At 39.7% G+C, this 114,821-nt stretch overlaps 8 protein-coding genes across 13 annotated transcripts; 5 read left to right on the forward strand and 3 right to left on the reverse strand.

Moving 5' to 3' along the window:
* Positions 1-32,105: 32,105 nt before the first annotated feature.
* cmah (cytidine monophospho-N-acetylneuraminic acid hydroxylase) lies at positions 32,106-57,332 on the forward strand. The gene is made up of 17 exons (XM_036523376.1): positions 32,106-32,308; positions 32,879-32,970; positions 33,157-33,263; positions 35,052-35,242; positions 35,796-35,876; positions 36,001-36,067; positions 37,406-37,487; positions 37,921-38,058; positions 39,530-39,665; positions 39,874-40,017; positions 40,546-40,720; positions 40,946-41,062; positions 41,817-41,932; positions 42,546-42,612; positions 51,080-51,737; positions 52,279-53,342; positions 57,276-57,332. The coding sequence occupies exons 1-17, from the start codon at positions 32,106-32,108 to the stop codon at positions 57,330-57,332; spliced, it is 3,495 nt and encodes a 1,164-aa protein (XP_036379269.1).
* On the reverse strand, positions 55,367-64,314 carry LOC118775278 (ras-related protein Rab-30-like). Its single transcript, XM_036525109.1, has 5 exons — positions 64,211-64,314; positions 61,389-61,489; positions 59,664-59,747; positions 59,056-59,239; positions 55,367-57,971 (listed from the first exon to the last, which is right to left on the reverse strand). Exons 2-5 carry the CDS (start codon positions 61,479-61,481, stop codon positions 57,721-57,723), a joined length of 612 nt encoding a protein of 203 aa, XP_036381002.1. The 5' UTR covers positions 61,482-61,489; positions 64,211-64,314; the 3' UTR covers positions 55,367-57,720.
* A 3,196-nt stretch (positions 64,315-67,510) lies between these two features.
* pcf11 (PCF11 cleavage and polyadenylation factor subunit) lies at positions 67,511-80,193 on the forward strand. 2 transcript variants are annotated; one of them, XM_036523502.1, is made up of 16 exons: positions 67,511-67,870; positions 70,166-70,291; positions 70,836-71,018; positions 71,217-71,399; positions 71,847-72,862; positions 73,068-73,254; positions 74,599-74,860; positions 75,282-76,936; positions 77,281-77,383; positions 77,513-77,629; positions 77,947-78,061; positions 78,393-78,576; positions 78,773-78,928; positions 79,328-79,420; positions 79,679-79,714; positions 79,828-80,193. In XM_036523502.1, exons 1-16 carry the CDS (start codon positions 67,703-67,705, stop codon positions 80,041-80,043), a joined length of 4,800 nt encoding a protein of 1,599 aa, XP_036379395.1. In that variant the 5' UTR covers positions 67,511-67,702; the 3' UTR covers positions 80,044-80,193. The 2 variants fall into 2 exon arrangements, with proteins under 2 accessions (XP_036379395.1, XP_036379394.1); XM_036523501.1 differs by lacking the exons at positions 67,511-67,870; positions 70,166-70,291 and having other exon boundaries at positions 70,582-70,982.
* Positions 80,194-81,644: 1,451 nt separating this feature from the next.
* On the forward strand, positions 81,645-85,537 carry LOC118775762 (ankyrin repeat domain-containing protein 42-like). Its single transcript, XM_036525841.1, has 12 exons — positions 81,645-81,724; positions 81,939-82,093; positions 82,342-82,449; positions 83,114-83,233; positions 83,365-83,500; positions 83,600-83,800; positions 83,989-84,114; positions 84,342-84,447; positions 84,626-84,798; positions 84,904-85,030; positions 85,131-85,263; positions 85,433-85,537. The coding sequence occupies exons 1-12, from the start codon at positions 81,697-81,699 to the stop codon at positions 85,535-85,537; spliced, it is 1,518 nt and encodes a 505-aa protein (XP_036381734.1). The 5' UTR covers positions 81,645-81,696.
* Positions 85,538-85,617: 80 nt separating this feature from the next.
* Positions 85,618-89,488, reverse strand: ccdc90b (coiled-coil domain containing 90B). Of its 2 annotated transcripts, none has more exons than XM_036525309.1 (9): positions 89,212-89,488; positions 88,384-88,503; positions 87,825-87,928; positions 87,595-87,696; positions 87,185-87,226; positions 86,820-86,891; positions 86,611-86,664; positions 86,292-86,406; positions 85,618-86,078 (listed from the first exon to the last, which is right to left on the reverse strand). In XM_036525309.1, exons 1-9 carry the CDS (start codon positions 89,312-89,314, stop codon positions 86,023-86,025), a joined length of 768 nt encoding a protein of 255 aa, XP_036381202.1. In that variant the 5' UTR covers positions 89,315-89,488; the 3' UTR covers positions 85,618-86,022. The 2 variants fall into 2 exon arrangements, with proteins under 2 accessions (XP_036381202.1, XP_036381204.1); XM_036525311.1 differs by lacking the exon at positions 89,212-89,488 and adding an exon at positions 88,605-88,667.
* Positions 89,489-89,619: 131 nt separating this feature from the next.
* LOC118775398 (BTB/POZ domain-containing protein KCTD21-like) lies at positions 89,620-91,680 on the forward strand. Of its 4 annotated transcripts, none has more exons than XM_036525299.1 (3): positions 89,620-89,735; positions 89,992-90,088; positions 90,445-91,680. In XM_036525299.1, exon 3 carries the CDS (start codon positions 90,476-90,478, stop codon positions 91,250-91,252), a length of 777 nt encoding a protein of 258 aa, XP_036381192.1. In that variant the 5' UTR covers positions 89,620-89,735; positions 89,992-90,088; positions 90,445-90,475; the 3' UTR covers positions 91,253-91,680. The 4 variants fall into 4 exon arrangements, with proteins under 4 accessions (XP_036381192.1, XP_036381193.1, XP_036381194.1 ...); XM_036525300.1 differs by having other exon boundaries at positions 90,453-91,680; XM_036525301.1 differs by lacking the exons at positions 89,620-89,735; positions 89,992-90,088 and having other exon boundaries at positions 90,254-90,853; positions 91,008-91,155.
* Positions 91,681-92,989: 1,309 nt separating this feature from the next.
* Positions 92,990-98,996, forward strand: alg8 (ALG8 alpha-1,3-glucosyltransferase). The gene is made up of 13 exons (XM_036524612.1): positions 92,990-93,078; positions 93,503-93,581; positions 93,925-94,118; positions 94,757-94,866; positions 95,506-95,573; positions 95,775-95,901; positions 96,081-96,184; positions 96,451-96,571; positions 96,995-97,134; positions 97,277-97,416; positions 97,546-97,643; positions 97,793-97,865; positions 98,596-98,996. The coding sequence occupies exons 1-13, from the start codon at positions 92,990-92,992 to the stop codon at positions 98,837-98,839; spliced, it is 1,587 nt and encodes a 528-aa protein (XP_036380505.1). The 3' UTR covers positions 98,840-98,996.
* A 3,380-nt stretch (positions 98,997-102,376) lies between these two features.
* Positions 102,377-109,684, reverse strand: guca1d (guanylate cyclase activator 1d). Its single transcript, XM_036524613.1, has 4 exons — positions 109,490-109,684; positions 106,599-106,748; positions 102,904-102,991; positions 102,377-102,507 (listed from the first exon to the last, which is right to left on the reverse strand). The coding sequence occupies exons 1-4, from the start codon at positions 109,682-109,684 to the stop codon at positions 102,377-102,379; spliced, it is 564 nt and encodes a 187-aa protein (XP_036380506.1).
* Positions 109,685-114,821: the final 5,137 nt, after the last annotated feature.

The following is a 114,821-nucleotide window of genomic DNA, read 5'->3' on the forward strand; positions in this document are numbered from 1 at the left end:
ACAAAGTTATGAAAAAAGTGTTGTGTATGCGTTTTCAGGAAAAGGTGTTTGTGTGCGTGATCCTCTTCCTCAGTCCGGCTGTGCCTGACAATGTGACATTAGAGGCAAGTGCATTAGCAGCTTACTATGTGACACAGTTTATGTTTATTGTGCTCATCTGGAAAGTGCATTCCAGCATACAAACAGTCAACTCTAAAACTACAGATTAAAAACTATAAATCAAAATCTTATAAATAAAACATATTTTATCAGTCTTTGCTTGACATGTTCATTAAGCCACTGACATGAATTTAATCTCCTCTTATATCTTAACATTTTTTGTTTTAGTTTCAGAATTAATGTTATATTTAGCTCCTTAAGCTTTTCCTCCACATCCTTGGTACAGAATCAACCACTGACTGGACAACATCCACAAACCTGAATGTGATAAACATCTCATTCTCTAAGTGAAACGTGCAAGCTAGCAGTGAACCTTTTTACGTAACAGTTTTACATATATATTTTTTTCACAGAAAGCCGATCAGTGGCAGAGGCAAGAAAAAAACTTCTCTACAGGAAAATAACCTATATTTAGAACCTGACATGACAGGTCTGGGTGCAGAAATGCCAAGAAATGTCAAGACACATCTGGAAAAGGAGTCATCTTATTAGACAGGGTTTTTTTTTCCATTTCCAGCAACACCTGTAGTAACCTGTCGGTGATTTCCCCTTCGAAGAGCTATCACTACTGGGTGAAAAAAAGATTTACTTCTTGCAAATGTCTTTTTTGTGCAGTGAGGGGTATAAACTAATAATTCAGAACATTTTAGTTCATATTTACTGTTTTGTGTCCTTGTTGGCATGGTCATTTTATTTCCTCTGCAGTCCTCTTCAAAGGTGAAAAGAAATGTTCCCTTTTTTAGATACAGCTGCCTGGTTTCAGGCAGAGCACGGTCCCACTTTAAAATATTTAAGCCGACTCTGTTCATTTTAACTCATGTGTGATTACTAAAATAAGCATAATTACTTAACCGGAAAACAGAAGTAAAAGGCAGGGTCCTCCCCAGTGCTCCTGAGATGTTAGGTCGAGCCCTTGAAATGGATAGTTGTCAGCTTTTCAGCAGAATATGGTGCCAGGTATCCCAGGAGACTGAGCCCCTGGTGTGTTGTACACACTTAGGCATATCTGACATGCAGGAGGGATTGCATGGTTTTTGAACACGCAATATTCACGGGAGGGCAGGTGATAGAAAGAAGCATAATTGCCTCTGACAGTTCCACAGTAGGGCATGGACGACAGGGCCAGAGACACCTTTTGAAAAAAAAACAAAGCCTTGTAATTTGTTAGAGGTTCTGTCAATAATTTAAAATGGCTTTCATTTTGCCACACTGTATGATAAATTAATTAGTTCATTCCTGCTGAGACTGGTCCACACATGACACAGTTAGTTAGGTAGATGTGTTAAGAACCAACAAAATTACTTTAAACCACAAAAATTGTTAAACGTAATTTAGAAAATTGCACAATAAGCTGTAATTAAAACCGTTTTCTAAGCAGCTCTTGATGAAACATTATGACAGCATGCCTTTATGCATAATTAAACTGTAGGCTACCATAAACTTGCACACACAGGGAAAGGTAAGTGCCTGGCATTAACCATTGATGTTTCTCAGGGTAAACTGCATCTCACGTGAATGCATCCACATGTTGTCTGAGATCAAAGTAAAGTACAACTTTTTTGTACTTGGAAATATATTTTCATCTCCTGTCAGGACAGATAAGGTTGGTTATTTATTGTTACATAAATGTTTTGGGGGTTATGTGCCAGCACAAGTTCAGATTCATTTCATCTTTCATCAGTTTAACACACTCTGGTTGGTGACAGTGGTTCACATTCCGATTGCTTTCCTCTATTCACTTGATTGACAAGAACTTAATCCCTCCTCTTGTTTCAGCTGCAGTAGTAGGCAGGCATTCAGAGCTAAATCCCTCCTCTTGTGCACCTGAGGTTTGAGGCAGACACTTGCAGAAGCATCCTTAACAATGTTATTGTCTTCCCCAAAATATCCTCCTGCAAGGATGGCTGGCCTGTGTGCACAAATTTACCAACCTACAGTAAACTATGAGGGTTACAGCAAAAATGTTCAATTTGAATAAACAATTTGTTGATTATACTGAGAACTGTGAAATGCTTTTTATGCATCATTAATTTGTACATGAAAATATTTTTGACATGAGTGTGATGGAACAGACACAAAAATATGTTGCAGAGTCACTGGTTTAATCCGTCTTGTGGGATGACAGGGATACAGTACCTTGAACACTCCATGCTAAAGTGCCCCCCCCCCCCCTCCCCCCATGTATGCATAAGCCATAACGGCATTTTACATGCTTCACAAGACCTAACAATGTAATTGTCACTTATAGCATTAATACATATCATAATAGATATTGTGAGGGCTATCTGTAGTCCCAACAGCCCCAATACTTTTTCTAGCTCCACCACCCTCCTAGCCAAAGGTACATAGTTCTCCTTTATCCAAACCGGCAGAGAGAATCAAAAACTCTGATAGTTTCAAAACAAACATAAATGTATTTTAGCAAAAGTATCCAAAATAATAAGCCCTGTACTTTCTGTATTTAAAGCGTATCCATAATCTAACAAATAAATCAGATAAAAACAAAAGCTATCAGTGTGAGTGTGATGTAGTGAGTAGTCCAAAACTGTATGACACTGTCATAACCTTGGCCTAATAAATCATTGAGTCAGACTGCTATATAGGATATACATGAAAAAGGGTGTTTTTAAGCACTACTACAAATTGCTTTCCAGGAAATATATTACATTACATTGCAATGCATTTAGCACACACTCTTGCCCAGAGCAACTCCCAGCTCAAGAAAGCATAACTGTGTCCATCCAGGTTACACACAAGAACATACAAGAATACATAGGTCTAATCAAAGCATATATCAAATTCCGTTACACGTCTGCATTCCTAATACTGTACTTCATAATGGGACAAAAAATGAATTTGAAATGAATTAAAAGAAAATGGCTCCAACAAATAAGTTTTTTTTTTCCTTCCTACCGCCTTGTGGGGCCATGCATGTAACTCTCAAAAGCCACAGTTGGCCCTTAGAGGTGTGGGCTGGCCTCCCCTGTTGTAAGGTGCTCATCCTCCCGCACACATACAATGATCACTCAGTTTAGGCCATGAAAATGCAAGAAAGCAGATTATATTTTGCTTTTCATTGAAAACATAATTATTATAATAAATGCCCATTTGTTGAAACACACAGCATTTAAATTAATGGATGGCAGGAACCACAAAGGCCCCCAAACTGAACCACAGCAAAGTATTAAGTTCAGCGTGAATTTATTTATTCATGCAGGGTTTTAATTTCACATAATTTATGGATATAACTGTAAAGAATGAAAAAGTCTCACACCTCCATCTCTAAATTCCCTCTGCTGTAATTGACTTTTTCAAGCACTGCCATCACCTTATTCATTAACAATTCAAAATTCATGTTACGACACTATGCTTCTGTTCAGATAGCAGAGGCTTGACTGGTCTCAATTAATACATTTGCATAATTACAGGTGCCAAAATTATTTTAAACAGACCAGCATTTTCTTTCAAAATCTGTTTGTGGCTCTCTGAATTTTGCCCTGTGAACCGTGCATCGGCATATTATTCCAAATGACCAGGTCTAACACTTGATTCTAAGTCTTATGGGTACCCAACAGCTTCAGGAAAACAACTGATTCACTAAAATGAGCACCATTGCCTGCCCATCTCTCGATACAATCTCCCCAGCAGGCATTTCTGGTTAGACACCTGCTGCTCCACAGCACACCTTAGCCCATGTTCACTGCAATTGTTGTTGCAGTCCATTACCTCTGTCTAGGTGGGGAAAAAATCTTATGACAACAAACTCTTCATTATGTCTCTGTTGTTGCTGTTGTTGTCAGTGTTATTATTTCTGCTGTCCCATGTTGCCAGAGCAAAAAGGTTAAAGGCAATCAGGGGGGTCTCCTGTCAGAAGAATAAAGCCTTACACCTTCCCTGGTCTCCTCCAGAGTGTCCGGGTTTAATTAGGCTACCAACCTGGTTTTTCCCAAGCTGCCAGTGACAAGGCATTCTGATCTCCCAGCATACCTTTCTCTTCACGAGACCACTACCCACAATGAATGCTGGGCACCAGTGTGTGGTAGTAGATGGTGTCAGACAGTGCAGATCTGTACATCTTTCAAACATTCCCCACAATGCATTTGTTTTTAATAAGGCCACTGCAAGGGCTGCCAAAGGTCTTGAAGACTTTAAACAACGGAGCAACAACCTTTTGTCTTCATCAGTGATTTTTTAATCTAAGGCTTTGTCTTCCAACAGATGGTGCAGTGCCTTACACTGATCTGTCTGTTTGTGTCACACTCCACAAATTCAAACCACTGCAGACATTCTTTGTATGTGGGTCTATGATCACACACACTGTAACACTCAGAATTTCGCAACTATTCTCTGTGCTTAAATATATGAATTTATAAACAAGCTCTCTGACCTTTTACAAACAATCATAAATGCATGCCATCTTGCACAGAAAATGAACCTGATGAACCCCTCGCTTGAATTAAAACACACACTTGTGACAGATGCTGATCACAAATTTGCAGATGATTGCAGGCAGAGGGAGGACGGAAACAAACATTCAAGGCAAGAACACAAACTAAACTGGGACAATTAACCTGCCATGACAAAAAAGCAAAATTACAGGAAGTCAAAAAGGTAAGATCACAGGAGGGGACTAAACATAACCAAACACAGGAAAGTGTTAAAATGCCACATTTACCTACCAGAAGTGCTGCCTGGATAACACAGATAGAGGTGAATACAAAAAAAAATTAATTAAAAACAGAATCAGCACATTCAAGTGGTATAAATCTAGATCCACCACTCAGCCAGCACTTCTTTAATCACAGGAAAGCAACAGCAAGATAAAAACCCAAAATATTCAAGGGAAATTGTGAAATGCACAGCTGAATATTAACCATAACAGCACTTGTAAATCTGCCCTTAAGATGTGCGCATAAAATGGCTCAACGAGTAAAAGTGTGTGGTGTCACAAGCGCAAGGTTGAGCACTACAGTCCTGCAGCTGAGTACGAAATGTCCTCTTCCGCTTCAGGTCTGCAGCAGGTTAGTATAGGAGCTGCGATGTATAAAGAAGCGGCAGCTGACGTCACATGTTTTGGAGGAGAGCACATGCTTGGCCACACCCTCCCACATTGACAGTTGGGATTACAGCAATAGGAGCAGTGTCTAAGGACACCATTGGGTATTCCAAGCCTTGGGAGGTACATTGCAGAAATCCCTGCAATTGGAACACAAAGCAGCAGCACTAAACACCAAACACTTGAGAAAATTAAGAATTCCTAGATTTCCTAAAATTAAGAATGCCCTATCTTCTGATGGAACACAAGCGCTTGTGGTACAGGTCTTCTCCTATGCTGGAGAAGAACTAACTATTTAGTATATAAGACTATGACTAACCTCCTAAATATATTGTCCTTCAGAGTCATGCACCAACACAATGGGCCAAACAGCCACTCCTGTTGTAACCACAGGATTTGTAACCAACCCTCCTTTCTTTCATTTCTATCCATTTCTTTCTCCAAACTCAAAAACCAAAGCCAAGAAAGCACTGGTGTTTCTGTGTTACATTAGATTACATGATTGTCATTTAGCAGATGCTCTTAACCAGAATGACTTGCGTAGGTTAGAGTTTTATCCATTTATACAGCAATTGTAGGTTAAGTACCTTTTCCAAGGGTACAACAGCAGTGCCCCGGCATGGAATTGAACCAGAAACCTATCATTATAAGCCCTGCTCCTTTACCACTACACCATGCTGTTAGTAATCCATGCAGCATAACAGGGTAGAAATAAGATCAACAGGCTGAGTGGTGTTTCCTATTTTTGTGTACGGCACACTGCAACCTACCACACTACAGGGGACACGTCTGTGTACCCTTAAATGAAATGAAGACAAGAGTCTTCACTACACTACCACAAACCTGTCAGCTGACAGACTGCAGTGTAAGTCTTGCTAAACCTGAATGCCACCATTTTTTGGCTTAATCTGTCCAAAACAGATTAATTTTGATTCTTTTTTTTTCTCTGGGTAAGAAGGGAGAGCGACCATCCAAGGTATTAGAGCAAGCATGATGTCATCACTTAAAGAGGATCACAGTGAGCAAAGAGGCAGACAAAGGGAATGGACTATGTGCGAGAAAACGGGATTCATTTCCATCCTGTTTCATCACGACACTTTCTGGACATCCTGCTTCATCCCTGATGTTTTTTTTCTGTGAGCCCGAGCAGCTCTCCGCTCTGCATTCTGCAGCCACGCCGTGGGACTGCCTGCGTGACTGCCACCTCAGCCAAGGGACTGCTGGGGGAATCAGCAAGGCATCTGCAGTGCAACAGCGCCACCTGTGGAATTCTGAGGATCAAACACTCTCAGCCCAAAGGAGAAATTTACTTCTGAAAGTTTGGCAATCCATCACAATATTATTTGATTCACTGTTAAAGCTCATGTTATTTGTAAGATCCCAGCACCTCTTAGTTGACGTCTGCCACAGTTGGAGGGGTCTTCACCTCTCTGCTCTGCATCAATGGCCGATTCTGCTTTGTCTACCAGAACAGGGGTTAAATGCTCAGTACAAAGGCTTTGATTCCTGCAAGCCTTCCTGACTTGGAGAAGTTTCTAGTGATCATAAAGATATCCTTCTCTTGGTTGTACAAAACAGGCTTTTTTAAAAGTATACTATACTTCCTGACAAATGGCATATGAAAAGGGATGCAGTCCCCAGAGCCCCTAAAGATGTGAATTTAAAGACCTGAACTTTCTAGTCAAGCATGGTACAGGATAAAAAAGTTAAACTTTATATAATATAAAGTGATATCTTGTTTAAGTTATGTTTAAATCTGAACATGAGACATAGTAACTTGTGTTACCTTACACAGCTACAGCAAAAAATAAGTGCACTCCTAAAGCTCCTTAGCTAATTGACCAAGAAGTTAATTAATTAAGACTTCACTACTTAGCCATAGCCAATACATTCAGCTCTTAACTGTATGAGTATATCATGTTTATATAATTATACTTGCTTTATTTCAAATGGACATTAAACACATTAATACTTCCCTTAGAAATGACATACTGAAGCTCATTTGCATATTCGTGTTGCATAGCATTTGCATATGCCGTACATTCTGAGCAAAGGCCAGTTTGGGGTCCAGGTTTCGATATGCACAGTGCTTTAGCTGGGCCTGCTCCTGCTCGTGAACACAGCAGCGCCAGGAATCAGGCCTAGCTTGACTTGGTGTTCGGTCCCCCGTAGATAACATGTAATCTATTCACAGGGCGCTGAGGCGAAGTGCCAACTTCCACGGAGTGGAATAACTGCAGAGGGGATGAGTGGTGCAGTGAGAAAGGGCAAGGACTGCAGGGAGGACTGTGGCAGAGAGAGGTGGAAAAAAAAACAGCGCAGAGCATGGGATGAGTGACAGGAACATGATCTTTTATGATGGTGGGAACACTGTTAGGTCAAGCAGCGCCTGTGTCTAATTCATATTTTCTCCCAGACATTTGTTGTCGACTGCATAGAAGAGTTTTCTATTTCTTGTGAAATGGTCAACCTGGCCACTCACCTGTTTTGTATATAGGGCAGCACTGTAATAGAAATAAGAGCGCATATATAAAGAAATTGAGCACATATTTTCTTCAAAACAAAGCAGGGCCCACACTAATTTGCCTAGCCAGAAAGGAAAACGAAATGTTGTAGCTATCATCAGAACATGCTGTACAATACTCGAAGGCTGTCTAAGAATTTTTCATTTTCTCAGTAAATGTCCTTGCCTTCTCTGGGTTTAGATGAGCAACACGTAATGTGGTAACATAACAGAAGAATCACAGCAGCAGCTGTTTTTTTTTACCACAAATTAGGAAAAGAAGGTCTATGATGACTAATTTCCCACTTACTTATAGTTGGGACCAGTAAAATCCATAGGTGGTCATAAACTCATAAGCCATACCTCATAGTCCTGGCTTTTAAACTGTGTGTCTAAAAATAGAAAAACGCTGTAATCACTTCAAAGCCATTCATAAAATAACTAAGTTACGAAAAACAACTGATAGTGGAAGTGCCTGGAAGATTGACTACCAATGTGCTAAAAGCCCATTGATGTCATTCTCTGCTGGTTTCTAGAATGTACCCCTCTTTGTTGGGATTCATTTCCTGAACCCAACAGCTTCCTGTATGAAGCTTCCTGTATGAAATGGTGAGCTTAGTTGGGCCGAATGGCCTGTTCTTGTCATAATATGTTCTTATGTTCTTATGTTCTGTATTTGCTCAAAAAAAATGATTAAGCCACAGGGTCATTATGCTTGTGCGTGTTCGATTTTCAAGAGTGCCTCGCCTTTGTGTGACGGAATAAAGACATACATTTTAGTTAGCATCTGAGCACATGATAATTTGACAGGTCCTTGACCAGTGATGTAATACAATAGCTTGCAGTGGTCATTATCTCAACCATCTCAAGAAGAATGACATTACTATTTTTTGTTGACGTTGTTTTTACTCTACTACAGTAATACCTGCTGAGCTTTTCAGAGCAGGTGTTTATTTCCTGACACTGCAGGAGCAGCTTTTCAAAGCAGCCTCATTAAATGGGCAGTGTGCCTCTTTAATTACAACCTACTTACAGGAAAGCCATGGGAGTGCAGATTGTGAAATTACATAATTACACAGGGAATGGGGAAGTCATGTATTTGGGATTGTATGCAGGGGTGGGTAAATTTGGGTTTTGGATTAATCTTTTTTGCACTGGGTTTGGGGATGGGGTTACGGCTATTGCTACAAAAGATGTTAATAAATTAATCAATCTAATAAATACACTAACAAATAAACTTCATCCGGATCTCAGATATCTCAGCATTTGAGAGACAGAGCCTTTTTATGTTACTCAACATCCATTGCAGAATTTGTCCAAATGTGGGAATTGCTTATACTACAGGTCAGACACTGCAAAAAAGGCAATTAAACCTTCATAAATGAGCATTCATGGCTAATTTAAAATGGGTGAGTAGTGCATGACTGAGGACAAACATGGAGAAACAATTGACAATAGCAGTGCAAACAACATAAACAATTAGTTACCTATAATGGCATTAATTCAATAACCTTAACTGGCATTGATAATGTTATATTAATCTAAGCAATGCATACTATTTTCTGTTACCAAGAAGCCTAACACTCCTCTTTGCCTACACATCCCCAGGGCTGTTGAGAGAAGGGCAGGGCTTTTTGTTTCTGCAGAGGGAAGCTTGAGTGGCTCAGCATCACGGTTTTATCTGTATGAGTAAAAGTAATCTGAGTCTATTTACTGAGGCCTTGTTTGAATGATCTGTCTTTTCAAAGTCTTGCATGTCTGAATCCTGCCTGCAGGAAATGATTCTTTCAGCTGAAATCCCTAGGAGAGTATGGTTTAAAGTGTGATTTTTTTGGTGAAGTCTTTAAAGCTGGGACTTACACAGCTGTTGCTTTCAAAGTGAGCGTGATGGAATGGCAGTGTTATTCAGTATCGTGGATGCAGGGGCCACTGAGCACTGACGTGGCAGAAGATTTTGTTGGCCCAAAACCTTATGACAAAGATATACACACAAGCAGAATCAACCACAGATGGAACCATTTTAACTTTACATCCCACAATATTGCACCTAAATTAATTATCACCTGTCCATTCTTGTTGCCATTATTCAATGCTGTTTACAACAGAGGAATGAGAATATTACTTGGCATATTAAGTCTTAGAACACACCAAGGCATGCACAAACAAAAGGACTTGGAAGGATTTATAATATTAATAATAAGCTCATAACAGGTAATATGAATCTTTCAGTATAATTAAACTAATTCAACCAATTTTACCCAAACCTTGTATTCTCCTCAAAGACAGCCGTTCTCATCATAATGAGAGCCTCATCAGTTCATCAGACCAAAACTCACATAAATCAGTGTCAAAACAGTATGTGGAAATTAAAGACAGTAAAAACAGTACTAAATCACCTACAAGGCACACTGGGAAAGGAAACAATACCCCATTTCCATACTACTGAACGTGCTGCACCAACTTTTACTAAACAGTTAACTAGGTCTGATTTGAAAAGCTCCAATGGGGCCTGTTCTCTTTACATCTGACCTTTAATTATCGACAGCATTATCTTTAGTATTTTATTATTAACATCTTTACTGCTTCCATTTTGGCTATTATATCTCACATCATCTCTTTTCTGAGGTGAGCTATGAGAAAGAACATTAATACAAAGTGTATATATAGAGAGAGGACAAGTTGGTGAAAGGGAATTTAAAAAAGTGATTAAATGATTAAATTTAAATTAAATGATTAAAGCTCAGATTTTTACTGCTCAAGCACAATACACAGCCTTACCAACAGGTAAATGGTGGGGACAGGGTTCATCGTATGCCCTTCAAACTCTAGCATTGAAAAACAAAGCGAGTAAAATGAAATGGCAATATGACATAGATGAACTAACAAAATGAACCAACTGCAGTGAAATTAGTTGACTCCAAACCAAAGAGGCAATGATGCACTGCACAGGAGCCCTGTTGTGTGTCTAGCCCTTTTCAGGCTTAAGATGAATGGTGCTTGCTTAAACCAACACACAAGAAGCATTTTAGAAGGAGAATGATATGAAAGCCATCAGGTTAGAAAGCAATGTGTTTCCGTTCCTGATTTTTTTTTTTTTACTCTTTCATTTACTAAAGCAATACAGCGCTGGGAGAATTGAGATATTCCTCAGAGCTCAATAAAGCATCCTCACTGCTGCTATTCGTTATGAATATTGATTTCAGACAAGTGCAGGTGTAGAATTACAACTAAGCCATCTTGTTTTAGATGTCAGACAATACCTTGGGCCCAGTAACTTTTGTTGAACCATGGCAGTCTTGCATCTGCCTTTGAGCAGGTGGAGGAATTCATCACAAAACAGATATGGATGTATTTCAATGTTATAGTTTCTGTGCTTTAGGGATGTTCACAGGGAGGCAAGACAGGCAAGAGACTGGTAGCTATAAAAGTCATGTTACACACCTCTGCCTCTGTGGGAAAAACCTGACATAACAGAAAACATTTATGTATCACATCATTTTTTTCAGCTTAAAGTGTTTTAATATTTTATATTATATACATTCATCTTAATTGCATTGAACATTGCAAAGTCATGTTTTTGAACAAATAATGGATTTGATTACATACAACATAAGGGTCACATTTATTCACACCTTTACGTAATCTTCGAATCCATCCCCTCCAGGTGATGTGATTTTACAGCTAGCTTGCTACTTTTTTTGCAAGCATGCATTCTGTACTTTGCACTGTAGTTTGAATTGCACAAATTACACAGCTAAGGAAAACATGCATGCAGGACCACCTGTGTTAAAAGTGTGTCCTTGTGCATTAGTAGGCAGTTGGTTGTCTTCACCAGTTACCATGCTTATGGCATGTCAGAGAGGTTAAACTTGAGCATGCCCCTCTGATAAAATGCCAAAATGTATGGTATTTTTCCACTGTAAATGGAAAAGCAAATGGAAAACTAATTGCATCTGGCCAAAAAAAGGTATTACTTTGGATAAGTGAGCCGCGAGATTCCAAACAAGCTGAGTTCCAAAAAAAGATGTACTGATTTTAATTGATTGTTAGGAGTCTCAAAAGCCTGGAAAATTGCAAAGTGCTGAACACTGACAGTCAAAAATCTGAGTACTAATGGCCTTGAGATTCGCTAATGATACCCAGGGTCAACTTCATTATCAGCAACCATTTATTATGTTTCTTCTCACTAAATCCATTATTTAAAGGAATCACTCGCCGACCTCTCAGCCCAGAGTGACTGCAAGCATCTTCCATTACCCGGATATTCAGGAACATTAGTCTAATAGCCTTCAGGAGGCCACAGTCTTATCTGTGTTTGAGAGGCATGAAGCATATAATTTGTAATAAAAATCAGTCCCTTAATGATCCCTCATTGGAAAACCGAAGGGTACTGTAATTTGATACTGACACTCCCCTGATTAATGCACGTAGCCAATACGGAGCAGCTAATGCCAACATTGCAGTTAGTGCTGCTATCAGAGGCAGTGATATATCCTGCACCACTTCCCCTCCCGCCCATTCTTTCCCATTTGAAAGGTTACAGTCGTCCACAGAGGGCCGCTGAAGAACCTCTCTGGGTGAATGGTTCAAAAGCTGCTCGTCCGATTAGACAGAAATTACCATTACGACAGAGCACTTTATGCGGATAATGGCATTTAGCCAGGTCATAAACCAGGGAAAAGAAAAACTGCCCCTAACAGTCTGACACACACCACTGCATCCACATGTATTCGTTCAGATCTTCTCAGAAACAGATTTTGTGTAGGACCAATGCATTGCAAAGTTTCACTTTGTTAAGCAATGTAAGTTACCCTGCCGATAGAATCACTTTGAACAGATTTTATACATCCATTTACACATCATGTATTTAATATATTTTTATTCATTTAATGCTAAAATTCACTTTTGCACAGATCAATGAACCCTGACCCTTTCGGAACATTGTAAGGATTTGTTCAATACAGTGCAGGACAGTCACCATTACATGCAGACACAGCTATAAACGGCTGGTGTATTCTCACTACACTGCCCCCACGCTGTTCTGTGCATGATCACAACTGGTGTTGAGCCCCCCACATTTGTCATCTTTAACAAGTAATGGTTTTCTTAAAGACAAATGACCATTCTAGTGAGCTGTAACAGTGCATTTCAGAAATACTCTGCATGTGTTGCATCTGACCAATATTGCAAGATCAGTGGTTTAAATACATCTTTGATGGGTATGTGGTTTAGGTGACATTGTTAATGTGTTTAGGATCATATGACTTCAGAACAGGACTTACAGGACTTTCAATAACTTTGCAATTTCTTTGAAAGCACATGCTTGTTATTTCACTCATTTCACAAAACAACAATGATTTTCTCATTTTCTTTGAATTACAGAAAATTGTTGTAAGAGTGGTGTTTTCCATGAGCTCAAATAGGGAATTTGTGTGAAACTGGGCAAAAATACACAAACTGTGAAAAAGGCAGAAAAAGAGATTTAAAATAGTTATAAAGAATAAACTAAGCAATGAGGAATCCTCTGCGTCCTGCATTCATCATTAACATTACTAGCTTATCACATTACTCCACCACATGATGAAAGGTTCTGTAGCACCATTTCTCAACAAACCCTTGGACAAGTTAAATTACACAGGTTGTCTTGTGAGCCAGGAGACTGTACCCCAACCCCATACTCTTGGCATAAATCAACACAGTTTCCACGTGCCCATTTTTGCTTGTTTGTCTGTTTTTGAAGACATTAATGACTAAGTACACCAATGTCTGAACATAATTCTTTTCACTCACTGAGCCCAATGTCGAGACAGAGGACGGTCACAGGATGAAAATATTGCTGCATGAGAACAGCTTCTGAATGGCTGAGCCTTTCTTAAAAAAAAAAGAAAAACAGTCATACTTGTGTTGTGTTTCACCCACAGCATCAAAACATTTGACTTTACAGAGATGTTGGGAATTGGCTGTCAAGGCCAGCACCTAATTAGGGGATTTATGTGACACAAGAAAAGAACATTACTGAGCCATTCCTAGCTGCTGGCCCTTTGCAACTGCTTGGGTTGCATACAGAAGACTTATTTTCAGATTGTTGTGTCACACAATGTGACCACAGATTTTTTTCCCTCGCATTCATAGCAGCTGAGACCACGAAATCCCAACACAGAGCAAGTAAAATCGGCAAGGTGTGTCCTGTGAAGGCTCCGTAAATCACATACACAGATGGTCATCAGCAGGCGGGCCCAGTGGTTCTGCCCCAGTGTCTCAGAGATAAATGGAGGATGGGACCATTCATGTTTACTTGCATTCAGAGCAAACCCTGGCAGTGAAAAATATCACATTCTTTTGAAAATAAACAAAGAAATAATTTAAAAGGCAATTTAATTCAAATCACTTGGGGCTGGGTTCATTTAGCGGAGCTGTATATCCACTTTCGAAGATCTGTCCCTGCACATTTGTTTTGTTTTTCACTCAAAGATGCAATGATAAATCGCACAAAGTCAACGCAAGGTTAGGCGGCACTCAGCATGTGCTCATATTCCTACAAGTGAAATGGAAATTCTGTCCTTTTCACAGCACCCGTGACTGAGGGTGATAAATGCCCTGGGTCCACAGATTAATAATGAGGTCACCTGAAGCCCATTGCAGTGACAGCTGTGTCACCACAACTGGCCTGCGTGTGGGTGGCCCCCCGTTGTCGCGACCAGAACGCTGCGCTGACACGCATTTGATCGACATGAACCATGACACGTTGAAATGCTGCTGCGGCCGTGGGATTGCCATCATCACAACACTGAACGAGACAACCGTTTTCGTGTCAGCGGTTTCTAAAAAGGGCCCCGTTCGTTTGTCTGTCTCAGTTTGTGTACACCACCTCCACCTCTCATAGGCCTTTGTTTTCAAAGCATGTCAAACCTGCCCAAAACTGTCCTCCTGCCCCCCCCCCCCCCTTCTCACCAGCACCCCCACAGGTGACCCTCCCAAATCACAGGCACAGCCCTGACAACCACCAGTGCACCGTTTGCCCTCTGACCTGTATGTATCCATTGGCCACCAATAATAACCCCAACAGAGCCAAAGAATTTGGACATTATCAAAGCTGGACGTCCTGCCCCACTTCAGTGCAGTATCAGTTCCTGTGGGATAAAGAGCTGGAGACACCATACTGTTTGGAACAGATTGTATTGTGTTGTGCGTGTCTATGCCAATAAACCACACACATACACACACACACACACCCATTTGTGCCTTCCTTAGAGCACTGAACTGGATGCCTGACTCCAGACTGTGTTCTAACCAACAAACAACTGTGATAACAACGTTACCCTGAACCTAGCGAATGGGTGAAAATGCCCCCTTAGTTTCTGAGGTGTCACAGTACAGCTTTATATAAGCTAAACACAGAGAAAAGCCTGACAGCTTGTGGAAATGAAAAGAAAAGCATATGTTGGTATATACCCTGAAAAAAAGTTTCAGAACTTCATCACTAGGATAGATCACTGGTTTGACCATAGAATTATTCACAAACCCTGTTATGTTTTCATAAATTAAGAGTGTGCTTTATGGCTGTGGAACACAAGCTTTCAATATTGTGTATGTCTCACACCCATTCTATCCAAACTATCCAGGATCAGGCACCATTTTTTGTTTGCTTAATGCAAAAGAATCTTCCACGAAAAGCTCAGGTCATAAAACATTAGCATCAGGGCATGTTGCCTTTCTGTTATGGACAGTGAGCATGCAAATGCTTAATAAGAGGCTTGTTTCAGAGAACGCTTCACGCTGGAGTTCTGAGAGGATCCCTGAGCCTGTCCAGGTCTGAGCTGGATGATGGACGACTCTGGCGAGAAGGGTGTAAGGTTCGGCACCTCAGGCTGACCCCACGGCCCTGAACAGCTGGGGAGGGTACTGCAACGCTCTGCTCAGATCATTACACCACCTGAGCCCGCATCCCTGCGCTGCCGACCGGTCCTGCAGCTGATCGATGACTGCTCACTTGCCAAAGGGACAGAGATTCCGGACTACCAGAGGCTTCATCCATCTCTTCTCTGAAGCAAAGCCGTGCTCCTTCTACCATAGGCAGCAACTCACCACATATTCTACATATTGACCATGTAGCTAGTACCATATGCTTCACGTAAAAAGGTCTGTCATTCTTGAAACTAAAAGCACTCTGATTGGTTGGCTGATTATGGATATTCTTAAAGGACCATGACCCACAGCTGGCCTAGGAATGCATATGGCCCCAGAACCTCCTGTTGCCGACCAGAACCTCAACAAGGTAGTCAGGAAGATAGAAGGAACACAGAAGCCAAATATCTGGTCATAATATAGAATGTCTGTGGTGGCATCCAAGTCTGAAATATAAAGGTCACATGGCAGGCCCTCCATTGATCATTTCATGTACACAGTCCATCTTTGAGTTGGCTTGACTGTAAAAGCCACAGCACTAGTTACTTTCATGCTGAGCTGCAGTGCAGGGTGATGGTGAAGGCATTGTACTACATCTGAGTTTGATTGCTATACTCTTGAGATACGTAAGTACTTTACTAACCTTTAGTGTCAGTTTTTCTAGTAGAAGCCTACATATATTAATGGATTTTAAATTTTCTGCATTGTGAAATGCCTGCGACAAATGAGTGAGTCAGAGAAAATGAATTCTATTTTTATTATTTTCGGTGTGTGTGAAATGGCAGAACAGAACAAGATGATTGACAAATGGTGTGCAATTTAAAGTAGCGGAGTAGGAGTCCCTGCATTCATTACGTGTCCATCTATGCTGTGACACAACTGAAACGCATCTAAATTTTGCAAGCTACATGTGATAAAGCTTTTAATTAAAAGTTATTACATATACTTAACTGTATTCTTGGCTGTCATGTTTATCACTTAATGATTGCATAATCTTGAAGTATATCATTAATGATTATTGCTTTATTCCTTTACACATTGCAGAAATTTACTATCTGCTGTTCAATGCCTGTATTGTGAAATGGACTCATAAATTATGATGCGCTGGGCTGTTCTGGTAAAATCTTGTCAGAAATCCAGTCTTAGATGTTTGCAGTCACTTGTCTATCATATGTGAATACGCATGAAGTCAAAAAGCAAAATCAATCAGTTCCAAAAGAATTTAAAAAAAAAAAAATCAGAAATGGCTGGTATGTTGGTATGCTGAAGAAGAGAGTCAAGAGAGGCTTCTCCAAGTTTTATTGAAGCATTCATGTTGTTTCTTTCACTTGTGCGATGACTAGCGTTTGACTTTTTAATGTTGTCCTCGTCTCTGTGTTTTATGATTTTTGTTTAATCTAGATTAGTTGGCAGTTGATAGCCTGACACATCTTGAAAATCTGGACAACCTCAAAAACAGCAATGGATTACATCTTACTCACTTAAATGTACGCAGTGTAATAAACAAAATAGACGCAATTCGTCTCTGGGCAAAGTTGACTGACTGCGACATTATAGTTCTGTCAGAAACGTGACTGAAACCGTCGATGAGGAACAATATGATACACATTGATGGATACAATGTCTACAGGATAGATCATGTAAATAAAGAAGGGGGAGTTGCGATCTATGTTCAAAGCAACATTGAACTGTTCTTGCATCGAATCGATTAGTAAACCAAAGTGCTTCGAAAAGTCTGTGATTAAGTTACATCTTCCCAACGGTACTGATCTTACAGTAGTAGGATGTTATCGCCCACCATCGGCATCACATGAAGCCGTCAGACTGCTTTCAGACCTCCTGCATAAGTTATCAGACAATGAGTAGGTTTTTTTGGGAGACTTAAATTGGGACTGGCTATCGATGTCCTCAAACTCACTTAAGGACATCTGCGATGTTTGTCGCAATTAATTAACTCTCCAACTCGGTTAAGCTCAAAAAACCTGGAAGTCTACATTGCTTGATGTTATTCTTACAAATTTTCCTCATAAATACTCTGCAGTTGGAATATTCAGAAACGATGTCACCGATCATTGTACAGTTGCTTGTGTTAGAAACTGCAAACTACCCAAGACTAAGTCCTGAGACATTTTTAGAGGAAATTATAAGCATTTTAATAAGCAAGCCTTTTTGCATGATCTGTGGAAATGGCGGATGTTGACCTGGTGTGGAATTATTTTAAAGCAACCTTCTTAGCCCTAATTAATAAGCATGCACCTCTGAGAAAATACAGAGTCAGTGGTAAAGATAACCCATGGTTTAATGAATCTATCTCATCCTCTATTAGAGAAAGAGATAATGCATGGGCCAAGGCTAAAAGAAGTAATGATGCCGGGGATTGGGTACATTATAGGGCATTAAGAAACAATTGCACTAAATTGATAAAAAATGCAAAAAGTGACTACTACCTTAACTTAATAAATGAGAATCTTAATGATCCCAGTAAATTCTGGAAGTTAGTTAAATCATGATCAGGGTCTATGACACCCTCTACTCTTCCTGATCTTTTAAAGGTAAATCAAAGTGAAATTAAGGGTAAACATAACATAGCAGATGCTTTTAATAAGCAATTTATCAATGCAGGCTTAACCACTCTCTCTACTCTGCCCGTAGATGTTAAAGACAGTGTAGCCACCACCTCAAGTTGCCCTGGAAATAGTTTTACTTTTTTCCCCATTTCTCCCACTCAAGTTAACAAAGCTCTATTAAGTCTTGATTGTAAAAAGTCTGCTGGTCCTGAACAAACTGAGCCTCGCAAGTGCCCGTACACATCATTGTAACTTATATGAAATGGTTCATTGGACTTCACTGAGAAAAAGCCATATGTTAATTTTTGTTGCAAAAGCTTTACTGGGTAAATTACTGCAGTACATATCTAGTTTGCTGACATATTGCCCCAGTAGCTATAACACTAGATCATCAAAGAAAATTCTCCTCATGGTCCCAACCACCCAAACAGAGCTGGGTAAATCTGCCTTTTCCTTTCATGCGCCGCAAGCTTGGAATGAGCTGCAAGGCATACTTAACTTAGAATCTTTACCTTCTCTCAACATGCTTAAAAATATTTTAAAATCAGTTTTAACAGATCAATGTCATTGCTTTTATCATGTGCCATTATTTTCCATGATTCTTCTTAGCCCCTAATCTCTGTATGTTTTGTGTCTGTTGTATTTTTGTTATGTTTCTGTGGTCTTATCTGTCCCTGTTTGTACCTTTATATGAAACCTTTTTTATCTCAATTTGCGGTCCATCTTGACCATGTAAGATTTTGGTCCAAATCCCTAAACCAGCTCACTCAGTGCAGCATAAGATAGCACAGATCCTCTCACTTAAGGAATGCAAATACCTGTATTCATTTGTCTAGATGACCTTATTGTAACCACAGTCCTGCTTGTAACCACAGTCCTGCTCACAGACTTCAACTATCACTTTGGCGGCAGCTAGCTGCTGCGACAATTGATACTTCTAAAGAAACCAGCGATGGCTGATTGAGAACTGTTCTTGCTAGGGAGCATAATTTGATTACACAGACCTCCTGTAGTTCACCACACCTACTGTATTGTCTATCCTGATCAAAGCTAAAATAATCTCATTACCAAACCCCCGGTATTTCACCACATGTACTTCCACCCTCATTGATAGTTATTTAATTATTGTCTATCCTGATCAAAGCGCTGTATCTGTATAAAGAATGGCTTCAGTGAACCCTCAGGGTTCAATTTGACTCCACTGAACCCAAAGTGCGTTTCACGTATGTCTGACAACTACCATTGCTGCAAATAAAGAAGACTTTTCCACGAAGATCGGATTTGCGCCTTGTTTTTCCTTACAACCAGGACTCCCTGGCAGAAGAGATTGTATCTCAATGGGACCTTCCTGGATAAATAAAGGCTAAATACATAAAAAGAAATAAAATTAGAAGGCTGAAGGTCTTTCCTGCTTACTATACAAAATGCAGTCAGAACTACAAGTCCATTGGTAGCTTTTCCCCCACTTAGTCTGGTTCCTCCACTTTAATTTTTTTCGATGGTGTCTCAGTCTAGGATTCCATTTTTACTCCCCAGCTATGAAAACCCCACTCACCACTTCCTCTTCATGTCAGCTGTTCATGGCACCCCCCTCCCCTTGCTCCCCATCTCCTCCTCCTATATTTATTCCTGTTATGATGTCCAAAGGGGGAGTCGACAACCTTGGTCCACAGCAAGGTGCAAGCCAAAGACAACTACTCCATACCCCTATGGACAGCAACACATACACTTCTTATTGTATTTAAATTCATATGTACTGAATACATCATATATTTTACCCCACTAATATAACTAGTCTACTTGACAAAAGAAGCCGGCTTGACCAGCACCAGCAAGTGATGTAGAAGTGATCACAATGCACCAAGTCAGTTTGCAGTGTGGGAAAATATTTGACTGATCTGGAGTGATCCAGAAATAATATTGCATAGCAAGCTAATGAGAACCTGCTCAGCGATATTTTCATTCAGAATGCTTGGCTAGGTAGACTAAAGACAAGGGTACTTGGAATTTAGCACAGAGACTTATGGAAACATTTTCTAGCTCTGTTAACAATGATCTAGAGTTGCATTCTCAAACCAATTCTAAGACAGACAAATACTTCTTTGTAGAGAGAGGTGGCCGAAATTGCAAAGTGCATGTGAAAGTTTTACATTTCAAGAAATCATCTGAATTTTCAAACAAGAAACAGCAGACAAATATAAACTGCTAACCTTAAATCACTGTTCTGTACAGTGACTGAGAAAGTAACTGGGAATCACTGCTTGCAATGATTTTGGCAAAAGAGGAACACACATCTAACCTGTCCTCCGAATCCCCTGGAATAATTTAATAGGAAATGCTTGGGGAAAGGGTGGGGGTGCAGACGCCTCATGATGTCCTCATTTAGCCTCTAAAAGTCAGCAGCAAACTGACTTTACTGCTCTAACTGCAATACAAGTTTATTATTCTGTTTTACAGTATATTTTATTGCTCATAAAAACACATCCTTTATCTGTAGGTGTCATATACCAGTGATCTTCCAGTCTCTCACGTAACATATATTTTGCCCCAATGCTCATCCCTTGTGGTGGCTGTTGTTCTTCCCCTGCTCATGCCCCCCTCCCCCCACCTTCCTGGACCCATCTAACTGAAGGCGTGGCATGAGCTGCCCTTTGTCTTATACTACCCCATTGGATAGAAACAGTATTCATATATGCATCATGTGTAGTGGGGTGCCCATCATGCATTTACATTTACATTTACATTTATTCATTTAGCAGACGCTTTTATCCAAAGCGACTTACAGTTGTTTCACAATGTTATCCATTTATACAGCTGGATATTTACTAAGGCAATTGTGGGTTAAGTACCTTGCCCAAGGGTACAGCAGCAGCGGCCCAATCCTGCTCCTTAACCACTATGCTACACTGCCGCCCCATGCATGGGGACAACACTACATAGATAAGTATATCTGATGTGTTCAAGTCTAATAAAAGCCATATGGATATCCAGTATGACCAGGTCTAATAGAAGCATTTCCATATTTTAACGTTTTGCCTAATATAGAAGTAATGTTTGTGGAAGCTGCCAGTGAAGGGCTTCCAAAATAGAAGACAAGATGGCAGAACTTATGGGATGAGGAAAAAAAAGGCTAAACATCATCTGAATCTGTGTGACAAGTTATGAAAATGTTGGGATTTTCTCATGTTACCGCTCTGCAATCCGGCCTTAACGCTGCGCTCTCGAACATGGAAGACGACACAACATGGCAACACACGATGGCTATATGCAAAGCGTGCATGCATGCTTTGCATGGAACAGCTGCAGAGCACAGCACACCATTTTGCTGAGCCCGCCCTGTGGCTTCATGATTAATGCAAGCGAGACTACGTGCTAAGCCTGTATGGTTCAAAGGATTTGGTCTAAAATTACCAAGGGTTTCAAACAGATATGGAGAGCAACACCGACTGAACACTGTTCAACTAAAACGTGTTGAGTTACCACCACACCCTGTAGGGGCAGTCTGCCAGCAATTATATACAATGGCCCCAGTGAGCCAGAAACATGTGTACCACCTGTTCACCGCTGTACCCATGTCGCCGTGAACCCCTCTGCCCCACACCAGGAGATGGGAAATGAAGACACGCGCTCATATGCTAACGACATCAACACTTACATTTGAATGTACTCATCTAATCTCGAACGGCACTATGTGGCGTGTGGAGGAGAGAAGCTAATTGACTCTGACAAGATCATCTTGAAACACCAGCTGTTTCACTGCAGCTTGAGCCTCAAATTCCATAAAAGTAAGCCCTTCTTTCTGTGCATGTTTCCATCAATTATAATCAAAGCCTATCAACAGCAAGATACAGGCATTCTACTCCCCCACAGAGGAGAGGTGTGAGGCATTCGAACTGTCTTAACGCATTGCGGCTCAGGCCCAGACCTTAAGACCCATGGTAGTTTTTATTGTGATCCTTAAGTGAGGAGGATTGACTGAACTGTTCATTGAAATTAACCATCTCTTGACAATAATCTGCTCAAAGTACTAAAATAATTGTGTTTGTTGATGCACACTCTTTTGATTTTGGACTGCTGTCATTGTTAGTTAATCAGTGAATTGTTAAAGGTCCTATAACCTCTTACTGATACATAAATATCTAAAATGTAAAATGATGTGTTAATGCTTCTGCTAAAGGTGACATGTGCAGCCAAAACATCAATTGATTGATGATCATTCAGACATTTCAAAACATCCAGTTCAAATGGCAAGGCAGCTAATAAAATACATTAAAAAACATTAATGGTGTTTTAGTTATGCAAACAATTATAAAAAAAAATAATAATAAATAAGCATATTGAAAATAGCCTCTTACTCTTGCCAGTACACAGCAATGTAGGTTACAGAAGTTATCCTGTCAGTTCACGTGATCTTTTGTAATATGCGCCAACTGCCAGGAAGTCATTCCCTTATCACAGGGGACAACATGCCAAAGAGAACTAACAGCTCTCCCCTCTGATCTGGCTCCTCAGCCAGGCAGGGCAGTCAGATGTACAGAGCCAGTCTGCTACCGTCCTGCTTCAGTAACTCTCACTGCAGTAATAAGAGCTTAATGTCTGAATAATCTGCAGTTTAAGGGACAACGTTTTCTTTCTTCCCAATGCCATAGCAGGCTGCCCCATTGCCTGTGTCTCAATGACATTTCACCCCCCCCCCCCCATGATGAATTTGGCTTTGTGCCAGCTGGCCTCCTCGCTCGCTGATGTAAGCCTGCCCCCTTTCATGATCGGGGGCTGGCAGACTCGGCTGTACCAATGAATTCATCACGTCCCGCACGTCCGGAGCAGCAGTCAGTGTTTCACACTCCAGAAACCATGAGCTGACGCAAGGGTTACTTACACTTCAAACATGCACAGGCCAAAGTGATGCATGCTAACCTATGGGTCCATGGCTGTGAAAATTACACCAAAAAAGCACATTGTACAGAAAAAATCTATCGTCTGATCTATGTATGTATGTATGTTACATTACATTCATTTCATTTAGCAGATGCTCTTATCCAGAGTGACTTCAATGCACAATGTAGCATAAGTATATCCATTCAGGTTAAATGAGCAACAGTGTCAGACCAGGCTAACAACAATCCCAGACCAGTGAGTGTGAGCATAACACTATTCAAGCCCTACCACATGTTAACTTCTGCAATCTGACTAGGCGATGGATACCAAGTATACCATACATCAGCCCCTAGAACACAGAACCAGAAACTGTGAAGATAATGAAGGAGAGGTGAAATGGAGGCTTCAGAGGTGGCACAGACCACCTGTTCCACCTCTCTTATGTCTCATGTAGTTAATGTCCTCCACCTCAGTTGATTATTTATTGGTTTCACCTGTGTTGTCTGTTATTTAAGCCTTGCCCTTTGTCTGCCTAGTTGCTCAGTCTTGAGTCATCATGCTTTTTGTGTGTGCACTCTTATACCAAGACTGCTTTGCCTTTTCTTTTATTAAGTCTTCAGTAAAGAACTTTTGTTTTCTTTGAGCCAAACCTTTTTGTGTCCTCAGTCATCTCTGCAGTTGGATCCACGCTGCTCGTTGTAACACAGGGAGAGAGCAGAGAGGTCATTGTTATGCTGTACGTGCCTTTGCTCTTTCATGCATGCATTCCACAACATGTTTCCTCATCAGAAGCATGTCCCTTTTTGTGGATGCAGGAGTAACAAAGACTGGTCATTTCAGAGATCCTAAAGTATTCAAATGGGAAAGTGATGATGAAGTGAGCAGTCATGTCTGGTGTCCTTCAGCTTGCAGCACTTTCAGCTTGCAAAACAGGGGTTCCTGAAGAGGGTTTTTTAAACTAGAAAAATCCCTTAGCATCACAGCTGTTCCCCAGCCATATCTTTAAATCCCCTGGAACCTTAAGTCAATACTGAGTCAGTGTATGTATGATAACATGGAGAGGGATGTGAATATCGAGTTTCTGGCAAAAAGCAATTATTTTTGCTGTCTGTGGAAAATACTCTCTGTGTGCAGTTAAGTGCCCCAATCCAAGATGGAGGACTTTCCTAGCTGGATATAGTAAGGTTCAGTCATTATGATTATTAACATTAGAATTTGCTTCCCCCACTAACAGAGAACATTTCATAATATTGTAGCACCACAGTGAATCATTTGATCTCTTTCCCCATGGAGGAAAAATAAAATCTATCGTAATGTGATTTATTTAATTTGTGGTCCAGCAAAACTTGTCGTAACCTGTTCTTACGACTTGCAAAGCAGGGAGAGAACAACAGGGAACCTATTGCAGTAATAAGAGACTGATGTTTACTTGGTAAAGTATGAGGTTTGCTTTCTGTAAACTAAATGGTAATCTTTTTGTATTGTGCAGTGAGTAGGTAATTGCTAGAGCACTGTGTAAAGTAAATGAGGACGGCGAAATTGTAATGGCATGCTAAATTAAGTTTGGTCTTTAAGGTTCCGTTTCTGGTTCTTTTTAATTGGTTTTGTTAATTATGGGTTTGTGTTTCTTCTTTGTCTTTTGTAAATACCACGATCTTTGAGAAAACAGAAGAAAGTTCATTTTTATGGTTTATATGGGTGGATACATTTATTTTCAATGCTCTCAGTCAATAAAAAATTCATTTTAATTGTTTATTTCTTGTAAGTGTTTTGGTAGCATTTACTGGAAAGGGAATGAACAGAGAGGTTAATAGTTAATATGGTGAAACCCTCCCCCCCCCCCCCCCCCCCCACCCCACCCACAACCGTGCAATCCTTTGGACAACGTCTAGGAGCCTCTGGTAGCGGCCTGTGATCTCTGTGCCTGCTGCCTGTCACTCAGGACATGCATTCGTTTCTCCTTTTATCCCACACGTCTGATAGCAAGGGCTTATCCAGGATGTCACTGCAAGGTCCACGATGCCACAGTGCGATAAGGCTCATTTATTTTTATGGCCCTATAGCAGCACATCCTTCTCTGCTTTAGAGCATAAAATACAATCCACTGATTACAATCAGTCCTGTATCAGGTTGGAAACATAATAGCCGCTGTCTCTGAAGGTGACAGAGTGCCTGAAGGGCATCATCTCAATTTGCCTCTCAGAACTCTTACCAATCCTTTATTATACAAATTATTTATCTTACTTTATATGCCAGTTGGCCCTCATTTCAATATCTAAAACACAAAAATTAGGATGTGTGGTCAGGGCAAAAACCCTGTGATGTCAGGCTTGTGGGCAGGGGAGCACTGAACATCAAACACAATATGTTTAATTTGTCGTGGGAGTCACAAAGGTGTGACTGTTTACTAGGCGATAACGACTTATTCACTTTACCTTTAAGCGCATGTTTGCTCCAGCACCTGAGGAGTTATTCTCTTTACATCAGCCTGCTGCAAATTTCCCCTACCTTCCCTAAAATTTCCCAAGGACTGCCTGAGTAACTGCTGTCAAACACACCTCACAAAAGCACACACTAATGCCTATTATGGATGTCTTCTAGCTGTTGGGCATATGTCTGACCCATGAGCAAACCAGAGATTAAGTGTTACCACTGCCAGAAAAAGGCATATAAATGTACAATATTGTAAAACAAAGAGAAAGATAGCCTATTTTATTTATTATTTGCTTTCAGTGTTGTTTGCTTTAGTTTTTACATTATCTCCAGAGCAGACAATTTCCAGTCTCTGTTGGTGATTTTATATTTTTGTATATTCCTTTTACTTACTGTATATCATATTTAACCATTATATCTGTCAATACCCAGATGACACCCAGCTTTCTCTGTCTTTCCTACTGATTTGAGGAGGTCAGCTGTTCCATGTGACTGTACAAATAGCATTCATTGATGGATGGCCCAAAAATTTCTACAATCTAATATGGAGAAGTCAGAAATTGTAATTCTCATTCCTGAGCAAATGCTTTATAACCTGGGCTTACCTGGGCTGCCCATAAGAACCTTGGTGTTATTTTTTTTTTATCCAAGTCTGAATTTTGTACAAAGTTAAAGGCTAAGAATGTTACTATCATTTGAGAAATGTACAGTATTAAAATTATTGTCATTTGGAAATACTGATAAGGTCATTCAAGCTTTTATTTCATCTTCAGATAGATTACTTTTATACCTGTCTACACTGGAAAGCTCTTTCTTGTCTTCAGCTGTTTCAAAACTCAGCAGCAACGCTTCTGACCAACAGTATGAAGTGAAACATATTGTACCAATCCTTGATTCTGCACTGACATCCAGCTGTTTTTAGAGTTTTAAGATTTTAAGCTTTTAGGAATTACTGTGAAGGCAGGGCATGGACTAGCTCCTAAAAATATTACTGAGGTTTTATCCCCCAAATAAAACAGAACAGTGACTCACATCTACTTACTTCGAGCTATACCAGGGGACTGTTCACTGTTTTCTAGAAGATCTGTGTGTAGCCCATGCAGTGTAGTGAGTGTAGTGCCATCTCTGACCAGCAGATGTGACGTCACAAAAGGCACCAGAGAGATAGAGGTAGCCATACTCTGCTCCCTATTACACCACTAGAGGGAGCTGTTCTTCTCTACCAGCCTGTAATTATTTTATGTCAGTTACCTTGATGACACTCAGCTGTGGTTGACTTAGTTTGAGTTAGCAGGCTAAAGTATTTGTTGGTTATTTTAGTTCCATTAGTCAGGTGTATGGTTATTTAGAGGAGGAAGCTTTTGTTATTGGTTTATTGTGTAGTTAGCAATCACCCAACATGCTTTAAAAGGAAAGCCTTTGCAATGATGCCTTTGATTTTTATGAGCAGGTAGAAATGCAGACAGCTTAAATTTACCTGTGTGTAAGTGCCTATACCTACTCTTGTGCTCACATGTTTTTGTTTCTTTTCTTAACTGTTGTACTTTGAGTAAATTGTCAAAGGAGACCATGTGTAACAGAGTTAAAATTGTAGTTTGTGAGTTTCGCCATATTTAAACAGCCCTAGGCACTATTAGTATTAGTACTGGTATTAGTAGTATAATATTAATATTAATAGTATTAGTTTTCCTGGAGCCTCCTTTGGAGTTGTGGCGTACTGCAGGTCTGTGCATGCTTTTGTCCTTTTTTTTGCCTTATTCCTGCAGAAGCGGTAGGCTGACTGCATGAGATACTGCGGTATTACAGACAGGGAATCTGAAGGCATTTATGTGTTTTTTTGTCTTCTACTCCAGGAATAGAAGAACAAAAGCACATGGTTGTCCCTCAGTCCTTCGACAGTCTGACCATCGTTACGCATGCATTCTCAGAGAAATAGTCTTTTTTTATTGCTGTCATTGTCTGATTTTTATAACCTTGCCTGTAACTGTGTGTTGCCTTTTACCTCTGTTTCTTCTTTTGTTGTTGGTTCTCTACTTTTACTTTGTTATATTTCACTCCTGTTGTCAGTTTTCACCAGTGTTTTGTTCATTGGTGTATTTTCCCTGTTTTTATTAACATATGATTTTTCATATGTCCATGATTTTATAGGCACATTGGATTTTTTAAAATATCACTGTAAAGGGCTCTGGCCTGCAAACATTGAAGGAAAGGTGTTGCATAAAGAAATATTATGCATATGAGAACACTGGAGTCAAGATAAGGTAATGTAGGTGGGTTTTAGAGGTGCATTTTTGGAGTTATTTCAAGGCAATGAGGTAAGCACTTTGCACTCATTTGCATTCTGCTAACTAGGAGTTCTCAGGGAAAGCAGAACAGAATAATTCCTCAATTAACCTTGATGAAATTACCACAGTTAAAAACAAACAGATGACAAGAATGAAACCCCACTGAACCCCAGGTATGATGAAAAGAGTATGATGTTCTTCAGTTTGACCATTATTCGTATTCACAATCTGGGTAATTCCAGATCATTCCAAAAAGGGTCTCATGTAAATTGCTAGAGTCTCAGATACAGAGAAACTAGCACCTATGTTCCTCTCACAACACCAAGTGAAAACATTCATTATTCGCGCAGCCATGAATGACATCAGACTAAGGAAGTCAGAGATTTTTAAATAAGACTTCATTTCACTGCAGGGAACATTGAAGTCACTGTAGATGAAATTAATGATCTCTGGACCACCACCTATGCACAGACATAGCAGCAAAGTGTTCATCCAGCTCAATGCACTAAATCACAAATAAATGCAATAGTGTGCACAAATGACAAGTTATTTAACATGTTATTCTTCATGATGAAAGCATTAAAATTGGTTAGTCAGTTATAATAGAATTTAACATAAAAACAGGCTATGCACACAATATTGTGTGACTAACAGCATGTTCACTGTAATGTGAGTCTACTGCAACAGCAGCAATGTGGTATAGTGGTTAAGGAGCAGGGATTGGAACAAAGGGGTTAAGTTCAGTTTGGGCATTGCAGTGTGGTGGCACCCTGAACCAACGTGCTTAGCCTGTGTAGGTTCAGTAAATACCAGGTAATAAGGGAAAGGCCATCTGCTCAGTTTGTCATACGGGGAAGAAAAGAGACTGGCTGGGAGTCACACCTACAAAACTTTGGCATCTAAATCAGATGAAAAACCTGTTAGATAAGATGAAGTTCCCAGATGCACTCAAGTTTTTTGTGCTGTTTACCACCTCATTATCTGGCATCACAAAGTAATTAACTGAAGTGCAACTGAAATGTATTTACTTGTAATCCATCACAAATTGTATATGTCAAATCATTGCCACAAACGTTTCAGACAAATGAACTTTAGCCAAAACTGAAAGCGTTTGTTCTCACACTTCACAAAGAAAGGCACCAGCCAGAAGTGCCAGTTGGCACGCACAGCTCTCAAGTTAGGAAAGGGTTGGACGTAATGCTGCAACTGGTAGGCAAACAGCTCAACATTGTCTTGGCCAGAAAACATGGAATATAACAACAGGGGATTATAAAACACATCGACTATGAGGAACTGTGTTCCAGACGGAAGGCGTCAACAAAGCATAACGCATCATTTTTAAATAAGAAAAAATGTCCCCAAATTCTTACCTATAAATGATATATGCTGCTTTACAAAATAAAATGCTGGGAGCATGAGCCTACGCTCTCCCACTGACCTGTTAACCAGCACGATAAAACATGATTTTAGAATGTAAAAGGTGATGCTCGTGAAACTGATCAATTCCTTAGAATAATGAAATAGAAGACAGTGAACCAGATTCACTGTTCGTGCCAACGATTTTGTGGGTAGGCTATAGTGTGCATACCATTAATCTAATGAGCATTATAAAATTCATCAATGCATTCTTAGTTGCAATTTGTTCTTTTTGCGGAAGGACTTTAAAACTTTTCCACACCACATGTGCCACGCAAGGAAGTACTCATATTTCTGCAAGAACTGTTTTATTCTGATATGCGATTCCTATACAAATGTGCAAGTATCAAACTTATAGCCATGTGAGCAAAACGGTCTTCCACAGTTAACATACATAGAACAGTATTCAAATTGCACTAGACAAATAAATATAAATACACTTGGTAACTAATCTAGTTAGTTTTTAATTAACGTGCTTGCCAAACTGTAATTGTGACTGCCTTTACTACAGGTGGCAGGGGTTACGCGCTGAGGGAAATATTTGATTCTACGTGTATAAGCACTCAACTCAAGAATGCTAGACTTTTTTGTCCTAAAAACATTTATATAGACATTATTCCTTTCAAAATCGTGCTAATTTCAACCAATCCCCTACACTCCGCAGCTAACACGAAATATAGGTCTATTTATTTTTCCATCCGTTTCCGTGAGAATTTCTGAACTTCTGTAACTTCTGAATCACATAAATAATTTCCATCCTCCCCTCTCAGTAGCCGCTCCGAAGTCAGAATGTCCCAATAAGAAATTGCTTGAGCGTTACTTCTGCTAATTAGAGGTAGCTCATCTGAACATGTCGGATACCTCATCGTGCAAACTAGGTTAAGAGCGAGTTCCTGAAACCGACGTGACTTTTTCGTTCGAGATTTTCCCAAGAACAAAATACGCTCGTTACTAGGGACAGTCTGATGAATGAAGCCCAGTGTGAGCAGTGATGCTCAGCAATAGTAAAATGCTGTTTGTGAATGTAGAACAGAATTTGCATCGCGCCGTGTATAGACACCTGGTCGCCCAAGCCGTGCACAGGATTCTTTGGTGGCCAGCCGGGGCTCTTTGTATTTGTTTGTGTTGTCGCCTCTCTGATATTAGTTTATTGTTTTCATCCAGTGAACTGGTGAAGGTGACGGTAAAGATGTATTCACTGTCACCTATCCTTTGTGTGTGCGCACTGTCTTGATTGCTGTAAATTAAACATTGACCTGAGACCAGCCGTCAGAATGTGAGTCATCGTATACTTACATTGTTATTATTTTTTACTGATATCTGTTATACATGCTAATTAATGACGTGATGGTAAGATCAAGGCTTATTTTCACACTATTCAACAAAAGGTTACAAGAATAAAATAAAATGTAAAAAAACAGCGCTTTGTTTAATTGTTCTTCGGTGTAACACGTGTCTATAAATTGTGTACATGTACGCTTTATTGCACTTTCTATACCCTGTTTTATTGCACCCAGCATATAAGCGTGCAAATTACCCTCTCGTTGTTGGTAAAAGTTCAACTATTGAATGATTAATCTTGTCATTGCTGCGTTGTTTTTATTTGACGGACCCTTCTGAAAGGATAAAAAAGCACCTGATAGTTTTTTTTTTACAGTTAATTTCCTCGAATTTTTTATTACTTTCAAGTCACATCGTAGATATATATGGGTTTACAGTACTTGTGATATAACACCCTTAATGTTAATGTGGAACTGAAAACCGCTTTTGAGATGTGTAGCAGGTGTTATGACCTGTTTTTGAAACCTCCCTGCCATTTCATTCATTTAGAAGTCCTGTAAGTGTTATTACAATATCATTTTGACATGTTTTTTTCTATTTTATTCTGTTCTTAAAATTATGATTGCGATACTTCATCTTTGCATTGGGAAAAGATTAAGGATGGCAACATTTTACAGCTATAACCATTTTGTGCTGTAGTATTTGCAGGACAAAAAGCTGATATAACATTTCATTTATATATGTTTTATTTTATTTTTGATTTTACATTTAAATAGCCAGATAGACCTTTATTTGAAATAAACTACAGGAGCAGTCTACACCTGTGAAATATAATGTCTTAGACTTCAGAAAATGATGTCCATTCATTGTACTGAATAGATTCCAAACAATGCAGTCCTATATGATCAAGCTACACTGTGTATTTCTTTCACACAAATATTTGCTGATCATTCAGTTCTGTGGTGTTAATTTTGATTCATTAACAAAATGACTGCTACGAACATATACGTGAGGTAATTGATCTGTGTGACTGTCAGTCTGTTATTTTGTGAATGGACATTATTTAGTATGGATAAATAATGGTTTAAGTAAGATTCAATAATTAATTATCTAAGTATAAAGGTTATATGTTATTATGTTACATCAAGTTAAATATGCAAATGATCAAACCTGATCACATTTAGTCACCTTTAGTACAAACCACACCCACTGCCTCATAAATCCTAAGTCTGCATTCTAATCGTACTGTCTGAGTGAAGAGTTGAATGACCGGACAACCTTTAATTTAGACGCAGGTAATACTGGGGTATGTTCTTTTTTTGATTAAAATTCCTTTTCTTTCATGCTTTGAGATGAAATATTTTGGTATATATACATATGTGTGTCCGTGTGTGTCTGTGTGTGTGTGTGTGGCTGTTGGAGAGATCTGTATGGCAAAGTTTTGTGTTTCTTTTCATAGTATATTATATCTTGATATATCATGATATATGTGATCATGTGATAATGCACATACGGAACGTACACCATGGCCCAGTATCTTTCCACTCAACATGCAGTTCATTCTAAGGTTACCGTCTTACATCCTCACATAATTTTTATTTCCACACTCTAGCTCAAGTCCAATGGCTCAAATTGCAAAGGCATTGCTCACCTTAGATGCTGAAGCCGTGCTCACCCTGACAAATGGCATCAACTTTAAGAAAAACCCAGAAGATGGTAAATGCTTCATCATCTACAAGGATGAGGAAGGTGTTAAGGCCTGTAAGAACCAGTGCAAACACCAAGGAGGGCTGTTTATCAAAGACATAGAGGATATAGACGGGAGGTGAGTTACTACATCACATACTAATGAATGACATTTAATGTTATCTTGAGAGGAAAGAAAACATGGATGGTTCTTATGCATGACAAGGTTTCTTCTTTGGCTTTTATTAAATGTGTACGACACATTCAAGTAAAAGGAATAACTGTTGTGTTCATTTGGTCCTGACCTATACCCCTTACCACAGTAAATAAATACAGTATATTTTAAAAATAAACATGAAGGTAACACTGTCCTTCCTCCGTGAAAAAATGTGATGTGCAAAGGAACCTCAACACAACCACAAGTATGGATATTCAGAATAATAGTAAATTCCTGTTTGTGTTTTGTCTATGCCTTTATTATAAAACAATGTTGATTTCTCATACTAACTAATTCATTCACATTCATATTTTCATATATTTACTGTGTATGTCAGGCTTATCCTTACAGACTGAAACTTTGGCACCTTTCATGTTTTATTGAGGAAGTATTAAGGTTTATTTCACAAGGAATTTGAGGAATGTGCACATACCTTTATACAACTGCACCATACATTATCACTGGACATGGTTTCCCTGTTCCTCCACACAGAACAGTCCGCTGCACAAAACATAACTGGAAACTGAATGTCTCCAATATGCAGTATGTGAACCCCCCTCAAAGCTTCATGCAGGATGAACTTGGTAATATTTTTATTTTTTAATGTATGTGAAGTGTAACTGATGATGCTTTTTAAATTATACTATGAAAACATGTGAAAGATATTGATTGATGGATTTGTTGGTTGAATGATTGATGGATTCAATCCAATACAAACATACCTGCCTTATTGCCATTAAACTTCCTGTTTCCTCCTTGCCACATTTAAGTGGTTGTTTGGAATGATGGGAGTCTTCAGTTAATGGAGCTGAATCCTCCTGATCCTTGGCTTGCTGACCCTAAAGTCCAAGAGGACCTTGAACCTGAGGAAGTGACTGTAAGTTTCAATTGTTCAATAGTGGCAGACGGTGAAGATTTTCAGTTATGTCATGCTATACTCCAGGAACACAAACTGTAAAATTAAATAAATAATGGGAGCAGCCAATGTTCTATAGATGTCAGAAATAGCAAATATGTGAATGCGGAACACAATAAATCGCATGTACCTCACTGTCTGACACAAAATGTACATTCAGAACACACAAAAAAAATCACAGTGATTCTGGTAGATAACAGGTAACTCACAATAACTATCAAAGCTGACAGTGATAGTGTAATAATAAAAAGCCATGATAGGTTCCTAGCAATGGGCTCGCAATACTACATTCTGCCAATGTGCTGAGGAAACTATAACCCACTTGTGACCTAACTATTGTCCTGCCAAATGCTCATCTTAATGTTCACTTTTTGGCCAAAGACTGAGCAATGCATGAGACATAGAGAAGAATGCACAGAAGGGCAGCATGCCCATACAGGGCTCCAGACTAACTTTTCCACTTTCTCAGTTGGTCGCACCAGCACATGATTTGGTCGTACCCTTTTTTTTATTAATACCATGATGTACCAATGACCTTGCATGCTGGTGAATAGTTGTCTTAATTTGGATACCCTAGTTTTGAATTGATGTAAAGATTGACAGTGACTCGAGACTTGATATTTGCAAAATATTTTAATCTGAAAATTAAGTTTCCCTCGTACCGCAACCACGGGTACTGTTTTAGCCATTGTGGTTTTTAACCTTTGCGCACATACGGTCACACCGGTGTGATTAGCCGTTTATCGCGTTTGCTAAAACCGGTGCGATTAGAACACGAAATTGGAAAAATTCTAGCTTTGAGGAAACAGCGATTTAACAATGAAAAATATGAGAAGCTTAATAAGGCTAATGAAAACATAACGAACCATGTAACGTAACACGCGCTACATAGCATAAAATAAGTTACGTACGAAATTGTTAAAACAATCAGCTATAGACCGCTTGATGTTTGGAGAGCAGTAACAGCTAAATGGATTGTTTTGCGCGTTTCATCGCTAGTGCGCTAGTACAGGTAGGGAAGGTGCAGGTGCAGGCAGGGAGAGACCAACTGAGCCAGTGAAGAAAAAGTACTACTTTCAACCACAATGACTAGCGCAGTACCCATGCCGGAGGGGCACCAAAACAGCCTAATGATCATCATGCACTCGCACGAATGCAACCACGTGAAATTTTAACTCGCACACTGTCAAAAAAATGGTCGCATATTTGCAAGTCGCACTGGTGCGCCTAGTAATAAAATTTAGTCGCACTGTCTCCAAAAATGGTCGCAAAATGCGACTAAATGGTCGCAGTCTGGAGCCCTGCCATTGCTCAAAATCCAAGTTAAGTTGTATTAGTAATAAGTAAGTGAAATGTGCAAGTTCAAGTAACCTATTTGTGTTGGGCTTTGAATTGTGCATCTATCCCATTCTGAGAGGTTCAAAAGGAAATACTTGAAAGTCTGAATAACTTCAAAGAGGAGTGTCTTATCAGGCTTTATATTAACTGAGTATAGACTTTTTTTAAATCACTCATAAGCAGTTACAGGACTTCATGATGGTCTTAGGTACAGTACACTGAAGCAGTGCATATGTTGTAAAAACATGAACTTAATGCATGTGAAAACATCTGGTGTATCATTCAGCTGTAATGTTGCAGGACTGTGATATGGGAGACAGGAGTTTGATTCCTGGCAGGTCCATTGTCCTTGTAAATATAGTAATTATTATAAGCATAATAAAAAATCTATAATTTATCACTGTTTTTCAGATTACCTATCTGACGCATGCATGCATGGACGTCAAGCTCGGGAACAAACGAATGCTGTTTGACCCTTGGCTCACTGGGCCTGCGTTCGCAAGGGGCTGGTGGCTGCTTCACGAGCCCCCGGCCGATGCCTTAGAGAGACTCTGCAAAGCTGATTTGATTTACATCAGCCACATGCACTCTGACCACCTGAGGTACGGGTCGGCAGAGGTGGAGCAAGCTGTTGGGGGGCTGGGTTTCAGATAGTAATTTACTTAGCCATGAGGCAAAATGCTCAGTTCACATTATGATACAAATTGAGTGCATGATACAAAATTATCACGAAACAATATTCCCCCACATTCTACTGTCTTTCCCAACTAACAGTGGCATCCCCTGGTTAGTAAGAAGCAGTCCCAGAGTTTTAATGTCAGTCAATATTTTGTCTCCTGTCTAATAGTGATAGGTCATTTGCCCTCTTCTCCTGTACAGGACACTGTTCAAGCACAAATCTGTCACTACAGTTCAGCTGCATCGTGCTAAATGCTGCACAGACTAAACTCTTCATGAGGGTTTATTTGATTAGAGCCAGGTTTGGAAACTTGCTATTTGCGGTTGACTTGCGCCCACTTGAGGGTTGGTGCTCACCTATGACTAACTTCAAATGTGTCATGAAAACGATTAGAAAATAATGCACGCCTGTTAGTGAGGACACAATTTCCCTTACACGAACCATCCTTGAAACTTTCCCATGATTTTTTTTTTCAGTTACCCTACTTTACAGATACTATCTGAAAGGCGCCCTGACGTGCCGATATACGTGGGTGATACATCGAGGCCAGTGTTTTGGTATGTATCGACCAGCTGTAATGAAATTTAACTTTGTGATTTAGCTACAGTGAGTGAGATCTAAAAAATCTGATGTAAATTAAAGTATTATATATAAACAATAAGTTTATGTGTACATCTATAGGTACCTGGACAGAAGTGGTGTGAAACTGACCAACATCAATGTGGTTCCTTTTGGCGTGTGGCAAAATGTAAGCGCTGAGCAGTTCCAGCAAGTAACATAAAGTAATGTAGTTTCTCAGTATTCAGTATGCGTAACCCCACTGCCGCTGTGATTTTTTTCAGGTTACAGTTACACATGGTTAACTAACACATATGCATACATTTCGTCAGGTCTGACAGGGTGACAAATACAACTTATTGTAAAGTTAGTCAGACTATACATATTTCTAGATGTGTTTCATGTCAGGTCAAGTGCTGAGGAGGTGAATAAATGAAAGCGTGTCATCTCTCAATGGAAAGAAAAAAAACAGGAGGAATTAGTTTTGAGGCTTTGCAGTCAGGGTGGGGAATATCAACGTGCCAAAGCACGGCAAACGACAGCAGTGAGATGTTCTGGCTTGCATCGGTTTGTGCCGTTTTGGCAGTTCGCCGAGATTGCGCCAGTTGCGCAAATCTGGCGCCATCGCAAAAAAATCTGTGTCTCTGCTTTCAGCTCCGGTGGACATTCCAGAATGTCCTCCTGTGCCAGTTTTGCCGTTAAATCGGCTACAACGTGCACCAGAGCTTTAAGATTATAGGTTGATGTGATGTCCTCCCAAGTCTCAAACATTGGCAAAAGAGCAACCTGTAATGCCCCTGACACTTTCGGCCACATTCTCATAAATACAATAGGGCTGATAAGTGTGAACGACAACTCATCGCAGCTGATGGGCACGCAACCGATTTCCTAACCGCCAATTCGCGAGGAAGTTCTGCACTGATGTGGCCGTCCCGGCAGGCAAATTCCAACTGTCGATTTACAAAGTAAACACAACATACGATCGATCAGAAACCGTTGGTGGCCGACCACTGCTTAGTCACACTGTGTCCCCCGCGTTATCTAGCCGACCACCGTTTATAGCTGTCGGTATCATTCAACAGGTAGAATCTACATTAGCTACCGGTGAGCCTTCTTATAAAAATGGTTGCCAGACCCTGACCGACAACACCATCAGAGAGCCTGGACCTACCGTTGGGTGTGTACATTTCCAGCGTAAAGCCGAGGATGTGTTGTTGGACCCGTTGCTGTCCCTGACACCACTATTGGCCCATCATTACATTACATCGTTTAGCACACGCTCTTACCCAGAGAGACTTTCAAATAAGCGTATCGCAATGCTAAGGGTAGTTATCTTCCATCACATGACTGGGCACATTCTCTATGTTATCTGACTACAAGGCTTTCTTTATCTTATAGATTTACAGACTGTAAACACACTTTCTGTTCCTTGAGTGGATGACCAGTATTAAAAAACATAGAACAAGAAGAAAATGTCCTAGAATGAAGATTTGTGTTTCACTGCCATGCTTGGGTGTTTCTTTGTTAGGTTGACCAGCACTTGAGGTTTATGATTCTAATGGATGGTGTACACCCTGAAATGGACACCTGTATAATTGTGGAATATAAAGGTAAGCACCTGATTTCCACATCAGTTTTAACTTTACAACTCTGGAGTGAAACAGCCCCTGTCCTAGTAATCAACATAAATGTACATGGTTTACACTAGAGGTACACTATATTATTATCTAGATGGGACATCAAACCTTTCAGCCAAAAAGTATATATCATTTATTTATTAAGGTCATTTTGTGTAGCAAAAAGCATTTACATGTGTTCATTCATCGTTCATTTATTCATCACATTACACGCAGTTTAGGTATGAGATTACACAGTTTCCATTTGGAAATGAGACCAGTGATCCTTAATCATTACACCATGCTGTGTATGTAGTGAGCACCCTATGCCTCCAATTATTATGTAGAGTATAATAAAAATTTTAATCTAATGATGGCATATCAAAAGGTCCAAATTTCACATATGCTCTACACTCCCCACTTGCAGGTCACACGATCTTGAACACAGTGGACTGTACTCAGCCAAACGGAGGACGGCTCCCTCATAACGTGGACCTGATGATGAGTGATTTTGCGGGCGGCGCCTCTGGGTTTCCAATGACCTTCAGTGGAGGGAAATACACAGGTCATGGCCACTCGAATCAAATCCAGCATGCAGTCATTACATTATATTACATTACATTTGCTTAGCAAATGCTCCTATCTAGAGCAAATCACATCTTACATTTTCACATATCAACCATTCATACAGCTTTTCATATTTCTAACACGAGTCATTAAGCACCTTCCCCAAGAATATAACAGCAATGCCGTACCAGGAGAGCAATGCCATACCAGGTGCCAAACCACAAATATTTGGCTCATGACAGCTGCTCCTTACTTCTGTGGTGCCTAGTCAGGGTAGGTTTTCCTTTCAAATTGGATTCAGATATGCTTGAAATGTACAATGGAATGGTATTTGCAAGTACATCTCAAATTGATAAAATTAGTGAAAGATCAACTATAACATAAAAGGCAAAATGTTATTTTTTGAAAAGATAATGTTAAAAATAAAAACATTACAGTGGCTTTCAATACAATTCACTAATTTTAGAATATGATAGTCCCACGCCAACCACAGGCTTGTCAATTGTAAGTTTAACATAACGCAGTTTATACATCATACACAGCTGCATTCAGTGGCATTCCATCTACATTATCCAAGGCTCAACGGGCACTTGAATAGGTCCAAAACAGAACAGAATTTTTTGGTCGCTGGCATGTGTTCTTCTGTATCTAATGGACACCCAAGCAAGGTGCAGTTTTGGACCTGGGCCTAGCTCTGAGAGATCACTCAGGCAGGTGTGTATTTTCCCAATAAATTCATAACCCTAGCTTTCTCAAGTACACCACCAGATGTGGCCACAATGCCTAGTGTTCAGAACAGTGTTCAGAGGGGCTTAGTGGCCAACAGCCTTTTTATTACATGGACAACAGAGAACAACCTAAAAACCCACTACTAATTTACAATCAACAGAAAATCATTTCTCTCTTCTGCTCAGATGCATCCACCTAATGTGAGCTGTCTATGTGAGAATGTGTGAGACAGCATGGAGATAGTGAAGACAGAACGTGACAGAATGTGAAGCATCTAGTGTCTATTATTATGAGCTGCCTGAATTTTGGTATCCTGGTGATACCAAAACTGCTATTGTCTTATCTCTGGGCAGTTGTTCCTCATACTTGTGTTGTCTTTGTACTTCTGTACAATGCAAGTAAACATTTTAAACTTTCACTTGCTAATTTTTAACCTCAATATGTATGTTACCATAATTTTGTAATTAAAATGTGTCCCTCAAGGATCATTTCCACAGACTTCCAATTTCCCATAGATTCAAGCTTGAACATGATTTCCTCCAAGCAAGGATTCATCACCTGAGACATATCTGTAGATGACCAATGATTCCTTAACTTTGCATGTCAATGGTATTAGATTTGAGTGTGTTATGATAACAGTGGTTTGTTGGACATCATTCTGAGTTTCTGATCTAAGGTGACTACCTCTCCTATGAGTCTGATTCACACGGTTTGTGAAATAACTGTACATTTTCTCACAGAAAAGTGGAAGGAAGATTTCATCAAGAATGAAAGGAAGAAGCTTCTAAATTACAAGGCACAGTTGGTGAAGTCTTTGCAGCCCAAGATTTACTGTCCTTTTGCTGGATACTTTGTTGAAGCTCATCCATCTGACAGGTACACTTGCATTGGTATATTAAACACATTCTCTTCAGCAGAAACTCATCTGTTGTCTCATGTTGAGTAGACGGAAGATGGTGATTTAGTCTGCTCAGAAATAAAAGAATCTGTTCATCTGAATCAATGAATTGTTATTTGCCTAGGTGTTTGTTAAGAGCATGTGCTGTTGTTGCTGTTGTACCTTTGCTGTTGTACCTTTCCAAAGATACATCAAAGAGACAAATGTGAAGAATCGTGCTGAGGATCTCAATGCGTTGATCACAAAGCAAGATCCAAACATCACCACATGGACACCCAAGCCAAGTGCAGTTCTGGACCTGGGCCTAGCTCTGAGAGATCCCTCTGACAGGTGCATATTTTCCTATCAAATTTACAACAGTAGCCATCTGTAGCACACTGATAGGTGTAACCACCATGCCTGAGAACAAACCAGGAAGTGGTTTTGGCCGCTAACAGCCTGTCGGCATTGCTCAGCCTGTTGCGTCTGCTGTAGAAGCAAAACTGAACTCAAAAGAGAACCAAGAACAATAGCAAAAAAACCACTCACTACTAATCAATAGTCAACAGAAAATAGGTGTTCCTATTTTCTGTTCCTATTATTTGTAATGAAGTGAATAGTGATGAGTACTCTATTCATGACCTGAGGCAACATGTGTAAATCGTACTCTGTACAAACTGCAATAAAGAAAGTGTATTCAAGGATATGATTTAGCATATAGATTACTAATTGGTGGGAATGCTGAAATATTTTGAGGGTGCATATTAGTAATGCAAGGGTAAAAATTACTATTGCATTAGTATCATACATCAGATGGCAGATGTGGAAAACATTCAACATTTAATTTTTGTTGGTCAATGTTCAACATTCTGATGTCAGGAACTCGATTACGGATCCCCCACCTAGTACACAAATCTACAAGAGCATCTGGAATTTTGACTTGTATCTGAACGAGCTTAATGCTGCCATCTATGAAGAGATATTCAGACATGAAGACTGGATCCGGTTCTACTACACGTGGGCAGGGTTTAAGAACTACGATCTAGTTGTGAGGGTAAACACATTGCTTCCTTTCTCGTGTTTTTGGGGAAAAGGATCCTACAAGGGATTTTTTTTCTGTCTCCAAATTTGTTATTTCAGAAAGTTCCATTCTCTTAATGTATTCATTGTACTTTAAGTGATAACTGTTTTTTTGCTTTCATCAAATGTGTCCATTAATGAAAATGAATGAGGACTTTAGAGGGTTTACAGTAATGTCATTTCATTACATTTGTCACAGGTTATAGAAACAGATGATGATTTCAATCCATTACCTGATGGTTACGACTACTTTGTGGACTTCCTGGACCTCTCCTTCCCCAGGGAGAGACCCGGCTCAGATCGTCCTTATGAGGAGGTAAGGAAGGCTACTATGTGGAATGTCCACTGAGGGTAGCATTTTAAAATTGACTATTCACTCTGCTGTGAAAATGCCACTTTGCTTTCACAGTTTGGGCATCCCTGGTGGCCCCAGAAAAGTGTGGTGCTGGTTTAGAATAGGGGGGATGGAGGCTAAAGCTTTACTTTTGTTTTCAAAAGGCAACTGTGCTGGTAGAGAAAGTATTTCTGGCAACAAGGATTGTCAAAGCTTTGATATTGGGCAGAGATCTCAGTTAATGCATCCATCCATGCTAAATAAGGTTACTCACATCATACAGTATAATTGTAGAGAGAAATATACTGAATCACCCCCAGCTCTGTTCCAGTGGATCTATAATTATATGATGATAAAATATTCAATCTGCCAGTAATATTCTGTACATTAGCTACCTGTCAACATCTAACGTACATATTTTTTGTTTGCGGAAGCTTGGTTCAAATGTAACTGTAAATACCCATACAAAAATGTATATATTGAGAAATTTTAGAGAATATATTTTTAACTCAATCAGTACATCTAAAATTGTAAATTATTGTCATTTTGGTGTTTTGCAATGTCCATTTTGCATTAATTCATTAGTATTTTCATTGTGTTTGCAATATATTCTTGGATTGAACAACATATTTTAACTAGAATGTTTTGGAAAATTATTAACATGTTATAAGAATTGACAAACATGTAAAGCTTTGAAAGTATGAACTCTTTACTGTTTGCTTGGTCTTGCTCTCAGATAAAGAACAGAGTCGGGGTCATGCGGCATGCGGTCAAAAATGGCTTGCTGTGGGACAACCTCTACATTGGATTCCAGAGCAGACTCAGCAGAGATCCGGATGTGTACCACCACCGGTAAAAACCCTTTTTCTGCCATTAGTGCAAGTAACACTCCATCTGCCCTCCAAAAAACCTGATTCTAAGAGGTGCAATTGTTTATTTTTATTTATTTGAAAGCGCATCATCATACAATTTGAGCTGCTCATATGTCTTTTTTGAAGTGAATAATTAATGTGATAATTGGCATGTAGCTTCAAAAATGTGCAGGACCAAAACATAGCCATAAAATATCCAAGTTGCAATGGGGAATGTGTTTTATGGATTTCAGGAAGCATACTGCCGTATTTTTAAAATGGTGCTACCTGAAATTTAAAGGACACCTCTGGTCCACAAAAAGTGATCCTAAAACAAAGAAAGATCTGTTTGGCCACAGTGAATCAGAAAAGAGCAAATCACAGCTGTACATGCATCTTGTCAGGTTTATTATTAGCTGGGACTCTGTGAGTTTCAGTTCAACCCATAGTCTGAGCTATGTGAATGGCTCATGGCTCCTATCAAAAGCTCAGACCTTTCAATAACCTCTCAGTGTGTCTCAGATTTATGTTTTTAACACACTTGCTTACCTTAATTTGTCTTTTCAGTTGTCATTTGTGATCCAGTTTGTTTTTATTTTTATTCATGAATGTAGATTCTGGAACCACTTCCAAACAGAATTGCCCTTAATTGGTCCAGACTGGGACTTGTTTCTACAGCAGGTGACCGAACGGGGAATGCAGGAGAAGACAGAGGCACCGAATACTACAGGCAATAAATGCACAATGTCTTAGATTCCATTATATGTCATAGTGCATATAATGGAATTAGATGGAACCAGCTCACTACATGTAATGATTCCAGAAGAGTCAATTCAGTCAAAACTGCAAGGCACAGGGGATATTTACTGTATTTTCAAATCAGTGGTTTCTTTGTTACTGATGTGATTGTAAAATGACAAAACGGTGTATTTAAATGGTGCCTTGTTATCCTTTTATATTAAGGTGTATGGCTAAAAGGTTAAGGTATATATTTATATTGTATTTTGACATAACAAAAATACGTACTTGCCAATGTTTTTTTATTAATATATCTACAGTGATGTTAGATAACATTAGATCATGTTACATGACCATCAGACTACAAATTGGCTTGAATCACTGCCTCACCTACTAATGCAGGTGCAATAAGATATTGCTGAAATCAGCACAAAATACAGCTGTTTGCAACTCCTGTTTTGTAATGCAATGAGAAATCTGACGCAACGTTGTCTAAACAGGATAATACCAGAAGGAAGGGATTATTTTAAGGAGTTTGGAGCTATTGGAAGTACCTTTGCTCTGGTCTTATTTTGGATTTTGGCATGACACATAAAACATGAAAGGCAACATTCTCTCCAAATGGAATGATGAAAAATCACAGGGCCAAGTTAGACATCTAAAAATCTGAAACATTGGGTGGTGTTGGTTTGGAATAGTGCTTGTTCAGACTGAGGTGTGAGGCAATATGCCCAGTATTGCTTAGGCTTTCTTGGCTTTATTTTGATAATAATCATTTTAATGGCTTTTCATTTTTTTCAAGTGTCTCTCTGACTTATGGATAATATCTGCTTTGTACATCACTTATTTCATTTGTACTGTATGTTATGTATGAGTGATAGAACACATAGGAAGAGCAGAGCTGGTTGTCAATGCCAGCAACAGCACTTGTCACAGTTTCTACCAGCCAGATGAGACAGATTTGCACAAGGTTGTTTGGCTGCGATAGCAGACTGCTTAAATTATGTCTGATCACTTGTGTTTGTATTTGCATCTGAAAACTTTTTTTCTGAATGGTTGAAGATCTTATATATTAACTTGAGGGTACAATTATGAATTATCTGAAAAAGAGGCTGGGGGTGGGAGACAGCCACATATTGGAACCTACAGGAGGGCTGATGCAGACTGCAGCTGATGTAGCCATATGGGCATTTTGGCCTGTATCGTATCCCCGCAGTGGATTAAATTCCGGGGGCGGGGTAATAGTCATTATCCTCAAGTTGTCTTAAAATCCTGAGCCATGAGGCATGACAGTTCTATGACACCCAGTGGTGTAGTGATAAAAAATAAATCAGAAATAAATAAGGCACTGGAGGTGGGGGATGATTCACTAAATTGATCCAAAAGTAAATCCAAAATGGATCATTTTATCAGTTTGTAATGAGTTATTCCTATGATGTACGAATGACATTAATAGCTATTTTCAGATTGGTTCCTTGTCTGTCTGCTTGGACATTAAATCGTCTTTGGTCCCTAGTTACACACCAGTGTATATATCCTGACGTATTCATGATGTATGAGGACAGTAGACTGTCCTCATTTACAGTTACACAATACATTTTGCATAGTAATTCATAACTCAGAAAGGTGGAGAGGGTGCCTCTGGATGGACAAACAGTAAATGTAGTGGCTATATTTAGCATAATCTTAAAACAGCATCAAATGTTACTATAGTTATTGCTGTAGATGCTTTGGGCACCTCATAGCCTGCCAAGTTCTCAAATCCCAAATTAATCAATCATAATAATTGCCAACTAATCAACAATAATAAACTGATTAATAAAAAAAGCATTGCCTGCAGTTTGGTTTGCTGGCTGATTTATAAAAACAAATTTGACAAAAATCCATGATTATTTTGCTAACTAGCTATGTGTCTTGCACCACATTGCAGAATATATATTTGTAAGCAGTCCTTTTCTGGTGTTGCAGCTAATGTCATCATCGGCAGGTTCAGTGGGAGTTTTTTGCTAGAGGAATTGGAATCATCTGAATGGAGTGTGTGCGTTAAAAATGAATGAGAGAATAGGGGATACTCGATTTGTGCGCATGTATTTGACATTCCCGAGCCTGAGGCGTGGTTGTCCCCTCGCGCAGGCAAGATGGCCTCTGATCAGTTGGTCAGGTGGAGACAAACTGGAGTCTAGCAGCACTGGAGTAAGGTACCAGAAAAGGGACTGCATGATCGAAGCCTGTAAGAAACTGCATGTCTTGTGCAAAATAAAACATGACCTTTGCTGTTCTTCATCAGAGGCCCCTCCTATCGTCTTCCTCATTTAAAGCCTCATACTCACCTGCTGCGTAGTACATAACACGAAGCTTTAGAATTTTTTTTTTTTTAGGGAGTGGTAAGCATGCTGTTCACGGCAACCCCAGACAGAGAGCACAAAGGAGGACTGATACAGTATCCAAAAATCAGATACAGTACCCACTGCAACAGGATCTCACCTGCTTCCCTCCTCCAGGACACGTTCCTTCTGTTCTCTGATGTAAATATCGTGGTCTCCATGCTCTTACGCTCTCCACCAGGATGAGATAAAACACCTTGTCTTCAGTTACACAGTGCTGATAATGAAACCCAACACACAGGTTCTGAGAATAGACACAAAGGGACACATGACAAAGACGTGTAACAATTGATCACACGCACATACTCTTTTTGATGAGCGCAGAATAAAAACCGTGAAAGCAAATGAAAAAACAAAGTTCACACACCTGGGTAAACACACTAGACTAGCACACCATTGAAAAAGAGTTACCAGAGATGCATGTGTGTGTATGTGTGTGTGTGTTTGTGTACAATGGGTATACTTCTCCCTGTGCTTTCTCAGGCCATAACATTCAGAGCCACACGCATAGATACAGCGTGCAGTCTGCATCACTTCAGACAACATACGAAGAAGTATTCATTGTGAATGATCACAATTTTTACTGTCTGCGTCAATTGTTATTCGTATAGACCACAGTTAGTTTTCATTCTCACCTAACTGCAAGGTACTGTTTTCCCAACTTACCCTTAATGTTAAATTAGCTGTGGCAGTATGACAAATCCTGTACCAAACCTACAGGGACTAATAGCATTCCAATTGAATTTTTCTGAAGAGCTAGTTTCTCTTCAGAAATTAAGAAACTATCAGGCAAACTATCAGAATTCCATATGGATGGCCTCATCACAGTACTATGTACGTAAGTCCCTCAAGGACAATATTAAATGTATACTTAAAAAAATTGGAGGCAATTGACTTTGTTTTGTTGTGACACATTTTCTATCCAAATGTATTTCAATGAAAGTCAACACTGTCAAGTTACATTATGAAGTATGACCAAACTGGCTCCATTAAGGGGTGTTTCATTGGGGATAACATTCCCCGCCTTCTTAAATTATTGAATATTATGAAAGGGAAGGAAAAGGTGGTCTTATGTTTATTGCCTATTTTAAAAACACTTTCAAGATAAAATGGGATTTTATCCAAAAATGTCTAACCTTTTTCAGTTTTGGAAATTCCCTTATAAACTGGTTGAAGGTCTTGTATTATAAACCAAAATTACAAATGAGAAACAATGGTGAAATAATAATTGAATAATTGTCAAAAAGCTCAGAAGCTTCAAGAGGCATTTAACAGGGATGTCCATTGTCTCTGCATTACAGAAGCCGAGAACGGCCATTCTTGCAATTATTTTTTAATGCCGTTATCTCAAGATAATGGGTTAATTTATCTCATTATCTTGAAATAACAAAGCTCGTTTTCTCGTGTACACAACCTACTACACCAGGCAATGTCAATGTATCCAAAAGAATGAAACTGAAGCTATGAAGCTATGAAGCTTCTTTTGTTTCAAGTCCTAAGTATTCATAGCCAATAGCTGTCAGCAGCATGCTGCTAAGTACACAAAAAAAAATCTATGAGGTGCACTGAAGTGAACCTATTGCAGTATAATTGGGCATTACAAATTGGTTGAAAATTGTGCATGTGAGTGCATAGAGAAAATGTTAAAAAATATGGAAACTTTTTCTTATCACTGGCTGAACCACTTTGGTACTAGGCTGAGCAAGGTTACTTTACATTATGCATTCATAAACTTATTATTTCCGTTCCCCTTTTTGCAGGGTTAGCTTACAGAGCTATGTTCTTATCTGTGGAATCTTATCTTATCTTTGAAAAACTGCATCACGCTTCCCTCTTTGAGATACATATAAATTCAGACCTGAAGACCTGCTAATCACTGTCTCACCTGTAACTTTGACTTGGCCCTAGCAGGACCACGCAGAATTTATTCTGTAGATTAAATTCATGTGTAGTGAAAGTGACTTGAGACACATTTTCTGTGTTTAATTGAGGCTTTCAGACTAACCTAGAGGATGATTACTACCACCTACTGTGTCAAGGAGAAGATGCAAAGTAAGGTGAGTCTGAATCAAATTCTATCTGTTGCTCCAGGAGATTAAAAGAAACATGGAAAGTGTGTGAGGGTTTACCACCCGAGAGTTCCAGAGTGCCAGAGACTTTTCAGGTAGTCTATTTTAAAGTGTATTCTTCTCTGCAAACACAAATAAAGCCAGACGTAATTCACTTATTCACTCCTCTGCTCCTCACACTGAAAGCACAGCACTGCTTAAGACATAATAATTAATCAGCATTGCTGATGTTCGGCTCATCATAAATTAAAGGTCTTATCTGTAGAAAGAGTACATCCCCCATGTGAATGCTGGCATCTATTTTATTATTAATTTACAAGTTTCTATTGTACATGCAACATGTTCACTCATTTACTATTATACAGCAGTCCGTTGTGTGCATGATTGAGAATACTAATCTGTATGTTATGCTTGTACTGGCTCTTTCATTGAATAGAGTTTAGGGGTTTGAGTAGAGGTATCAAGAGTTCAATTCACAAACAAGTGATCAGACAGTACATGTATAACTGATCTGAAATGTTGAAGTTGGGATACAGAAGTGTGCCCCTAGATATAGCCGAAATATAAAAGTGTCCTCTTGTGTCTGTTTTTAGAGTTTCAGTTCAATCTTATATAAAATTTCACCTCTTTTGTCATGTGATAAATTTATCACTTACAGTGGGTGCATACTGTGTCAAAATATTAATTTACTTTCAGCCCTGAGACACCCAATTGGTGCACAAATCCCCCACAAACTTCCTTTACCCAGGTGTCCTGAGCCACTCTCTTCCGTTGGTCTCTTTTCATGTGAGCTCGTCTTCCTCTAATTTCAGTTTCCATCCCCATTAACAAGGTGTTGCTTGGCCTCCAGCTTTTGCCCAGAGGGTTCCATCTTAGAAATGGACTTATATCTATCTGAGGAAGATTTTAGAAGAATTGAATTTTCCATTTGGCCATTCTCTGTTGGAATGTCTGAGTGGCCAGGGCAGTGACTGATGCCCACAAAGCCAGCTGTGTATGACCGATGCTCTCATCCTGGAGTCATTGCTGCAGCTAAATTGAACTTGTGTGAATGTATCCCTCCCTTAATTCAGTAACAGATAACTTACAACACAGTTTTCTCAGTATGTACTTGTGTTGTTTCTGCCCTGCACCTTGTGTTGAACTCTGGCAAATCCAAATTTATGCTGTTCATCAAAAGGAGTGCTCTATGTCCTCCAAAAATCACGACCTGCAAGTTACCTTGATCGTAGCCTTCAAGGTAAAATTAAATCTACTTTTGCCTGTCTATCTAGGAAGAAGACCCCCTCCACAAAACATACCTTAGAGCAGATAATGATTCTCCCCACTTTAGACTACAGAGATGTTATTTACAAATTTGCCTCTAGGGTCAACTCTCAAGAGGCTTGATGTTTTTATCACTCAACTGATCACATTTACAAAAGCAACAAAGAATTTGAAATTAATTAGCCCAGTCTCAGCACCTGTTGCTAAGCAAGCAGTACTGAATACTCTGCCAGACTGTTGTGCTTGCTGATCTGCCTGAGTGTGTCATGTGAATAATGTGCTGTGTATTTGGTCATGTGCTCGTTTGTCTTTGTCTTGTTTTCTGTTTCCTGCACAACTCTGCTGCTGTGTTTTTATTGCCTCTTAGCCAGAACATCATTGCAACTGGGAATTAATTCTCAACTGGCCTCCCTAGTTAAAGAATGATTAAATAAATAAAATATACAAAATTAAAATCAGGACAACAAATTTGTTACTGTTGATTGATCCACACCAAATTGTTTAGCAACCCTCAGCACTAACATTCCAGCTGGCTGTATCCCAGTGGCCTATTCTCTTATAATATCCTTAGCATTTTTATAGCTATAATTGCCACATGAATGTCATAACAATGCCTTTTAAATATTAATTTTTAGACCAGATGGCTGAACATCCTTTTAAACTTTGCTATGAAGATACTTTTATAACTCATTCCTTCATTTCATTCAAAAACCACGCTGACGGTTGAAAGTTGATTTAGTGTGCATCCACCATATTTTCCACTAGATGGCAATGTTTCGCCACACAATGTCACGGATAAGCAAGAAGAGGGGTTTTGAAGAAGAGCCACAATGTCACTTTCGCCCTTTTTAAAAAGTGTTTTTATCCATATCAACCTTCTGTGTTTTAGAGGTTGTTCATTTATGTTCTGAGGTTTCTGGCATGTCCAGTCATCTTCCTGGGAGTCATAATGTTGCCTATCTGGCAAAAAGTTGCCAGATTTTCCTCCATACCTTGTTTATTGTAGACAGATGGCACTTGGGTTGGCCTACTATCCAGAGGTAAGGTTTGTGTACTTTTGTGCATACTATTACTCATTTGGGGACATTGCGCAGACAAACAGTTTTGTTACCTTTTTCTTACTTGTGTTACCGTTACGGTAAAAATAGAATCTAACCACTTCCACTTCTAACCACCTATTAAAGTAGTTGTGGTGAGAACAACATAGGTTATGCGAAGTGTACTGTAACTGTGTTACAGTTTATACAGTAATCGCACACTGTTTTGCAATGGTTAACTTGGACTTGACTAAAATAAGCTATGCCCCACCTACAAAATGGAAGCGTAGTTTACCCAAGTCATATATCGTCGTGTTATCAGGTACTCCGATTGGTCTGATTGGTTGCCAGTCTGGGTTCGTCACGCTAGCGGTTGAGCCTGATTGGGCATTTGAAAGTTTCCACGAGATTTTAAATTAGGGATGTAGCAAGCTAATCGGTCGTATCAGCCCATCTGAGTAGTTTATTACGTTGCTGTTTAAATTGCTGTTTATTCTACTTTCTTGGTTAGCGAGCTAGATATCTTGATCGCAGGCTTTTCTACTGGATTTGATTAGCTTTTTTTCAACGGAAAGTGTGAGCTGTAGTTTCCTCACACCTATGCCTCCACAAAGGTCTCTGATTAGCTGTTCAGTGTTGTCTCTTAAAGATCGCTGTGTCTTTTATGTTTCCTGTCTAAACTGTGCCTCAAGGTTACAACAGAAGCAGTCGGACTCAAGGTAAATAGTAAAATAGTTAGTAAGTAGGTCCTTAGCTTACTAGTTGTAGCCAGCACGTTAGTGATATGAAAGCTGCGAATCGGCTAGCTCGCAGGATTTGTGCAGTGTTGTGGCTGCGTAAGTGCCACCAGCTAATGGAAAAGTTCGCGCTTTTATACCTTGTTATCACAATTGTGATATGTGTATAGCTTTAAATCACAAAGCATCATGAAAGACGATTAAATTTACAAATAAATAAAAACTGTGCAATGCTAAGTTATGTTTTCCTTTTGTCAACAGGTACAGATGCCCGAAGTGTGGTTTCACCCGTGAAATACAAAATGTCAATTACAGATACAGGTTGTCAATGAATGTGAAAAGAAGCTGCAGCCTATTTGGAGTGACAGTTTTTGGAAGCTGTCTAAATCCATACTTTGGTATTCCAGCTGGAGGTCTACAAAGGTACATTTTTTTCTAAGTTTGGAAACATGTGCATAAGAATTGATACTGGGAGAATTATTTTCCCAGTGGACAATCTTGTATATGAAATTGCAACTTTTCCTGTGTATGTCATAAAAACCATGGATGACAAGATTCCCATGAAAGTGACAGTTATAAAGGACCATTTGCTTGACTGAATTTTGCTTATGTGTGTTATATTTCTCTGTTTTTGTATTTCTGTGTGCTCAGATTTGTGGAGGAATCCAAGAAAAAAGCAGGAGATCCTCAAGATGATTTTGTGCACACAATACTAATCAAGGCAGTGGAAGACTGCTTTGTTGGGAGACGTTTTGTCTTTGGAATCAAGGTGGTGTAAAACTCAGTGCCTCTTTAGAAATATTCAGAAAAAGCTCTTCAAGTGCAAATATTAACTCTCTTTATGTACAAGATTTATTGTTCAATTTCAACAGCACACGTAATTTTTTAATCAGATTTATTTTTTGTTCTTTAAATAGCTACCTGGAAATGAATTCAGGGAAGGACCTTTGTTTGATGAACAGAAAATCTCAGGAGACTTTGTGGCAAGTCAGATCACCTTGCCAAATGGAGCTATTGGAGGCAGCCCTGTGCTCAGCTACCTCAAGAAACTGCTGCAGGACGCCAATCTTGCTGATCTCACCATCTCCCAGCAACCTGGGAGGCCCCCAACTTCCCCAGAACACAATGACTCCACAGCGCTCAGCACCTTTGAGTCATCACCGACCTCCTCTGTAGGATTTCCCTCACAGCACAGTCACGGGACGTATGTCTTTCCAGGGTACTGTCTGCAGTCACCATTGATCATCACCTCTTCTGCGGAACAAGGAGAAGAGTCTTGCTCAGAGATGAGTGAGGATGGTTCTGGATTACAACAGCACCAGAAACCTCAGACATCTCCTCAATCATTTCCACATGACACGTTGTCACAGGGTCTGCCTCCGCGTCCACTGGATGTCAATGGGAAAGTTGAGCATGACAGTTCACAAGACAGCTGCTTGGGTTTTTTGGCATGCTTTGAGCCTGCTGAGAACTCCCTCTCAAATCGCTTCCAGTTTAGTCTCTACTCCTTGCCTGATACTGCTGAATTAACATTACTGGAGAGCAAGCCTAATAATCCCAACTCCCCGGAGTACAGTAAGATTGCGCAAATTGAACTTCATCAAAAAGAAGGTTTTTTTTGTAAAAAGTGTGCTTTCTGAAGAAAAAGATGGTGTGCCTTGTTTCCAGGAAGGGTTATCAGTTTCTGGGCAAAACAGCAGTTTATCAAACTCCTCAGCATGGGAGGATCTTCCCTTCTCAGAAAGCTGGGGAGAGTTTATCAGCAACGTTAAAGGCTTCTCTGACAAATCTACAAAAGAGAATGTGCACAGTTCAGTCAAGAAAAATGAAACAACACTAAGCAACACTGGCCCTGGTGATGGAAGGCCCATGTATACAGGCTCCCATCATGAAAGCATTGGTTGTACCTACAAATATTCATGCAATTCTGTGAACCTGTCACAAGAAACTACCTCTGATCAACATAGCTCCAGAGTTAAATGGGAGGCTGGCAAGCCTTCGTCATCACAGTCCTTCACAAAGTCTACTGGGACATGCAGCAAGCAAAATGTCAGCTGGTCTGCAAATGTGCCAAGTGCCAAAGAAAATAAAATGCTCAATGTGGGCTCTGTTACAGGAAGCACTACAGTCCATAAGTCTGCATTTGAGCAGATCTCCCATGACCCAGAATTCCAGGAGAGGAGACAAATTGACATGCACCTAATGGTGTCAGGTTTTGGAACACTTGCAGGTCTAACTTCACAGGGGGCTGAGGCCCAGGATAATGTGCCACATCCTGGTGTTTGGGGTGTCCCTTTAAGCGAATGCACTGACTGTGCCGAATATGAAACCAAAGAATCCAATAGCGTGGGTGGTGAGTCTAAGAAGGGAACCACGGTTTGCCATAGCAACCATTGCACTGCTGTAGATGAGCAGGATGGTCGTGGTGCCACCTTCTGCGATTGGGGATGGGGAGAGCGGTGGCGGAAGAGTGGCGTCTTTTGTGTCGAAGATGACTACAATGCCTCCGCTGATATGTTTAACAGCTGTCAAAACAGCACCAGTGCAGAAGAGGAGGAGGACGACAGAGCGGTAGTAGTGCCTCGACAACTGGAACATTCGAAGGGTCGTCCACTTGCAGATCTGAACCTCGGGGACCATCTCAAGATCAAAGAAAATGAACGAAAGCACGACTGTGGCACTTGTACACCAGCAAGAGAACTTCCCGGTTTTCTTGACTTTGTCCCCTTCTCACAGTCAACACCCATGTCGAACAGCCTTGCCCCTTTGCATCTTCTACGACACAGAGGTGACAGCCAGACAGGCAGCAGTTTTGTGCAGAGGGACAATGCCTCTGCGCGGCTCCATTTTAAACGGCATCACAGTGACTACAAAATGCAGTCTGAGTGTAGCAAAGCCTGTGAGAGTGAACATGAGACCGAAGATGCAATTCCATCCTCGTTAAAGAGGACAGCACACTTGCCAGGGCTAAACCAACGGCACAAAAGTCCCATCAGAGGCACAAAGCTACACAAAGATATTGGCAGATACCGCTGCAAAAGAATCCTGCTCGCTAGCCGCGAGAGAAACTCCAGAAGGAATAGTCTGAGCCGGAAAACTGATCACATGTGTGGCAGCAGCAAGGTTACTGAGGTTGGGCACAGCTTATACCACCTGATGCCTGCAGTCTGGAGCCCAAAGGTGGGAGATTGTGGTGAATGTGCAAGTTTGGAGATTGAAGGACCAGTCATCTCAGAGGTGAAAAAACCCAATAAAGGCACTCTTTGTGGGAATAACAGCTTATCTGAACACAGTACCTCTGCCCTCAGTGCCAAAAGTGACAGTATAGCCTATGACTGTTCTGCTGACCTTTTTGCAGATTTGTCTGGAAAGTAGTTTTCAAACCTGCCGACAAGACCTTGAACAAGATGGTGTGGTCATATATGGAGAGGTCTTTTAAGACAAGCGCCAAATATGTGATAAAATGCAGTGAGATTAAGTAAGGTTGAGGTTGCACAGTTTTGTCCAATGATCATAAAATGACACAATGGCATTTTGAAGAATACTCAGTTGTTGGCATGTGTACATGTTTTGAATTGTTCCAAATAAAGGGAAGGAATGCAATGCTTCACTGCTGCACTGCTTGGAAGAACAGTATAGTGTTTGTGTCTGTGTTTGGAGCTTAGCCTGGAGTAATCTTGAGCCAAGACTGTTTCTGATGACAGATTCCCAAGGCCTCTTCTCAGGATACAAGCAGGGGATAGCCAACAGTAAAACCCAACAACTTGTTACAGTAACAGGCTCATATTCCTGATGTGTGAAGTCATGTCAGAAATGCCAAGAACAGTGTATGACTTTTTATATCAAACATCTCCATCAAAATGGAGGGTATTTGTTCATCTCCTTGGTTTGTTAATGTTAAAACAAAAATTCAAGGCTTACGGTACAAGATAAAATGTCAGGGTTTTTTTGTTAAAGGTTTTTGCAGGGTTCCTACGCAGTATGGAAAAGTTTGGAATTTGATTTTAGTAAATTCCTTGTCTGGATAAGTATGGAAAAAATATTTGGGTTACCAGACTACTGCCCCTGTTCTGTTTTCTAAAATATAAAATTCAGAATTTCTAAAAGAAAATTGATCATACAAGCAGAGTGTTTTTCAGGGCGCTTGGAGCGGGCAGCCAGCCCAGCCAAAATGTTTACCACTGTGTGAGAGAGCGCGGGTCAGAGTGAGCTTGATGTCGTTGAAAGCAAGGCAAGAAGTATGGCGTGTGCCTGAACGTACAGTACTACGCAGAGCTGCCTCTACGCCTGTACGTCACAGCCTGCAAAACAGCTCTGCCCCAAGTGCCTTATAACTCTACCAAATCCGGACATCTGCCACCAAATTAGTTTGAAAGAAAATGCGGCAATATCTTTGAATTGTATATATACAGTATGAGCTACAGTACCTAGCTACAGTCTTCTGGTGATGATTTGGCAACATAATAGCATACATAGTCAGAATGTAACATACATGTTAACAATTGGATTTATTTACATAATAAACGTCCTAGCTATTTGTACTCAGATGTCAAATATGGTCTGAAAAATCTACCGAGAAGTCTGGAAATTTGAGTCTGGAAAAGTATGGAATTTTGAAATGGAAAATGTGTAGGAACCCTGATTTGCCGACTTGATCATGTTTTGGAGGATAAATACCGCTAAAAAAAAGAAACTATTAAAACACTGTAAAAACAATATATTAATTATTAATAATATAATGTATTAATTTGTTTGGCAGTTATTTTTCATTTATTTTTGACAACTGAAGTTACATACAGAACATTGATATTCATTTACTAATCAAATATTTTCCATATGAACTTGCTAGCAGCCCTTTAAAATAGCTTCAGGACAAGCCCAACACACTTCCCTCAGGACAGTAGTGCTATGGATATGGTAACATTCCACTTAAGCGGGGTATTGACATTCATAATTGTTATAATTATGACATTAAACAGTCATAATTATGACCTGCTGTATGATAACCAAGTACACTGCACAGTATAACATCAGGTGTACAGTGCAGAACTGGAATTTGAAACCACTGCATTTTACTGAAGAAATAAAAAGAATAAACTGGAAAAAATGTTCTACCACTGACCAGCTGAAAAACAGTACATTCACTCCTCCACAGACAAGTACATTCCACAGATTTTTTTTTTTTGTTTGCTTTATCTCACTGAGTAAAAAAAAAATAGAACACATGGTTTTCACATTTTTAGGTTTTCAAAACAAACATCCTGTGGTAATGATACTTTAGGAATAATCCTAAACACAAAGCTTAATTCAATAATGACACTCAATAGGTCTCAGTTACTAAATTGCCTCAACATGGTCCTACAAAAATAACATCATAGCAGTCTTTGATGCAACTTAAGCAGCATGACACATACGGCAATGTGAAATTTACGTATTTAGATTCACCGTGAGTACGTAACACTGAAAAAGACAGAGTATGGGAAGTTCAACTAAAGCATATGAAGTTATATAAAAGAAAGTACTCAGACATTAAGTGGTGTGTCCTTATCTAACCAGCAGTGGAAGTGAATGAAAACACAGACCTTTTACCTGTTTGTCTGACCCATCTAAACTAAATCGAAAACAAATGGCAAACTCATTAATATCTATTAGTGATTCTTATTTTCACCACACAGCCTTTACATAACTACCTATTTTCCCACCATTAATAGTGTTTAGTGTGCAAGTCAGTCAACTGGGGTTAAATATTTCCGGGTAACTGAAAATGTAGACCTGTCACTGGTGACGCACAATTGGTACCCCTATGTTAAAGGGGAAATTCCCACCAAAAAAAGCGAGTCTCAAAGTGAAGGAGCACAGACTGAGAATTATCACAATCAGTTAAGACATGTAATAATTTACTGAGCGTTGGGCTTGGCACCCCAAAGGTTGCCAAGTCAGTTCTCAGGTGGGACAGGTGCTAAACCTGAATAGTTTCATTAAATATTCAGCTGTATAAACAAGTTACCTGAAAAATGTGCTCTGTAAGTCAGTCTGGATAAGGGCATCTGCTAAGAAAATGCATAAAAAAAACCCATCTCTCAGAAGACCTCATGATGTTTAAGTCAAGGCCACAAAAACTGTCCTAATAATAGTTCTAAAGTCAGGTGAGATTGCTATTCAGATACCAGTATACTTAAAGTGTTCCAGTAGGTGAAAATATTGAGTGTCCTGTTCAACACTGAAAATTCTCACCCCCCTACATATTAATATAAAAAGTAAGAGTAAGCAATCTGTGCTTTCAAATTGCATGGTCATGAAGGGTTGAGGAAAGCATTAAAACATGCATTGTTAAATACAAAACCAAAATGAATACTTTAAAAGTGTTTGTAAACAAGAAAATATGGATTTTACTATTGAGATCTGACTGCTTCTAACACAATAACTTATCAGGCATCTGTTGATGTGTACAAAAGACAGCGTCTTTAGTTTTTGTGACCAGTCATGTGTGTATATCTGTAACTAAAATAATTTTGAGAAGGTTGAACTCCCACAGTCCCACAGTTAAGCGGACATAACAGCTTTGTTAACAAGGCGAGAATACTGCATTGTACAAGGCATCTTGGTCAAGGGGCAGCTAGAACATCAATCAATACAGAAGTTAAAGAGAAAGGTGGAAAAGGCTTCACATGGAATTTTTTTCATTATCACTGATTAAAGCCCAGAAACATCACAGACCTTTAAAAGTACATTTTCACTTCAAAGTTACATAACTTTAATGTGCACAATCTGTAATGCACAAATAAATCAAAATTGGTTGGATGCAGCTTTTTGAAAAGCTTGATATTCAGGGATAAAAAGGAATTAAACATGGATGGTTTGCCTGCTGAACAGTGAATGGTATAAAAAAAACATCTCTATCTCACGCTTATTCCTTCAAATTTATGACATATCACGATATATATGGCATGAGCTAAAAACTCTTGTTTGTCTAATTTTCTGCCCCATTTACTTGTGAGATGTCTTGCTCCCATTAACAAAATAAATGCAGCGGTTGCTATCATAATAAAGTTGCTGGTAAATTATTTTACAATTGGCTTGCCTAAAATTTACTTTTTTCCCTCTTTCTGTCAGACAGAATCCACAGAAAAGCAGAGTGGGGTGCTTATCCTCTTTGAGAGTGTGGTGTGATTTTGCATATATTCTCCAGTGAAATTCCTGAAATACATTGGTGCACACCTTGGAAGTCAGTATTTTCACTGTCGTCAAGGGGTTTTTCCAGCTGAGTTAATGGCTGCGTTGTCGCCAAAGCCTGGCATCTCACTTTGTCGAAGGGAGATTCAGTCTCCATGTCGGCAGTCGAGGGGGGAATCTTAACGTCCTTTTCCCGAGAGGATTGAAAGTGTGCACTGGGTATGCCCCCACGGCTCCTGTTATGGTGAAAGAATCGGGACTCCAAACGGGGAAGCAGCTCAGGATCACCTTAAACCCTCGAGCAGAGAACAGTATCAGCAGTACTCTTCTGCCTGCGCCTCCTTACAGCGGGATGGCGATCACAGACATTCGCAGGTGGAGCAGACTAGCTGAAGCTGCAGCAGGTCGAGTAGCTAATGCTCTTTCCCTCACCAGGCATCTGAGAGGCATCGTTGTCGACCAGCGCATTCTGTTTGGCTTCGCGTATGAGCTCACAAGCCAGGTCCAAGAAGAGCCTCTCCACGTTGTCGGACTCTTTTGCCGATGTTTCCAGGTAGTGCATGTTGCGGGATTCGGCAAACTCTTCAGCGCGCTGACGCGAAACCTCCCTTCTCTCCACCAGGTCAATTTTATTTCCTTTAAAAGAACACACACACACACACATTACTGATTGGCTGATTAATGACTCACTCAGTTATGCATCACCAGTCCAACGACGATTCAAGATGACATTAGCAGTCAGTAAGGCCTTGGCAGCAACTGCCTCCATAGGGAAAAGACACGCTTCATCAAATGCCCTGAAACAGCACATTTCTGTTACCATAGATTACAATGAAACCTTGCCAAAAAATACATCCTTCCAGGTTTACAGACACACTGGAGATGAAATACTCTAATTATTCTGCCACCAACAGCTCACTGAACTGCATGAACCGTCTTGGGTGTCAGAGAGAGAGGAACGGACAAGCATTACAGCTGGCTGTGGATTGCCAGTGTTCAGGTTTCTCAGTGGTACAGTGGTACTTATACTGTCTAATGATCCACAATCTTGCACGCAAAGCAGAGCAATAATGCCCCCACTTGCTGTGGTGTTCTGACTGGGACACAAACACCATCTCTACTCCAGTGACTGAAGGGACCATTTCGGTTTTCTTTTTACTAGCATTTCACAGCAATGTGGAGCTCGAAAGCTAGTTGCAATAACAGCATTTCTGTAGATATAAAATTCCATACAATCAATGCAAGAAGGTGGCATGTGATGATAACAGAGGTACTTTTATTTGACTTGGAATCTGACAAAGGCATTGCACCTCACAGTGGGATGAGGTTGTCAACTCCCCTGTGGACATCATAACTGGGGAAAAAAGGGCAGAGAAGGGGTGGAGGAGGCATGCCATGAAAGGCTGATGCAGACAGGAAATTTTTTTTTATAGTCATGGATGAAATGGTTTGTCTAGGTTTGGGTAATTGCACAGGGATTGTCTGAAAATTCTTGTCCAACTTAAACCTGGTATAGTGGATGAGCAGCAGGCCTTGGGTTTTATTCCCAGGTGGGCTACTGATGTACTGTTCAGCAAGACACATCTAGCTATATAAATAAATGATGCATAAACTATGTAAGTCACTCTGCATACAGGGCATCAGCTAAGCTAGTCAAGTAGTGTATTTTATGTTAAACTTTCTGAGATTCATCAAGACAAAAAATTTACAGTGGTCTCACCTACTAAGACGGTCACGACTTTGCTGTTGGCATACTGTTCGATCTCCCTCAGCCACTCCGGAAGGCACCGGAATGAGTCCTCACAGGTGATGTCATAGGTGAGGATGAGCGCGTTGGCACTGCGATAGTAGCTCTGTGTTATGGACCGGAACCTCTCCTGTCCTGCCGTGTCCCAGATCTGCAGCTGTGGGGACATTAGTGGTAACATCTGTCAACAGGTGTCCTAGTATCAGGGCTGCACACATGCAAGTACATACCACTGCACTTTGCATGAGTATTGAGAATACTGACAGTCAGAAAATGCAAACATGTGGACCAGATGTCTCTACATAGTTCTCCATTTCTCCACTTAAAAGCAAGCCAATGGCAAACAGATTTTCATGCATGTGGTCATTTTGGAAGTGGGTGGTCCCTGAGGACAGATATACTGTATGTATGCCTGTATAAAACAGATGGGGAGGGGGAGTTTTCACCAAGGAAATTACAAATCAGCTACATCTTCTCCATCATTTAGCAGAAACAGGCAGGCAATACACTACATGTACATGCTTGTTTCATTAACTGAAAATGTGGTTATGGGGGTCTGACACTGTAATAATAAAACAAACCTTCACTTTTTGCCCTTTAATGTCCACAGTCTTGATCATGAAATCAACTCCTATGGTGGCTCCTTGTCCAGGTGGGAAAAGGCCCTGTAATATTGAGAATGATGAGGGGAATTAGGCTTGTTGAACTGCAACATGCACTGCACTCACTCCGCTACATACAGCTGAAGGACTATTCACACTACATCTCCCACAATGCAGTGGTGTCTCCCACTACAGACTCCTCCTTCTGGAGCAATTAGATTCGGTCATAAAAGATTATGAAGGGATTATAAAAAATGCTAGTTCCATGGTGGCTCATGAACACAAATTTGAATATGAAAGTAAAAAAAAAAAAAAATTTTAATAATTTTAATAATTTTAATTTTTAATAATAATAATACTTTGATAAAAGCGTATTTCCTTTCTCATGTTCTGACATTCTGAGCATCCCCAACATTCATTAAGTGAGGCAAGCACTGAACTTTACAAAGTCACTGGGGCAGCATTTCTCTTCCCAGATCTCATTCTTAGGTGCATAGTATAGAGGGGTCTCCATTCTGACTGGTAACCATGGAGTCTTAATTATCGGATACCAAGGACAACGTAATAAAAAAAGGTTTTTCACCTCCTGAAATACATAGCCACTCAAAGCATAGGGTAAGCTCACAGCTTAAGCCTCCGACCTTAGTTCACACCCCTGTTTATTGACTAAACGGTAAAAGGAAGCAACAATAGGCAGTTTATTTAAATTAAACAGTTTGAATTTCTCCATATTCAAAACTGTGTTTATAATGAAGGGAACACCCTGGGCAGACAGGACTCAAATGCCGTGTCAACTCCCATGTAATTCGGATTTGGCAGCATAATGCAGCCCTGCTTAAGACTGCTGCCAAACATTCTCTGAACATGTTTTAATGTCAGCACATTATTCTTATTCAAGCTGCATCGCTACAGCAGCATAAAAAACACAGTGCTTACTGTATATTACCAAATAAAAAATGGAGACTATGTAGTGGTACTTCAAAAAAATGTAAAGATTCAGTTACAGTTCCCAGAGGCCCGGGTTTACATGAAACTGCAACTTTAAAAAATACTTTAATAAAATATCCCACAGTAAAACCTTACACCTGCAATCTCTTTATTTCTCCCATGACCAAAGACTCCCTCCAATTGACACTGCTGTCAGTGGCATGCCCTCTGTGGACTACACCCACAAAGGTGTGCACCATCCTTCTTTTCAGGTGTCTTCAGAATGAACCAGTTGCATTTTCATTTATTTCCACATGAAAATACAGTTATACATCAATTTTGTTTGTGAAATCAGCTGAGTGCAGCCAAAAACATAGGAATCAACTGTAATTTAATGAAGGGCAACAATCACACTGCATGCCTTTAGTATGAATGGTGAGAGTTACAATAATTACAATATTTAATACAAACACTAAATACATTGATTAAATAAATAAATGCCAAAGGAAAACATTGCAATAACCTTGTTCATAAGATGTGCTTATCAGTTTATTAACAGTAACAGCAGCAGCAATAAAGAATGCACTTCTTTATTTGGCAAATTCCAGAGTAATTTTTCCATTGCTCAACTGATTCTGATTGATAAGATAATTTCACATACCTTACCATATACAGAAGGTGAATGAGACAGACATAAGGTTATAATAGATGTGGTAATAATAATCAACTAGATGTGGAACAATAGGAATATTTTGACAAATAAAAAAATACACTGACCTGAGTGAACCGCCTTACTAGGCAGGTCTTCCCCACGCCAGCATTTCCAATTAAAACTATTTTAAACAGGTAGTCATAATCTTCCATGCTCATCAGCACAGCTGCAAACAGAAAAAAAGAGAGATTTGCTTTAATCATTAATATTTTTCACCAATGAAAAACGCTTTCTGCCTCAAGAAGTGTTTGTGTGCCACCCCAAAATAATTTACTGTGGTTTTCAAAACAACACAAAATTATACAAATAAATTACAGCATTTGATTCCCTGAGAAGGCTAAGCGGAGGTCAATATTCAAACATCACATAAAGAGTAATTGAAATGTCATGAGAGAGGGCAAAAAAACAGCAGTACTTGGCCATGGGTAATGAAAAGCAAGCCAGAGCCAAAGGAACCTATGGCATATACTGGTGTACATAGCAACAGCTGCTTCAATGCAAGGCATGCAGATAGTATGGCTCCTTTAGCTGAAGACTTTATACCCAAAATAATTTGAGGAGAGGCATGTGGGTACAGTATGTTTGTGTGTGTGTGTTGGGAGTAAGCAAAGACATCACTTAAAGATTCTATGTGACATCGTACTTATTAGAAATGTTGATTAGATTACTACAAATAGTTATTAGCATTCAGGCAACAGTCAGTCTTGGTCAGGGCACCTGGAACTGAAGACTGAGCACTTCAGTTCTGTTGATGTGCCTTTGAGCAGAATACTCTGCCTCATTCGATCAGTTAACCTCAGCATATGACATGGATTATAAAGTCAGGGGTGTATCAGATCCCAAGTGGCTCAGTCAGCACTGATTCTGAGCACAGGCTGAGCCCCACGATCTAATACATTGCAAGTTCAAGTCTGGATTGTGCAATCAGCCCTGTTCCACTGGAGTAGGTTAGGATACATCAACCAGGGTGTCCTCGCCACACAGCTCATAAACACTGTTTTACTGCATTGTTGTTTCTAATCTTTTTAACCTGTCTTTATTATCACTGTGTGTAGTACATTTTCATAACTCTGGGCTGCAAAATGTCAGATGAAAGGCGCTATATACATAAAGTTTTTTGTAAATATTATACAACTGAAATTATTAGTATTGTTATTATTATTATTTTTATTATTATTGTTGTTGTTATTATTGTTATTATTATTATTATTACCAACAAGCCACTCATTGCTCAGTGAAAGATGCTCCAACCCTCCTACCCTCCAGTTGCCATTTGCTCTCCTTTTGTCCCTCCTCTGAGGCTTGCAGTGATAAAATTAGCTGTTGGCTGCATGTGAATGTGTTGGAGGATTGCATGCATCATGCCTGCCTGCATGAGTATATAGGATAAGACAGTGAGGGGAAGATTAATGCACAATTGGTGATGTAGGGAGGACAGGGAGGACCCCCCCCCCCATGTAACAATGTAATATTGTAATATTGTAGTTTTACAATGTAATCTTACCATGTAGTGTTTCACTAGACCTTGTGTGGCTTATTTGTTATGATATGTCTGTCAGTTGTGAATCTGAAACACTAATGTGTATCTCATGATCAGCAGTCATCCACCCACTAAAATATGTAAGATTTTGTTCTGTGAAGTGGGGATGTTGCACACAGCATACATTTTCAATATATTAAAAAAAAAAACAATCCAAAAGGGGTTGAATGTGTCAACCTAATAAAAGATGCTAACATGTATGAATCATTAGTCGGATATGTGAGTTTCTGAGATCCAAGCAAAATACCAAATTACGAGACCTGCAAAAGTACCTATTGAGCGTCCTCAGCAAAGGCAAAAAAACTTGCTAGACATGGCCTCTAAGGCATAATAAAAAATCCTCCTTTGAGGCTAATGTAAGCAATCAGCCCAGTGTACACTGTATGAACACCAACCCAAACAGAAAACACGCTGTTTTTATATAAATAAAACCGCGTACTAAACCAGAAACACAATTGCAATGCTAAATTGTGAACTGTGAGACCTGATTAAGTTTTCGCCAAGATGCATTTACATTTACAGGATGGAAGAACAGTCCATGCTAACCTGCCAATGCAGAATTTCTGTTTATTATTACCGTGACAGGAATGATTTGACCTCAGATCTTGGAATAACATTGAGTTTCGGTGTCTATAACGTCGTCAATTTTATTGTCCACAGATCTTCGTCCAAAGGTAACAGAATATCTTCAGAATATTTTTTCCTCATATGCTCACATTGGCAGTGATTTCTCATCACAAAGAACAGTTAAAATAAACCCTGCTTCATATTGTTCACTGCTCCATCTGTAATAGCCTTCTCCACATCATAAACTGTACAGCACAGTCTTGAGAAGCATGTGATGGAAAATTGGAATATTGTGTATTGAGTTAGGGTCCTCAGTCATTGCACACCATCCCAACAATCACCACGTAACGGCACATTTCGCATGCTATCATGACCTTCATACATGTTCATAAAAAAACATATATTCACTAGCGAACTAACTAAACTGCAGTAAGTATGGCTAGTGAATTTTCCAACGGAGATGTAATTATAATAATAATAAAAAAACAGCAGAAGCCACATCAACATGTATATGTGTAAAAAAAAAAAATATGAATACGAGATAGTCAATTCATGCAAAAACCGTTCAAAAAAGCTATAAATCGGTTACATAAAACCTTGGGTAATCAATTGATTTCAACAAATTAGTTGCGCAATGTGTTATTATATATAGCATTACTATTCCTATTTTAATTGTTCGTTTTAATCTCCAGCTACCACCCTTCTTTTTACTTTTTTCAAACTGGAAAAACACGGTGATAAAACAAACTAAGGGCAACATTCCGTTATATTTGCACTTACCAAAAATGGGGATTTCCCCAAAAAAACACTACTTCAGATTCATTAATCCGCTGTGTAGAAGCGTTAATGATTCAACTTATCTTATCTGCAGCTCTCACAATCATCGCAGCGATAGTTCCAATATTGCACAATGATTGCAGTCATTGGAGTTTCCTTTGCTTTTTAACAATGACATCATTCATTTTCTATTGGAGGGCCACTGCCATACTGATGTAAAATAATTGTGGGGAATTATGGGACTCATAGTCCACTTAGAGTTTGGATAGACTTGTGGTCTGTCGGTAATAAACTACATTTCCCATAAGTAACATCAAGCCGCCCCCCCCCCCCCCCCCCCAAACAAGGACAGCAAGTTACTGAAGGTTTGTGTTTTGTTCAAACGACAACATAGTCGACTCTGATTTTTCCAAACACTGCGTAGACTGCGTTTCAGCCAATCAGCGTTTAATAAAGACACTAAATTTTGTGTTTTCTGAGTTACTCTAAGGAGGGTTCAGCGATTTAGCAGATCATGGATAGTGTGATGCTCTTCAAACGTTTTCTATATATTCATACCCACCTAACTAAACTGTAAGGAAAAAGAATTCTGACATGGTTGAGGTTTTCTGCATTGTACCTGAAAATGAATGTAATACATGTAAAATGTAATCTCAAAAACACAATGAAATACATAAATATCTATACAGGTATAGTTGGTGAAAGCCTGATGTGTACACAAGTGTGACATAAAATACATACATACATGCATATACAAACGTGAGAGAATGCACACATACGCACTCTGGATGCAGATGTGATTACACATATGTGTGATCATTGAGCATGATGTGGTAAGGGTTAATGTTATATGTCTGGAATTCACAATGTGCACCACTGCTTGCTTTCAGATGCTGCTGCTAAGCAGTACTTCTCTCAGTCTAGGCTTTTGTTCAATTCCCTCCATTGTCTCTGATGTCAGATTTGTTCCACGGCTCTTTTTGTTGCTTACCGCTTTCAAGCGTTCTGCTCCTCCTTAGTCTTCAGCCTGTCATTTCCTCATCATTCCTTCTTGTATCATCAATCTGGTGGCTTTACTTTGCTGCACTTTTCTTGCACTGTATCATCTTTGTTCTCTGCACCTGAAAAGTGGGATAAAATGCCTGCTGACATCAGGAACGTGCCATCTTTTATTTTCATTCATTGTCAGCTGAAAGAGTGCCTCTTCAAAAATCACCTTTGTATTTTTTCCCATTCTTTCCATTTCCCATTCTTTTAAACACTTGTTGTTGACAGTTGTTGACATGGATTTAGCTAGCTTATTTATCAGGAGATTTGCCTTCTGGTAACTTTGCCTTAAGGTGGTCTGCTTTGCGACTCCCCAATTTACTCATAAACTGGTGAGGGGCTTTGTGTGTGTGTTGACTTGAAAACCTGCAATTACCTCTGTGGCTAATGGAAAGGAGTGATGGCACAGCTGATGGAATGTTTAAGAACAAGAAAAGTACCACATTTATACTTTGCACCCTCTTACTGGCAAGCCATCTAGAAACAAATTATTAGTAACTGCTTAGTTCTGTGATCACTTAGTCAAACTCCTCATCAGCTAGAACAAAATCAAAGAATGGTGAACACCATTTTTATATATCTCACCATGTATAGTTTTTTAAGCTAATGGTTCTGAAGATACTGAAATGACATGAAGACCGAGAACAAACAAGCAGAGTTGTCCAAAACAGGACAGAGTTCTCTGAGGCAGTAAGAGCATCAAAAATATGATCAGTTGGAAACCATCTGCGTTACAGTTCAAGCTGTATTGAAAGGAGGACACTACAATTGGCTGAGATTTCTCATTCTCATGGTCTCTAGACTTATACTGAGTCAGAGGCTCTGCATGGAAATGTCAGTCACTCCCCACAGGCTAAACCTCTGTAATCATTTCATGAAAGTAGCCCATATATTTTTAGTCCAGCAGGTATAACATTTTGTCTTCATAAAAGTGCACGTAATACAATGTGCCTACATAGAGCTATAATACAGCAATTATATTGTAGAAAGAACATTTTAGAACATTCTAGAAAGGACATTTTAAGGCACATGAGAATACCAGAATAGCAACTAACATTTAAATGAAGCATGTCTCATACATTACTGTTAATATTAATGTGGAAAAAGTAACCACCATCAAACATCACCATCATACGTCATCATACGTATGAAGGAAATACGTTTATTCTGCATGGATTCACATTTCATTGTACATAATATGAAATAGCTTGAAGGGCAAGATTCATTGTAGATTTTTTATCTACTCCCCATGCAAAATACCACACATCCACCATGTTTCATAGCATTTACATTGTGTTCGACTAATATGTTGTTCTATAGATAAGACAGACATATAATTCCAGGCCTGCATACATATTGCAACCACCTGAGCCTCTGTGCCCTCCCAGGTTTTGTTGGGCTGGCAAATGACTTACACGTTTCAATGAGCTACATTCTTTTCTAATCTGTAACTTTGCCAGATTGTAGGAAGAAAAAACATACAAAGGGTAAATGAAGCTGACAACTAAATTTACAAGCTGGGAAATCAATACAAAACATTGATTGTATATTGTGTATATTGTAAAAATTGATTTACTTGCTCTTACATTAAAAATCCTGAGCATAAAGTGTACATACAGGAGTAGTGTTAAATCTTTGCCGGGCACTTTCTACTATTTTCAAAAATGAACGTCATACTTTGAAGTTTCAAACATAAAAACGAATTTTTACTTCCTTTATATATATATATATCACCACGTATATGACTTGAATAAAGTTTTTGCCATTAAAATTGTGTCCATTTTCTGTATCGCAGTTGTAGTAATAAGGTTATGTGATGTAATTTGGAAGTTAAAAACATATTGAACACAGAAAATGCATGTAGAAATAAATGTACATTTACTAAATGCATGTTATACACCGAAACGTGTAGACAAGAAACGCAGCTAGACTATGCCCGCCTAAACTGTATTCTGATTAGGCGTTGTGTCTTTACGAACTTGGGTGGGGTACATAACCATGAAGACAATGAGCCAATCAAATGATGCAACACGCCATATTTGAAAATAGGCGTGATTTCTTTTAACAGACACACAACGAATTAAACTCTGATTTGTGTAGACGTCTTACATGCTGCGTGTTGACCAATAAGAGTCTGGAGCGTTGCCTGCGTTGAATAGAAAAAAACCATTTGGACAAAATAAGGTCGCCTAACACGAACTGGCCAATCAAAGAACAGTGACGTAAATCTGTATAAATAATTCTGTATGACGCCAGTCTGTTGAGCTTCGGCGGCCATCTTCTACAGCCGAAATTCCAGTTTAAAGCGGAAAAGGAAGAGAAAGGGAAACGGTTTGAAGTTGTTTTGAGAAGACAGAACGAAAAGTCAAATGTTTAGAAGGACTGTCTGTTAATACGTGTTTGGTTGAGTAAGACAGGAGTCGAATTTGACTAGAAATAGGCGAAAAGATGTCGGACGACGCGGCGAGAGAAGATGCTTGCAGAGAGTATCTATCGTCTCTGGAAGATTTGACTTTCAACAGCAAACCTCACATCAACATGCTGACCATTCTCGCCGAGGAGAACCTGCACTTCGCCAAGGATATCGTCGCAATAATTGAAGCACAAATCGCCAAGGTTTTTATGACATAGAATTCTTAACTTCAGCCATTTTAATTTCGACGTAGTGAAGGCTAGTTGCCTATGCGTATATAGAACTCAGTCAAGGCAATATGGCGACCTCATTGTGTAACTCGCGTTGCTTAGTCACATAGCTAGTTATTGGCGTAGCGAGATAGCTACTTAAATTTGCTACATATTGCCATGTCATTACTGGTACTAGCTGGCCATCGCGATTTAAATTTTAACTTCATGAACATATCACGGTTAACGTTATCTAGCGAATCAATGTGGATGCTTACTTATCTGGCTAGCTACTATTGCCCGTGTTTTAGCTAGCTAGTTAATGATTTTATATGAACTAGTCGCCAAAAATAATGGAGTATCTTGACTGCCAACGTTCAAAGTTCGCAGTAAGATGGCCAGTTAGATCGCTCGCTAGCAATCTTAGCTGCTCTGTATCAGATATCGATGTAGTTAGCTAACTGTAGCTAGCTCGTTGCAAAGCTGGCTGGCAGACGGCAACAATATGGCGACAAGTGTAACGATCGATAACTCGGCCATTTCTATCTAAGTTGACATTCTGTAGCACGTGTGGTAGGCCTCAGTTGGGTTTGATTGCGTTTAGTACATTAAGTTTATATATCTTTTACAAAGAGTACCAGGCCAGTTAGCTACATTTGTAAGCTCCTTCGAGTGGCCCGTTTCCCTGCATTTTCAACCACATATCGATGATTTTAGTAGTCAGTTTAATGCTTGTATTGTTAGTTAATCTAGTTAGGTGTGGATCCGAGGTAATTTAACAGTTTGACATACCTATAGTGTGTTAAACTTTTGATGCCAAACGCACAGCTGTCGCAAACTCATTTTGGTTATTAAAAAAAAAACAAGAAGAAACATTGTCACTGAAATTAGGTGGGGTTTCCTGGTTGAAAATGCAGGGCAGCTAAGTATTAAGATGTCACTACTGCGTAGTATTTGGGTTGGTTTAACGTTGCAAAGGAAATAATGGGGATTTTAGACTGTCGAGTGATGATTACTCGTCGTAATTTGAATTTTGGAATGTGACTGAATGGTATTTTCAATGACACAATAAAAACTATGAAATACGGTTTTGTCTTTTTCATTTCCCAGTGTAATTTATTCGTTCCAAAAATGGTAATTGCTTCCTGTTTGTGATTCAGTAACATTTGTAGATTTTACGAAGGATGTAGATTTGATCATATTTAATGTTGCTTGTGATCTAACCTTACTGGAGACATTGCCTGTTTATTTGGAATGACTATTCCACTTTAACAACATTTAGTGGCCATATGCTGATATATTTTCAGTGAGGTATCGGAGTATTTATTTACCAGCTGTTGTGTGAGTCTGTAAACATTTCCAAAACATTTTTGTTGTAACTTGGCTAATGTTTAGCTGGCTAATTTGTGACAAATCTGCTGTGGAATGTTTAACTCAGGCAGCCTCGGTCATCAATTAAATCCAAATAGTGCTTATTAAATCTAATGAATTTTGAGCTAATGAAGTGGTAATCTTGACACTCTCCAAATTATATATTTAGGAAATTTGGATAATGTTTTTTTTTTTGGCCTTCGTTTGAAAGAAATGCACACAGCATGTGGTGTCATGGGCCATATACTTGATGGGCATTGAGTCAACTAATGAGAAGGTTGTCAAACTTTAAACAAAAAAAGGTTTTAAGGGTTACCATCTCCAAACATTGAACTTTATGTTTTTTCTGTACTAACAATATGGTGCCTGCTGTTTTTTTCAATTTTTGTGGCTTTTTTTCCTCTTCAAGAACTTTTTTGTGAACTCTGGAAATACTTGAAGATCTCTGGATGGATCAAAGATTTTGCTGAACATGGACTTTTTTAAACACTTAAGTCTGTAGTCTAAAATCTTGCTTTACTGACCTGTAAAACTAAAAATATGCAACCTGAACTTGTTTTTTTGGACAAATGTATGCACACTACCCCTTGGATATGGGTGACTTTTCTTTTAATAGATTTGAAGATTTTTTTTTTTTTTTTGCAAATGGAAATGTTCTTAAACTGGTTAGACCCACATGGTCATAAAAGTGAAATTATCCCATTAAAAACCTGCAGTGGTGGGGGATAACTTGATATCTGTGACTGTTACCAGATGGTTGCTTTTCAACAAAACTCTTAGATTTGCTAATAACATGATTTTCAAAATGTTGGTCCAAAATGTCCAGTTTTTTGTGAAGTGAGAATATGCTATTTTGTAAATTGTCAATTGTATAAATTGCCTTTGTCTTCTAAACTTTCAAGTTTTCTATTACTCTAGGCACCTCCTGCAGAGAAGCTTCCTGTTTTGTACTTAGTGGATTCCATAGTGAAGAATGTTGGAGGCGAATATCTTGCAGTGTTCGCTAAAAACCTAGTCGCTTCATTTATTTGTGTTTTTGAAAAGGTATATAATTTTTGTTTTTCATCCATTTTAAAAATTGTTGCTTCTGTTAAATATTCACAAAGTATGTGTTTTTCTGCCTGTAATTTGTAGTTATCTTAATTTTGTACTTTGGCATATTGAGTAGTACATGAAATAGTTGTTAAATTCTAACCAGGCCCTTTACCTGACTTGTGGAACATCTGACATATATTTTAGATTTTGGATACATAGTCTTCAAGCTAGTATGAATTGACATTACTATGTAAAGCTTTGGCTGTGGTTAATAGATCAGTTGTCTTAATATTGATCTGTGCATTTAACCACAAGTCATCATGTCAGAAGGATGTGTTTTGTAAGTACACGTGTGTTCAAAATGTTCGCAGTTGTAGTTTCCTAAGAGTGTGAAGGTTTAAATTCCAAACTGGGATGCTTCAAGCCCTTTCATTTTAGTCTCGTCTTTTTCCTCTTTGCGTCCCTGTTTACTTGGTCAAATTGAAACCTTAGGCTGACTGCTGAAAGTAGGCAAGAAAATCGGATTTCACACCAAGCTGTCTTTTCATTTTAGGTTGATGAGAACACTAGAAAGAGTCTGTTCAAATTGCGTTCCACCTGGGATGATATTTTCCCGTTGAAGAAACTTTATGCATTAGATGTCCGAGTGAATTCTTTAGATCCTGCTTGGCCAATCAAACCACTGCCACCAAATATGAATGTAAGCATCCATGTGAACCCTGAATTTTTAAGACAGGTAAGCGTAGGTTTAGGGGGGGGGGTATTCTTTGTTTTCTGATAATCTTCTGTTTATGTGAATAAACGAACAAAGCTGAGAGAAATGCCGTAATGTAACCTATCACAATAGTACTTGGAAGATGAAATGTATAAAATATATGAGACAAAGTGGTTATGATTTTTGTTTTTTCATTTCCCTCCATTTTTTGCATCATAGACTAAAGAAGTAGGATCTCCCAGGCCCAGTACACCACAACCTCAAAGCCACGTAGTGGTGAGTGAGAAGAGTTTGACCCAGGAACAAGTAATCAGACAGCAGCTGCTTGCAAAGCAGAAACAATTGCTTGAGCTTCAGCAGAAGAAGATAGAGCTAGAGCTTGAACAAACAAAAGCCCAGCTGGTGAGTGGGATAGTAAGTTTTTGTTGTTTGTTCTCTGTTCAGCCAGTGAACACTTGTTTAATTTGTCCCCTTTTTGATAGCCACCCTAGGTTTCTCTCAGTTGTGCCTTACTGTCCACTTTGAAGAAGTGCAAGTACAGTTGGTTGGGCGTTGACCAAATGTCCAACAATTTTGACAGTGGTTAATTAGCAAGTGTGACTCACATCTGTATTGGTTTGATCAATACTACAGTGTCAGAGTGTTTAAAAGACTATATACATATTTTCAGTTTTTTTACCTAATTATTGCAGAAAGTTTCAAAATATAAAGTTATTGGCATTTTAGGAATGTGTGTGTTGTCAAAGGTTAACTTGTCTTAAGTTTAATGTTGTTTAAGGTTGAGTATTCGTTATCTTCTCAGTGTATAAAAAAAAAATTTGAATCAAGGTTTTTTTTTTTTTTTTAAAGGCTGCTAATCAGTTGGTATCAGCAACTAGTTCATCTGTTAGTGCTCCAGCCCATCCCAGTGTTGGTGAGAAGGCTAATCCATTGATCACTGCACAGCCTGGTAAACCCTGGCTGCCGCCAGCATTAGACAGCAAGGTTTCCATGAGAGATCCTCGCTTGAACAGAGCCGGACAGGCAACTCCCTTTGTGAAGGAACAAGTGCCAAATAAAAAGGAGAGTCATGGTTTGGGAGGTGCTATTAACCCATCAGATAAGAAAGCAAATACAATGGCTGACAAGCAAGGTAGACTGGAGCTTCCCAAGACAAAGATTCCCAAAAAGGACTTTTTATCTGAGGAAAAGCAGAAATCCAAATCACTGTCCCCACTGAATAAGTGTGTTCAAGGAAAAAGTAAAAACACTGAACTGGAAAATGTAAAGGGGGCAGAAGTCAATAAGAAGGATCCAAGGTTACGGAAGCACCTCCACGATAAGGTAGATGTGAAGGAGGATGATGGTAAGGAGAAGAAAAGAGGTTCTGAGAAAAAAGAGAGGGACGAGTCTGCCAAAGCCTCCGAACACAGATTCACAGGCACACGAAGCAAGCTTGCAAATGGTTCGGTAAACAAGCATGAGAGAGCTGAGACTCTCGAGAAACAGGACTCCAAATCCAGCAAAGGGAATGTGAGGAAAAGGTCTCGCTCGCGTTCACGTTCACCACTCCTGCATTCTCCCAAAAGAAAAGACAGGCGGTCACCGAAGAGGAGAACAAGAAGTATTTCATCATCTCCTCCTAAGTTTGGGAAAGGAAGGCAGGCAGGGGGCAAACATTCACACACCGACGACTTCTCGCAGCATGCAAATACAAGAGAAGAACGAACTACTCCAAAAAAGAACACAAGTGAGACGAGGAGACCAAAAAGATCACTGGAGGAAAGGCCTGTAGAAGCCAGGGACACACATTCACCAAGGTTACCCTCAGAAGTGAAAGAACACGCCAACAAGAGATGGAGAAGTGGATGGGAAGAAAATAAACAGTGAGTACATGTTTTGTCTGTTTTAGGGGACTGCAGTGATCTGATTTTTTTGTGTATGTGTATAATTAACAAAATATAGTCTTCGTTTAGCATCACTGCATTGTGTGCAGAATGTAAATTTGTTGAAAGGCACTGTGTAATGGGTTTTTTTCTTCCCCCCCCCCCCCCCCCTCTCCCCCCCTTTGTACACCACCCCCTCCCCAAGTCTGAAACAACCTGAAGAGAACCTTCCACATGGAAAAACGGGTCCACTGAGGCATAAACCATCCTGGTCAGGCAATCAAAGAGTTGCTACTCCTCGCACACCAAAATCACATCGCCTGAGTGTTGATGCTAACCTGCAGATACCAGAAGTGCTCAATTCTGCAAGCAAAAGAGATCTTCTGAAAAAGGTATGATTAAAAGCACAATACGTCATCAGTAAGTTAGGTTTGCAGATTTGATTGAGCATGTCCACTGCGAAATATAAAAGACCTTGGTCATCCCAGCACGGTACACGGCTCTCTAGAGAGTTGGTTGTAAAAATATAGATGTGTGTATGTGTATATATATGTTCACAAAAAAGGAAGGCCATCAGAAGTGAGAGCACAAGGCACAATCATGACAGGTATGTCTGCAATTGTTTATTTACCAGTTATCCCATTAGTTAGTATTAGCCCATTCTGTGTATGAATCTCAAGTGTCTGTGATAGTTGTAATCTGTGCCTGTGATTCTTTTTTTTGTAACTTCTTTGCCGTGGACTTTTAAACTAGTTGGATTGCTCTGATGTGCACTTAAGTATTTTTCCATCAGGTCTAAATTGTGTGAATGTGTGAATGACATGCCTGGCTACTCAGTTTGTTCTTTGTTATTTTTGATTTGTCCACAACCACAAACAACCACAAGGACATGGCAAGATGCATCTCATATAAAGTCTTGCAAATGTTGAAATCATTGCTTTTGAATTTGTTCTTGGGTCCCTGGTTTCGCAGTTGTTTACTTTGAATGATGTTTGGTCAGGCCAGTAAGGTTGTTTGCTGGTTGGTCATTAATTAGTGGATCCAGGAAGGCATTCTCCATCAGAAGTGCTATCAGCCAGGTTACGTTTGTGTCCTTGTTTCTTAAATCTAGTTTTTGAATTTGTGGATTGTTCCTCAAAATTACACGATTATGAGTGTCACACGTGCATTCAGGTTATTGGAAATGGGTGCACTGAATGTAGTAGTACTACAGTTAAGATTCAGTGCCCTGCCCTACCTGTTCCCATTTCTATTAAAATGTCTTTTTGTTATGTGGTGATTAAGAGAGATGTAAAGCTGTACATTCTGCTGTTTTGAACAGGAAAGTGGTAGTCATTTTGTAGGCACTGGTATCTTGGTCCTACTTTATTATGGAGAATCTGTTTCATATTTATCATGTGAATGTGGCTTAAAATCACACAGTTTCAGATGCACTCAGGGATGTCAGAACATGTGCATGTGGGGGGGGGGGGTTGTCTCTAGTGAAGGGCAGAGGGGGCAGTTTGGGATATACCATCTCAGATACAGACTCAAACACCTTTTGAATATATATATATTCATGCTAGTTACACAAGTCACACAAATTAGATTTAGAGGATGAAAAAGGTGTGAATAGTTCAGTCTGATCCTGGGAGTCAGAGAATGCCTGAATATCAGGTTAATTTAGATAAACATCCTTAGATCTAACAAATGTACTGTAACAGTGATATATTTTTCTGTTTTGGTCTTCATTATAGGCTAGCAAAAGGCTTGCTGATGGTGAAATATCCCATGATGACTTTCTTGATGTGGCCCACCAAATTAAGCAGCTCTTTCAGTATCAAGAGGAGAAGCAGAGATCTGACTCTTGGGAGGGACCAAGTGAAGAAGGACAGTTTGTACCCAAAAAGAAGCCCTTGCTGGCCACGCCTCCATCCCAGCCCGGAAATCTTTCGGATGCTGAAATAACTTACTATGAACATAAAGCTAAGTTGAGAAGAACACAGGTCCAGCGTCAAGGTAATGCTTTTTTAGATGCAGACAACAGCTTCTGTAATGAGGAAATGGTTGTGAAAGAAGTTGAAGCCCCTGAAGGACATGCCGGAGCATCCCAGGGATAGCCTCTTCAGAAAACGTCATGAGAGTACTGAAGGACCCATGTGTCCTTCTACCCTGAAGAGTAACAGGGTACATAGAAATAAGTGTTCCCAAGGAACTAAATACATGTTTGAAGAGCATGCTACCATAGATCTTAAAGATTTGTCTAATAATAATAGTTCCCCAGGCTGAAGGGATGGCCAAGGCAGGATTACAGCCATAGAGATGATCCTTGTGAATGTAGTTGATGATTGAAGGCAAGTGCAGAGTTCAGTTTTTATAGATCTAATGCATGCTTTGTGCTGACATTAATTTCTTATATTACACTATGTACCTCTTGCAGGTGGAAGGGATCGCCAGTCACCATATAGTGAGAGACAACAGCATCAGAGACCACCACCGTATGAGGAAAACGATCAAGGAAAAAGTGGTTCTGAAGTGCAGAAGAGATATGGAGGAGTAAATGAAGCTGTGAAACTCGAAGATTCTGTCAACCAGCCATGCTCAAGGCATGATGAACTGAGAAAAAATGACAGACCCTCAAATTCAGGTCTGCCATTCACAAAAAAATCACCAAGTCCAGTCAACTTTGAGGGACTGTCTGGAAAATCCCCAGTAGCAGGATTTGAAAGTCCATCTGGCTTAGACGCAGACAACCACCAAATATCTGCAAGAGAACCCAGCCCCAGTCAAAGGTTTGACATTCCCTCTGGCGGTGAGCATGCTGTGACAGGATCTGATGAGGATGTTCATTTGAATGTGGACGCCCCTCCAAGGCATGATGTTCCTTCTGGACCGGCGAGGAGTGGACAGCCAGGCCAAATGCTGTGTGAAGCTTCAGGGCAGACGCCACCTCATGCCTCAGAAGGTCCTGTTTCAAGATATGATGGAGCAAAACACCCACACAGATTTGAAGGTTCAAAGCCTTTGGCATTTGATGGCCCAAGTCACATGAGCCAGCCCAGATTGGAAGGACCAGCACGATCTCATCTACAAGGGCGATTTGATGTCAATCCAGGCCCAGGGCGATTTGATGGCCCGTCAGGGCCTCATGGTCCTTCGAGATTTGATGGACAACATCGGCAGAGCCCAAGCAGATTTGATGGGCCTCAAGGGCCTGGACGATATGATGGCCCACAGTTGCATAAGGGTCCAGAGAGGTTTGATGGTCCTGGTAGATATGACAGTGATAGATCTATGCAACCCGTTCCAGGACGATATGGTGAGCCACAGGGTCATGGAAGATTTGATGGGCCTCATGTTCAGCAAGGAACAGGTAGATATGAAGGCCCGGTGGGACATCAAGCTCCAGGCAGGTTTGATGGGCAGGGGCCAATTCGATTTGATGGACCGCAGATGCAACCTACTAGATTTGATGGGCCAATGAGGTTTGATAATCCCCACGTGCCTCAAGGCCATGGGAGATTTGAGACACCTTTGCGGTTTGGTGGTCCACAGGTTCAGCAAGGACCAGGTAGATATGATGGGGCTCAACAAGGACCAGTGAGGTTTGATGGTCCAGTTAATCAGCCAGCCGCTATGCGTTTTGATGGCCCTCAAGGACAGCTAGGACCCATTAGGTACGATGGACAGCCTCAAGGTATGGCACGATTTGACTGCCCACCCAGTCAGCAAGGCCCTCCCAGGTTCTGCCCACCAAATTTACAAAGTCAACAGAGGCCACAAGGCCCACCCATGTATGAGTCACCACAGGGTCAGGCCTCATTGGCTAATCCTGGTGGACAGCAGCCATCAAACTTCAACATAACTAATCACAGGTTCACAGAGCCTCTAAATGTCTTCAGTGGTGCACCACAACCTTTTCAAGGACAGCAAAACATGTCTCAAGGAGCCAATTTCAACGTGCCACCTGTTCCAGGAGCAACAAGTTTCCCCAATGCATACATCAGACCTGTGTCAAATTTTTACAATCCCGGTGCTCCAGTTGTCTCTGGGAGTGTGAATACAGCAGTTCCAGGTGGAAGTGTTCCACAACCTGTGAGTGTCACCCTTGCATAGTACTTTTTTGAAGAATTTAACATGTTTATTTCATTAAAGACAAATTTATTCCAGGGGCATCCACAAGTATTTCAGTGGATGCAAAGCAGCTATAACATGTATTTTGAGTAAAAGAATGTTCAAGTGATCAAATGTGTCTCATCCAAACTGTGGTAATGGATGACACTCAAAAAACAATGCAGAGCAGATCAAAATGGTGACATAGTTCAGCCACCAGCTCCTCACTTAACAGGCTCAACATTTAATCTGTGGCATATATCACAGTGGGAATGATTGATAAGCATATTTGGAGAAGAGGCTTATCATTTTTTCCTGTTGTTCAGATGAATATGCTGTCTGCCCTTGGAAAGCCCCAGATACCAGCACCTTACAGCCAAGGTCAGCCCTTCCTTCCACCACAGAACTCTGTGCCTTTCAATCAAGCAGGTGAGACCTTTCATTATAACTGCTTTGGCTATTGAGTGGGTTACATGGTTATTGGAGCAGATCGCAGTAGGCCTGTGCAAATTTGTTGCAAGGACTTTGTATTTTAATTTAATTTCCAATGTTTCATAGGTCCACAGTTTGGATCATCTGAAAGTCATTTTGGTCAGGTGGATGTTAACGATTTGTTAACAAAGCTGATTTCTACTGGAATAATTAAGCCACCGCAGAGTGACACAGCTCCAAGTGGTAAGATTTTAAACCTGCTTTCTGTTGCTTTATCTCCATATTCACTCAGCAGTGTGTTGCCTGTGGTGAGCATTAAGATCACATTTCTTAATCCTCTCTAGAGATTCAAGCGTAGCCACTCTAGAGATTCAAGAATTTTTTTTCTCTCTACAAAAATGACATTGTAGGTTTACAGAAAAATTCCAGAATTCTATTGGATTGTAAAGGTCTAAGGAGAGATGATTTCATTTTTACATTTGTTAGCAAAAAACTGTACAAGCTGTCCCCACTTTCATGGCATGTGTTCCTGGAAACTCCACTGTGTATCTGTGTTTCAGAGTCAACTGTAGCCCCTCAGTCACAACCAGCGGCAGAAGAGGAGGAGGAAGAGGAGCAAGATGATGATCAAAATGTCCCTGATCTCACCAGCTTTGTGATTGAAGACATGAAACAGTGCGCTTTTCTATGAATTCATCTTTAAAACAGTTTAAAACAAGGATTTTCATGCTGCTTTGTTTTTGTGGTGTGTTTTGACCATGAAACTGGCAAATTAATATTATGATAGTGGGGAAATAATAATAATCTGGAGAGAATTAATTTCTGTGTATTTATTCATTATGAGCATTCTTAAAAGAGAGCAATAGCCTAACTGCATTTAGCTACACATGTTGAACTTTGAGTCGAAGAAGTATTTTATTGATTATAATTTGCAGAATCAGAATGCAAGATGGTGATTTATTTGATTTTGAAAGGGCTGATCTTTTTTTTTTTTTCCTTTTAACAGGAGATACGACAGTGTTATCACCAAACTGTACACAGGAATACAGTGTTACTCCTGTGGGATGCGTTTTACTGCCTCGCAGACGGATGTGTATGCTGATCACTTGGATTGGCATTACAGGCAAAACCGATCAGAGAAGGACATCAGCAAGAAGGTCACGCACAGGCGGTGGTACTACAGCCTTACAGTAAGCCAGATTGTGAAACCCATGCTGTGTGTGTTTGTAGTCTGCTGTGCACCTGATATTTTTTTTCACAGTGTATGTCTGGCATTCGCTGTCAGCCCATCTTGTGCTGTGTGCTTAGTGGTTGAGTCTGCAATCTGAGACCTCCACAGTGATTTAAGAGGATATGAGTGTTTTACCTTCAACCTCTCATTTACAGGATTGGATTGAATTTGAAGAAATCGCTGATCTTGAGGAGAGGGCAAAGAGTCAGTTCTTTGAAAAAGTCCATGAGGAAGTAGTGCAGAAAACTCAGGAAGCTGCGAAGGAGAAGGAGTTCCAGAGTGTCAAAGCAGCTCCAGACGTTGTTGATGAGGTACGTCACTGCAAGTGTGGTCCGTGCCTTTTTAAAACCCCTGTGCCATTTGTAGTTTGAATAATGAACTCTGTGTAGTTGGTATCATCTTTTGTGGTCATTACTCTAATACACTCCTGAAAATCAAGATGCAGTTGGCAAAGGTAACAAGTCCATGGGACAGTGTGACGTGACAAATGTGGCTGAGGATGACTAAGGAGTATTGATTTCTCGCACATTTTCAGATTCTCTGGTACATTTAAAAACCAAAATATCTTGTCAAATGTTGGTAATACCAAGATTTTGCGAACAGTGGACCCATGTCTAGTCGATGCTAACGTGAATTGTATCATCATGGACATTTAAAATGTACTGTAACTGAAAGAGAAACTTTTCTATTTTGTTTCCTTTTCTCTCAAGTCTTGCGAGATCTGCCAGGAGCAGTTTGAGATGTACTGGGAGGAGGAGGAGGAAGAATGGCATCTGAAAAATGCAATCCGTGTTGATGAAAAGGTATGTGAAAACTCACTAAGCCATTAAGATAAGTTGCTGGTTTGAGAGAAACGGTAGCGTTTGCACAGGTTGTGTTTGTTCAGAAAATTGAGATGGATTGGATGGATGGATACCTGGTGAAATGCAGGGCATTCAGTTTTAACATTACACTAGCATGCTGCACTGAGCATGAAGGCTTAGCACAGCAAAGTGACTGACAGTTGCATGATATGGCAGGATGAAAAGATGTGACTAACCCATTTTGTTCCTTGTTTACAGACGTATCACCCATCATGTTACGAAGACTACAAAAATGTAAGTTGTACAGTTTTTTTTTTTGTGTGTGAATTCATTTTCATGTGATTTGTGCAGTATTTGCGTGTGTTCTGAACTGACTGATCTTTTATCATTTCCCTGCTTCTACGAAGACATCTTCATTTGTGGACTGCACTCCGTCTCCCAGCAAAGCCCTTGTGGAAAACCCTTTAAATGCATTTATCAAACAAGAAAAAGATGACCAGCTCTCATGTTCCAGTATTACACAAGAAACGGACGCGCAGGGTACCTGTGCAGAAGAAAAAGTTGAAGAGAGAGTTCAGGTTAAGTTGGAGGCTGAAACACCAGCCAGTGCAATTATTTTTTAAAGATGCTGCTTTTTTTCCCCCCGTTTTTTTTATTGACGAGACAGTACTGTAATTTCTTTTTGTAAAGAAAGAGATATTTTTTATATTGATGAGCTCTGAGGCAGGGTCCTCAGCTATGCACACATTAAATACATTTTTGTATTTGGTATTGCCTGCAAAATTCAGGTGTTTTTTGCTGTGTGAATGCTTCTTGAAAATGTACCTTGGAAAAAATGTATGTATAAGATTTAATTTATTAATAAAGCTATTTTTGCTATTCTTTGTGTAATACTGGTAAAGGGTATACTACTAGTGTCCCTAATGGTTTGCTTTACAAGCATTTTTTTCCACAAAGAAAACATTTGTTTATAATTGCTTTTGGGTTTTTCAAGATGGCTTAGAGCTGACCTAACTGATAGGACAGAAGAAAATTAATATGTGAAAATTTATTTTCTCTAATATGTCTTAAGAGGATTACATTTTGGTTTCATTTGGTAGGAGTGTACAAAAGGTAAGGTAGAATCCAGTCAATTTTTTTTTGATAAGTTTGAAGTGTAAATAATTTAGGTGCTGTAATAGGTTGACTAACATTTATGGATTCCTCTGTGGTGCAGGTTTCTAATTACGTTGTTCAGTTAAATTCTAAATGTTTTCAGGGTTTCTTTTTTGCAGAGGTTCGATGAAAAAGCAAGTCTGCTTGAAAGTACTGGATATTCAATAAAATAAATATAAAAAAAAAAATTGTTTTGAGTCTGTGTGAAATGTAACGTGGTGTGATTCACTGCTTCCTCCCTCTTGTCCTTGAATTTTTGCTTTGTCACAGTTCTGATAATAAATAAAGTCATTTAAATGAACATGCTTATGTGTCTGTGGTATGTTGCAGCAATTGCAGTTTTGTTCTGCACTACAAACTTTTAACAGTATGAGTTTAACAAACAATTGTGTAGGTAGCATTTTAAAAACAAACGAATTTAGTTTTTCATTTTAGTTAAATTTCCCGTAATTAAGTGCCTGTTTGCACTTTTAGAATCGTCATTACTGGCCAAATGTCTGAGAGCTGTTATGCGAATTAACTTATGAACCGCCTAAATACGTTTTAGGTCAAATAAATAAATAGACACTCAGCGGTACAGAAAATCTGAGCAATATTACCAGCCTGGAACGAACTAGGGAAAAAACAGTGGTACCATTACAAACTTGAAATATCTCATGAAGGTGCAACAGGTTTTTCAGGATAGATGACGCGGAACATGAAAACCTCTGTGACACTGTTAAAACCTCAGTAATGCTTTGGTCCTAAGAATAAATTAATCAAAAGTTACTCATACACATTCTATGGTAGATGAAGGTACATTTAAATGAGCATAGACATCGCTCAACTGATAGGTATAATTGTCAGTTCAGCTCGAGGAGATCAAGGTGGTCAAGACATGATTTTGTAAAATGGGATCACATGCATGAAAAATCGTCATGCACAAACATATTAATCCGCAAAACATAGTCAAATCCGCTGACGTGCCTGTCACGAGCAAAACATCTAAAATGACACCGCCAGCTTTGAAACATTGGCTCAAGAGGAGTGAACAGGAAGTCTGTGTAACCAAAAACAAACCCTTAGCAACCGGATCAAGATCTGAAAAGTAACCGTAGATTTGGATTAACGTGGTATAATAAATGTCAATCGCATCAAAGCCATCGAAAGGTAAGATCTAAGATATCGACACTTAAGCTTCTCAATTAAAGCCCTAGTTAATCTTATTTTTTGATTGGTTCTTCTGTGGATTTGTCACCACTCGTTCTTTTTTTTTTTCGTTTTCCTTCTTGACGTTAAACCTCGCTAAATCGTAGCCACCAAGTCTATATTTGATGCTGAGTTTTAAAACAATATTTTTTCGTGCACAATCGCCGATGAACAGAGGGTCAAGCACGTATGTCAGTCCACGATGCCGTGAGAACAAGTGATGTGAAGGAGCTGGCCGCGTTGGTGAAGAATGGAGCCGACATAAATGAGGTGGACAAGAAGCACAAATTCACCCCGCTGCACTGGGCTTCGCACGCCGGCAGCCTGGAGGTAGTCATGTCGTGGATATAAGGTTCCATTTTCATAAGTCGACATGAGTCTCTGTGAAATGATTAAATAATATCATTCTCTTCAATTACGTTTTAGTTTTAATGAAGTTTATATTCTGTTATGACATGAATGCATTTGCCATTTAAATTTAATCCGAGGAAAATGAATCAATAAATTTGTGTTAGGGTACTAAGACGTTGCAGTGAAGGGTTTTATAGTAAACTTTTTTTTTTTTGCTTCATTCAAAGTGCTTACACTGGCTACTATGGCATGGTGCTGACACCACTTACACAACAGCTCAGGGATGGACAGCGGCCCATATTTCTGCAATCAGGGGACAGGATGCATGTATGCAGGTAAAGAGCACGTGTCAGCAAGAATATCACATAGTATTTCTCGTATTGTTATTTTTGTAACAGTAGCCATGGGTGAACAGTGGGTATGATTGGTTATGAGTTGGCATGTACTCTGTTGTACTAACATTTACCATTTTTATGCCTGGGTGCTGAAAGAAAGTAATTCTGTGTGGATGTTTTGTTGTCATTGTCGTCCCCCCTATAGAGGTGGGCCACTTTTAATTCCCGGTTTCAAGAGTGAACTTTGTAGTGGTGCTGGATAGACACTTAAACCTTTTGCTAGTTCTTCTGTGCATTCAATGCTTGTCTTTATCTCTGATATTAAATGAACTTTCAAGCATTTCTCATTCTTCTTAGACAGCATTTCAGATTGTCCATATCTGGGTTTGTCAATTTCAGATGATGTTGCTCAAAACCTGCCAGTTATATTTTCAAATGCCACACCTTGAAAATTAAGCAATGTGAGCTACTTCCCTTTTTTTCTCTTTATGCAGTAACAGAACTGTACAGTAATATTCTTTTTTCTAGATGAAGATACATACATCTGTGTGCTCCTGTGTAACCCCAGTGTAAGGTCCATCATGGTGCATCATGAAAGGAAAATGAATAATGTAAACAACATGGCGAACATGTATCTTAAAGCGTGTACACCTTCTTTATGCAGGCCCTGAGCTTGAATGGGGCCGACCTCAATGCTAAAGACAACAGAGGCTGCACCCTGACCCACCTAGCTGCTGCTCACGGACACTCCAACACTCTGCAGGCTGTCCTACGCAGTGGAGCGGTCAGTCTGCAGCCCCTATTCAACCAACACACCCTTTTCTTTCAGAAAATCAGATTAGGAAAACTGTTCTTTCTCAGTTTGTGTTAGTGCCTTAGCTGAAATATGGACGCAGTTATGTCTTTGCCCAAAAGGACTGCAGTGCTGCAGATAAGAACAACTGGAGGCCATTGCATTATGCTGCATTCCATGGGAGGCTGGGCTGTCTGCAAACCCTTGTTAGATGGGGAGCAAATCTTGATGATGTGGATAACAATGGGAACACGCCGGGTATGGACAGTGCAAACACCCTCTGATGGATAGACTGATGCACCTGTGTTAACGTAAAGCTAAAGAGAGTGTCTTTGTTTTCACTGTTGGTCCTTGTAGCTCACTTGGCGGCCACGGAGGGCCATCTCTTTTGCATTAAATTCCTGGTTTCAAAGGGACTAAGTTTGGCCCACACACTAGGGGCCAGAAACAACCAGGGAGAGACACCCAAAGCTCTGGCTCAGAGGTTCTGCAAGCAGGCTGTGCTCCAGTTCATCGATGCAGTTGAAAATGAGCAGGATGTTCCACTGGAACAGGAAGGTGGGCCTATTTACATTTAAACCTCCCAAATCTTTTAGAACCGTGCAATTCGCTTGTTTGACAGCTTCCTTAGAAAACATGAGTGTAAAATAGCCGTTTATTCAGTTGTCTTTAACGTTGCATGTTACACTGAACCCTGGGGAAATTTTGATAGGGTTCAGAAGTTTCTGCCTGTTGTTTCCTGTCAGATGTTGCATTTCCAGCGCATGTGGCAGCTTCACAAGGGGACCTGGACTCCCTCCGGAAACTGGTGGAATGTGGGGTCATCAACATCAACGAGAGAGATAGCAAGGGGTCCACTCCCATGCATAAAGGTGAGAAACGCTCACAGCAAGTGCTTGGCTGAAAATGGTCAGTCTTCTTCACAAATCATAAAGTCTACATCCATTTTATATGTAAAATGCAAAAAGTTGCCTTTATTTGCCATCAAGCTGTCTTTATTGTTTGTCTCAACTTTGGAAGTTAAATTTGGCTTTTCCAGAATGACTGAAGAGGCACAGGGGGTTGATTTCCATAACCTCCTCATTGTGTTTGCTCCCAGCCGCTGGACAAGGTCACCTGAACTGCTTGCAGTGGCTTTTGGAGATGGGTGCAGATCACAAAATCAGAGACAGCGCAGGGGAGACACCAAAGGACACAGCGAAGAGGTCTCTCCACGGCAAACACTGCCAAACAAACACCCCCCAATAAAATTCCTACCTGATGCTGCAATCTTCACAATCCCTGAAATAAATAATGGCTTATTTGATGATTTGAAGTGTATTCTATTTGGGTAGTCACCCAGGTGTGTTCCAACATTTTCTTCCCCCCTGTACACCACAACAGGTATGCTCAGCTGGCTGCTGTGAAGGTGCTGGGAGGAGGGGGATTGGAGGACGATTCAGACGAAGAGGCGGAAACAGTTAGCCCCACCTTCTCCAATAAACACGGCGTGGAGGGGAGCACAGACAGCTCTGAGGACGTGAATTTGAGTGCCACCCAGAGAAAGGAAGGAAGAAGTCAGTCTGAGGTTCACTTTTTACAAATGAACACATTCCTTTCAACGCAGCTGTTGATGTTTTGGAAATGTGTCTTTGGTTAATCGCTCTTCTGGACACTTCCAGTGAGAGCATACCAAAAAATCGAGGAACTCGAGCACCTGCTGGAGATCGCGAGAAGTAACTACAGGCAGCTGGGAGGTCTACTGGAGGAAGATAGAAACAGACGGAAAGAAGCGAAAGAGACCGAAAGGTGAAAATGAGGGTTTAAATTTTCTCCTTTAAGATTTTTCACGAGGTTAAATGTAATTCATTTGCTGAAAGGAATTTACAGTTTCGCCTGTCGTTTTCAGAGCCATGCAGGAGCTGGAGGCACAGCTGGAGTTTGAGAGAGTGCGCAGGGAGAAATTGGAATCACAGCTGGACGACTGCAGGGAAGAAATTAGGCGTCTAAACCAGTGTCTAAAAGACCTGAACAATACTACAGTAAGTCTCTCCATTGGTCAACATTACCTGCGCTTGACTCTAATTTTGCCACACAATAAAATCAAAAGTTGCCAAATCTACCAACAAAATCAAATATCTTTTTACTGTTGACAGTAATACTGTGCGATCGAGGTTATTTAACTGCAAATGTAAATTCCTCTTTTAACAGGAAGACATTTCTCAGAGTCCCCAGGTCAAAGAGAAAAAGAAACAGAAGAAAAATAGAAGGACTGATGCTGGTGGAGTGTTTGTGAGAAGAATCCCAGAAAAGTAATCACCTAGCCAGGAGCATCACTGGCAATTTTATTTAATAATCTTCAACAGCTACACAGAATGCTTTCTCCGTCCTGCATTGTATCTTCAATTTTTAAAAATTTTAATACTGTGGATAACTGCACAGTTTAACGTCTGTACATTTGATATTAAGCTTTAAATACAAAAACAGTGTGTGGTTCAGCCTCTCTGAACATTGTTCACTCTAAATATTAAACAAAATCACTGCATTTAAACACTGAACAAGGTGTGCCATTGCGATACATGGCAGCACCAGGTGCACTGTGTGCATAAGAAACAAAGACACTTTGGTAAACAGACATTGTATGGTTTAGTGTGCCCTTCCAATATACAAAGACTACAAAAAAATATCAATTACTCCATTTTACACAAACATCTGTCGGTATGTTATTTCATGCAAAATAAAATAATATTTTGCAAGGGTAAGATGGTCCCTTTGAAGACCTGCAGCTGTTATGTGGTCCATCACTTCCAGAGACGATAAAAGCCTAAGGCTATCGCCAAGCACGAGAACACAGATGCTGCAAAAGAGCAGAGAAGGGAAAATGTCAATGTAAAATTTCATTTTAATAAAGACAAATGTATAAACAACATGTGCAATGCAGCTCATCCATCTTACATTTACTATACCTGGATAAGTGAGAAAGTGGTGGGCAAGACAGGTCTTTGTTGCATCAGAAATCAGCAACACAGTGGGAAAATGGCATTTACTAATATCCACGTAAAGCTCTCACCTGCAAGATAGCGAATGGTGTCAAGCTTGAGAGATTCCAGGAGTGTTTTCAGGGAAGCAACCTCAATGTCAATTTTTCTGGTTGTTTCCATTGTGCCACGGTCAATATCTGCATTCTGGTGGAAGTTGTGAAATGCATCGCTGTAGTCTGTGCCAATGCATTCATTTCATTCAATCATAAAATATAGAAGCTGATTTGTACATCATGAAAGCAGAATGATTTGTGTTCAGGGCATTTTGGTAATATTATGCTAATTTTATTTATCTGAGTAAATGAATGCAGATGCACACAGACATATGCAAGCTTATTTAAATCTAACCTTCTTGTGGAATTCTGTATTGACTTCCATGAGTTTCTTCTCTTGCTCGGTAAACTGATTTGAGGAAGAAGCCAACACAAAAAACTATTAGCACACAGCAAGGTACTGGATTAATTTCAAGAGAGACAATTTCAATTAAATAAAACTGTTGTTAAACTCAAATTATTGCACATATGATACGGCATAAATACAAAGTGTAATTTATTTACCATGTCTGTCACTCTGCTTCTCTCCAAATTTATGTCCAGCTTTGCATCTGCTCTGATTTTCTGACTCTCTTCCTTTAACAATTGAAAGCATAGTTAAAACAGTTGTTTTCACACTTGTCTTAAAAGCAATCATTGAAAATGCACAGTATATTTCGGTGGTTGCATATAAATCAAAGGACTGCAGTAATATGGTTGTATACACTGTCAGGGAGTACCCCACATAATCTTGAAGAAAAGCTAACTTTTCTTACTTTGTCATGAAGTTCTCTATGGAATTTGTTTTGGAAATTGTACTTAATATTGCTTAATATGGTTAGTTAAGATGGCAGTTATCTACCAGTCAGCTGGTGCCAAACTTCACTTACCATTAGCCTGTTCTTAAGCTGTTCAAGTTCAGTCTTCATTTTCTGAAGGAAAAAAAACATTTATTACATTCACATAGATGAACAAACAATGGACAAACTTGATACATAAAATGAAAAGACATTTTTTCAAAAATATTCAGACAGTATTGCTTATATTCACCTATCTCCTATCAAATATTGCTTATCCACTAATACCATTTTTAAGCATAATTATTTGACACCTGTATATTTGACACCCATATGTTTGTCCCCCCCAGCCCCCTCCCCAAAAGAGAGTTCTCTAACCCACCTTTTCATACTCAGAAACATATTGAGAATCATATATCTATTGTATATACAGCTATTGAGTGATACTTTCATTCCTGCCATTAGATGTTGATTGTGTATGGAATCATGGGATCTAACATTACCGCGTTCTCAGAACGCAGGTTGGCAAATTCACTCTTCTCCAGAATAACCATATCTTTCCTTATGGAATCAAGATGGGCCATGATCTGCTGAAGGGCTATTTCCTGGAAAAAAAAAAGAGAGGAAATATTTCAGGCCATTGTGGGCCTACATTCTTCGGAATTGTTTGCTGAGACTGTAAGTGCATAAAAACTGCAGTGCATATAAATAACAGGTTTTGCACTTTATGTACCTGATGGGCAGTGGTCACCATATCCCTATATACAATGTCCATGTTTGCTGTTGTCAGCGTCACCAGTGCCGTCACAATTATTTCTGCTTGCCTCTTTTCAAAACCTAAAATGAACAACACACACAACACACATTTTGAACCCAAAATTATTTTCATAGAGGTTTAACAATTAAAATTGATCTTAAAATTGCTCTTTAAATTATTTAAGAGGTTTAACAACTGCTTAATAATGTATTTCACATTTTCTAGTCAGTGGTGTAGTAACTCCCTTTCCAAGAAAGACTCCTTATGGTTTTTTGCTTGTGTTGTAATCTGCCTCACTTGTAAGTTGCTTTGGATAAAAGTGTCTGCCAAATGAATAACTGTAATTGTAAATAAATGCGACTCACATTATTGCACTTTTGCAATGGAGAATTGCAATTATCCCGTGACAACATGATAGTAGAATGACTCTTTCAGAGTTAAAAACGTGGGGCATTATGTTATTCAATATACAATCTTGGGTGAGCTTATGATACTTGCTAATATAACCAAGCCAAGCCAACAAAAAACAACTCACCACTAGCTTCCAGTTCCTTCACCAGTGCATGGGTATCAAAAGTCAATTTCCTTTGCTCCAAGGGAGTGAGTTCCACTTTTCTCATGTCGTAAGTTCGGACAGTTGTTGCTCTGTGAAACTCTTATTAAAAAAAAAGGGGGGGGGGGGCAGGTTAGGATTAGGGTTAGGACATCAATAACTCCAAATTAGTCAGTGCTATGCAGATGCACAGATTCACTGACCTTCATATGATCTAGATAGCTCTTCACTGAGCCCACAACATCACTTTACAGTACAGTACAGCCGGTCCAAGATCAGTGAATCTGCGCATCATTGACCTGAAATAAACAAACCGTGTTTTGGCTCTGCGTACAGAAATGGTCTTAGTGTATGGAACCATACAGAAACCTTGCCATACGAGTTTTCATGTACAAAACAAGGATAGTTGGTGCTTTGCTTTTATAATATGTCGACGTATTCAAATGGATTCGGCTACATCCTCTGATTTGCATAGTATGTGAACTGTATAATCGGCTGATACAGATATCTGAGCAGATGAGATATATAGATGCATTAAAGAATAGATGCCTCTCTCAATGATGACCACCTGTTGATTCTTAAAAGATGCCAAGTATAAATTCCTTCAAAAACAAGAAATGATCATTAAAAAAATAAAACCGTAAGAAAAATAATACTCGGTGATATTAGGTGAACGTTTAAAACCTATATGAGTTAGGTCACTTCTCAGCACTTCCTGTTTATTAGCGTTGGCTACGATTTTGTGGTCAAACAGCACAGCAGCGTGTCGGATACATTCACTCAAGAGTTATGTGCACTTCTAGAACCTACCTTTTATGTTCTGTAATCGTCCCGTGCACATGTCTTTGGCAAGGTTTAGAAAGGTAAATCGCCCTGCTGGACCGAAAAGAGTTACACAATGTCTGCAAGTCATACTGAAGGTACTATCCTTGATAGGTAACGCTAGCTATCTGGCAAAAGCTAGCAACGATCTAAAGGTAATAGTCATATGAATTAGAACAATTAGTACAATAACTTGTAATGAAACACTGAAAATATCTCGCAGCTTCTGACCCGTTTTAGAAAGTTGGATTGACAACACACACAAATTTCATGATCCGGGCACTTGCAGCACAGAGACAACCGAACAGTGCTGTTTGTGGTGAGCTAGTGCGGTCCGCCCATGGTCTCTCTGATTGGAGGCTTTCAAACATAGGGGAAGTAAGTGTTTACGTAGCATTGTGACTTGGGGTTTCGCTGACCGCATGCGTTGGGCCGTACGCTTATACAAGCTGATAACCTCGGGGCTCATGTAATTCATTTGCTGATTGTTCACGATGACATTAAAAGGAAAGGTAAACGGTCTGATGACGTGCTTTGTGGGAAGTGCCAGTTCAACACAGATGAAGGTCAAGATCTGGGATCAGAGGAACAGCGCCAACGCATTGGCTAAAATTAAAAGACACACAGTCGTTTGCCGATTAGTTGACGATGACTTGTCTTTATTAACAGTTTAGGACGTTTATAACATAACGAAAGCTTATGTATTGTGTCCCAGTGTGTGCTTAAACGTTTACAGACAGCGGAATGTAACGGGTTTTTTCTTGTCAGGGACTACAATACCCAGACTGCCCAGCGTTTTCGAAAATACGCCCATCCATAATCTGGTAGTAGTTTTACGGACGACCGCTATCAGCAGGTTTGGCAGGTATAAACCATCTTATTCGGAATTCAGACTGCGTATTGTGCGTTTATAGATAATCGCATGATATTATGTTTAGGTTTTTGAAGTTTCCTCATATATTGCTATATTGGGTTGTTGCTAGTAAATATCAACATGAGGAGATGTTGTTTAGAAATGGGAAGTTTTATCTATACATTTTGAACATTGATATTGCCATATACTATATTCAAACTACCCATTTCAGAATACAAACTGAATAGCAGCAATTGACAAAGCTCCTTCCCTGATGCATAAATGATTACATTCCACACAATAAACTAATTTGGGTGAAATGTATTTCATACATTGTTCTGTTGTTCTCTTGTTTCTCTAAAATTGAGTTTTCAAGGTCCCAATCTGTAGCGCTGGATCATGTCTGACCTTGTGACTCTGAACGTGGGAGGAAAGGTCTACACCACATCCAGGTCAACTCTGACTCGGTTCCCAGACTCCATGCTGGGGACGATGTTCAGCACCGCGATCCCTGTAAAAAAAGACAGCCAGGGCCACTATTTCATCGATCGTGATGGAAAAACCTTTCGGCACATCCTCAACTTCCTCAGAACCTCACACCTCGACCTCCCCGACAATTACAAAGAAATTAAACTACTGAAAAGGGAGGCAGATTTTTATCAGATTGAGCCATTGATTGAGGCTGTGCAGCAGAAGGAAGCAGAGATCATGGCGGTGGGGCAGAATGCTATGATGAACATCAGCCTTGACCAGAAAGTCCAGACAGTCCACTTCACGGTGAGAGAGGCCCCTCAGGTCTACAGCCTCTTGTCTTCCAGCATGGAAGTTTTCATTGCCAATATATTTTGCACTTGTGCTATGTTTTTGAACCACCTTGGCGCAAAGTTCTTCTACTATTTCAATGGCAACCTCTCCCCTGTTTGCAGTAAAGCTGAAGACCGGAATCGCATTGTTCTGGAGTGGGTGGGGTCAGTGGGTGGACTCCCAGAAGAAGAATACACAAGACAGAATTTGAAGAGGCTTTGGGTGTTAAACAAGGAGGTCAATGGTTTCAGTGTCTTTGTTGAAGAGGTTTTGAAAATAGCCACAAGTTGTGGTTTCTCCATGGATCCCACATACCCCAGCTCCAGTGACTTTCTGAATAATAAAATTATCAGATTAACTCGCTACAGATAGAGCACTATCACTCTGATACTAAATGTCTTGAAAATATTTCAGAACCTTGTTTGTGGCTTTATCTAGTTTTTTTTTTAAAGAATTACAACATTTGATCACTGCACTAAAGCATACTATGGGCTTATTGCAAGTACATTTTGTGCTCTGTTTAAAATATTAACATACAATCACTCAGAAACATCATTTTTGAGCATATTGAATGTGTCAGTGAGTTCCACTACTTTTTTGCCAGCCGTAAAATTGGACTAGTTTCAAGAGGGAATTAGACACATCTTGAATATAAACTATGTGGACCATGCTTTTATGGTTTTGTTACTTTGTTGCAACTGTTTCATTTTCAGAACTCTTTGCATGAGAGGGGCACCTTTTTTATTAATATATATCAAAAAAGGCATTTCCACAAAATGTGGTGAAAATAAAGAACTGAATTTAGGCCTAAAGCCTGTGGAAATTTAATTCTTGTTTTCAAGAAGGAATAAATAAACCTCATCAAAAGCATTTTCAGTCACAGTATGGTTTCAGTGTAAAGTGCAACATTTTGATAGGTGGTGCAGTATTTTGTTAGATAGAAATGTGTGCAGTTTGTTGATGGTGGCAATCATATTATCCTGGGAAACAATGCCTGTGGTGTAAAGTAAATAGATGTGTACATATTGCCACATCTCAGCTATTGACCCTGGGTTTGTCATGCTCATTTTGTAGTAAATGTGTAAAATTATTTTATAGATATCTTCACATCTGAAGCTTAATCATAGGCATAGGCATGCTCATTCATAAGCATAAAAGATGACAGAAGGGTAAATGTAACATGGCCTATTGAACACACACATCTTTAAACAAAATGTATGAATGGGAGCTTATCTGGGGTGTGTTACTCATTCATCAGACAACCTCCCAATCCACATTCCCAAAACAGATAATGGAATTGTCTCAAAACAATGTTGCAATTAACAGAGAGCTCATTGCAACATTCAAATGGTTCTGTTTCACCGCAGAGCTGGAACCAGGCATACCTGCATAGTTCAAGCTCTGGGTGGTTTGCCACTATCTTTTTGCTATGCTAATTCATGTCAGAATACATGGAAGGGAAAGAGGGAGGATGCCAACACCACTGATGACAGCAAACAACCAATGGCAATAATTAAAAATGAACAATAGTTTAATATAGTGTCAGAGAGAGAGTGGTTAAGAGGTGGGGGTTCTCAAATAAACCTCAGTCTTGCACTGCTGGCAAAGTCAAATAATTATCTCAGAATGGGCAGATACTACCATTCAGTGTGACTGACCATATACTATACTAGCTGACCACGTTTGACCCGACCTACTTCCAACCCGGTTCAGGAGGTCGGTGCTGTTACAAGCTGAATAGCGTTTCCATGTTTAAATTATCTGAATGGTTGTTTTAATGTCTGTGACCAAAAACTCATCATTAGATTATAGCATAATCAGCTCATCTGCGCAAACTCCAGACCGGTATCATTCTGGTGAAAGGAGCCATGTGAAAGAATGACGAAATTCCTGCACCAAGTTATGTTGTGCTGAATCTGCGCAACATCAACACTGCATGACTGTGAATCTTAGTTTACTCAATATTTTACGGAGTCGGTCTGAGACCTTGGCGACTGTAAACCGATTAACCAGCGACATGCTTTACAGTCGTTAAATCCTCCTAGATCGACGCCCTCAAGCGATTGAACCAATGACGTTCGACCAAACATTTTTTTCCTTGTGAGTGTCATGGCGGCGCCCATGCTGGAAGACTGGAGTTGGTTCCCAGTTTTAGCATTTGGGGTTTCTATTCTAAAATGTCTGCTAATAAATACATAGTAAGTTAAATGCTTTACAGACGGACTAAGCGATCAATTAAAGCTTTAGTTAAATGGCTAGCAGCCTAATTTAAAATGACAGAGCGCCTATACCACAAGTCTTCCAAAACAAATCTTGACAGGCAGTAACCAGCCTTGGGATGAAATGTTTCGAACGGGTCTTGCTGTAAGATCTAGCACAAAAAGCTAGAACCTCTGTATTTGTAAACTATAACTAAGCATGAATCATCTGAATTTACCTTGGTGCCTGTTTGGATGTTTCTGTGGCCACACGACTACATTTTCGTCTTTACGGTTCCAGTGTTTCGCTATTTACCAACGAATCTTGCATAACAGCTCGTAGCTTTGCAACTTTGTAACAGTCAAACTGTCTACTCGTCTAGGATTGTTGCTAACGGGTTTTATCTTCCTCTTTATTTTTCAGTCACTCTACTGATTTTGAAGTTCACCGGAACTGGCTTGCTATCACGCACAGTTTGCCTGTCTCAAAGTGGTATTTTGAGGCATGTGTTCATATTTTATGTCACTACATTTACATCGAAAGCCCGCAATATCACTTACTTTTATTTAGTATAAGCTTGGAATTGTCCAGTTAAATTGTTGTAGATTAACACTCCATAGCTGTATTTTCAACATAATCCTGTAAATTGTAATAATTAATTTAAAAATAATTGAGTACACATTAAGTGTACATGCATACAATTTATTATCAAGATATGTGAGAAAAGACTGCTAATTATGTTCCCTGAAAATAACGACCTATTTCTTAACGTATGTCCTGTTATATCATGACCTTGTACGTACTCATATGCATGTTGATGACATGCTGGTGTTTGTTTCTTAAAGGACACCTCAGAATGGACCTTGGACTACCCTCCTCTGTTCGCCTGGTTTGAATACGGACTGTCCCAAATTGCAACGTATTTTGATAAAGAGATGCTGGTTTTACAACATCTAAATCACGCCAGTCCTGCTACCGTCCTCTTCCAGCGATTGTCAGTTATATTTACTGACATCGTCTTCATTTATGCAGTCAGAGAGTGAGTAGTATGTGTAATTTTTAGTATTTAGATGACTCTATCTTCTGCAGCTCTCATCTTTTTCTTATAGCATATATATAGTGGTCCCTATTGTCCCGAGTACCTCTTCTTTTTGAATTTGCACTGAATTGGCTTTATTCATTTTAGGCGTAACATCTACATCTAAAGCATAATCTTAACCATGCTTTAGATGTAGAACTTAATAAATTCTGAATGTACGTGGATAAAAATACTCACAGGAGTGCATGTCCCTGATTTAATCCCATTAAAAGCATCTAAAATACTGGAATATTGACTAGATGCTATGTAATGGGGGGTGTTTAATCAGAAGGTAAATGGTAGTATCTGTAAAATGCATTCAGGTTTGGTAGAGCCTTTATCACCTACCTGATGTTACAGGTATGTGTTATTGCTGAATTCCATTTACGTATTGCATTTCTGAATTTACTGAGCATGTGTGGAGCAGTTATCACAGCACTGTGTCAGGTGCCGATGCATGTTTGGATGTGGTCAGTTCTATATGCCCTCTTGTGCAGCCTTTTTAGATGCACTTTGCACTCTTTCTTTGTGAGTTACTCCTGATGAGAGTCATCTGCTGAAGGGCAAAATGTAATCTAAAATGTTAATGGGTTTTTCAGATGCTGCAAATGTGTGCCAAGAGACAAGGGATCTAAGGACATCTTAGGAAAGCCGTCCTTTGTGCTAGCAGTGCTGCTTCTGTGGAACTTTGGACTCCTCATCATCGACCGTATCCTATAAGCCTATACTGAGGGGCTTTGGTAGGCCATGAATTGATAACGTTCTTGCACAGAATTATGGAAAAAGTTAACGGAAGAAACAATCAGTCTCTATAACTGACAAAACTAGTTTCTGTTTCCTCTTGTGTTTTGTGTACGCAAGCTGTAGACTGAAGCTGCAAACAGTCAATTTTTCTAAGCGTAAATTAGTTCTAACACTACCCAGAACTTTCTCCACAATTGCCCCCCAGTCATGGAATGAACTTCCACACTTCATCTGTTCTGCCAAGTCCCTCACCATCTTCAAGAAACATCTGAAGACACAGCTCTTCCGCACTCACCTGATCACCTGAAACCTGCCACCTAAAGAAATTTCTGTCTTAAACTTTAGAAACAATCTAATGGTTTAATGCACTCATATCTCTGCCAGCTTGCTTGTAGCTTGTCTGGCCAACTATTGAAACTTGGTCATGCAGCACTTTTAATATTATTGACTCCTTATATGGCTTTTTGCTTGTGTTGTACTCTGCCTCACTTGTAAGTCAATTTTGATAGAAGCATCTGCCAAATGAATAAATGTTAATGTAGATCAATGTTTATAGACACAGCATTTAAGATTATCTGTTTCATGACCTTAATGTTTTGCACAGATATTCATTTCCAGTACAATGGATTCTTGTTTGGTGTTCTGCTTCTTTCCATAGCAAGACACTTTCAGGTATGAAAAGCTTTTCATCTGGAGCCATTATATTTCCTAAAATATCAGCTTAGCCTAAAGTCTTTGTCCAGGGAGCATGGTACATAAATGAGATGTGATAATATGGCATTGTTTTATCTTATATTGTTGAGATATTGTATATCTAGTTTAATGAAGGCACATTTAATATCTAACCTCTTTTTGATGTCTTGTGTCTCACAGTGCAGACACCTGGAAGGAGCGCTTCTGTTTGCCCTGCTCTTAAACCTGAAACATATTTATCTGTATATTGCACCTGCCTACGGCATCTTCTTGCTGAGATCCTACTGCTTCACCCAGGACAATGCAGGTGATCACTCATTATCTCAAGTTTAAGAAATATTCCCTTAAGGAGGTACAAAAATACAGGAACAACAGGAACCTGTTGTGTCATGTGATCTCCTCCCCCATAATGCATTTCACCTCAGTGTGAGAATGTGGCCATATTTTCTTTGTGCCATGTAATGCTTATCTTCCTTTTTTTTTTAGATGGATCTCTAAACTGGAGGAGTTTCAGTCTTTCCCGCCTAGTAGCACTGGGAATAATCGTATGCTCCGTATTTGCACTGTCATTTGGACCCTTTATTTTGTTGGTAAGTGACTGATATATAGACTGATGTTTAGTGCTTTTTTGTAGCACCCAGTACTGTGGCAATATATGTATCCTCGATCAACCGTTCAAGTATGAACCAGTTACTTTTCAGATTATGCCATTATGATATTGAGCATTGTCAGTGGTTTGAGCACAATGCCAGTACTGGAAGGTGACTATTGTTCAGCTGATAATTAAGCTCTTTATTGCATTGCTTTAATTGTTTGTCCTCAGACTTGGTAACAGGCAGCTGTTTGTGTTTTAAAGGGTCAGCTTCCTCAAGTTTTGTCCAGGCTCTTTCCCTTCAAAAGAGGATTGTGCCATGCCTACTGGGCTCCCAACTTCTGGGCACTGTATAACGTGGCAGACAAATCCCTCTCTGTCCTGGGTATGGCTCTTGTTTTGTGTCAAACCTTCGTACAGCAGGCGTTGGGCCTACGATCTATGCACTACAAATGGGAACAAATGGCAGACAATCAAATTAATCAACCAGTTACTCGATAAGACTGTATATGATATTGCACTCTTTACAGACAGTCACTTTGCACTGCAGGGTGCATTCGGTTGTTGCATTACATTACGTTATTGTCATTTAGCAGATGCTCTTACCCAGAGCCACAGAAAGATTTTTATCCATTTATATAGAGCTGGATATTTACCGAGGCAAGTGTGGGTTAAGGTACAACAGCAGTGCCCCACCCACAGCAGCCGTAACAAAGCAGTACTGACCATGTTGTGGAAGCAGAGAAGTTGTCACCTAGACTGGTGAGGGATACATGTAATAATGTGATCAGTTTTTGGTTTGTTACAGGTGTGAGACTCAATCTGCTTGATGTGAATAGACTCCCTAAGGCCTCAATGACTGGGGGCCTCGTCCAGGAGTTCCAGCATTCTGTCCTTCCCTCTGTCTCTCCGTTTGTGACGCTGGTTTGCACCCTGATGTCACTACTTGTGAGCATTTTTTGTGGTGAAATACCTAGCACTCTGCACTCCTCTGATGAATGTACCACATCGAGTTAATTAATGTGGGTATAGAGTCAGTTTTACTTATTTGCCAGTATGTTTTTTCTTTCTCTTTCCTGCTCTCCTCAAGCCCGCCCTTTTCAGTATTTGGTGTCGACCCTCTGGAGCCCGTGGTTTCCTTCGGTGCATCGTTATTTGTGCCTTGGGGTCTTTCATGTTCGGATGGCATGTTCATGAAAAGGCTATTCTTATGGCAATACTTCCATTAAGGTAAACCACTGATGTTTCTTTTTCCTTCTTTCTCTTAAGCTGAATAGTCTAATGTATCACAGCACTATGTTTAATGTGTTGTGCTGGGATCAGTTCAGAAAAATGTAATTGTTGAATGTGTTTTTGCAGTTTACTGGCAGTGGAAGACAAAGAGGATGCTAGGATATTTCTGATATTAGCCACAACGGGTCACTACTCTCTGTTTCCACTGCTCTTCACTGCAGCTGGTATGTTTCCTTCTTCCTTCTTCACATCTGTATTACTCATTACTCATATTTACATACTAATTAAATAATACTCTCTTGAGTGTCAGTTCCTCAACAGTAAATGATGGATCATGTCTGTTTAAACTAAAAAAAAACATCTTCTTTTGTAGAATTGCCCATCAAAATCCTTCTCATGCTGCTGTTTACACTGTACAGTTTTACTTCGTTAAAGATGCTGTTCAGGTCGGTGACCATGATTTTGATTTTTCCTTTCAAATGTGTTCATTTCTGGGATTGGGAATTTTGCATGTTTTTCCAATGAAAGTGTTTTTTTTTGGTCATGTAATTTCACATAATGCTCCAGATAGTCACAAGCTGGACATACTAGAAGGATCTGAATCAACATTGTGCTGTCAGCATTATTACATTACATTGAATTACATGCATTTAGCAGATGCTCCAGAGCGACACAGAATCCAAAATACATCACAATACTACACATAACATTAACATCAAATACAAGAGGTAATAGGTGTTAGGGGGCGGGGATTGAAGTGGAACCGAGATGCAGTCTGGAGATTTGGGTCTTCAGTCTGCCTCAGAAAATGGCCAGCAATTCCGCTGTCCTAACCCCCATGAGGAGTTCATTCCACCACTGAGGGACCAGTTCAGGCAGGGGTCGTGTCTGAGAATGACGACCCCATCGGGTTGGGACAGTCAGTTGCCCTGTAGATGCAGAGCACAGCAACCGTGAAGGAATATAGGGTTTGAAGAGCGGTCGTAGGTATGAGGGGGCTGTCCCATTCACTGTATGCCTGTATGCCAGCACCAAGGTTTTGAACTTGATGCGAGCGATAACAGGAAGTCAATGAAGTGAGGGCATCAGTGATATACTGTAACTGGTCTTTTTTACAGTTTCATATTGATATTATTTGCCCACAGGTTTTATCATGTTTTTTTTCCCCCCTCACAGACACGAACGCCGTTTGATCAGCATTCCTGAGGCCGCTTACCTGGCAGGCCTGGCTCCTCTTGAGGTGTTCTGTGAGCTGGTGTACCCCTGGACCAGGTGGCAGCAGGCCTTCCCCTTCATCCCCCTGCTGCTGACATCTGTGTACTGTGCTCTTGGAGTCACCTACTCCTTTATCACTCTCTATCTTTCCCTGCTCAGGACGGAGGGAACGGTCAAGGGCAAAGCCAAAGGCAAATCTCAGTGAGGGGTCAGGGATCACGTCTGCGAAAATGAGACTGAACTACACCGAAAAGGGCAGATTGTGTCAGAGGAACATTTATTTTTTCAAGACGGGTGTTAGCAGATCATGTTACTTGTCTTTAGATGTGGACCAAATGCATTCAAGAGTATGATTTAATTGTTGGGGGAAAATACTGTACCTTTTTAACCAAACAGTATGACAAATAGGATATGCTGTAGGGTTTTTATTTTTGGATTTTCATGTTTACAAATAAAGTAGTAATTTTTCTTCTGTTTTATTTATCTATTTATTTGCTTTGTTTGTTGGTATAACCTTTTTTGTATGGCTTGTTCAGGTCCAGAGCATAGTTAAGTTGGAAAATATGATAGAAGCAATAAATGTTACCTAAATGCAGTTCATTAAACCTGACTGCGAAAATTGGAAAAATGTGGGCTTTCCCAAAACTCAAAAGAATTTTGAGTGACCATGATGTGTTGGGTCCTCAGGTCACCTGCAGCAGTTTCCCACCTCTAGGTCAGGGTTCAAGCTGCAGATGCTAGTTTTCATTCCATACAAAGCACTTAAGCAGCCAGGGCTGATTGACATATTAATGCTGATTTCAGCGTGACATCACTTAGGTATCTGTTACTAATCATTTGAAAAAATACATATTGGGGTATTTCTTCAATTTTACGTTACATTTTCATTTATTCATTTGGCAGACGCTTTTATCCAAAGCGACTTACATAGGTTACAGTTCTTTACAATGTTATCAATTTATTTCTGTTCATGTGTGCTGCTCCACGAAGTTAGGAATACAAAATAGTATTCAGCTTATGGGTGCTGAATTGCTCTGTTGTTTTAGGGTTTCAGAGTCATTTTAAAGGGCACATATTGACAAAATTTGTAGAATAAACCCCTTTATGTGTGTTTTTATTGCACCAAATCATCTCCCAGGCATTTCTTTTTTGTGGGATTTCAAACATATTAGTCATCAAGAAATGTTAAATGCACACCAGGATTCAATTAGATGTTTAATCAGAACTAAGAAAATATAAGTAGCTGGAACAAAAAAACAGCAGACACAGTAATTCCACGGTTTGGAAACCATTGTATCAGCACAGTGGTCGATTAGATTTCAGCAAGGTGACGAGGGAAGCCTGCCCTCTAGTGGAGCACCAACGCTCTGCAAGCAAACGGCTTAAGTTTATTATGACACTGGAGGAGCTAAATTCCATTGTTCTGTAAATATACCTGTTTTAAAACATAGTCTAAATAATGATCATGAGTTAGAATATATGCAGATGTGTTAATGGCTGTTAAAAAGATGAAAGTCTAAAGACATCCGCCCAAAAAATTACAGGAGACTGAAGAGATTTTTCCTTTTATTTAAAAGCTTTATTAATAAGGCAACACTTATACATCCTTTTATAAAATGCATATTGATCATAAGCTTTTTCCAGAGACATCCAGATGCATGTTACTGCAGGAGTTACTGTAGATTTGTTCTTTTTGGGTTTCAATCTCTTGTGACTGTCTACCACAAAAAATGACTGAAATATAGACTGAATGATATGCTCTTTAGCACTTCAGCTGTCACCCAACAAATCTGTGCAATGTGAGGGAAAGTAATGGAGCTCTCAAGACCGGCTCTTATCCCTACATCGCTGTCAACCCCAATCTAAAAATAGCATATATGGATTTTATTAAAAAATCAACAAGTATACCCACATAAAAGTATTTCGTTCTTGCCTCTTACAGAGAGACACAGTCATCCATTTCCAGAATATAAAAAAATAAATATATGTACAAATTACACAATGATTTACAGTGTACAGCAATTGAAGGAATTCAATTGTCTTCTCCCATTTGATCACAGATCAATGTTAGAGGTGACTGGAGAAATCTCATTAACTAACTGCAAATGTGACCACAGGAATACACCTGAAGAAGTGAGAGTCTAATGTGCATTATGAACACTGCTCTCAGAAACAGTATGGGTTCTGTCTGGTCTTACTTTAACTTCAGGTCACCCTAGTCCATTACCTTTTGACTGCTTTATGGACTGAAAGAATCTTACACACTGGGAACACAACACAAGGATATTTGGAGAAAGTATGTGTGGTATGCAGAGAGAAACTATTACACTGAAAGAGACTGAGATTGATAAAGGAGAGGGGACTTGTGCTTCAACAATGTTTTGTGTCACACAATGCCACCCATTCCAATGAGAGAGAATATTACAGAAGAGGTAGGAAAGGAGTTTACAAGCAAAGTTATTTTGATCCATTAGTGCAATTCGAATAAAATAACCTGAATCAGTTCTGCCACACAATTTTAAGCCTTTATGTCTGGAAGAAATGGAGAGTGTTGAATAAAATGCTTGTATTTCCCAGTTTTTTACATTTTCTTTGTGATCAATTGAAGAGATGTTGTGATGTCACAGCAGAAATAGCAGGTTGTCAGTGTCCCGTGGAGATCAAGGGCAAAGGGCAAATTAGCACCTTCAATAGGATAGACCTGCTTCACAAGTGCAAAGAAACATGCAAGATGACTGCTGACTTTGAGACTCTTTCTCCCTCTCTTTCACACACACACACACACACACATAAATGAAATGTGGTAGAATCAATTTACACAGGTCACACTGCAATGGCTCACTCATCAAAATGGATTTCTGAGGGAAAATGCCTACCTTATAAACCATTACGTTCCCTTTAAAAATAAAGAAAATAATAATCATCTCCATGGATCAAAATGCTATCAGAAGGAGAAGACAGTATGCCAAATGTTTTTACTTTCATTCACTCAGAATGTGATTTCAGAAAGCTACAGCTATATAGCTAAATCACCTTGACCGTCTCGAGCAGTCCTTAGTGAGCCAAGAAAGCTACACTTAATATACAGGGTTGATCCCTTCTTTAAAAAGCATCCCTGTTGCGCTCCCTCTCCGGTAAGCCCCAGCAGTACACTCCCGGCACTTTCAACCCCTTATAGCATTAAAGGATCAGCAGTCAGCTGAGATGGGCTCCAGCTAAGCAGCGACTGGATGCATCTCCCTCTGCATAGGTGTGCGTGTATGTGCAAGGGTGTGAGTGGTTTGTCAGAATTAGCAGAGCATCTTTTCTTGGATAATCTTGCTGAAGTTGACCGGTTTGGAAGCCCCTTTTTCAGAGGAGAGAGAAGTGGTCAAGTCCATCTGGCCATCGATCCAGGCCTCCTTTAAATGCCACCCTGTAGGGGTGGGGTGAGCAAGCAGGTGCCTCTGGCACCACCATGTTGGCAGAAAGCTCTCCTAATTCCCCACAGTCTTTTTCCCCAACACAATTTCGTTTTCTTGCAGTTGTCGACCGGCCTGGAACTCTGGTTCAGTCATGTTACAACGCAGGTCGGTCCCTCAGGTGGTGGCAGTTGCTTGTGTCAGCAGTCTCAGCGCAGGGCTGGTGGTTTTTGTCATCAACTCTTATTTCACGAGGGATTTTTGCTCATGTATGTATTTTTTTCCACCTTCCAGCTCTTCAGTAATGTTCCTCTGAGCTCTCTGCATCGCCCCTCCACCCCTCAGATGCTGTTCCGCCGCCCATTCACAATGATCACCAGGACTGGGGTCAGATCCATCATTTTCTTCAGCATCTCCATAATGTCCGGGTGCTCCTTGGCTCCACTTATGAACTCCTCCAGGGTTAACTCACCTGGTTATTTGGGAAGGGGAGGGGGAGAATGTGTTGGGGAAAAGTCAAATGATTGCTTCTTACAAGAATCTGATGAATTTATAATTATAAACAGTAATTCAGTGTTTTTCTTAAAGCTAAACATCTAGGACCAAAACCATAGTGATAACAACATTAAATTACTACAGATAGCAGAAGCAGTATTAATGATCACTTATCATATATAATATCAGTATTGGATATTTATACTGAAATACCTTCAGATATTTCTGTTAATGCATTTATCATATTTGCTGGTGGAAGTAAGATTCAGCGGCACTCAAAGTCTATTTAGGGAAATATTTGAGAGTGTGAAGAAAGATGTCACACAAGACCAAGCATTAGCTGACAACTTCTCCCTGAGCTGGGGGTCCTCACCTTCTCCATTGACATCTATCTTTTGGAAAATGAGGGACACAATCTCTTCAGGGGGAACATCGTGGACTCGGGTTATGTCCTGTATGGCCTGCAAGGAGAATGAATATTTATTGAATTTGTAATTATATTATATTTAAGTTATACAACTGGCTAACCACATGAGTTAAAAATAAAAGGACATCAGTGCTAATAAAGAAGACAAATACCCAACAGATCATGTTGACACCATGTCATACCTTCGGGCCTCACGTCCCAATAAACATCAGATTCATATAAGTAAACATTAAATGTTTGCCCTCAACCTGAAATCACACAGCGAAATAATTTCACAAGGATAATGTAAATGCAACCATTTACTTGTCAAGCATATTTAGTGAATATCTTGCATTAAAATTCTTCTAACCGGTCCTGGGATAAATGTGTTAAAATATCAGAAATCAGGAGAATATCTAGTGCACAACCTAATTCTCGTTTGTTGGCTAGTTTCTGGTGAGAAAGCTCTGGAAATGTTTTGGGCAACTAGGACAAAGTCTTAGGTGTGCCTGAAGGATTACACTGTACAGACAGTCCTTTAAGCCCTCTATATATCTACCCCAAAGTCCTTGACTAGCCAGGACTTGCGATTCTTCAGAATTAATTACCACCCCTTACAGTACAAGATGTGCCTGGGCAAACAAGACTAACCCTTTATTCTAGAATCTGCTGAGTTGGTATTGGGAGAGTAGGACAGCCACTTTTCCCTCTTATTTCATAAAACAGGCTAAGTACAGAAGTTTAGGTCAAACTTCACACTGTGCAAACAATGTATGTAATGGCAATGTACAAAATGGCAAAGTGATGCTAGACGTATTTTAAAATTTAGCTGGAACAGAGGTCCAAGGTGGATTTTAAAATTAATTAAAAACAAAGTGAAGTTTAACCATGTGCTAACCATGTGTATTTGCAACTTGGCTTTGACTGATTTTTAGAAAAGTTCAAGTTTGGGTCCTTTCATTTTTGAACAGTGAACGCTCAAAACTGCCTGTACCTTCTCTCCAATCAATACTTCGCAGGGAAGCATAAATGGTTGTCATGACACAATCACCACTCTCTGACTGGCTAAACGACAGCTAAAGTTGTTGTTTTTTTTTGTGCTGATAGCCAATCACAATCCTACATGTTGAATCAGGGAAGGTAGTTCTAGTTGTCTAGTTGCCCATTCAGGACCATTTTCTGTTCTGGCCTAGTAGTTTCCTACAGTCATTCTGGTGGGTAGTGCTGGCTGCCTCATGTTGTCATGGAGATGGTGGGAGAGGGAGGGCTTACGCACCATACCCTTTTAGATGTCTGACAACATGTTGCCATAAGAACCATCTACTAATGGCAATTTCATTCTCCCATTTTCATTATTTAAATGTGTCTTTTATATGTCCTCTGTCTGTAGCACTACACTGCAGCAAATCAGCATAGAAATTAAGCTTTGTTATTTTTTACTGACTGTTAAGTCAAACACATGCACATAAACATTTACATTTTCTATACGTTGGTCTTCTTTTTCTTATATTTCGGAAAGGTTTTAATTGAATTGTATATTTGTTACTGATATGCCTTAACAATGGATTTTATGGTTCTTATATTTAAGGAGAATCATATAATTAATACTTTCTTGGATATAACATATTTGGTAATTAAATTCAATTGGTAATTATTTAATTAAATTGATAATTAATCCTTGGTTTAATTATGAACACATAATTAAAACACAATATGTTTTGCAGAGTTGTAGGGGGGACCACAAAAAAGCTTTCAGGACATTGTCCTTTACCTTTAGAACAGTGGTTATAGGTGATTATAAGACTCCCAAGCATCAGCTCTGATAATTCTGAATCAGCATACTTTCAAGTGTCAATGTCACACTAAGCCTACAAGTCTACAATGCTCTGTGTTTGGAGAATTGGAGAATTTGACTTTTTATGACTTTGTGGGTTGCTTGAATGAGAGCACTTTGTGGGTTGCTTGATTGTCGAAATGGTGTGCCTGTCTTACCAGAAGAGTTAAAATTGAATTGTGTAAAGTCATGGGAAAAGACCCACAGAGACCCTGCACAATGCTTAATAAAGATATAAAATTTCTCCACAAACTGTTGACTGCTAATTTAGGACCGACTTTTCAGCAAAGGTCATTTAAGTCTTAAAATTATTAAAATGGAGTTTCTCACAATTTGGTGCCTTCCAGTTGACTCAAATTAGAAATAACTTGGATCTCCATGACTTACACAAACAATTACTGCCAACAATTACAAGCAATAAATAAGACCAGGCTAACAGCCATGTCACCATTAGCATATAGGCTAGCTTCTTGAATGCTGAATAAATTGCCAAGGTTTTCTGTGGGCACAAAGTAATGGTGGACCCAGGCATAGCTTTGTATCAAATACCTGCATATACTAGTACCTAAATACCTCCCCCAGGCAAGATGGATTCTAATAGAGGTCATGCATTATGTGATTTCACATATCACATTGTATGCTCTGGTTTTCTTACTACTGTGTTTTGTTTGCAAAGAGCAACATTGGGAACAGGTAAACTGCTAGACTATATCCTTATTAGACTGCAAACATCCCTGTGCATTACTATTGGCGGCCAGCCTTTCTTGTAGAATGCGACTGACACATTTTACACATATTTCATTATTGATATATCACCCTGTCAAAGACTTAAGATGTAAGACATTGGTGTTGTTTGATCAATAAAAACCTATTTAATCCAACATAAATCCTGTTGAGTGTTGCTGAACTTTATGGCAAGCTCATTTAGCTCATCCACCTCAGTGAGCTGGCTAGTTAGTGCCAGACTTGTTCCAATCTCATTATTAGCTGTCAGCCGACATGATAGATGAGCTGGATATTTGTTGACTCAACTGATGTATGGTAGCTTTCTAAAGCAAATAGCAGAGTCCCAAGCTGCAGAGCAATTACAGTAAAGCTCCATAACCGTGATGCCACAACATCACCTGTGCCACATTGAGGCTCCTTTTCAACAAACATCCTTCTAAACTTGTTTCCCATTGCCACTGAACTGTTAACATTCTGTTGAAACCATGCATTAAATAAATCCCGAACCCCACACAGGTGAATGGTGCTCTGATTCCCCCAGCAGGAAACGGTACTCTAGGACAGATGAATGAGGTCATGCACTAAGGATCATAGCACCTGGGGATCGTGCTGGAGCGGGATTATATCAGATCACCCACAGATTAACTGGCCACTCTAATTTGGGTGTTAATCCAGCCTTCTTTTTTTCTGATTAATCTCGGTTGATACGGGCTATTTTGGACACACCCTGGGTTTTTTGGCACTTTGGTTTGGCTCCAAAAGCAGGTGGGACAGCCAAATTCAGTCCTATTGTACTTAATGTACGTCCAGATGACACAGAGAATAGCTGTGATTACATCTTGTATAACTGAACAGACACTGAGGTTTAGTTCACAGTATTCACACAATTCACAGGGCAATGCTAAACTCTTAAATATCAAGATATCTCATTTTTGTTGTTATCGATGTGTTGTTAAAGTGAAATATTGTCCTTTTGAATGTCTGATGAGTGACATGGTCCAATATTAATAATATCTGTTGGAGAATGGAGGTCAGTGTCAAATCCCAGTCAGATATGTTGCCAGACCACAGTCTCAAAACCTCACGTGTTCAGAGCACTTACCGTGAATATTGTCTCTAATTCATCTTTGTCTATTTTTCCATTTCCATCTTGATCAAAGAGCTTGAAATACCACTTTAGCTTCTGGTTTATCTCTCCTTTTAATAGTAAACTGATGGCTGCAATATACTCCACAAAGTCAATATAACCATCCTGAAAAAGAGAGATACAATAGAGAAAGCATGTATCAGTGACCTGGCTACCATTAACACGAAACTCAATGAAATTATAAAATATCTATCTACAACTATGACCGCCACTGCAAGCGAATTCCTACACGACAACAGCAACATATTCAGGAACGCACACCGTAGTATAACTTGCATGTCTCTCCATATACATCTCTAGAAACTAACACATTGTAGTGTGTCTCAGTGCCTAATGAGAATGAATGCATGTATTTGGACTTGTTCCCCTGCATATTTCAACAGGATGGTGAGATAGGAGCTGATCCAAGTTCTGCTGGAATACATTTCATTACCTGTATTCCTGCTGAGCATGGAAACTGTAATCATTGAGCTGAAGCATTATTCCAGGCCATGTGCACAGCTTGGTTTGAGGGCTTGGTCTGCTGTTCCATACCCATTGTCATGGCATTTTCTGTCCACAAGGGGAGCTCTGTTCTAGATCAGCACTATCGAGGGCAATTGGTCTAGCTCAGTGTTTCTCAATCCTACTCCTGGAGCCCCCCTGTCCTGCATGTCTTCTATCTATCCTTGCTCCAAACATACCTGATTGAAATTAGTTAACATGCTCTTGATTAAATCAGGTGTGCCTAACTAATCAAAAGTGCCACTGATGAGTTCAGTCAGGTAGGTAGAGCAGGGAAAATGTGCGGAGCAGGGGGGCCCCAGGAGCAGGATTGAGAATCAGTCTAGCTTAATAAATGCCCTGTTTATCATGCATTGGAAAAATCTACTTCTCTATTTTTAGTGCCAATGGATCAATTGTATTGATAACATGGATCTAAGGCAATCCACAGCTGAATTCTCTGCACAAGGGATACAACACTTTAACAAGAGAATGAATGCTTCTTAATAGGTGTTTCAATCCTTAAGGGTGAGGGGGAGTCCTGAATCGTTTCAGGTTAAATGAGTGTGTTTTGGAGCATATACGGAGAAGGAGAAGCATATAAGGAGTTTTTTGTGTGCACTCCTAAACTAGTACATCCTGTACCTATGGTATGTGTATTTCCCTGAGCTTACAGTTTCCTGAGCGTCACTGGTATTCTTTTGCAGTCTTATTGAAGTGATCGGCCCATCGGTCAGTCTGGCAGTGGTTTTAACATTTCAGTGATCAGTTTTAACATTTCAGTAGTAAAAAATAAAACAAAGTCTCATCTGGACTTACAGAGTCAATGCTCCTGCCAGCTCTCATAAGAATGACAGGTCACATGTTAAATTAACTGACACATGGCCCACTAATGGGCAAAGAGTCACAGTCCAGACCTTGCAAATCCATTTCTGTAGAGCCAGGGGTTGCTGTAGAAGTGATCATGAAAATAAGCACATAAAACTGCACACCTCTGACTGAAGACTTGCCTGTGTGCCTGCGCTGATATGGCCTGCAGAGCTTCCATCTATCAAAGCCAGATCACATGACTTATGACTAATTAGATGCAGGCTGCAGAACTGTGAATGGTGTTAACCTTCCCATGACGCTCAGGGTCTGTTCGTTTAGGACAGCATATCCTCTTTTCTGTGCCCTCTTTGTGCCCTCTTCATGAATTAATCCATCTTCACACCACAGCCGTGAACCCTCTGCTCATCACCCCTGAAGTGTCATTGTCTCTATTAATGTAATAATAATGTCTCACACCCTGACAGTGACCTCTTAAACATGCACCTGGTTTTTGTTTTTTGTATACTACCCCTGATATAATGCACTGCTGTGTTTGCTGATGAGTCAGGAACAAATTGTAACTGTACTCAAATACAAGAATCATGTTATTGTTCTTCTGTATCTAATGGCTTCCATTTTTGGAGACTGAATTTAGATTTCTAACTAATACAACTATAAATTCCTAAATTAGGCTCTCAAGTAGACATATAAACAGTGAAGGAACTTATGTTAGCCAGGAATTATAATTGGCACAAAGAACATCCAAACCCTTCGAACATCTACAGATACAGAGGAGTGAGAATTCATAAGGCAGCGTTTCGCCTAACCATGTGAGCCATGCTACTGCACTTTTGGGTTTCTGCCAGAAATGTTGCAAAACGAGCCCCAGGGGAAGTGTTCAAGAATTCACTGTATGATGCTCACACTCAGCCAAAAGCCCTACTAAATAAATAATTAAGTTTTAATGGCCTTGGATATTAATTTCTCATTGAACAATCTGGGGTGATTTTTAAAAATGTTTTGGCTATAAAAGCATTAGTAAAATGATCTAACAGAACAAACAAAATAGGTAGGAAAAAATATATAACTTAGAGGCTAAGCATGACAGTGGCTGCAAGAGGACAAGGAATTAAGTTCAATTAAGGCAAGTTCAGTCAGGGCTAAAAGTAAAGGATTTAGTGTTCGGTATGACCTGATTTAGCACAGAACACACTCAATCCCCAATCCAATTGCTGCAGGCCCTTGGAAATCTCCATTGACATATATGCTGAGAAATGAGAAGTACAGTTCCAGGGCACGGGAAGGATGTTCCAATAACAGGTTCTGTCTGGCAGGCCCTTGCAGACTTGCAGAGGAACTGCGGTGTGCTTTAAACCCACCCCGTTCAGATCCAGATTAATCACACTGCCCCTAAAGAGGAGTGCATCCATTCCTTAATGCTGAGCAGCAAAATAGTGCAAGAGATATTGCAAATTAGTGTGCTATGTGACGCCAAGGGGCCCTCACTCCAGAGAGCTGGGAAAGAGTGGGGGGAAAAAACAGGGCAGCCTTACCCCGTCCATGTCGAAGGTGAAGAAGACCTGGTCCACGTAGCTGTTGGCATCCTCGCTCATTCCCTGCAGTCCCAGGATGGCCTTGAGCTCGAAGAGCGTGATGAGTCCAGAGGGCGACTCCTTCATGAACTTGTTGTACCAGTGGTGCATGTCCTCGGCCAGGATATCATCCAGGTTGGAGCCGTGGTTGCCCATCGTGTTTGCCTGGGCCTGCTGCTGGTTTCGGCGCTGATTCCTTTGGAGCCGAGTGGCTGTAGCCCTCTCTGTCTCTGGTGCGCGGGGACTTTGCGGTGACAGAGCCGGTGGCAGCCGTGACTCTCGACTGGAGGGGACAGAGGGACTGAGCAGGGGTAGCTAGCTGCTCTAAACCTCTTATGCCTTCGTCTAATAAAAAGAGACGGTCACTCAAAATAACCCCTTAATGGGATAACCAGTGCCTTCTCCCACCAAAAGGGGAAGGTCTTAGCAGGTATGGGGATGGTGTAGTGGGGACATTTATGTAACACCCCACCTGGCCCCAGAGCCCACCAGAGCTTGGCTGAAGTCCATGGCACACCACACCTTGCTCACCTTCTTGTTGGAATTGAGAACACAGCCGCAGTATCGTGCAAACAGAGGAAACTTATAATGTATAGCAGCAGCCATGCATCACTTTCCATTCCTTAAAAAGATATGATATAATATGAATGTTATAATAAATACTCTACTTATTCCCTGTTTTGAATCTACTGAGTTGTATATACAGTCCCAGTAAAAAGTTTGGACACACCTACTCATAGAAGGGCTTTTCTTTTTTTTTTAACAATTTTCTACATTTTAGAATAATGAGGAAAATTCTAATAATTTTAGAATAATAGTAAAGACTGTCCAAACTAACTAAAACTATGAAATAATGCAGTGATAAAAAAAAAGTGTTAAACAAATAAATGCAATCTTATGTTTTAGTTTCTTCACAGTCGGCAAAAAATACTTATTAAATTTTTTTTTAGAGAGAAATTCATACATAGGCATCAACTTCACTATTTATATTTGTCTAAGAAACAAATTTAAAGCAGTTAAGCACAAGTCTTTAAATCAAAATGCCAAAATGTATGTTTCCCATCATTAATCAGGTATGTCCAAACTTTGGACTGGTACTGTATATAGTTGTTATATTTTGGGTATAAAACATTACATTGTATATGTAAGTATACAAAAATGAATGAAAATGTTTGCCTGTTTTTTATATTGCTTTTTAAATTCAGTCAGCTCAATGTATCAAATATATCACAGGCCTGGCCATTTCTCCCATATCCATCCCTTTCTGCCTACCCATTACTTCACTGGGGTGTGGCCAGATGGGTTCTCAGGGAAACCTCCCTGAATCTGCATTCATATGATTTGTAACCAGAGGTAATAATGGAGGTCAGGTGGCAGGGAGGCAGGAGAGGTGACACACAGTCAGGATTATGGGGATAAGAAAGGACTCTGACATGACTGACGAGAGAGTATCTAACCGGTTTAGATACTGTCAGTCTAACCGTATCTAACGTACTTCTTGTAAGTTGCTCTGGGGTGTCAATGCCATATGAATAAATGTAGATCCTCATCTGCTCTCCACATTTCCATTCCAGAGAATGATCTCAACCCAAATAAGATCATTTCCTTGGAATGATACCTGTGAATAGAAAGTCAGTACCTGGCCAGTACAATTCCATAATACCTGGCCATAACTCAAGAGTAAACGGCAATCCGCTTGCTCCTGCTCATGTCCTCACCTGACACTGTGCAAGATGTACTGTAAATGATTAAAATGTTGCTGCTAATCTTGTGTCCAACTTGCACAACGATGTAGGAAAAGGAGGTTATGATTTTATATAATACAAATAGGTGAAGCCTCTCTCTGCTTTTATGCTCCTAGACTGTGTAATACCCTGATTCTGCAGATTAAAGAGGCACAAACAGTAGCTAATTTTAAATGCCAGTTTCAAACACGTTTTTTTAAGGTAGCTTTCATTTTATACAGGTTGCTTTTATAAATTTGGTTCTTTTTTGTCTTTTTATTTGTTCTTGATCTTGTTCTAGTTATTCCTGGTCCTTTCGTCAGACAACAGTCTGAAATGTACAAAGCCAGGGTGCGAAATGGGGGGGGGTCTCAGGGGGTCAGAGACCCCTTGATTGACACTTGAGACCCCCTGAAAGCCTCAACAGCAAAAATTTTGGGGGGTCTCTGGAAAAATCTTTAAAAAATTATTTGTCACTTGCAATTGTCACTAAAAATATCTTTTAACCCTTAAAGCCCGACAGACGCAGCCTGTGTCCAATTCACATCCCTTCTTCTTGGTTGAATTGCTCACGAAGCATTCATCGCTAACGATGCTAGTTGCTTGACTATACGACAAAGTGTTGACGAGAAAAATAATTTTGAATTTACATCAAATTTAATTGTAGTTACAATCTGCATAGGCTATAGCTCTGCATCCATCTCCACACCCATTACTCTTGTTTGAATTACTCATGAACTCGTCATTGCATAGATATGGAACACATATCACAAGAAAGAACGAAACCGGAGCTTTGTAATGATGCTAGTCACATATTTGTACGTACCGAAGTAATCACATTATGAAGACAGAGCAAACTTCTGCAAAGTAATATCTTTACTAATTTCTTTTCCCATTTTGCTTTTCGGTTGAATAGCCGAAGTCCCTATCGCTTCACAACGTACTGCATATGAAAATAAACAGCAGAACTTACCCTTTCCGATGATACTAGTTGTCTCTCTGTGCCACAAAGCATTGTTGAGTATGAAACACAATCTACACACACAATCCACACATTGCATACAATTATTTATTTACTTTAGCCTACTGTCCAACCCCCGCTGAAAAACTTCCAGTATTTTGAAACCTAAATGTTGGCAGGTATGGGTAGGTGGAACCCTCTGATTGTCACTGGCTATTTCGCACACTGTACGAAGAGCTAGTTAACACAAGATTTCAGTTAAAAAGATCAAATAAAACACTCTCAAGAATTGGTCTACAAGATAGTATTGTCAAGTTCAAGCCAACTATAGTGACTACATATTTGGACGTCCAATAACGACTTGTCCTAAACCAGGATGCAGATAGGCTCGCTTTTTCTGAGAGAGGTTGCAGAGCTGACGTGCAGAACGCATTGCATTTTGAATGCCTTTGTGTACAAGTAAGTGTGATAGAAACATTTCTAGTGTTAGTCATATTCAGTCACATGTTCACACACACTGTTCCAGTGACTTCACTAGATGCACTTTTATTCTTTTGCTGCATAAACTGCTGTGGATGCAATGTGAGTTTTGATGCACGAGGTGGGCGCCCAGCATCCTTTTCCCGTAAGACCCTGTTAGTGTGTCCGAGCCATGGCCGTAAGGTGCCAGAGCATGGTACATGGTGTGAACCCAGAGATCCTGAGGCCTGACTTTAGTGCTTTAGTGATTCAGCTCCATGAACAAGGCAATCCTCAGATGATCCTCCGCTAAGCCTTCCGAGGCTATTAATACATCAGTGCAGGAGGAGCACCCATTTGCAGCATTGGCACCTACTCCACAGAAAATCCACAGCCAAAATGTTTCTGTTCCAGGTTCAGTTCAGCTCAATCAATTAACCCTCTCCCTGCTGGTGGGTCAGTAAGGCTACATATGTCTTACAAGCCACTCCCCCACAGAACAACAACAAGGAAAACCGTGAACATTTATTCATGCAACCTGTATCACAGCTTTCTCTTTGCTTCCATAATAGATGCTCTCCTGCTGGCAATTTTTTTTTTTATTTTGAAAATTGAATAAATAAATTTTTCAAAAGAGGTATTTATTTATTTATTTATTTATTTTACCAAAAAAACTTTTTTTCTGTCTACTTATTATATTTTCTATGCAACACATATAATTGTTGCAAACTAATATAATAAAATTACCTTGTTAAGGCTTGTTTAGGTTTTTAAATGTGGTATAAAATGTTGCCACTTTTCTCCATTTGTGGGTGCATACATGTGTAGGGCAAGGATTTTGTTTAATCTTCTCCTTTTGGGACATTCCATCTCTTGTTCAATTGCTTTTGAGCGAGAACTACAACATCCCGTCCTCAGCCTTAAAACAGCTGTGATTATTAAAAATGATGAAAAGGAGATGAAAAGGCCTAACATTAACACACAAGATCCATTCAACAATTTATGAATTATACAATGAATGCACAATTCCCCTACTGTCCTCTCCTGTGCTATACCCCATACCACATACAGAGGGATTCAGTAAAAATACACCAATGGAACAATGCACACTGAGATCAACATATCAGAACTCCACCGCAGGCGTGCTTTAACCACCTGACAATCGTGTGCAATGGTGCTTGTGCTAGTGGGCTGGGGGTCTTTCCTGAGCCAATTACTGTAATCATCCCAGTAAGCCCTCAGTACAAATGAGTTACTGAATCTACAGGACAGAGAGATGGAAAACTAAGCTCTGCAAATTGTCCTGGATTACAATTACAGTCACTGATCTAAAGCAAATAAGTGGAAAACAAGCAAGCTCCGGGTAGAAACAAAGGTTAAAGGACATACTGTGTCAAGAAATACATTATCTGACCCTGTCTCTCAAATGAGTTATTCTCAGAGCAACCTGTGACTTTGAGACATCTTGTTCATTGTGCACATCACTGGCACCAACGGGCATCGATAACAATAGGCAGTCTGAGGATAATGGTCCTGGAAAGACAATGTGTTGTCTTCAAGGCTGACCCAGACTTAATCTTTCCACCCTGGGTTTAATGCACTAATTTGGAATCAGTTAACTTAAGCCTGGGCACTGCTGTGATATAATCAAGAGGGTGTTTCATCTTCTAATCATCAGCTCCATTAACTACAGAGCAACTATCTTAATACCTTAATACGATCATTTGAATATAAATGATCAACCTTTTTAATAAACTCTGTGGGCCCCTCCTAGACAATAATGGAGTTTTTTTTCACAATTACATTATAACACAACACACAATATCCAGAGGTGGTTCTGATTAGATGATGTTATTCGGTAAGAAATGCAAAAAAAGGAGTTTTCTTGGAGATAAAAGCATTAGAGGGCTGATTTATCAGAAGTCTGTGTATTGAAACCTCCGTTTAATTTAATGAAGCACTGCAAGAGTCTCAGTTCTAATACTCCCAGATACTCAATAAGTAATAAAGTAATGAAGTGAGTCTATCACATATAAACTCAGTTCACCTGCATAGGGCTTGGTGTTGACATTAATATTTTAACTTTTTTTTTCCTGAAGTTCTCCTTTGTAAATGGTCTGAATTTACAGAAGCTGCTTTATATTTTGAC

Source organism: Megalops cyprinoides, chromosome 3 (genome assembly GCF_013368585.1).
Source record: "Megalops cyprinoides isolate fMegCyp1 chromosome 3, fMegCyp1.pri, whole genome shotgun sequence".
NCBI classification, from domain to species: domain Eukaryota; kingdom Metazoa; phylum Chordata; class Actinopteri; order Elopiformes; family Megalopidae; genus Megalops; species Megalops cyprinoides.

What these genes read in the sequence shown, in the direction of transcription:
- cmah (XM_036523376.1), top strand. Translation starts at nt 32,106, where the DNA reads ATGGCTCAAATTGCAAAGGCATTGCTCACCTTAGATGCTGAAGCCGTG. An exon ending in TCCCAACTCCCCGGAGTACA is followed by an intron (nt 51,738 to 52,278) that starts GTAAGATTGCGC and finishes GCTCTGTTACAG; the next exon opens with GAAGCACTACAGTCCATAAG. An exon ending in CTGCAGTCTGGAGCCCAAAG is followed by an intron (nt 53,343 to 57,275) that starts GTGGGAGATTGT and finishes TCTTTCTGTCAG; the next exon opens with ACAGAATCCACAGAAAAGCA.
- LOC118775278 (XM_036525109.1), bottom strand. Translation starts at nt 61,481, where the DNA reads ATGAGCATGGAAGATTATGACTACCTGTTTAAAATAGTTTTAATTGGA. An exon ending in TAGTAAGGCGGTTCACTCAG is followed by an intron (nt 59,748 to 61,388) that starts GTCAGTGTATTT and finishes TCAATATTACAG; the next exon opens with GGCCTTTTCCCACCTGGACA. An exon ending in AGTCGTGACCGTCTTAGTAG is followed by an intron (nt 57,972 to 59,055) that starts GTGAGACCACTG and finishes GTTCTTTTAAAG; the next exon opens with GAAATAAAATTGACCTGGTG.
- pcf11 (XM_036523502.1), top strand. Translation starts at nt 67,703, where the DNA reads ATGTCGGACGACGCGGCGAGAGAAGATGCTTGCAGAGAGTATCTATCG. An exon ending in GGATGGGAAGAAAATAAACA is followed by an intron (nt 72,863 to 73,067) that starts GTGAGTACATGT and finishes CCCCTCCCCAAG; the next exon opens with TCTGAAACAACCTGAAGAGA. An exon ending in GTGATTGAAGACATGAAACA is followed by an intron (nt 78,062 to 78,392) that starts GTGCGCTTTTCT and finishes TCCTTTTAACAG; the next exon opens with GAGATACGACAGTGTTATCA.
- LOC118775762 (XM_036525841.1), top strand. Translation starts at nt 81,697, where the DNA reads ATGTCAATCGCATCAAAGCCATCGAAAG. An exon ending in CTGTCCTACGCAGTGGAGCG is followed by an intron (nt 83,234 to 83,364) that starts GTCAGTCTGCAG and finishes TTTGCCCAAAAG; the next exon opens with GACTGCAGTGCTGCAGATAA. An exon ending in AAGACCTGAACAATACTACA is followed by an intron (nt 85,264 to 85,432) that starts GTAAGTCTCTCC and finishes CTCTTTTAACAG; the next exon opens with GAAGACATTTCTCAGAGTCC.
- ccdc90b (XM_036525309.1), bottom strand. Translation starts at nt 89,314, where the DNA reads ATGACTTGCAGACATTGTGTAACTCTTTTCGGTCCAGCAGGGCGATTT. An exon ending in GAAGGAACTGGAAGCTAGTG is followed by an intron (nt 87,929 to 88,383) that starts GTGAGTTGTTTT and finishes TGTTCATTTTAG; the next exon opens with GTTTTGAAAAGAGGCAAGCA. An exon ending in ATACAGAATTCCACAAGAAG is followed by an intron (nt 86,407 to 86,610) that starts GTTAGATTTAAA and finishes AACTTCCACCAG; the next exon opens with AATGCAGATATTGACCGTGG.
- LOC118775398 (XM_036525299.1), top strand. Translation starts at nt 90,476, where the DNA reads ATGTCTGACCTTGTGACTCTGAACGTGGGAGGAAAGGTCTACACCACA.
- alg8 (XM_036524612.1), top strand. Translation starts at nt 92,990, where the DNA reads ATGGCGGCGCCCATGCTGGAAGACTGGAGTTGGTTCCCAGTTTTAGCA. An exon ending in TCTCAAAGTGGTATTTTGAG is followed by an intron (nt 93,582 to 93,924) that starts GCATGTGTTCAT and finishes TGTTTCTTAAAG; the next exon opens with GACACCTCAGAATGGACCTT. An exon ending in TTCATTTATGCAGTCAGAGA is followed by an intron (nt 94,119 to 94,756) that starts GTGAGTAGTATG and finishes TGGGTTTTTCAG; the next exon opens with ATGCTGCAAATGTGTGCCAA.
- guca1d (XM_036524613.1), bottom strand. Translation starts at nt 109,684, where the DNA reads ATGGGCAACCACGGCTCCAACCTGGATGATATCCTGGCCGAGGACATG. An exon ending in TCACCTTCGACATGGACGGG is followed by an intron (nt 106,749 to 109,489) that starts GTAAGGCTGCCC and finishes TCTCTTTTTCAG; the next exon opens with GATGGTTATATTGACTTTGT. An exon ending in AATTAGAGACAATATTCACG is followed by an intron (nt 102,992 to 106,598) that starts GTAAGTGCTCTG and finishes TTCTCCTTGCAG; the next exon opens with GCCATACAGGACATAACCCG.